The sequence below is a fragment of the Carcharhinus amblyrhynchos genome, chromosome 14 (genome assembly GCF_965287045.1).
Source record: "Carcharhinus amblyrhynchos chromosome 14, sCarAmb.v2.hapA, whole genome shotgun sequence".
NCBI classification, from domain to species: domain Eukaryota; kingdom Metazoa; phylum Chordata; class Chondrichthyes; order Carcharhiniformes; family Carcharhinidae; genus Carcharhinus; species Carcharhinus amblyrhynchos.
In genome coordinates this window covers 27951388-28058086 of record NC_137337.1, presented here as the reverse complement: position 1 = coordinate 28058086, position 106699 = coordinate 27951388, and the positions used below count along the sequence as shown (strand labels likewise).

The window sequence follows — 106699 nt, the reverse complement described above, 5'->3', positions numbered from 1 at the left end:
TATTTAGCGAGGCAGCCTCCGCCACTTCAACGGGCAGAGAATTCCAGAGATTCACCACCCTTTGAGTGATGAAGTTCCTCCTCAACTCCGTTCTAAACCGCCCCCCCTTTATCTTGAGGCTGTGCCCCCTAGTCCTACTGTCTTTTTTGAGTGGGAAGAGTCTCTCCACCTCTATCCTATCCATCCCATTCATCATCTTATATGTCTCAATGAGATCTCCCCTCATTCTTCTAAACTCCAATGAGTACAAGCCTAGTTTATTCAGCCTCTCCTCATAGCTCAACCCCCTCAACTCCGGTATCAGCCTAGTAAACCTCCTCTGCACTCCCTCCAAGGCCAAAATATCTTTGCGCAGGTGCGGCGCCCAAAACTGCACACAGTACTCCAGCTGCGGCCTCACCAATGCCCTATACAGCTGCAGTAAGACCTCCCTACTTTTATATTCAATCCCCCTTGCTATGAAGGCCAGCATCCTATTCGCCTTCCTGACCACCTGCTGCACCTCCAAGCTGGGTTTTTGCGACTCATGCACAAGGACCCCGAGGTCCCTCTGCACCGTCGCCTGCTGCAGTTTTTCGCCACGTAAGTAATAGTCCTTCCTACCATTATTCCTACCAAAGTGGACCACCTCACACTTGCCAACATTAAATTCCATTTGCCATTTCCTGGCCCATTCGCCCAGCCTATCTAGATCCTTCTGCAGACTCTCCACACCCTCCGCGCAATTTGCCGTTCCCCCAATCTTGGTGTCATCAGCAAATTTCGACACCCTACACTCGGTTCCCTCCTCCAGATCATCTATATAAATGGTAAAAAGCTGAGGCCCCAGCACCGACCCCTGGGGCACTCCACTAGTCACCATCCGCCAATCCGAATAGCACCCATTGACCCCCACTCTCTGCCTCCTATTTGACAACCAATCCTCTATCCACCGCCCTAGACACATCCTCATAGAACTCCAGTAAATTTGTCAGACACGACTTCCCTTTAATGAAAGGGCTGGAGGCTTGTATAGTTCAACATGAGTGATTTATTGGTAACCCCTCAAACTATCCTAGTTTCTTTCAGACTCAATCACACACAGTTAACATATATCATAGCACAAGGGTTACTGTTCTCCAATTCCATATTAACATTTAATCTGCCCAAATACCCTTATTTCATGCTACCCATGTATGACCACTTAGTTTTTAAAAGTATCAATCCATTTATATTGGTACATACATTTTGTTCAAAGAAAGATTTTCATTTATGTAGTGCCTTTCACAACCTTAGTACATTCCAAAGCTCTTCACAGTACTTTAATTAAGTATAATCACTATTGCAATATTGGAAATGAAGCAGTCAACTGCACAGAAATCTCCAAACACTATCTCCTTTCCTACCGTGATAAACAACCAGACAATATGTTTTAATGATGTTGGTTGAGTACAGCAAAAAGTACTGTTTTTTGCACCCTATACAAAGCATACCACTCATAGAGAAGGAAAGGAGATAGTGTGGAATGTAGTGTTACAGTCATAGCTAGGGTGTAGAAAAAGATTAAGTTAATGCAAGGTAGGTCCATTCAAAAGTCTGATACAACACGGAAGAAGCGGTTCTTGAGTGATCGAAGCATTTCCTCAGACTTTTGTATATTTTTCCTGATGGAAGATGATTGAAGAAAATACGTCTGGGGTGAGTGGAATCCTTAATTATGATGGCTGATTTTACTTAGAACATAGAATAGTACAGCACAGTACTGTTTTCTGAGGCAACAGGAAGTGTAGGCAGAGTCATTGGATGACAGGCTGGTTTGAGTGATGGACTGGGCTTCAACCATTCATGTAGTTTCTTGTGGTCTTCCACGGAGCAGCAGCCATACCAAGCTGTGATGCAACCAGAAAAAATGCTTTCAATGGTGCATTTGTAAAGCTTAGTCAGAGTTGTATTGGACATACCAACTTTCCTTGATCTTCTGAGAAAGTAGAGGCTTTCTTAACTATAGTTTCAGCATGGGGGAAGCAGGACAGGTTGTTGGCAATCTGGACACCAACTGATCTTCAAAATGGGATACCTTATGCTAACCTGGATGGGTAGGTGGGGCTTTCAATTTAATGGCTCATCCAAAAAGTGGCAATTCCAACAACACAGCACTCCCTCAGTACCACACTGGAAATTCAGCTGGGGAATGTTCTGAATCAAAGATTCAACACTATATAAAAAGATAGTCAAATGAAGCAACAGCAAAAAATCAGAACAATCTCTGTTGCACAAGGTCAATTTTAAGCTAGCAATTTGGAAGGGTGACATATGAAAGACCTTATCAGCAAAAAAAAATGCATAAATACTACTGGTTTTTAAAAATATCAATTGCTAAGAAATCCATGAATGCCATAGATAATAGTTAGGACAGGCTTCAATTTGTTACAACAAAGAGGTGATTTTTCTCTCTGCTCAATTTTGAAATCACCCAACGGATATATCTTGAAGTAGGGAAAGGGTTAATGGATTTTGTACCTAGAATATGTCACAAACATAACCCTTCGTCACGACTGATTTTCTCAAGCTTATACTGCTCCTGGCAGTAATATAAGTTATTTGTTCCTGTATTACATGCTTTAACTCTCATTTTTATAAAGACAGATAGTTTAATGTGGTTGTTATTTTGTAGACTTTGCAAATCTTACCTATTGTGTTAGTTGGACATCGTTACACAGATGGTAGTTTACGATACTGGCTTTTGACAGCTGCTGATGGCAGATCGTGATACTGGCTTTTAACAGGAAGAGTCCTGCTGGAACAGCAGCGATCGCACAAGTAACTTCAAAGACAGGGATGCCGGTACTGCTACAGGAAGGTTTTGAATCGTGACCGTGTCATGACTGCAACTGCCAGCTGGACTGTGAATTGTGATTAAATCTGGGGCTGCATCACAACCAAGGAAGGAAGACCTGGAGTTCTGTCCGGAATGGGAAACTTGGAATCGTGATTGACACTAAGACTCAATGTATAAATGCCCACTTGTGTTTGTGTTCTATGAGAAGTCTGCTAGTCCCTGCTTCTCCCAAAGCTCCTGAATGATCACCAGAGCTCTGAAATAAAAACCACTGTATTTTGACTAACAGTCTCAGAAGTATTAATTTACTTACAACAATCTCACCTCAATCTTCTATGAATGTGTGTGAGATAGGAGGTGATTACTGGTTTTGGTAAATTGAAGCAGGATCTGACATTCTATCATGAACAATTATCAGGTCCTTATTTTAAAACTGGCAACAACCTTAAATCCCAATAGAATGCTGTTCAAATATTACAAGACTCCTTCAGGAATAATGAAATAAATCATTACAGAATTCAATCACTCTCAACTAGTATACAAACAAGCATGTTTTGGAAGTATGAACTTTCTTCGGTGTTGCCCTTATCTGGAAAACTTTGAGTTGGTATCTCTCTCTATTTAGAAGGTGATTTTATGAAGACATACATGAAAATGCAGGATTTGAGAGCCTTGCCTTCCCTCCTTCTGACTCAGGAGGTGGCAAGCACACTCTGACAGTTATCCCCACTTGTCCGGATTTATATACCAGGAATTACCTCATAATATTCCTGCAATCTGAGTGGCTTGAGGCTGTCACCAACCCTCACATTTGAATTCCATTGGTTCTGTGTCTCTGTGCGCTTGCTTTAAAATCCAATTCAAAAGCCTGTTTTGGTTAGGTTAGAACACTCACTAATGGACATTGATTCAAATGTTGCAAAAGCCTGCTTCTGCAGCCTGTACTCTGCAACTTAAAATCCATACACAAAGACACCTGCTTTTTAAAGAAACAATGCTATAGGATTTCTTTTGGTTTTAGCATTTTTCACTATTTACATTTGTCAAACACATTTTTAACTTTACATATGCAATTTCACAACAAATGTACCAAGTCTCTCTCAGCAGACATTGTTCAGCTCACTAATTTCCCTTTTGTTGTCAATGATAGGCACTTTCAGCTATTTGGCCAATGGTGATTGCTCACTAGTTATCCTTATTGCTCATCAATTTCAATTGATCCCAAACTGAGTGGCTTCATTGCACAATTTCTCATTTCACCAAATTTGCAGTCTTTCTAATAGTCACTTGTTACCCCATCCAAAATTGCTTATTACCTGAATGTTAATCATTTTTATCCCATAATTTCTTGTTATTAAGTTTTTGTCAACATTGGCAAAACATTTTTTCTTGCTAGTGGGCCATTCTGGTCACAACCATCGTATGACTGATCACCATTAGATTCTGGTTTCCCAATTGCTATCACACTTTCAATCCTTCTGCCTACAGTTTATCACCAAAATGATAGTTTCTGCTCCATTGACAACAACAGGTTTTACACTTTACTCAAAAGTTAAACTTGCACTGAGTGGTTTTAGTGAGTCATTGCCAGTGGGAAATCACAGGTAAACAACAATCAGGACGGAATTAGTGAATACCTTGAGCTGAACACAACCAAGCACAGTGGCAGGCTGGCACAGTGGTTAGCACTGCCTCACAGCACCAGGGACCTAGGTTCAATTTGGAGTTTGCACTTTCTCCCCGTATCTGCATTGGTTTCCTCTGGATGCCCAGGTTTCCTCCCGCATTCTAAAGATATGCAGGTTAAGTGGTCTGGCAATGGTAAATTGCCCCTTAGTGCTCAAAGATGTGTATATTAAGTGGATTAGCCATAGTAAATGTGCAGGGTTAAAGGGATAGAGAGCAGGGGAGCACCTGCATGGAATTCTCTTTTAATGATTTCAAGTGAACTGATAGGGAGGTATTCTTCTAAGAGTGTGAAGTAAATTTATTTTTAATATTCAAACACTGAACAATGAAATAAATGAATTTGGTCTTAGATATTTTGTAGCACAATATCAACATGCTTCATTCCAGTTTAAAAATAAAAAACAGTAAACAGTTAATATAGATTACAATTTAATAGGAACATTGAACCTACACAAGGAAATGTAAACTATGCAAAAGAATGCAGAAAACCTGAAGTTTAGGGGAAAAACTGAAACAAGTCTCTTGGGATGGCTGATAGTGTAATTTTTACATTGTTATTCAAGTTTAATTTACATTATATTACTATCTGTATTCACAATCATTAATCAATTACATATTTAGGGCCAATATAGTAAAGAAAAATATTTCAGAGGTAGTCCCAAAGTTATTGTGAGTACCAGAAAATAGAATGTGAATTCACAGCAATTCAACATAAATCGATCTTACATCAGTGGAAATATTCTCAACCTTGTTGATCATCACCAGTGAACACAAAATGGGCGCTGAATATTTACCGAACTACTACTTCATCAGTTGTCTTGAAGTAAAATGTAAATGAGACATTTTGTATTACCAGTATATATTTTATAATGATGAACAAGACATCACTATGGGTTTATTACACAAAACATTTTATTTCAGAATCTAGCCCCAGGATGATATAAAATGTATTAACATAGTAGATATGTTAATTAGTCTACAAAAATGAATAAAATACAGTACAACAGAACAATCACATTTATATTAACCCAATTTGGGCTTGTACATTTCAAACATTACATTTGCCGATCATAATGATATATATTGTGAAATACATCATTAAGAGTGATATTCGCAAACCTTAAATCAAACTTCCAGCTAAAAATACATTATCATTTCTCTTGGAGTCCAGCTGAAACCCAGAAAGTGATTTTCTTCTGCACTTGAGACAACAATTGACGAGGTAACCATGGAAGCTGATTTTGTAAAATTGTGGAATTTTTGGCAATGCAATCTAAGCACAACCTACAGAGAAAAGAAAAATTCATCAGTCAACATAATCTATATCCTCACACCAAAAATATCACCTAGACTCCGGTCTCAGATTAAAGACAGTCATTAAATATGCTACATAACTTGATACAGAAAATTTGAAGTTTAAAGTTTATTTATTAGTCACAAATAAGGCTTACATTAGCACTTTGATTTGATAGATTTGATCTTCAATAGTTGGAAAGCTGTCCAAGTTTCCTCAAGCTAGAGGAATATAAATACTCAGACCCACTACAGTGCAGAAGGATGCCATTAAGCCTATCAAATCTGCACCGACAATACCCTATCCAGGCCCACCTCTGCCCTATTCCCATAACACCACAGATGTACTCTGCTAATCTCCCTAATCCACACATTTTGGGACACAGAGAGACAATTTCACATGGCCGATCCACTTAATCTGCACATCTTTAGACTGTAGGAGGAAACCAGAGCACCTGGAGGAAACCCACATAGACATGGCGAGTATGTGCAAGCACCACACAGTCAAAGCTGGAATTCAACCCAGATGCCTGGCACTGTGAGGCAACACCGTGAACTACTGAACCACCACTGCCACCCTAATGGTCCTGAATTGTTATCTGTGAAAATGATAGAATCTGGCTCACTTGTGATGACCCCAAGGTCAACCAAATAGCCCTCACAAGGTACAGCCACATGAAGTTTCCATGCATTCCAAAGCATAATCCAATCTGCAGAACAACTTTTGTGGGATGAATAATCCTCCATGTTAGTCTCCCAGAGATAAAAGATGCTCTGAAGTATCCTTCAATTGCTCTCATCAGTTGTGGATGTAATGGTCCAATCAGTTGCTTCCCATGTTACTGCACTGTCCTTAAAACTGTTTTCTAAATCAGGAGGTGGATATAACTGTGTTAATGCTTGCCAGGAAGTGAATGAGTGATAAATGTGCTGAGAGATGCATGGGTGCTCTTGAGTTACTAGCCTCTGATTACTTGGTTTCTTCTCCTACATCTGCAGAAATAAAGAGAAAAAAATGTTAGTAACGTTTTGTCATTACAACTTGACCGCATGCACTCTTTGCGTTTAATGACCGCATTGATTGATGCATGGCATCACTGAGTTCACAACCAAACAAGGTGAAAATTAAAGTAAAAATAAATATGCTACAGATTTTGATTTAGAGTCAAACCTTTTACATTTCCATCTCATGTCTGCTTTTCAAAGTTCTGCTCTTGTACTTCGATGGCCTGCTGTTTAAAAATGGAGATGATGATGCAAGTTGGTTCATCACTTATTCCTCTCCCTCATTATGTACTACCTTTTTCTACGAAAGCAGAAGTGTACATCAAATAGCAAAAGTTGCGACATATATCCTAAAACACTTGTTACAAGAAAGACTGCCACATGCTTCATTCATATACTGTGCACAGAAATAACTGTCAGTGGTTTCATATTAAGATTCATACTAAGAAGTTGACGGGGAGCAAAGAAAATGTTCAGACATCTACGGTGCACCTTAATGGCCAACCATAGGAAGCTGGATAAATAAAGAATGAATGGGTAGAAGGAAACACAAAGCATTAATTAATATTTGTTCTACTATAAAACTATACTGTTGTAGTGCAATCTCCAAGCTTGCCACCTCTGGCAACTACATTGGATGTTTTCTAGCAGATTAATTTAACTTGATTGCCACTTCTCACAAACCATTGATTCTATAGCCACAAAGAAACAGGATGACATTTGTGCTTGTAACAGTCTTTCACCTGGCTTTCCTTTGAAGCAAAGTTCCTACTGCTGGACATTTCTACAACTGCATTAATCGCTAGAATTCTCTTTCTCAAAACTGCCTGATGTAAGCTGACATTAGACAAATTAGCTGAATCCAGAATAATCAAGTTCAGGAGTTCAAACAGGGAACCAGCTAACTATGCACTTTTGGATTTAAGCTGAAGTGTTTGGACCAAATGAAAATGGTTCGTAAAATTTTAAAACAATACAATGCTCATACAGAAGGATGTCTTCATCAGTCAGTTGACCTTTGGGTGCAAAGTGCGTACTTCCAAACAAAAAACTGGATAAACATATCATGCCAGATCTCCACTCATTTTGTTTTCCAACTCTGATCTGAGTTTCATTAATCTAGGAAGTTCACAAATAAATTATTCCAATATGCCAACACACTGAAAAACGGAAAACAGTTATCTTGATCATTGACCATTGAGGGGAGAGTAACTTAGTGTTTTATCATGCGTGTCCAAAATAAAACACTTAAGTTCCTCTCCCCTCAATGGTCAATGATCAAGATACCTGTTTTCCATTTTTCAATTTGGTTAATGTTAACCACATTCTAATAATTCTACAAAATATAAAGTCAAAAGGAAATTTTAACACATTTACCTGAACAGTGAATACGGCTGTGTTTGAAAGATCAGCACATCATTACAGTGACCCTAGTTTTTAAAACAAAGTAGAGATAAGACTTGTAGCACACTTTAAATCATGCCCACTTTCACTAATAAGTCCTGAAAATTGGAACTGTCCAATGGTTTGATAAGAACATAAATAAATTTTATGTTTTATTTGAACTTCTATTATTCAAATTTGTTCTAATATTTCTTGAATTATCCAAGAGTTTAAGAACATAAGAATATAAGAAATAGGAGCAGGAGTAGGCCATCTAGCCCTTCGAGCCTGCCCCGCCATTCAATAAGATCATGGCTGATCTGTCATGGCTCAGTTCCACCTTCCCGCCCTCTCCCCATAACCCTTAATCCCCTCTCTTATCAAAAACCCATCAACCCGCGTCTTAAAAATATTTAGCGAGGCAGCCTCCGCCACTTCAACGGGCAGAGAATTCCAGAGATTCACCACCCTTTGAGTGAAGAAGTTCCTCCTCAACTCCGTTCTAAACCGCCCCCCCTTTATCTTGAGGCTGTGCCCCCTAGTCCTACTGTCTTTTTTGAGTGGGAAGAGTCTCTCCACCTCTATCCTATCCATCCCATTCATCATCTTATACGTCTCAATGAGATCTCCCCTCATTCTTCTAAACTCCAACGAGTACAAGCCTAGTTTATTCAGCCTCTCCTCATAGCTCAACCCCCTCAACTCCGGTATCAGCCTAGCAAACCTCCTCTGCACTCCCTCCAAGGCCAAAATATCTTTGCGCAGGTGCGGCGCCCAAAACTGCACACAGTACTCCAGCTGTGGCCTCACCAATGCCCTATACAGCTGCAGCAAGACCTCCCTACTTTTATATTCAATCCCCCTCGCTATGAAGGCCAGCATCCCATTCGCCTTCCTGACCACCTGCTGCACCTGCAAGCTGGGTTTTTGCGACTCATGCACAAGGACCCGAGGTCCCTCTGCACCATCGCCTGCTGCAGTTTTTCGCCACGTAAGTAATAGTCCTTCCTACCATTATTCCTACCAAAGTGGACCACCTCACACTTGCCAACATTAAATTCCATTTGCCATTTCCCGGCCCATTCGCCCAGCCTATCTAGATCCTTCTGCAGACTCTCCACACCCTCCGCACAATTTGCCGTTCCCCCAATCTTGGTGTCATCAGCAAATTTCGACACCCTACACTCGGTTCCCTCCTCCAGATCATCTATATAAATGGTAAAAAGCTGAGGCCCCAGCACCGACCCCTGGGGCACTCCACTAGTCACCATCCGCCAATCCGAATAGCACCCGTTGACCCCCACTCTCTGCTTCCTATTTGACAACCAATCCTCTATCCACGCTAACACCCTACCCCCAACTCCATGTCCCTCGGCCTTCTGCAATAACCTCTTGCATTTGATTAAAACTACTTTTCTGGTTCCAGGAAATAGAAATAAAGTAGTTTCTCATTTTATTCAGACATATAATTCTATACGAAAAAGCAGCAAATGTTTTATGGGTGTTTAAAAATTGTATTAAATTTTGCTATCTAGAAACTTTATTTCACAATTACTTTTTCCACAGATTTCCAATTTCTAATTTCCACCACCACAATTCTTGAAAGATAATCTGTGTTGTGAATCAATGGTAGAAATTTTTAACCAAGACAGAAGTCGTTTTCCATTTCTAACCATCAAAACATAAATTTACAGGCATTGCTGCTACATTAATCCATGGTTTTCTCCTTGCTGCATGATTCTTACATCCATTGCAACTATAGCGAATAAAACAATTTCTTTCACTCCATCATGATCAAATCAGAGACAAAGTTATGTTATCAGAGTACAATCAAGCTGCTAATGCTACTGAAGGGATAGCTTATCCAAGTTATGTGAGATGCAGAAAATATGTTTAAAAGATGTTATTGTTGCATCAATTTCCAGACTTCCATTAGCCAAGTTATATTAAATAAAAATTCCCACCTTCAGAATGGATAGCACCATCCAATGGGCAGAGGAAACAGGAAAATAAAATGTTTAAACAAAGAAAAGAAGAAAACCTTCACAAATTTCAGTTTGCTATGAATATTCTCTTTGGTAGTCACTCCCATGAGTAGACTTGAGTGTTTTGCGTTGAGTGTACCTACCTACACTCAGTGAAATACTAGGATTTTTAAGGGGCTTGATAGGGTAAATGCTGAGAGGATGTTTCCCCTCATGGGAAAGCCTAGGATTAGAGGAAAGAGTCACAGAATAAAGGGGTGCTATTTTAAGACTGGGGTGAGGCATTTATTCTTAGAGGATTGAGTGTCTTTGGAACAGCCTGCCACAGAGCACTGTGGGGGCAGAGTTCTGTGTACTTAAGGCTGAGATAGATTTTTGATCAGTAAGGGAATGAAGGGTTATGGGCAGTAAAATGGATGTGAAGAATGTTCGATCAGCCATGATTCTGTTGAATGGCAGAACAGGCTTGAGGGCCTTCTCCTGTTCCTATTTCTTATGGTCCTACCCTATATCTAAATATTTAATCATGTAACCCAATAATAAGATCCTGATGTGACGAAAATTGAAATACAGAGCACACTCCCAATCTTTCTGAAGAGAGTGCAAACACAGGTAAGGGGCAGCTAATTTATCTTACAAACATCAAGTCAATATACAGAATAATATGTTATCAAATATCACAGATTCAACTGACCACCGACTCCTTCAAAAAGACAACAAAATGTCAAACTTTCACTAACAGGTTAAGTTACTTTTCCTAACTTGCCTTCTGGTTCCTGATCAGTTCTGAGCTCAAAATGAATGAATTTTGTTTATGGACCAGCTTTCTCTGCTGCTCTAGATGGCTGTTCAATCTCACATCATTGTCTTTTTTTCCCACATATATTCATAGCCTTCCCCTCTGACATCCTTCATGTTCAGCGATATCACAGTGGATCTGTCATTAAAACCTTTCATCCTACCTTAGGGCATTGGTCTCAGGCAACCATCTCTTACTTCAAATGAATTGCAGGGAACCTGGTTTAATAGGCATGGGATGAGATATCTTACTCACTGTTTCCAATACAAGGTAGACAATGAGCTACAAAATTCCACAAACCAACTCATCTAGCTTGAATACCCATGTTCAAAGATTTCATACTTAAAGGAAATATGCAGTCTTCCTCAAATCCCTTCAATGGTTAAGTTAGAGATTTTCCTTCTTCAGTTTCGCAATTGGGCAATTCTATCTCAATCTACAATGGACTCAACTTTGCAAAGTAATTTTAAAATTTAAAAAGTGGAATACATAATAGCTAAATCAGTATTCTTCATCAGAATGGAAGCAAATAGACACAAAACAGTAGACATCCGAAACATCATAAAGGTGTCATCTCACCACATGTACTGACGGATATGCATGCACTTCCAAAACACTTGCTTTTATTTCAATTTCCAGCATTTGTAGTTTTTCCATTTATATTTTACTCAAGTAGCTTTTTGAGAGTCGTTCTAATAATTATCAAGACTGAAGAACACCCAGAATTCAAAACATCCAGATTAGGTTCAAGGCATCTCAAAGGCTGTAGCAGAGCTGAATGCCATTTTTTACTAACCTCTTGCATATCTTTTCTCCAATTCAGTTTTACTTGAATTATATTAAACAAAAATCAGATAATTCAGCATACTTACAGAATCATAGGAAAGTAAGTCATCCTTGCTCCCACCAAACACCATCACTTCATATTCCTTTCCCAGACAGGCTGTATGCCACAACCTGCAGAGTTTTTCAACATTAAATATATTAGTGTACAATAATTGTCTAAGTTCTTATTTCATCATTTGATTTTCCAAGTTAACAACAATGTCTAATTTGTTTTGTTTCCTGTGAATTATTTTGGACATTTTTATGAAGGGGATGGCGGAGGTGGTGAATATTATTCCCATTTAAACCATGAAACAATGACAACTTTCCCAAACGTTGACTAAAATATAATCAAATGCTGCTTCTATGTATTACATATTTTCTCAGAAAAGTATTTAACCTCCCCTTTTCACTTTACCCAAGGATTTTCTCCATTGTTCAAACATCCAATCTGCACCTTGCAGGTGGCCCATGAAACAGTTGAAAAATTTGTACACCAAGCCACCATATCTGTTTCTCACAGTTTTAACATTTAGTGTTAAAATCTAACAGAACATTACTATTCTTGATGTCATAAACACAAGGATATTTTGTAAATGGTCAGGGAAATTTAATCAGAATTAATACATGTAAATAGAGAGGTACTCACCTATAGGAGTTAGTCTCAAAAGAAAGCTAATTGCCATATGTCATAGCTATATGCTGCCTGTCTAAAAACAGTCACAGTTGTGTGCTCTTTGAAGAATTTTTAGCCTGATCTTAAATGAATAGTCCCTCTCATGGTCCATATATAAAGAAATCAACTTAACGGCTATTCATCATTCTTTCAATCAAACATGAAAGAATTTAGCATGTAGGCTAAGTGTGGAATACTGAAGAAATAAATCTCACTAAGGTTGCTATGCTGAAGAGGAAAATCACCAAATAGAGTATCTAATCAGAATTGTTATTTAATAATTATAGAGAGTGTATCCTGCAAAAGGTAACTTATATGCAATAAGCATTCAATCAAGGTTAAGAGTGAAATTACCCAGGAAGGATAAACAGAATTTCTATTGTTCTTTATGGTCAGGTCTGGTTTAATGTTTCCTCAAACAAGAATAGGAAAAAGGATATAGGAAATCACACCATTGAAGTATCTTCGCTTTTAAAGCTGTTTGTCAGTCACTTCAAAAAAAGTCCTAAAGTTAAAAACCTCCATCACAACAGAGCCATGTTGAAATACCCTCAGTCCTCAAAACTGAATATCTAAACAGATCCTCTTCCGCTTTAACGTCAAAAGGAAGGATGATAAAAGCCTCGAAGAAACTTGAGTCACCAAATTACATAGGATAAAGTACAAAAGTAGATCTTCAACTCCAAGTTGCAGTAGAATTTATGAGGGCTAGCAGGATAGTACAGTGAGCAAACGCCACCTTACATTTGGTGTACACATTCCATCATTCACTGAAGCAGCTGCCAAAACAAGGAGTACATTGCTGTGTAGTTCTAGCAGAAGAATCGCAGCAAGTTATCCAACCATTATTACAAAGCAGAAATCTTCCTCAACAGATCTGTCAACAAAAAAAATCTGTGGGATAGATAGTTTGAAAAAAAATACCCAACATTCTAAAAAACATTCTCAAAAGGTAAAGATAACTAGGCATCCAGACCAGCCCTCAAGGAAGTTCAAAGAAGCCTGCAAATAACAAACCACCGCCCCCCCCACCCCGACCCAGTACTGCGAAAGAAACAAGGTGGATGTATGTTCCTTGACCCTTTCAAGCTAAATCTCAAAGATTATTGCTAATTAACCTGACATCAACCGTTGTTCTAACATATGCACAAAGCAACTACCTGTTGTACAAGCAAACCACCTCACAAAAGTTATCAACATTTTAAGCCAGCATTGAAGTAAAATAACAAAGAAGAATTTTTACCGTCCACTCTGAATACCTACTTCAAGAGAAAAGGACCAATACTCAGAATCCAGAACAAGTCCTTAAGTACAGCAACAGAATGGAAAGAGGAATGGTGGGTTAAGATGCTCAGAACTCTGACCAAAATAGAAATCTTAATTAAAAATATTTGTTGTTTAAAAAGTCTAATTGTACATCAGATCACCTTCTACTGGGTTAGTCACAGGAAGTATTAGGACCTTTGTGGAAATATTTTTCACAAAAAACTGTATATCTGATGCAGTGGAAGAAGGTCCACAATGTTGCTCCTGGTTTTACTGCCCAGTTGCCAGGGCATGGATCAAATTATTTTCTTTAAAAAGTTACAAGACCAAGCCGAGGCCTGAATATACTAGTACGTATTTCTCCATCAGTTAGCCATCAACTGGGATTTTTTGGGTTGATTAACAAAGCTTCCCATTAGGTCCAGTTGTACTGGTATGATTTTTCATGGTTTCGCTGTTTTGAAACTGCTTGGCTTGTTTGTTTGCCATATTATATTCAAGTGCATCCAAGCACATTGTAGAATCAAGCAACAACCAAGCTGTAAAATACCAGAATTTTCCTTCCATTTTCGCCAGTGGGATCTTCTGGCCCCACTAATAGCAAGCCCCCACCATGGGTTTCCGGTGACATGGGGATACATAGAACAGGAACCCCACTGACAGTGGTGGGAGGGGGCGTGGAGCTCCCCACCTTAGGAGTGTATGTAGAGGCACTTTGGTTTGAAATGGAATTGCAAACTCAAACGTTTTCCATTTGAATTGACATTCATTTTTTGTTTGTTCATGACATTTTGGTGTAACCAGCTTGATATGAGAGATTCTGCCATCATCAGTAGAATGAGTTTAAGAGGTGTCTGCAAGTTCAAGCTTGAGTGCAACAACTGAGCTTCAACAAAAGTGGTGCCACTCTGCATTAAGCATAAGGAATATTTCCTATACTGCCTGTTCTAGATAGTAGATAGCTAGAAATGACAATCCATTGGAAGGAAAAGGACTCTGGTATGAGCAGTGCAAGAAACATTTAGGTGATTCTGAAATTGCCTCAAGCGTATGTATAAAAGATAATTACAATTCTGATAAGAACAGTGATGCAGAGAAAGCAATCAACACCAGCACCATGTCAACATAGAGACAGAAATGGGTGTCGAGAAAAGGCATCTGGTAATATAAGAAACTCCTGTGAACAATGTCAGAGTGAGAGAAAACTTTTCTGTAAGTGACTTGGGGTCCCAAATGTTCTGTTGCCTCCTAGATGTCGAAGGAAAGACACAAACGGGTGGGTAGATAATATTTTTGAAAGGAGGAAGAGCATCCTGAAATCATGGTTCATACTGAATCCAAATGACAAAGAACAAGTTGGCAGTTTTGCAAAGGGAGTTTGAGGAAGAACATATAGTTGGTAATATGCCAAATCAACAAAGGAAAGCAAATGAAAGTCAATACATGGATAGCAAGATGATTCTTAGCACTAGTACTTCAATCCAGTACGAATTGTTACAAATTCAATTTTTAGGTACGTTGTTGTCCAATGGACAAAGGAAAAAAACCTGGTCAGTTAAAATGTGTGGGTTAGGTGAACTCACCATGCTAAATTGCTCCCTTAGTTTCAGGGGGACTTACTACGGTAAATGCATGGGGTTATGGGGAAAGCGCTTAGGTGGGATTGTGGTAGGTGCAGACTAGGTTGAACAGCCTCCTCCTGCACTGTAGGGATTCTATGATTTTATGAAAAATGTTTAAATTTTTTCCTGCTCTTTTGACTGATTGCTTTTGCTGTTATTCATTTAGTAAATGGAAACACAAACAAGAGAAAAAAGTTTGAGAATTTTTTTTATGGATCCATATTCATGGACATGTCAAAAACTGCTGCAAGATATTTTTCCACATGTAAAAGATGTATTAAAATATTCCACTCTCTGGGTACTTCACAACTGAAATATTTTTAATTAGATAGCTCAATGGGCAAATATGGAAACTATACCCACCATTAGAAAGGGCACGACTTGGCTATGGCATTACAATATATTTATATTTGCACTACACTGGAAACCTCAGGATAAAAAAGATTAACCAGAATCCAAATAGTTTTCCCCGTGGCATTCCCTACTCACCACATGCAAAAGAAACTTTAGAGAGAAGCTTCCTGCAGAACACCAATAAAAACATTAACTGAAATGATTGGCACCCTACTGACCTGTCAAATTCCCACTGACCTGGATAAGGACATCAAAAGCCCCAGTAGGATGATACAGTAATGCTCACTTGAAATGTGCAGATTTGATTATGTGTGGGTAAATCAGTCCATAAGACTGAAATTAAGATAAGCCTATTTACAACACAGAATAAACACATTGCTTAATAAGTACCAAACTTCTCAAATTCTAACAGGTACACCACATGAGCTCCAATTGGGCTCAGCACTTGACTAGATAGAGGAAAGAATTAATTAGCCTAGGTTTCATTTTTGGTCAGCATTTGTTAATTAAGTGAGAGAGTGCGATTTGGCCGAGGGCAAGATCCAGCTCGCCTGAGACTGCCCTTAGTGTCTAGGCTCATATGGTTACAAGAATGAAATATCAGAAAACAGCTGATAATTTCAGACAAAGAAAATTAGTGAGAAGAAGAATAAAGCCTAATAGGGAACAGTAATTTCCTTCAAATTTCAATGGACAAATGAGCCTATAGCTAGATAGTTTCTAATATTCTGTAGATAGTCATGTTAAAAACAATGTTTGATCTCCTCATTAAACTGATATCATTATATTCTGTTCATTTCTTTGCCAAACAGATATACAGAAAAATAAAATCTATCTGAACATACTAGTTTTTTTTCATAGGTCACTCAATTATATTTTGTTATCAGTTTCCCCATGGTGATCTGTCCTGATGGGACTGGGAGTGGCCACTGAACACGAACACTAACCCCATTTCTCCACCTCCCCCCCACCCCCCAACCGCTCCCAAGGCACTTGGGGGAGAATAAACTTCCATCAAGATGTGAGATCATAAAAGCAATTTTAAAACAACAGTTCCCTTTATCACTGTATTTATGGAAGAAAACTGTGATTGTGGTCCCCAGTGGCCATGACCATGGCCTCCAAATAATACTGAATTAAAGACTGCTACATTAGACTCAACAGAGCAATAGATATTTACACCGAACAGCAGCTAGTGGACTTCGCAATATTGAGAGTCCACTTGCATTCATGGGAAGATTAAGCGATGATTTCTATCAATTCTTTGCCAGCATGTCTTTAAGGCACCTCAGTGATACAGTGAGCACTGCTGCCTCAGTGGACCTGGGCCAGGAACCCAAGTTCAATTCTGACCTCGGGTCACTGTGTGGAGTTTGCACATTCTTCCCATGCCTGCGTGGGTTTCCTCCAGGTGCTCCAGTTTCCTCCCAGAATCCAAAGATACACAGGTTAGGTTGATTGGCCATGCTAAATCAATCCTAGTGTCAGGGAGGTTAGTGGGGTAAATATGAGGGATTACAGGACTAGGGCCTGGGTGGGATTGTGGTTGGTGCAGACTCGATGGGCCGGATGGCCTCCTTCTGCACTGTAGGGATTCTATTTTGTGACTTGCTTCTCAGAAAAAGCAATTCCATGGCAACACTTCGGCTGTGATGCCATCACGACAGAATCTCAGAAAACAAAAAGGGGGGGGGGGGGGGGGTGATTGTGATCTTGTTCTTGTCTAACCTCTGCCATTTTCACATGGATTGAATGCCATTCATGAAAGCCTAGATGACTTTACTGAGCTTTTAAAGTCTTGGCTCCTTGACATTAAGGATTGTAATTAAAATTCTAAGCAATGTATAATAAAAATAAAAAGAAACAAATTGGGCCATAACAAACAGCTTTTTGTTACAGAATCCAAATTTCAAACCAGATTCAAAATAAGTGCCACCATATAGGAAGAGATGAGGACAAGGATAAATGGTTAAGCCAGCAATAAAAAACTGATGCATCACTACAACAATGTAGGAAAGTAACAGCAACAAAAATTGACAAGGTTGACTGGACAGCAGAATACTCAAACATGGGAAGGAAAGTTATGTCAATTTGGTTTAAAAGTCTTTAAAAGGGACTTGCATCTTTTTCCCACCTACTCGCACTTAATTCGTGGAGTGTAAACAAATGATGTGGTTCTACTGAATCAGCCTTTCATTCAGTTGTGAAATAAAAAGAGAACAAAATCCAAGCAATCTAAATCACCTAGGATAATTGTCCAACTTTTAAATATTCTAAAGCTGAAATTGACATACTGAAGATATTTTATATCATCACATATTCCTGCCGGAATAGAGAATTTTTTTAGGGCACATTTTTGATATTTATATTAACTTTTAAATGAAGGGATCTAAAAAAGGCAAAATATAGTTATGACATTCCTTTCTTATTATAAACTAAATCTAGTATATTAAACTTTCTATGTGTGACCAGTGCAACCCTGTACAATTCATTTTTCTGATAATCCATCAATGAAAAGTAATCTAAGCAATATAACCAAGTAATATAATCTGAAATCATGCATAGCACTCTTAAACTGATCTGCTACAACAATCACCCTACTTTAACTACACATTTTACGATTATAAATTTTCCCACCTTGTAATGAGCTACGAAGCAGTCTACATTTCCTTTCCCTGCACTCTGCATCTGCCTTTGCTTTCCTCACCTCATCAAAACCTTTGTCTCATGACTTGCTGTTGGTAAACTCCTGCCTGGTCTGCTTCACCGTAGAACATGGAGTAGACTTTCCTGACTCGAGCTTGTTGAAATCCTAGCTTGCAACCTGATGCTTTTTTTTTGTACAGACTGTAACAGTGCTCTATTACGCTTGGTAGCTGCTAATCTAAAACGGTGCAAAATGTCACTGCTGTACCTAGTATAAATTCTATTACAGAATGTTTCAATTATTTATTCATATAACATACGATGGGAATTTTTAAATAAAAGCCAAATCACAATACAAAAACACTCAATAGTACAGTATATACAGAAACTTTAATTGTAAAGTTAAACATGCTAGGGCTGCATTTACAAACCTCATATCAACAGTAATAAAGATATAGAAATCATTCAAGCTGCAGAAATATGTACAGTTCATCAAGTACTGCTCTAATTTAAGTGCCCAATCTGCAAACATTTAATTCATACATCTATTTCAGGGCAAGACCAGCTTGATTTTTAATGTTCAAAATTTTCTTTTTTTTGGCTTGATATTAATTCACTGTAACATTAAGCCGTGAATATATTCCTCTGAATGAAAAATGGGAGAATGCCTTTTGTTTCATTAAAAAGATACTCAATTACTGGTTAAAGAATTTGTATTCCTAGAAACTGCATATGCCAATAACTTCACAATTTTACTAGTGGATTATTATGCAGAAAATAGTCACTCTCCCATTAATAGACAATTTAGGCTGTAATTCAATAATAAAATACAAGACAAATTTTTTGCCAGAATTAGGAGGTTGTGAAGAAATTCAGCTCCAAACTCATGCCCTGCTCATTTAATTTATCCAAGTTTAATAAGTATTTACAATATATTAATGCATCATATACTGTAACTTTGGTCCCTTCAAATGTTCCTGGTAATATTCTGAAAAGCTTTTAATCCATTATTGCTGCTCCTAACTCAAAGATGAGGTAGATTTGTAACTGGTTACGACATTGATATCAGTTTTAGATCTCAGATGAATATGTTTTAATTTAACAGAGCATTAAAAACCCTCACCATCTGAAATTCAAATTAACATTGTCATGTACCAAACTTAACAAATGTTTTACTAGATACATGACCAAGTACAAAACTATATCATCTTCTTCAGTACTAAAAGCAGCTAATGCTGTATAATCTAAATCTTCATTTTTAGAATGTAGTTGGCAGATGGGAGGGAAATGTAAAAGCAGTACTGGGAGAAATGCTACATTTCTTTTGTTCCATAGAGTTGAAGGTCAAATAGCATAATCTCTCGCATTCATTACCAAAATCCAGAAGTAAATTTCAAAATTGATGCAAATAATTAGTATTTAAATAGGCAATGTCTGCAAATGCATAGTGCCATACAACAATGGTCCTGTGCACATTGATTTTCTAAACAAACCAGCAAATGCTGTTTTAATATTTAGGGATTATGACGTAATGCTAGGTTCCATGTATGAAGTAGTGACTTGGAACATTTCAAGTTGCCCTACTTTAGAAAATAAATTTCTAATGCGAGAAACATGCTTCAATTTATTTACTGACCGATTAAGTGTTTTAAAATTAGAAAAGATTAATTGATTAATAAATGAATAACTCAAAAATAGTGAATATTGCAGATATTCCTCTATTCATTTTTCAGGTTCTATCAAACTTGAATCATGCACAGCCTATGACTGTGGGGAAATCCAGGAACTTGTACGAAGGCTTAACCAATGTTTCCATGAGATATTTTCTAGGCACACAAGAGTAGCTTGATAGCAACTCTCTTTCAGGTCTCTTCTTCTGTGGAAGCTTCTACTCATTATTTCCTCACCCCTAAGCATTGTGGGCTTTTGTTAGACAGAAGGACAAAGGAAATATAGTTTATATCTGGGTATCCTAATCTGGTGGCACAGTAAGGAATTTGATAAACATTGCAAGTGAATTGGTCGAAATAATGATTAATCTATTAGTCCCAAATGAAAGTAAATCTATAAATTATAGAAGGTGAAATTAAACAAAAATTAATTAAAATGAAAAAAATTGAAGTTAAAATTTTTTAACTAGATTTAAAATGACTAGAATCTGCTCATCTTATTTTGCAGTAGTCTTTTTAAAAGAATAGCTGACATTAATCTAGCACTTAAAAGGGGCATTGATCATCTCTCCACATCTTTTGACCACCTAAAAATTTAGAAAACCACATTTCATATTAATCCAATATTTTCTGAATTTTTTGGGGGATCTATTTTTCTACTAAGTGCAACTATCACTTGACAAGGTTTCAAACAGTGAAATTTCTATGTTGCGCCTTTGCTCAACTAATTCAAGTCTCACAAGTGGGAATTTCAACTTGGTCAGGTACTTGCATTTGCTTCGCCCCATTTACTTTTCTATCCCCTAAACATATTGTTTTGTGAACTTGCAGTTTAAATTAAGGGTATTGATGAAATAGGACTTCAAACTAAAAGTTGAGCACAAGATTAGGAAGTAGCATGCAATGGTTTTCCTTTCGCCACCTATCATACCAGCTACAAAATGAATTTCCCATGTTTCTGACAACATAGCCTATTACTGATTTTTCTAACTGGGGGTGAACAAGCTGGAGGCAAAAATTTTTCAATTTTCCCTCCTTCCCTTTAGGGAAGAACCAAGCCCTTTTCACCAAATCTCATCACGACATAAGAGACTGGGAACTCGCCTTGCTTGTAATTGCAGATGCAAGCTGAGCTGTACAGCACCATGTATTGGTCCTTGAATTAAGATTTGTTGTTTCACATTATCAGAATATCTACGCTTTTATTTTTTTCCCCCAAATTAGGTTTTTTTAAATTAGGAATTATAAAAATTAAACTGCTAATGTTTGTATTTCAAACAAACTACTCAGATTTGGTCAGTGCACCTTCAGTGTTAGAAATTCTACATAGGTTTAATTATACAAAACAAAATTTCCTATTTGTTGTAACATACACAAATTGACATAAATGTTACCTTCATAGTCTTCATGTACCTGTCCACTGCCTAAGTACTGAAATATGGCTAAATCTGAGAAAATCCTATTAAATAATAAAAATAACTGAATATTGTTTATGTGCACTATAAACAGTGTTATATTTTTCAGCAGAAACTCTGACTGCCTTATTTTTACCTTGGTCTATTCTTAGGACAATGTTCCAATTGCCTCCATTCAGCAGCTCCAACACTGTATATCCATGCATCACCTGGGAGAGACCATGACAACATGGCTGACTTAAAATGTAATTGTCAATAAAATTGAGTTCATCACTGCTATTAAAAATTTACAACAGTAAGTGGAATAAAATAAATTGAATATTGATTAACTGGAAATTAGATTTCACACTATTTAATGAAACAAAAAATGTACCAAGAAAATCAGTTTGACAGAATCATGTCATCATAAGATATTCTTCTGGTCAAAACTACATGAAGGATGTAAAAACAATGTATAGCCTGGTATCAGAACTGCAAGGGTTATGCCTACCAGAAAGGAATAAACAGTTATGCTGATCAGAATTCACTAAGGAAGGATGGGAGAAGGCTCGGGTACTGCTCATAAATAATGCATGGAATGGTTAACACTTAATAGTAAAAAGAATAGAATTAGTGAAGAGCTTAAAACAAGGTGGTGTTTACAAAATATACACATCAGTAACATGATGTTCAATACACAAGAAACAACAGTGTCTTTACAGTGCAGGAGGCAGCCATTCAGTCCATCAATTTTCCACTGGTTCTCTGAAAGAGCATTCTACTAGTACTACTCCCCTACTTTAGCTCCATAGCTTTCCATGTACTCTCTTTTCAGGTAGCAATCCATTTGATTTCCTTTTTGAATAACTATCTTCCTCGCAGGAAATTCACTCCAAACTCCAACCGAGTTCTGGATGAAAACATTTTTCCTCATCACTTTCACTCTTATCTATGTCCTCTAATTCTTAACGCTCTCTAGAATGGGAATGTTTTTTACTATCTCCTCTATCCTTACCATTCAAAACTTGGAATACCATGAACAAGTCTCTTCATAGCTTTCCTTATTCCATGGAATTTATCCTCATGGCTATAATTTTTATCCCCTTTACTTGAACAAGCCTAAACATCAGAACTATTTAAAAATCCAAACTCTCAAACGTTCTATGGATCCCCCGGTTCCAGAACTGTGTTCCATACATTGTTGGTCCATATATTCATATAATCTTCATCCTCATTCTTAAATAGATGAATTGGCAGCAGCTCAAAAATTAAAAATACAGAAATAAAGGCTCACAGGTGGGGAAAATTTCTCACCTTTAATCTAATTTGAATTTCTAAATTTAATTTTTGTATCGTATGAATTTGAAGAACATGAAAAAGATATGTAGCCCAATCCTTACCAGACATTCTCTAGTTCTGCTGTCATGACATAATTAATGTAACATATTCACATTTACATTATCCATATACCTCAATTTTTTCAAAATCTGAGCAGCTATATCTGCCGATCCAAGAATCTTGTCGACACTTTTGTGAACATTTTCCAGGATGTCAACTTCTCTTAGAAGGTAACTCCCAATATCTTGTGCTAAACATCGCCTTCCAATAAGTGATTTGATGCTTTTATGCTAGTTACTTTTCTTGCAATTAGCATCACAGATCATTTGTGCAAATGAACTGATACACTCTACAACCAGAGTATGACCAGGATTCTCCAACCTCATTTGGCCTGCCACCACTGCAGGAATACAGGAGAATCTGGCACTCAGCCAAAAGTCCATTCACTTCAGCGGGACCAGAGAATCCATCTGGGAGCAAGGTTGGAGAATTCTGGCCTATGTCTTTATCTGTCTAGTATCTAAATATATGCACCAAGCTTCAGAATCGAAGATGAATCCTTGTTATTTTTCATCATATAGAATACATTACATGTCAGTACATGACTTTCTCAAATTGAGAAATAAACTGTATATAAACATTTTCCTGGAGTCTAACTGCTGATTTGTTGAATAGTTAAATAAACAGTATTAATCAAATCAGATATGGTGATGAGGTAATATATGTTGACAGGATAAGTAGGGAGATCACTTATTACTTGGAAGGTGCCAGTTTAGGTGAGGTAGAGGAACAAACAAATCTTGGAGTAAATAAATCAATACTAAAAGTCACATCATATAAAGGCTATATAAAAATCAAACCAAGCAGTAGGTTTTATTTCTAGAGGGATAGAATGTAAGTAGAGAAATTATGCTACACCTTATTAAGCCTTGGTTAGATCATACTTAGGAGTAATGTACAATTCTGGTTGTCATATTTTAAAAAAAGTACATGGGCACTGGGAAGGCTGCAGCGAAGATTTACAAGGATTATGTTAAACATTTGTAGGTATGATTAGCGGGAAATAATTGACAGGCTGATCTCTTTTCTTACGAAAAAGGAGCCTGAGGGGTGATCTTCAAAGGGTATTTAAAATTATGAAAGATTTGTTAAAGAAAGTACAGAAAGAATGCCTCCTCTCATGGGGAAAAAGGAAACCTAGAGTCCTCGCTAAATATTTTTAAGAAGCGGGTTGATGGGTTTTTGATAAGAGAGGGGATTAAGGGTTATGGGGAGAGGGCGGGAAAGTGGAACTGAGCCACGACAGATCAGCCATGATCTTATTGAATGGCGGGGCAGGCTCGAAGGGCCAGATGGCCTAGTCCTGCTCCTATTTCTTATGTTCATTTCTTATGTTCTTAAACCCAATAACAAATTTGGAAGAAACTTCATCGCTCAAAGTTTGGTAAGAATGTTCATTTGCTACCATCACAGAGCGCAGTTGAAACGATTAGTATAAGTGCATTTAAGAGGAAACCAGACAAGTATAAAGGAGAAGGAAACAGATATGATGGTAGATTTAGATGAGAAAAGATGGGAGGAGGCTTTAGTGGAACATAAATTCTGGCATAGGGTGGTTGGGCCAAATTACATTTTTCTGTGCCATATAATTATAGGCTTTATAATGTACTAGGAATACCAATAAAAAAATACACATTTGTATTTAATGTTAAGCTTAGCATTAACATTAAGTTAACCTAAAGTTCCCTAACACAATTTTTCTGATCTGCTTCAGTGTCATAAGCTTCAAAATATCCGGAGATCTCCAGGAATGGTGCTGTCTTGGAGGTTTTTGCACAGTATATTTTCCACAACAGCCCTGTCTCCCTTCCAACTCTGTGATGTGCCCCCCCATGCCTACAGAGAGGTAGGCATGGAACAATGACAGAGGAACTCCAGGGGTTTGAGTAGGAAATGGAGTTGGGAAATGGGAATTGTAGGATAACTGGAGGGAGGTGGGAATGTTGGGGTGATGGAGAGAAAGCAAAGACTACAGGGGATTTGGAGTTCGCTGGACTGTCACTGCAGTGAAATTGTAACCTAAGTCATTACCTTAGAAGAGAAAAGGAAATGGAGAAAAGGGTTTGGCTTCAATAGTATTTTTACCTTTGAATAACAAAAATGTATAGACACACTTACTAAGAGGTTGACTTTCTGCACTTAGTCCTCCAAAAAGGAAAAGCTGATCATCTGTCACAGGAGTCAGAGTGTGCCACGAACGACCCTGTGGTCGTACTCCTTTAACAGTAATTCTAAGGAGAAAGCATACAGGTTAGGAAAAATGCAATTTTACATCTATGTGGTCCCCTATTTAGAAACCAATAAATGTTTTGGAACAAGTTAAATGCATGCTTCATACTTTATTTAGAATCATAGATTCCCTACAGTGCAGGAGGAGACCATTCAGCCCATGGTGAGTCTGCACCAACCCATCTTTTTTTATCTTACGCAGGCCCTATCCCTGTATTTACACCACTAATCCCCCAACCTACACATCTGGGGACACTAAGGGCAATTTAGCACGGCCAATCCATCTAACCTTCACATTTTGGAGCATGGGAAGAAACTGCAGTACCAGGAGGAAACCCACGCAGCCATGAGGAGAACATGCAAACTCCACACAGTTACCCAAGGCCAGAAATTGAACCCAGGTCCCTGGTACTTTGAGGCAGCAATTCTAACCATTGTGCCACCGTACTGTATTTACTTCTTCTCAGTTTCACATAACCCATAATCAGATAAGATATTTTGACATTACTTGCATTTCTATCCAAGACATTCATATAAATGGAATTTTTAAACACCTTCTGAAAATCAGTACACGTGTCCATTCATCAAAGTATTCTAGTTAAGTCAGTCAAGCATAACTTGGCTTTATATATCCTTACTGACCATCATTATTAGTTCATGCTTAAATGTTTTGTAATCCTATCCTGTGCTGTTGACTACGACGTGGAGATGCCGACGTTGAACTGGGGTAAGCACAGTAAGAAGTCTCACAACACTAGGTTAAAGTCCAACAGGCTTATTTGGTAGCACAAGCTTTCAGAGTGTTGCTCCTTCATCAGGTGAAAAAGGAGCGACACTCTGAAAGCTTGAGCTACCAAACAAATCTGTTGGACTTTAACCTGGTGTTATTGACTACAGTCAGAATACTTTGCCTTTGGTGGCAATCAGCTGGAAATGAGTCTAGTTAAGAGAATCCAAGATAAAGGTGTTGGATCAAAAATTTGCCAATTTCAGAAATAAGTGGACATAGTCCAGATTAACTAAATGGAAAAAATGTCAAATCAAATAAGAGATGTTCAAACAGATTTGTAAGGTTAATTTTTAATAAGAGTAGAAGAGGTGCCTTAGACAATCTTCCAGCCCCACTGTCACTAAGACAACCTATTTGCACCTTTGTAACCCCATCTGGCTCCGTCCTTCCCTCAGCTAGGTCATCTACTCCTGGATCCCTCAATCATGCCTTTTCTACCTCTAGACTTGGCAATGTCAATGTATTGATGGGCAGCTACCATAATCTACTCTCCATAAATCTGAAGCCATCCAAAACACGGCTGCCTATGCCTTAACTTGTACAAGTCCCATTTACCCACTAATCCTATGCATGTATTAACTTGTGAATAAGGAAAGTCTCAATTTAAAAGTTCTCATTTTCAAATCTCTCCATTGCCCCACCTTTCTATCTTTGTAAATTCCTCCAGCTCCACAACTCTTGAGCATCCCTGATTTCAAATGCTCCACCATTCAATCCCCATGAGGTGCATTGGGAAGTTTTATTATGTTGAAGGTTCTAAGTAAATAGAAATTGCTGTTCCCTGCGAGCTACTGATGCTTCCAACTACTGGTGGGTTTCTAGAAAGTGTTATAAAGAGATTTTTCAGATCAAAATTAAGTATCACATGTCAAAAACAGAGATAATATTGGTCATGGAAAGGTTTACTGCTGCTTATACATAATTTATATATTATTTAGAAAACCAAACTACTTACTCTCCTGACCAAGTCCATGTATCTAAGTTCAAGCAGTGTAAATCATTAATTCTTGTTTCCTGAAAGTCAAGCAGCGTGTGTTAAACAATATATTTTATCAACAGTAGTCTTTCAAAAAAAAACACAACTCACCTACCAAAGCAATAATTAAGATACAAGGAAGACGATATAGGTGCAATTCAGTTCTTAATCATGAACTCTCCTTTACAGACATTGACCAAAATTATAGCTTCTAGAACTGAGGAAGATGCATCGATCAACTGTGAACATATTCTCTGAATTATTCTCCAAGTACTGTACAAGTATATTTAAATGCACCAATGAATATCCTGGGACACTGTTCAACGTAAGTCAGAGGTTTCATGTGAAAGAAACATGCAATGCAAAACAATGAACTTGTTTGCTGTTAAGACTACATGATATAATTGCTCTCTGAATAAAAATTGATGCATAACTAACAGAGATCTAAGACTCTGTCTGTGACACCATTTGGAGGAAGGTCAACTGAGAAAACATTCAAGCTCCAGAATTAAGTGTTGTACACAGATGTGCATTCGATAGTGTGCTATGTATAGTGTTGACAATTAAAAAAAGAACGTCTTGCAAAGTTACACATTGGGATTCAAAACCTGCAGTGTTTTAATACACCCTAAAAATGGATAAGAAAAACAGCTATAATAACATGGCAATCAAAACAACAATGGCATAAAATGAAGAAATTAAATAAGAAAATGTGTTTCTTGATGTGGAATAAGGAAGACAAGCCCACAGAAACCAACACAAACCACATGTGCCAGATTCCAAGGATAATAAATTAATTCTGTGGACAGAATATTGTATAGACAGGGTAGATGAAAGACTGGTAGACAGCATCCTAACATTCGACATGACAGTCTGGTATGTAATCCAAGTGTGAAATACAAAAGTGAACTGGCCAGAATTGTTAACACTACAGATAAAATCAGACAGACAGCAAACACGAAGCTCAATAACCTATTTAACAATGCAGCTAAGAGGAAAGCTCAGGCATCAGTGATCCCTCTCACTCTCTAGATCCTCAATTTGAAATGCTCCCTTCAGGTCAGCGCTGTAAGATGTCAATTGCCAGGAAAAAACTGTTTAAAAGGTCTTTTGCTCTCAGTGCTACAAAGCTTACTAAATAACAATGTAAACTCAGTCTGCTCATTTTTTTTTCAATTGCAGTAAGTGCTTCAATGGAAGAATGGAATGTGTTATGTTTGTATAGTATGGATATGTTATGTGCACAAATGTATGAATGTAGGTCTGCATGAAATATTCACTGTTTTTAAATTAAAGTTAAAGTTAAAGTTAGGTTGATTGGCCCTGATAAATTGCCCCTTAGTGTCCCAAGATATATAGATTAGGGGAAATTAGCAGGGTTAATACATGGGGTTTTGAGGATAGGGGCTGGGTGGGATTGTTGTCAGTGCAGGCTCGATGGGCCAAAGGGCCTCCTTCTGCACTATAGGGATTCTATGATTAATGACTGTATGTTATACTGGAGGTGAAGCCAAAGACAAATTTCCACTGTAGTGTGGACAATAAAGTTACATTCTAAGTAGGCACCACGGAATTAATAAATTACGAGAGGAGGAGTGGGCACCATAAAATCAATAAATTCAGAGCAATGATTTAAGACAGCACTTGTTATATCTACCAAGCAAATTCTGCAAAGTTAATACAGCAGCAAACGCCAGTGATTAAATTAATGCAGAGGCAATCTCAAGCAAATCAAATAAAGAGCTGAACAGCAGTGAATTAATAAATTCATAAACTAATAAGCACACCAACAAATCAAGAATTTTGTGCAGCTATGAAGTCGATTACAAACAATTCATTTAGAAGATGCTCCTGTTATGTCAACAGTGAGCAAAAAGATAGTGATCAATTAACAGGTTTCTCTTTCTCCTTTACACAGGCACTGAGTGTCATACTTTAAAGTCTCTGAGTACAACAGCTTCCTGATATTTTACCAGTGTTTTAGGAATTTAATTTTGCAATTATGCTGATTTTGCTGTGGACCGTGTGTGGCTTTGAGTAATATTCAATGCATCTTGATTTTAGCTCTTGGATGATGCCATGATATGGAGTTTTATGGTGGGGGAAGGTGGAGAAACGTGGGAGGGATGGGATCTAGGAAAAATGGGGGAGACGTTGGGCCCGATTTTACCATTTTCGTTCTAAGTGCTGAATCTGGGCGCAATTCAGCTCTGACTTGGAAATTTGCTTTCAGGCGCCCCCATTAGCACTTAGCCTGAAAAAAAAAGTCATGGGTCTGAATTGCATTGTGGGCGGTGCTTAGCACACCTGAAACGAGCGGAGCTCTGAACTGCGTGTGCGCAGTTAGAAAAAATGCATCCGTGTCAGGTCGCTCCTGGGCCGTAGGAAACAAAGAAAGCGGCCCAGGATATTCAGTCTTGTTACAAAAACTGCCTTGTTGCCATTTCAGTTCAAGCTTGTGGTGCTGGAAAGAAATGCTGACTAATACACATTTCACCCATCTTTATGGTTTATGTGAATAACACTACCAAACAAATGTGTTGCATACATAATACTAAGAACTGGGCTGCAAATAGCCAAACTACACAGAGGGCTCTTACAGATAGGAGAGTGATCCAATAATACATTAATTGGAAAGACTTAAACATAGCTCACAAAATTGAAAGAATGGTACACTAACCTAATTCACGACTGAATATTTCCTATTACACACATCCAGTGTCAAACACCAGAAAAGCCACTCTTAAGGATCTAACAATACTGCTCTGTAATTGGCCAAAAAGTATATAAATACTTTTCTTTCTATTTACTTTTGAAGGGTGTAGCCTAGTTAAGTAAGAATAGCAAGATATTGCATGGACAGAGTTAAAGCCCACATCCGACAACCATATGAGGAAACATATTAATACAGTAACATTCTTCCAATAAAGTCACTTCCTTGCGCTGGCAAGACTTTCAGACATTTAGCCCTATGTGCATACATATTAAACAATGATTCCAAAATGAATGATGGTCATTCTTTTATTATGATTTACTTTTGCCCATACAATCTTGTTTCATAAAATAACCTTTCATGAAATGGTGTACTCTGAGATTGTCTCAAAGATATCAATGTTTGTGTTTTTAAGTAAGGAATAGACAAGGAACTCACCAGTATCCTTCCTCCAAATAAAAAGCCTTTATTTCCCAGTGTGGCACATGCATGTGCTGCTCGAGGGCGAGGAGGCACTCCCTATTAAGCAGAATACATTCAGATATCTCAGTCACAAAAGAGATTTTAAAAAAAACAAAAATACATACTCTAGAATTACTGGCTAAAATTGTGTAGCGGATAACACCGTTTTGGAAACAGCAGCAAAATCTGAGAAAAACAGTTGTACCATAAAAATAATTTAAAGCTCTTGCAAGTGATTAACATAAAAAGCATTGTTTCTTACACAGGGATTCACAGAGAATCCAACGTTGGGGGTCAAAATTACTGAGAAACATGCAAATGAACTGCAGCTAGAGACAAGGTTAAATATGCCCACTACCAGGTTAGCACTGGCTGCCTTACCTCTGAGCACGCTTGGAGGAGTGCAAGGAAGGTGGTCTGGTAAGTAGGCAGTTACACAGTAAAAAGTCTGACAACACCAGGTTTTAGTCCAACCTATTTATTTGATAATATTCTCACTAGCTTTCGAGGGGACAGCCTCTTCGTCAGGTGAATGGAGAGTTCTGGCCTCAGACAGAGCATATAAAGCACAGACAGTTTAGAGATTACTGATTAAAATGCGAATCCTTACACCTAACCTAACCTAACCAGCAGGTTAGGTGTAAGGATTCGCATTTTAATCAGTAATCTCTAAACTGTCTGTGCTTTATATGCTCTGTCTGAGGCCAGAACTCTCCATTCACCTGACGAAGAGGCTGTCCCCTCGAAAGCTAGTGAGAATATTATCAAATAAATAGGTTGGACTAAAACCTGGTGTTGTCAGACTTTTTACTGTGTTTACGCCAGTCCAACGCCGGCATACCCACATCACAAGTAGGCAGTTATCAGGACCCGTGGTGGGGGCCAGATCAGTTCATCTTTGTTTGGGTGACGGGACTTTAAAAATACTTGTAAATACAGAACAGGTGCCAAATATACTCATTTGCCAAGGTATCAAGTATTATAATTTACATGGGTCAGGTTCATGATTACTGGTCTATTTAAAAACTGGGTCCTTCAATTAAAATGCTTCAAGAACCATTGAAATAAAGGATGCGTTCATGTACACATTTTTACCAAAATTTATACACAGGTAAAACTTGAGAACAGCATTACAACTGTAAACCAGGGGAATACATATTTAGTCATTTACAGTTATTTTAAAATCTGATTTTACTCATCAACTAAATTTTGAGTATAAATGCAGTCAATACAATTTTCAACATACTTTTGTTGCTGGCTGGTACCAGATATTCATACTGGGGTCAAAGACATGAATGTCATAATTCCATCCCCAGAACATCTCTTCTTCCTTGAAAGAAAAAAATTAAAGGTTTTGTTTAAAAAAAATTGTACTCTTAAACATAGCTTGTATTAAAGGTCAAAGACTGTTACAAATTTTAGGTCTGCACCAGATATTCTTTTGGGTTCAGTATTATGGACATCCCTGTAAATGAACAATGCATTTACAGCCTTAGTCATGACATGAATCAATTCCAGCTTTCCGGATTGCCTGGATCCATTACAGTTCGCCTACTGCCGCAACAGGTCCACAGCAGACACCATCTCCCTGGCCCTGCGCTCAACTCTGGAACACCTAGATAATAAAGACATGTATGTCAGACTCCTATTTATTGACTACAACTCAGCCTTCAACACCATTATTCTTGCAAAACTCACCTTCAAACTCTGTGGCCTGGGTCTCGACTCCTCCCTGTGGCTGGATCCTAAACTCCTAACCTACAGACCACACAATCAGTAAGGATCGGAAACACCACCCCCTCCATGATCGTCCTTAACACCAGTGCCACACGAGGCTGTGTCCTCAGCCCTTTACTATACTCCTTATACACCTATGACTAAGTGGCCAAATTTCCCTCCAACTTAATATACAAGTTTGCTGATGACACCACCATAGCGGGTCAGATCTCAAAACAACGAAAAGGCAAGATTACAGGAACGAGATAGAGAATCTGGTGAAATGGTGCAACGACAATAATCTCTCTCTCAATATCAACAAAACGAAGGAGATTATCAACGATTTCAGGAAGCATAGTGGAGAACATGCCCCTGTTTACATCAATGGGGTTGAAGTGGAAACAGTTGAGAGTTTCAAGTTTTTAAGTGTCCAGATCACCAACAACCTGTCCTGGTCCCTCCATGCTGACACTATAGTTAAGAAAACCCACCAATGCCTCTACTTTCTCAGAAGACTAAGGAAATTGGGCATATCTGCTACAATGCTCACCAACCTTTACGGATGCACCAAAGCAAGCATTCTTTCTGGTTGTATCACAGCTTAGTATGGCTCTTGTTCTGCCCAAGACCGCAAGAAACTACAAGAGGTCACGAATGTAGCCCAATCATGCAAACCAGTCTCCCATCCACTGACTCTGTTTACACTTCCTGTTGCCTCGGAAAAGCAGTCAGCATAATTAAGGACCCCATGGACCCTGGGCAGACTCTCTTTCATCTTCTACAAATCGGGAAAAAGTCTGAGGTCACATATCAACCGACACAAGAATAGCTTCTTCCTTGCTGCTGTTAAACTTTTGAATGGACCTATTTGACTAAGTTGATCTTTCTCCACACCCTAGCTATGACTGTAACATTACCTTCTGCACTCTCTTGTTTCCTTCTATATAGATGACATGCTTTGTCCATATAGCATGCAAGAAACAATACTATTTGCTTTATACTAAGACATGTGACAATAATAAATCAAATCATATGTCTTATAGAGTCAGAGTTTTACAGCACATTGTTTCTGCCACAAATCATCTATCCATCCTAATCCCATTTTCCAGCACTTGGGACAAGGCCTCGTATGCTGTAGCATTTTAATTGCTCGTTTAAATGCTTTTTAAATGTTGTAATGGTTCCCATTTCTACCACCTTTCCAGGCAGTGAGTTGCAGATTCCCACCACTCGATGAAAAAGGTGTTCCTCAAAACCCCTCTAAAATCTTCTGCCCCTTACCTTAAATCTATGCTCCCCAGTTATTGAACCCTCTGCTAAGGGGAAGAGTTCCTTCTTATCTATGTCCCTCACAATTTTGAGCACCTCAATCAAGGACCCACCCCCACCTCCTCAGTCTTCGCTGCTCTTAAGGAATAACAACCACAACCTATCCAGCCTCTCATCATAGCTGAAAGGCTCCAGCACAGGCAACATCTTGGTGAATTTCCTCTGCACTCTCTCTAGTGCAATCACATCTTTCCTATAGTGTGGCGACCAGAACTGCACACACTACGCTAGCTGTGGCCTAACAAGCATTTTATAGAGCTCCATCATCACTGCCCTGCACTTATATTCGATGCCTTCGTTAATAAAGGCAAGTAACCCGCATGCCTTCTTAACCAACTTATCTATCTGTCCTGCTGCCTTCGGGGATCAATGGACAAGCATTGATTTGAAGGATACCATTCCTGCCCATTAACTAATGGTGTGACCTGAAAATTGTAACAAGGATCCATGAGAATATAGGCAATGATATCATAATACTCTAATATGCACTTCTTCTAGCTTCCAAAACAGACCGATAAACTGGTTACTTTGCATAAAATTCAAGAATAAATAGAATGCAGTTGTAATGAAAAATTCTATTTCCTATTATTCTTTGTAACACAAAATGCAAATGTATTCCACTCTACCCTGCAAGCAGACCCAATTCACTTTATGGACTGAAAATAGCAGGCACTAACCTCAGAGAATTTTCTCCCTCACTGATTGAGGTTAGTTAAATTAAAAAACAAATCACCTTCTTTTCATGGTAGAGAGGAGGTGGGTCACAGTATTGACTGTTAAATCCTCTTTCAATTTTATGTTGAAGATTGAATACTCAGAGCTACCAAATTAATTAGCTGAATCAAAAATCTTACTTCCCTGCCACCAGTACATTGAAATGACCAATTCAGCTTCGTACCCCGTACTATACTCAGTTAAGCCATTCCCAATACCATCAGGGGAATATTTATGCAATTATACAACAATCCTCAAAGTGAACTTCAATGTGCCACAATGATACAAAATTCAACAATGATACAAGAATACAAACAAAATTTTTATAGGCATATTTAGCTATAAAGGAAAATTATTTCTGCCCAGTGGTGGGAGTATGGAATGCACTGCTTGGGAGGGTAGTAGAGGTGGGAAATCTCTTAACTTGAGCAAATACTTGGATGAGTGCTTGAAACATCATAGTGTTCAAATGCTGGGAAGTGGGATTAGTTAAGATTTAGTATAGCTTTGTCAGTGCAAATTTAACAGGCTGTAGGGATGGGCAATAAATGCTGGCCAGCTACCAATACCCATATCCCATGAATTAATAAAAAAAAGAAAGCAACGTGAGGGGAGGAGGTGGCACCACGAGGGGGAGAGGGAGGAGGCGGCGCCGCGAGGAGGAGAGGGGAGGAGGCACGAGGGGCAAGCCAGCCAAGAGGCTGTGGAAAGGAGAGGGACAAGAAGAGGCATGACAACGGGTCCACTCATCTGGCTCACAAACTCTGGGTACTTATTCACCCTCATCCACACACATCATCATGCGCTCTCCCAATCAGCGAGGGTGAATAAGTGGTTAAGAAACCAGAAGTAAAATAGGTGATTTACAAGCTCATCTTAATATTCATCTTCATTTATTACTCTTTGTTTTACTCATCAAGTTGTTTCCTTTCATACTACTGTTTACATTCATATGTAATGTACCAAATTTTACCTTCCTGAAATTTGCTCATCAGCTCGAGTGAGAAAAATTTTGAACTGTGCTCCCCTCCCAGCACCCCTCAGTGACTCCTCTAAGATGTGCTTTGCTGGATTAAGTTCTAACATAAGAACATAAGAAATAGGAGCAGGAGTAGGCCATCTGGCCCTTTGAGCCTGCCCCGCCATTCAATAAGATCATGGCTGATCTGTCGTGGCTCAGTTCCACATTCCCGCCCTCTCCCCATAACCCTTAATCCCCTCTCTTATCAGAAACCCATCAACCCGCGTCTTAAAAATATTTAGCGAGGCAGCCTCCACCACTTCAACGGGCAGAGAATTCCAGAGATTCACCACCCTTTGAGTGAAGAAGTTCTTCCTCAACTCCGTTCTAAACTGCCCCCCCTTTATCTTGAGGCTGTGCCCCCTAGTCCTACTGTCCTTTCTGAGCGGGAAGAGTCTTTCCACCTCTTGAAAGGCTGAAGATTTGCAAGAAATATTTAAGTAAATATCCATCTTCAGTTTATTTACCTGTATTGTGCACAAGTCACTATCTGCTAATCGCACGTGGTTAAAACAGTGTCACCAGAGGCACACAATTTCAACTGGATAATACATGATTCAGAAATGGAAATGAAAATGAAATAATAAACAGATTAAATTATAATTAAAAAGGACAGGATCTTACCCAAGAAGCTTCATTCACATCAAATGAATCATTTAATTCACTGATTTTCTTGCATCCATAGCCACCGAAAAAAATCAATCTGTTAGAAATTATTTTTTGAAAAGCAAGAACAATTTACTAATTTTAATTGACAATAGCTAATAGCTAATGATAATATATATTATGAAGTTCCATTCAAGTTGCAAATGACTAAAATATAATTTCTAATGATGATAAAGAATTCCTGGCATAGTTTTCAATAAATTAGTAACAGTTGTGAAAGCTTAAATTAATTCAATGAATGCCTTATATGTTCTAACTTTTATTGCTCTATGAACAAAAGATATAACATTAGTTCATCTAGTAAGTGGATTAATTCTGTTACAAATTTAGCTGCTTTACAGTATCACCTGTGGTTCAACAGTAGCACTTTTGCTAGAGCCAGATGACTGCAAGTTCAAGTCTCATTCCAGAGGCATAAATGAGCATTATAATCTTGACAGACATTTCAGTGAAGTAGAGGAAATGCAGCACAGTAGGAGACACTGGCTTACGGATGAGACATTAAACAGAGGCACAATCTACTCTTTCAGGAAGGTGTACAAATTACAGTGGCACTACCGAAAACTGAGCAGTAGCATTCTCAATGTCCTGACCAATATTTATTTTTCAAACGTATGCATGCACCGTATTTCTGCATATTTGGGACTTTAATATTCTTTACACTCAGCATAACATTTACAATTTCCTTAACTCTAAATAGAAAGATTGGAACATCAATTATGTCAATATATCTGCGACACAAAGTTTAGTGACTTACTTGTCTTTATATACCCAGCATGAAAGTTTGTCTCTTGGAGTAGGAGGGTTTCCTTGATAATTATTGAGTTTCTTCCATGTAAATATGTCATCCTTTACTTGCAAATTGACACAATACAGCTGTTTTAAATGTTTAAAAGAAATTAGTATTCTTGTATCTGTATTAATTGATGATTTCATTCCAAGTAGAAAAGGGTAATTTACTGCCCATATTCTCTGATAAAAAGGATACTTTGATAAATCATCCATAAAAACCAAAATTTCAAGTCATTTTCTTTCTAGGTCACATCTAAAAATGTTTACACAAATGAACAGCCTTATAATGGAGTAAACAATGTACAGATTTAGCTGCCAGAACATCTAACAACTTCAATATAATTCTAAACTTGGTAGCTAGCTAATTGAGGAACACTAAGAATGTAGACAGAAAATCCAGAACAGGTCAGCTATCTGGTCTGTTCTTTGTGAAGTTGTAGATGACTGTGGGAATGATTTACTTTATTAATTACAAAAAGATAAACAATAATCTTAGATTATTGAAAATTGTTTTGTAAACCAGGAGATTATACATAACTCTACTAACCCTTAAGGAACAGAATGGTGACACAATGGTTAACACTGCTGCCTCACAGCGCCACAGACCCGAGTTCGATTCCACAGTGCAGAAATGAGCAGGTTAGGTGGCTTGGCCATGCTAAATTGCACATTAGTGAATATAAAAGTAGGGAGGTCTTGCTGCAGCTGTATAGGGCATTGGTGAGGCCGCAGCTGGAGTACTGTGTGCAGTTTTGGGCGCCGCACCTGCGCAAGGATATTTTGGCCTTGGAGGGAGTGCAGAGGAGGTTTACTAGGCTGATACCGGAGTTGAGGGGGTTGAGCTATGAGGAGAGGCTGAATAAACTAGGCTTGTACTCGTTAGAGTTTAGAAGAATGAGGGGAGATCTCATTGAGACGTATAAGATGATGAATGGGATGGATAGGATAGAGGTGGAAAGACTCTTCCCGCTCAAAAAAGACAGTAGGACTAGGGGGCACAGCCTCAAGATAAAGGGGGGGCGGTTCAGAACGGAGTTGAGGAGGAACTTCTTCACTCAAAGGGTGGTGAATCTCTGGAATTCTCTGCCCGTTGAAGTGGCGGAGGCTGCCTCGCTAAATATTTTTAAGAAGCGGGTTGATGGGTTTTTGATAAGAGAGGGGATTAAGGGTTATGGGGAGAGGGCGGGAAAGTGGAACTGAGCCACGACAGATCAGCCATGATCTTATTGAATGGCGGGGCAGGCTCGAAGGGCCAGATGGCCTACTCCTGCTCCTATTTCTTATGTTCTTATGTTCTTAAGATGTATAGATTAGAGGGATTTGCAGGGTAAATATGTGGGGTCACAGGAATAGGTCCTGGATACAATGCTCTGTAACAGTGTCGGTGCAGATGTGATGGGCTAAATGGCCTCCATCTGTCCTGTAATAATTCTTCTATGATTAGAGATCCAATATTTACTATGATGTACATTATGATAGGTCTTTTCAAATAGTAAGTTAACTAATTACAACATAACACAAAAATCAGCATTGCTGGGATGAGGGGAAGGGGCCTTGAGGGTTGCATCTTCAAACTTGAAAGCGGTATAGTGGCACAGTAGTTAGCTGCCTTACAGCACCAGGGAGCCAGGTTCAATTCCAGCCTCGGGTCGCTGTCTGTGTGGAGTTTGCACATTCTCCCCGTGTTTGCATGGGTTTCCTTCGGATGTGGTTTGCTCCCACAGTCCAAAGGCATGTGGGTTAAGTTGATTGGCTATGCTAAATTGACCGTAGTGACAGGGTAAATATGTGGGGTTACGGGAATGGGCTGGGTGGGATCGTGGTCAATGCAGACTCGATGCTTTGAACGGCCTCCTTCTGCACTGTAGGGATTCCATGATTGGGGTTGGAATATTAAGCCTGAATTCCATTCAATCGTTGATATTTCATATTGGTGTTTGAATTTTCAATGTTAGTGCGCTTTGCTGTTTACCAAAAATTAAGACAGGGCATGTTTGGCAAAAGTGGCTCTTCATCTTTTGCTTTAGTGAAGTGGAAAACATGATAAACAGAACAGTAAAAATATTTGAAAACACATGACCTACTTCATTACTATATCCTAGGTCATCATATCCTCCAAAAATAAACATGACACCATTCAGACAAGCTGCACAGCTTCCTGACATAGGACGAGGGAGCTCTCCTTTCATCGGTTGCCTCTGCCTGTATTAGAGCAATATAGGCAGATATATTTTTAATATAGCAAATACAATATATTATCCTTGCATGACTACATAATGAATGCTGTTTCACTCAAATTTGCATCAGTTAAAATCATTTGCTTAATTAGTGGGGTGTACGTGACTTTGTTATGATGATGTGACTCAGGCAAAACAAAATTACATTACTAAAGAAACACATTTTTATAATGGGATCCCCCATCTGATTTCTTAATTTATCTTCCTGAAACCTACGTTGAAAGGGTGCATAGTTACAGTTCACTTCAAAGTGTCAGAACTGGCTTACCAGTAGCACTCAAAAATTGCTTCCTCAGGACACTTGTTCTCTCTGATGAAGACCTGCGGCTCCATGTTTAGCCTACTGAGTCACCAGAATCCTCTGCCACAAATCATGAAGCCTGGCTTTGAGGGACCAATGGCAAGTGATATTCCATCCTTCGAGTCAGATTTCATGGGATCAAGATCCACTTCAGCAACTCAAGGGCAAAATCTACGCTGACACTTCAGTACAGCTCTCAAGGAGAACTACACTGATGTGGAGATGCCAGCATTGGACAGGGGTAAAAACAGTACGAAGTCTGACAACACCAGGTTGAAGTCCAGCAAACTTATTTAATAATAAACCCACTAGCTTTCTGAGTTTGCCCCTTCGTCAGGTGAGTGGAGCACTCTGGTCACAAACAGAGCATACAAAGGCACACACAGTTTACAGAATACTGATTAGAATGTGAGTCTTCACAGTTAATCAATTCTTAAAGGTACAGATTAATGCTATCTCCACGCACATTGTCTGCACCTTTAAGAACTGATTAGCTGTAAAAACCCGCATTCTAATCAGTATTCTGTAAACTGTGCGTGCCTTCATAATACGCTGTTTGTGACCAGAACTCTCCACTGACCTGACGAAGGGGCAAACTCTGAAAGCTAGTGGGTTTACTATCAAATAAACTTGTTGGACTTTAACCCGGTGTTGTAAGACTTCTTACGGGGAGAACTACACTGTCAGGAGATACCATTTACAGATTAGTTGTTAAACCACAGTCCTGTTTATCCTATCAGGATAATGTAAAAATCCCATGGCAATTTTTGGAGAAAATCAGGCTGTTCTGCTACTATTTCTGCTTTAGTTCAAGTGATCATTTATTATTTCATTGCTGTTTGTAGCATTGTGCTGTGTGCAAAACTGGCTTCCATGTTTCACCACATTGTAACAGTGACAACACTTCAGTGGCTGTGAAGTACTTTGGGATATCCCACAGTCATGAAAGATGCTATGTTAACGCAAGTTCCTTCTTTCTTCAAGCCACTGCATTTGATTGTCAGTACATATCGGGTCCAGTCAAGCAACAATATTTTCCACTTCTTACTCTTCCTTCCCATGAAGTATCATGGCCATTTTGTTTTGTTCCATAACGGACATGCTTGTTACAATGCAGGCATAAAATTTAGTTTAAAAACAGTATCTGTCACAGATGTCAAATCAGTAGAAGGTTGAACAATTCCATTTAATAATTCTCACTACTACAAATGTACCTTCACAAAAGGAATGCCTAACAAAAGTGCTTTGGCACAGGTATCAGATATTACAGCTTTATATTAGTCAGCATGTAAACACTGTACCATTCTGGTATTGGTCATTAGAGGATGGACAAGAGGAACATATCCGTGGGGATGCGACAGCAGCAATAGCATCATCAAAAACTATACAAGTTAATGGAGAAAATATTTAAATTATGTAAACAGAAAAACAAAAGGGTTTGACGGGGGTGGAAGAAAGAGAATAGAAAGGAGCCTTTAGGTTAAAAAAAACTACATAACTCAGAAGAAATATGCTAAGGGAGGGAACAAGTTACCTGCATTTTAAAACATGTTACAGAAGTTACCCTTGCATTTCTATGTAACAACTTGCTGTTCAGAAGTTCAAGCAGGTTACTAAAATGGCTTGGCAACCATTACAGGTCATCTGGGACATGAACGGGGGAGCAACTACACATCCACAAATTCATGACTTCAAAAAGATATTGGGCTGTATTTTGCAGTCAGCAAGAATCAAACACTTGGACTTGTGCACAGACTTTTACACTAGAGCTTCCTGTGGGTCAATTTGCCTTGTTAGAACCAAGAAAATAAAGTAGCAGTCAGCCAGAGGACAGAAATTCTAGGGTGATGAATTCCAGTGGTGTGGATAACAAAAGCAGAATAATAGATTTAATACTCAGTACTCAAGTTTTACACTGGTTTTAGTTTCACATCAGTACAAGGTGTAGGGCTCCATTCTGGTGTGCAGTTGTCAGAATTTAGTAAGGTGGAATGAAAAGAGCTGAAAGAAATTGGCTTGAAAGTATTTTGAACAGTGAAGTGGATACTGATGGGCTTCCAGAGAATGAAGGCAAACAAGTAAAATGGGTGGATATGTGGCAGATGAAATTTAATGCGAAGAAGTGTAAAGTGATACGTTTTGATCAGAACAACAAATAGAAGCAATACAAGAGATGCAATTCTGAAAGGGGTGCAGAAAGATCTGGGGATATATGCATATAAATCATTGGAGGCAGTAGGGCAAATTCAGAAAATGTGAATAAGACATAGGCTTTATAAATAGTGGCACAGAGTACAAAGCAAGGAAATTATGATGAGCCTTTATAAAACATGACTCATCCTCAATTGAAGTAGTGTGTCCAATTCTGCACATCACACTTTAGGAAGGACATGAAGGCTTCAGAGTGTGCAGGAAAGATTGTTGAGAATTGTCCCAGGAATCAGAGTCTTAAGTTTCAAGGCTACACTGGAAAAACTAAGATTGTTCTCCTTGAAGACGTTAGGACGAGATTTAATAAACATGTTCGAAATCATGAGGTGCCTGAACCAAGTAGATGGAAAGAAACTGCCTATTGACAAAAGCATAAAGCATCAAAGGATACCGATTTCAGCTGATTGGTAAAATTGATGAGTTTAGGATCTGGATTTTATTGCCTAAGGTGACAGTGGAGGCAATTTCAATCAATGATTTTGGAACAAATTTGGAAAGGCACATGAAGAGAAAAACTGCATTCCTATGGGGAAAAGGACAGAGAAGTGGGATGGATCATCTAAATTGCTCTTACAGAGAACCAGCATGAGTTTGATGGGCAGAATGACCTCCTTCTGTGCTGTAACTGTTTATTTCTAAACCATTGCAACTGTACAGCACCCTCAATAGATTATCTGTGTGAACAGGACAAGCAACTATGCATCACCTTAACCAGATTGGAGATTGTCAATGTGCAGAGCCTGAATCAGGAAGTGCAATGATTTATTCAATGGCAAATCAAGAAAGAGAGAGGGAGAGAGAGAGAGAGACTAACAGATCTGGCAGAGTATTAAAAAAATTAATCATCTTTTAAATCTCTAACAGCAATTTAAATCTGAAGGAATGAGACTCCACAAACGCAAGAGCTTATTTTCAGTGCCAAAAGGATTTGTTTGGCAGTAATTAAGATTCATCATAACCCAAAATTTCGGTACTTAGATCAAATGAACAAAATAATTTTCTGTGCAAGTTCAGTCTGCAATGTTTTTTAATAAGGATTCAGATGAGAAGATGCAGTTTCTGCACAGCTTATGGAGAAGTAGCACATCTTGGACTATGGATTTTCATAATTAACTGTGCTTTGTGTTCACCTGAAGTTACAGTCCAATTTGTGCATCAAAAACCAATCTATTTTCCATTAAAAATTTTACCCATTGCTGTATTAAGCAATGGGTAAAATGCTGTTGCATTTAAACCAGTGGTAACATGAAAAAGGGCACTCTAATCATGCCGTGAAAATAAAAGGCTATAAATTTGTCACCAGAGAAAATTACTTACCATATGCCACTTTCTATTTCATAAACCCAGATTTCATCATTTGGTAAATAAACTTCATTATTTTCATATGTCTACAAGAGAAAAAAATTAATTCTTAAACCTTATCGCAATTTTAGTAATATTTTGAAATATGTACTAATCATCCAAAATTTGAAACAGATGAAACAAAATTTGCTTAAGAAACGTGTGAAAATTGCTTGGCAGGAACAAAAATTATTTCATGTAAATGATTCAGCACAAAGTGAAAAACTGCAAGCATTTGGCCCATAAAAGAGGTATTCTGAAGCAACCTCATGGAACTGGTCATATCAATCTTTCACAGAAAAGGACCAATCTGAATGATACATTCATACAAGTTACCGGTTCTGCAAAGTTTATTTCATTGATACCAACAAGCTACTGCTTAAAATATCCTGTAAGATTAGTAGCCAGATATGGTTGTTTTTGATGCAAATTAATATTTTTGTACCAGGAAAATTAATATTGGGAAAATGAGGATGTGAATTGATACTTTTATGGCATGCATGGCTATTGAAATCAACCCCACCCCAATCTACAAGTAGCTCCCTGGGGGCATATTAGAAATTATCAGGTTCCTACAAGGGCACAGGTACAGGTTTGCCGTGTTATGAGCATTGTGGAGAGGAGCTACATTTAATGTGCAGTTCTCATTGCTACTTTTGTACTGTATAAAAGATTGCAATTGCTGCTTTGGAATATTTCTAATAATCCTTTCAAAGTTCTGCACAATTAAATTTAAAAACCAGCCAAATTAATGTGATAGATATTATTTTTAGACCATCTAGAATATCCAGTGAAAGATTAATAAATCAGTGATGAGCGTAAATAATGCATTGTGCTTGGTGTATTGTTAACTGAATGCTAGATAGCTGTTAGTCATTCAATTAACAAATTGCAAGTACCATAGAAATCCTTTGTCCTCAGAATTATGGTAAAAGTAATCATCTCCAAGCACAAGCCGCTTGATTAGCAATTAAAAAACAAAGAAAGTTTGCAACAATGTTTCATTTTCCTCCTTTCCTCAGCCTCCAGCTGGCTTTTACTCTGCTGCAGGGGAAGCCCAAAAAGCATGGACAGAGCCTGAAGTTTACAGACACAAATCTGAAAGTGACATTACAGGAATCCCGATCCGCAAGTTGATTGGGTGATAAGCATTGGCTAATGGTCTCTAATCTTTTTCAGCACAAGATCACTTTTAGAATTAAATGCTGCGCAGGACCTTATCTTAAAAATTCAACTTTACTAAACACGCCAAAAACTTCACAGGAGGTATATGTGGAACCAAAGTAGGCCTTCACCTTGAGTGCACTTGATGTCAGAAGAGTACTTCTTTCTCTCTGCTTACAAGTCCCCAGAAGTCCTTGTCCCTTGACCTAACTTCCATTCAATGTTATTCTGCACGGTGATGACTTCCAGTCAAGTCCACTGTTTTGTTCAAATATCTGCTGAAATTTTGCATGCATTGTCTTGTGACGCTGTTCCAAATTACTTTGTTTACTCAAGACTACACTCCATTTACAAATGAGACAATGATCTTGTCTTTGATATGTGAAAGAAATTCTTTCCCATTTCTGATGGAAATAGTAGGTTTTTGCGCTTTTGAAGGTCCCTGGCTTCTCACTTGCCATTTTGTCTTCACCCAGTTTCTTCCAAATTTTGGTGCCTTGAGAATTTTGTTTCCCAAGTACTGCGGATTTTTGGCATGGTTCGGCAGACAATAGATGATTCACTCACCATTCGGAAAATCCCGAGTTTCACACGTTTTTGGCACAGTTCAGCAGGCAATGACAATCGACTTTGGAGTCTCTGGGATTGGCTTGTCAATCGCTATCAACTATTTGGACACCCCAAGTGTAGGCTTTCCAGACTCAACACGAAGACAATTGGTGGGTTACAAGTGAGGTAATACTATATCACACTGTCAGTGCAGCTTGGTCATATGGAATGTGCATCCTGTGGGGTGTGTAAAGTCATATAGGTGCAAAGTGCCCTTGATACAGGGCTGATGTACATTGCTTTGCATGGACCTCTATGTTAATGCTTCAATAACTGAAGTGAAATGTCAGATATATTAGTCTCTAATTCTTCAAATCTGTTACTAGCTAACGGAATTACCTAACACTTAGTATCAAAGGTCAGCTCCTGAACTTGCTTTGGCAGCATACAACCAAGCGTGATATCAAGCAGCCCCACTCACTGGAGGCATTCCTAGTACAAAGTGGTTGTTGGAAGCTAATCATCTCAGGCCCTAGACATCATGGAGTAATTTCTCAGGTTGTGGCTCAGCTCAAACATCTTCAGTTGCTTCATCAATGATCTTCCCTCCATCATAGTGTCAGGAGTGGGGATGCTTGCAAAGTGTTCAATGCCATTAGTAACTCCTCAGATCTGAAGCAGTCGTGCAAGCATCAAGACCTGGATAACATACAGGCTTGGACTGTTAAGTGTAAACATCATTTGTGCCATACATGCTGGACAGTAATGATCTCCAGAAAGGATAAGATCTAACCATCTTCTCTTCATAATCAATGGCATTACCATCAGAGTCCTCCACCACAACCATCCTGCGCTAATTACAGACCAGAAAACAACCACAGAAATAATGAGGTTATAAGAAGAGGCTGAGAATTATGGCCAGTAACTCACCTCCTGGCTTCCAAAGTTCAGTTCACCATCAACAAGTCACAAGTGCAGAGTGCGATGCGATAATCCCATGCACTTACATGGATGAGTGGAGCTCCAACACGATGTTTAACATGTTTCAAGATAAAATAGCCCTCTTATTCAGCACTCCACCTTAATCATTCACTCCCTTCACCACTAGCACAAAGTGGTATCAGTATGTACAAGATACAGCGCAACAACTCACCGAGATTACTTACTACAGCACCTTGCAAACCACCCCATTTACTCCACAGAAGAAAAAGGACAGCTGTGTAGCAACATCATCACCTGCAAATGCTAAACCATATCACACATGATCCTGACTTGGAACTATATTGCCGGGTTTAAATTTTGAAACTCACTCATTAACAGCATTTGGGTATATCTATATCACTGGGACTGCAGCAGTTTGAGAAGACAGCTCCTCACCACGACCACTGATGAGCAATTAGCATGACTGAGCAATTTCCACTTTTCTTTTCTGAAGTTATACAAACAACTATTTTCAGGGTTTTCATCAATTCTGTTCTTAGTGCTTTCACTTTCAGAAAAAAAAATCCCTGGACCACTGTTCTTGTATTAATGCAGGTAGCATTGGGCTTGCCAATCATTGCCCATTTTTTTCCCAACTGTGCACTTGCATTTCATGCAATCAAATTCCTCCAGTATTCTTTCAGGTAAAGGATACCACTGACCTTACACATTAAATTGTAGTTGAATACCTTTTGCTTATTCACATCTTCATTTGCCATACCTTGTGATGTTATCACGTTCCTCATCAGATCTGACATAATGGATGCCAGATTTGTGTCTTTTTTGTCAATTTCTCAAAGCACCACATGACTTTGAACCTTCTTTTCTTCCTCTTTCTTCCAATCTAGCACCTACTCGTTTTCAGCAATAGTTAAATATCCTGCTATCATGCAATTCTGACATTTAACCTTCTTACAAAAACTGTCTCGATCAAATGATTTACTTGATCCTGTCTGCAACATGGTTGAACAACTTTATTCACTCCACAGCAAGAGCAAAATGCTTCAGATGCTGGAAATCTGCAAGAAAAATAAAAAAGCTGGAAACACTCAGTAGGTCTGTTGAGAGAAAAGGTTGATGACCTCTCTTTCACTCTGGAGTAGTTAAATCTTGTGACATGGAATTCGTGAAGAAGCAATCTGCATTCCATGTGATATTTTGAAAACTCAAACAGGTGTTGTCTTCTACCAAGTGTTTCTGGTGTAATATTGTTTATTCCAAACCATGGACACAGCAGTCTTTCCTTGCATCAAGCAGTCCAGCAATGTATGTCTACCAGTCAGTTTTCACAGCTTACCATCCACCGAGAAATATCTTAACCATCCTTTTGCCTACTCTGATTCAATCTGAAATGTTTGAGTTGCTTCAGGTTTAGATGTCTTTCCTTAGGCTGGGCAAGAGCAGTCAGATTCTTAATGAACCTATGCTAACGATAATTAAAACAAATAACAAGAGATAAGGTAGACTATTAGCCAAGTAATGAACAGTCTAATATTCAATATTTTGAATAAAGTGCTGTGTTTATTCAGATATATACAAGAATGAACAATGAATATTTTTATTTTCAGATCAAGAGTGTAATTGCTATAAAACATTTGCTTTCATCAGGGGACCATCTAGCACTTCACTGGCTGTAAAGCACATCCTGTGACTGTGACACACTATATAAATGGAAGTTCCTTTAGTGTTCAGTCAATAACATCCAAGTACATATATATCAGCAGTTGCTAAATTTCCATTAAACAACCACTTTCATATGTACATTAATTATTTTACAATGTCACTGTAACAACTGCCCTTTCATGACATCACAAAGAGTTTCAACTGGTTTAATTATTTCAACAGCCTTGAGGGGTAACATTTTTTTTAAACACACCGAAATCTATTATTCTGGTTTAATGTCCAGAAACAAAGTTATTCCATTTACCCCTTGAGTAGTCTGTTGGTAACTCAAGTTACAAAGCCTTGGATGAGTTCAGTTTAAGATTCCTCATTGTACATTTACTCATTACAGCAGTTCAACTTTAAACTGAAATGAAAGTGACTTATAACCTTTCTTTCCCAGTCTTTCCTTCAATCACTCAACAGATTACTAACTGGGCTCTTGTTCTATCTAGCAGATGTCTACAGATAGGTCACAATCGGATTGATCTCCCTCCATTTAACAATTTCCCCCCAACAGGATAACAGAGAACAGAAATTTATTTTGAGTAGGACTGTGGTATCACTCAATCTTAGTGGAGTTCTACCAATGATGTGGAGTTGCCGGTGTTGGACTGGGGTAGGGACAGTAAGAAGTCTCACAACACCATATTAAAGTCCAACAGGTTTGATTGGTATGATGAGCTTTCAGAACACTGCCCCTTCATCACGCGATTCATTTGACAAAGGGGCAATGCTCCGAAAACCCGTGCTAGCAAATAAACCTGTTGGACTTCAACCTGGTGTTGTGAGACTTCTTACCGGTTCTACGAAGCAACTAGTTTCATTTTCCCCATGAGCAGGATCAACAAAATCTATGCATCGCTTAGACATGTGGCAATTTGACTTCATCTGGAACATGTTAATCCAACAATCCTGATTTGTGGGTTACAACAGTTCGACAATCTGCAAAAGAAAATGCTTCTGTAGCTGATAAATATTCCAATTAAATATCAGGCTGAAGGCGCAAATGACAGTTGTAAGCAGCTGGGTTGGAACAGAATACCTACAGTGCAGGAGGCCATTCGAACCATCGAGTATGCACCTACCATAGTCCCACCCGTAACCCCACATATTTGATCCCCTGATGCTAGGGTCAATTTATCACTGGTTAAAAGGCACACTTGAGCAGTCCCACGCTTTCCAGAGGCGTGAAGCGCCGCTTTATTGGGTCAGCCACCTACCACGTAGCCGCCCCACACATAGAGAAATCCGTCGTTCAAAACCGCGTGGTGGTGGTTCTCTTGTATTTTCCGTGACCAGTATTGGGATTCAGCCATTTTATTCCCGGACCGCCCTCCTCCCGTTGTCTTTTCTCTCTCTCTCTCTCTTTCGACGCTGGCTACCTCCCTCCGCCCAGTTACACCCACAGCTGCCGCTCAATGCAATCAGCCCTCCCACCCTCCCCCGGTCCCAGCGCCTTGGCCAATCAGGTGGCGTGCAGCACTGTCCCGCGTGGCGTCAGCGCGAGCGGCAAAGCTCTGCACGAGGCGCCCGCGGTCGTTGGCGTTCGAAACGGTTAGCAGGTTGCGCGATCAACACCTCGTTGCACATCCCTCTTCATAACCTTCAGGGTAGAAAAGCTTGATCAACCATGGGCTATTAAAGTGAAGCGCGGGGAGGGGGTGCAGAAGCAGATCTCTATCATCTTCTATTCAAGTCGCTCTGATGAAACGTGCAGCAACAGATCTTCGGGCTTGGATATAATCACCCAGCCACATTCGCGCGTTTTTTTCCGTATGTGATTCTAGATTGCAACTAAGGGTGAGGTATAAAAGAGACACAAGAACCCCCCACCCTTCGCCAAACATGAACTATCCTCTTTGGAGTAAAAAAGTTAGTTCTTTTGGCTAAAGAGCGGGGCTGGAAGGCTAGGCAGCCCATTGGTCTGGTGCTAGCTCTTTGAAAGGATAAACTAAAACAATTTAACATTTTCCCATGGAACAACACTGACTAGACTTCAAAAATGTACATCACTGATTTTAAAGTGCTTTGGAACTCCCGGCGGTCACGAAGGTGCTATAAATGAAGTCTCTTTTCTGAAGCACACAGGGAGCTGACAGGGAATGGACTCGCTGTGCCTGTCGGAGTGACTAATGTTTCTACCTATAGTAACGTTTGGAGATGTCACCTTAGCTACAATCCTCCGATAGGCTCACTCGGAACAACAGCCCTGCCATTCCAACATGCAAACTGACTGAATCTCGAGAACTGTCACAGCGATTTGTGTAAACGGTATCTGCCTGAAGAAAGGTTTCTTTATACAATGCCCATCTCTATCGCTCCTGTCTTATCTCCCGTTCATACATCTGGCATCAATACGTACAAGATTTCAAATACATAAAAATTGAGGAACTCTAAGGGCAGTTTGAATCTCTTAGTTTACTGGAAAAACCAAAAAAATCAACTTGTGCTCTCTCATATCTGCGATGTTTTGCAGAATGTGCAAATATCATTAAGAACGTAACATTACCCTTCCCAGTACTTGCCTCGATCGAAAAAAGAGCAGGACTGGGGCTGTTGGAGGCTAAAGAATGCAGGAAATTGGGCAGGGTGGGGGCTAAAGATAGGAAATTGGGTGGGCAGCTGAAGAATGCAGGAAATTGGGGGTGGGGCTAAAGAATGCAGGAATCTGGGAAGTGGGGGGGGGCTAAGGAGTAGGATATTGAATGGGGAGGCTAAATGCAGGAAATTAGGGCTGGTGTGGTCTAATGCAACAATTTAGGAAGTTGGGGGAGTTTACAAATGCAGGAAATTGGAGGGCGCGGGAATTAAGAAATCCAGGAAAGAAAGGGGGATAAGTAATCTGGGGACTATTGTTGATGGTGATTTTGGGAAACACTTCGAAAACAGAAAAGTGTTTGCAGATGATCATTTGAGCTTACGACTGAGCAAAACGGGAAATGTGAACCCATTGACAGCAGGACATGACTTTGAACTTTGCTGTAAGGACTATAATTCCATGTGATGATAATTCCATGTGTGATGTGTGACAAGTATAAAAGGGGATGTGTGACAAGTATAAAAGGGGAATGTTTCTATTGGGGCACTAAAACAGTACAGCATTCACCAGCAAGCAGTGGAGGAACTGGAATTGGAGTTTAAAGATGTGAATAAAAGATAAAAAGTTGAGAAAAATGCACAAGCAGAACTCACAAGAGAGGTCCTTTCATGAAACTTGAGAACAGCCAAGGAAATCACATGTAATGGATTCTATCAGTTTTGTGATCGATGAGGACTGCTCATCTCAGAGTGAAGTACTTCAAGGATTTGATCCATGACGCTCATGTGGGACATCCTGTATCATCCACTGCAAGAGTCACTGTGCTGTTGAAGCAGAAATTAGAGCTATCATTCACTGGAGCCATATTAGGAATCCTTTTGAGATCCAGTTGAATGATCAAACTATCACTCGTGGAAAACACAAATGAGCTGGAGAAATTGGCATTCTGCAGAAATTGTTTTGTGTTTGAGGGTGCTGAGGAGGACGTAGCAATGACAAACCCAAAGAGAGAACTGTTGAACAAGTTAGCAATTCAGGAGAATTGTCTAACTAAAAGACAAGGAGGAAGAAATGTTGAACGTAGAAATAGAGGTTGTTGCAATTTCAAAATCAGTTTTCTGAAAACATGCAAAGCGTGAGAAGGTAGAGATCATTATCAAAAGCTGTTAGAAGGGAATGTTGAATTTGCCTTGGAAGAAATTCAAAAAAAAATCAATAGATTGCAAAAGTGGACGCATGGAATAAAGTAGTAGTCAGGTCGAAGCAGAAGATTGATTGATACGGAAGACAAAAAGAAGAGATTGGAGAAAGAACAAGACAAAGCAGCAATTCAAGTAGCGAAAGAAAATGAGATTACAAGATTGCGGAAATGGTCACACAATAAAAATGCAAAAGAATCAATACAATAGCATAGTCGATGGAAAACATGAGAAATAGAAATGCTAAGAAGAGGAGAAACTTTGTCACATGACCTGTGACCTAAGTACCAGAAATCAAGTATCACGATCACTTCCTTCATAAGTGACAAACTGAAATTGTGCAAGAACTGACAAGATGCAAGACTGTGTTGTTTTGCAGTGACAGTACCTACATGCATTATAGAATAAGTTACTTGAAAGAGAGAAGAATCAGTGGTTTGGAGAGTGACTCCATCCACACAGTAAAGTATGTAATCCTTGATCAGCGCACAATTTAGGACAGAACTTGGAAAGCAGCAAGCCTGTAGGGAAGAATCCCATGCAAGACTATATTTGGAACTGCTCATAGTTGAAGCTTTCTAGAAGTGTTATGCTAAATGCAGACCTCAAAATGCCTCCATTGAACAATCACTACATCAATTTACAAATGTCTAACTTGTATGTATAATGTTTATTTAGGATTTGGGTTGAGTAAGTCGATTTTATAAGAAAGTTAAATGGGGAGAGATGTGTCTGTCTCCTTCAGATGATACAGAAGTGAATCACCTGATTTGAGGGACCAATGGAAACAGAGTGAGTGATCATACCAGAGGGTGACATCCTCTCTCAAGTAGAATCATCTAGAAGCCATGTTGTATGCATGTAAGGATTCGAGCACTTCTCTAAGGCAGCACAGAGCTGCAACCTCTTGTACTAAATTCCTCTTATCAACCAATATCTTTTTTCCTAACAAAGTCTGAAATCTCTTGACTTCATCACAACATAACATGTTAGTTACCTGTTGCTGTGAAAATCTTAAACGTGAAATCTTGTAATATCATCCCTTTCAGCTATGAACTGGAAGTCTGAATTTCTTTTTAGAAGTCATTAATCTCTACGAGGCTCATAACTGTGAGATTTAGGAAAGGGGAGACAGACGTTTAGATGAGCTCTGTTTACGAAGGTGGAAAGTGGGAGGCTAGTCAGAAGAGCATCGAAATAATCTAGTTTTGAAGTAACAAAGGCGTGAATATGGGTTTGAGCAGCAGATGAGTTGAGGTACGAATGGAGAAAGGTAAATTAGTAGAGGTAGAAGTTGATGATCTGGGTGATGGAGCAGATATAGTTGGTAGTTCACCATAAGGACAAATGTAACACCATGGTTGCAAACGGTCTGTGGTTAATTTCACATAGTTAAGGAGAGAGATGCAAATTGATGGTTAGGGAATGAATTGTGTCAAGGACCAAAGACAATGGCTGCAGTCTTCCCAATATTTAGTTAGAAGAATTTTCTATTTTGGATGTCAGACAAGTAGTCTGAGAAATCAGACAGTGGAGTAGTTGAGAGGTGAGGCAAAGATGGCGTCATCAAGATACATGTGGAACCTGACATATTTTCTGATGATGTCAAGGGACAAACATGTGAGGGGATGAAGAAAGATCATTGGGTAATTCCAGAGGTAATGGTGCAGGAATGAGGAGTAAAGCTTTTGGGTATGATTGGATAAATAAAAATGGAACCAAGTGAGTACAATTCCATCAAGCTGGATGACTGAGAAGGTGCATTGGACAAGGATGATATGGGCAACTGTGTCAAGAAGGATGGGGGGATAGTTTAGCATTATCAACTACTAAGCATCTTAAATGCAACTTATGGTATCAGACAGACCAGTCATTTCCCACGTTCAATCTTGGTATGTGCGCAGTTAGCTGACCTCAACCAAGATGACAATGGATACATTACAGTTGGCTTCAGGGCCTGAACTAGGAAGGAAAGAAATGGCAATTACTTGCACTCCTGATCTCACTCTCATTACCTCACTGGAAGTATTTAAATACTTGGCTGGGAATCCCACAGTCATATATCTCCCAACAACTCAAATGTAATGAATGGACATCAGTCAATATACTGCAATGCACAGGGTTGGGGATATGATAGCTTGGATAGAGGATTGGCTAACCAACAGAAAGCAGAGAATGGGGATAAATGGGTCTTTTTCCGGTTGGCAGGCTGTAACTAGTGGTGTGCTACAGGGTTCAGTCCTTGGGCCCTGACAGTTTAACAGTCTATATCAATGACTTGGATGCAGGAATAAAATGTACTATAGCTAAATTTGCACAACATTACATTGGTGGGAAAGCAAGATGCAATGAGGAAATAAGAAATTTACAAACAGATATGGATATGTTAGGCCAAAATTTGGCAGCTGGAATTTAATGTGGATAAGTGAGAAGTTATCCATGATTGGAAAAATAAAAAGTAAATTATCTAAATGGAGAGAAACTTCAAAATGCTTCAGCATAGAGGGATCTGGGTGTCCTTGTGTACAAATCGCAGAACATTAGCATGCAGGTACAGCAGGTAACAAGGCAGGCAAGTGGAATTTTGGCATTCATTGTTAATAGAATGGAATGTAAAAATAGGGACATGCTGTTAAAACTGTATAGGGCATTAGTGAGACCGTATATGGATTATTGCGCACAGTTTTCATCCCCTTACTTGAGGAAGGATATAAATGCATTAGAGCTGGTTCAGAGAAGATTCACTAGATTGATTCCAGGGATGAAGGAGTAGTCTTTTGAAGAGAGATTGAGCAAGATCTATATTCACTAGAATTTAAAAGAATAAAAGCATATCTAATTGCGGTATATAAAATGCTAAAGGAGATTGATAGGGTAACCACAGAGCAGATGTTTCCCCTTGCTGGATATTCTAGAGTGAGGCACCATACTTTTAGGGTAAGGGTGGTAAATTTAAAACATAAGTGAAGACAAATTACTTCACTCAGAGGTGTGAATCTGCAGAATTTTCTACTTCAAAGTGCAATGGATGCCAGAATTTGATGAGATTGATAGGTTTTTAATTAGTAGAAGGATGAAGGGTTACTGACAGCTGGTAGGAAGGTGGAGATAAGGTTGAGATTAAATCAACCATGATTGTATTGAATGGCAGAGCAGGCTCAAGAGGCTGAAAATTGTCTACTCCTGCTCCTAGTTATGTTTTTATGAACTATTGCTGTCAGGAGAGGAAAGTTAGCAAGAATACAGAGCGGAAAGGTGTCAAAAGCGAAAATATAGAATTTTAAGTTAGAATATTAGGGGATGAAGGAAGTATTAAACGTTTCCATAAAGGCATTCAAAACAAATTGAAACAAGAAATTGGAACCAGTGAAAAATGATATCCTCTGGCAAGAGAGTCAGCATGGAACAATGGGAGAGGAATCGTTAAACAAATTTACTGGAGTTACTTGGGAAAATGATCAAACTTTTTGACAATAGAGATTCTATGAAGGCAATGTACTTAGATTTCATTGAATATTACGATGACAGAACCCCTGAAAAAGACATTTTATTTGACAAAATTTCCAGAAATGGAGTCCAAGTCAATCCATTGCATCGCTAACTTCCTTTGTAAGCAAACTGTTATTAACTAGCCAACAAAATTAGACTTAAAAATATCAAAAATTATAGCTTATAAATTTAATCTTAAATCGATAAATTAAAAATCAGAATTTCATCTAAAAGTTTAAAAATAACAGTTAAAGTTGAATATTTTAGTAACTATGCAGGTATGATTATCCTTCCCATATTTCTTAGCATTCACACTTGATTGAACAACAAGAAGGGGGGAAAAAAAACAAAAGTTGCCTGAGTGTTTTTGGTTTAAAGGTGGGGAAGGGAAGGGGTGCAATCTTTCCTTCCTCATTTTCCCACCATGCCTATGCTTGAATTCTGGGGAGGAATTGTGAGGTGAAGATAGAGGCACCTCTGTCCAACATGAACTTTGGAGCAGCAGACAATCTGCAGCTTTCATCTTCCCTGATTAAGAAAGAAGCTACTTTCAACTCATCCACCCAGCCCAGCTGAATAGCAGACAGTCAGATGGCACTGTGGACACTTGCAATGCTGCTGGTCACATGCTCCAAACCTCTTCTGCTACACCTCAAAACCATGATTCCTGCAAAACAAAACATTTATGTGGTCCAGAAGAGATTCACAGCTTCTGTTTTCACATTCAATTTACTGAGTATTATCTTCCATTCTTAGCAGAACTGGATTAAGAATTCTTAGGACCGTGAGCAACACAAACATATAGTGGTCCCCTTGTTCCCTGGACAACTATCTCCAGTAAAATACAGATATGTAGTTAAATTTGATGAAGAGAGACATCAGTGGAATATATCGCACCACCAATAAAGCAAATCAATATCAAATACACTACAATTAAATTAACTTGCTTGATTTTACTCAGAGCCCCCATTTTTAGCAGTGTCCCCGCATGTGTTATTCCAACCCAGTGGCTGCAATACATGTTAAACTTGTGCAAATGTGATTCCAGAGCCATACCTACTGGAAAATTTGAAAATACACCAATTAATTTTCATATAACTTGTAACTCACTGTTGGAGAAAGTCCTCTAAAGAGGAACAGAGCAGGGCCAAAACTCCTATGAGAGAAAGTGACAAAAAAACTGGCAAAAGCCACAATTCAAAGAAGCTGAGTTGCACTGTTATACAGTCTGTAAATTCAGACCCATGTTCAAAAAGAAAAATGAAGGTGTGCAGTGGAGTTCCCCAGAAGTAAGTAATGGAGATCCTTGCTTTTCCTGATGACCTAGACCTTGGAGCACAATTTCAAAGTTTTCAGGTGCTATGAAATTTGAAGCATTGTGAACTGAGGATGATAGTGTAAAACTTCAAAAGGACATAGACAAGTTGGTGGACTAGGCGCACAAGTGGGAGATGAACCTTAAGGTGGAGAAATGTGAAGTGATTCATTCTGGCGAGAGGAATATGGAGAGACAATATAAAATAAAATAGTACAATTCTAAAGTGGGTGCAGAAGCAAAGGACCTGGGTGTATATATGCATGTCATTGAAGGTGACAGGAGAGGTTGAGACAGCAATTAATAAAGCGTGCAGTATCCTATGTTTTATTAATAGGGGCACAGATTACAAGAGCAAGGAGGTTTTGTCGATTATTTATAGGACAGTAATTTGGCCTCTAGAAAGTACTACATCCAATTCTGGGTGCCACACTTTAGGAAGAAAGTGAAGGCATTGGCGAGAGTGCAGAAAGCAATGTTGTATCAAAATCCTTTTGGCAGTCCATGTACACATATCAACCATCTCTGTTACCTCTTCAAAGTAAAACTCCTGTTACCTCTTCAAAGTAAAACTCTCAAGAAATCCATACTGGCTTTCCTCAATTAACTCACATTTTGTTTTGTCCCAAATTATTGTTTCTAGAAGTTCCCAAAGTTAAACTGATTGGACTTATCTTTTCACCCTATTTTGAACAGAGGATGAAGAACTTCAAGATAGATCAAAGAAATTAGGTCTATTTTCTTTAAAGAAAAGGCAGCTGAGAAGAGATTTGAGAGAGATAGCCAAAATCATGAAGGGTCTGGAACATGTAGGTAGGGGAAAACTGTTCCTACTATTGAAAGAAACAAGAATCAAAGGCCACAGATTTAAAACAATTGGCAAAAGAAGCATGAGTGATATGAGAAAGAACTTTTATCACGCAGGGAGGATTAAGACTGGAATGCACTACCTGAGAGTGTGGTGGAGGCCAGTGCATTGAGGCATTCAAACGGCAATTAGACTTTTGCCTAAAGGAAAGACCATTGATTCTAGTAAGATTTCTTCTTGAGTAGGAATACCAATGTCTTCTGAGATAAACTAACAACTTTTAAGTAGCAGCCCTGGTTTACCTAGAGGCAATAGTACAAAAGAATTCCAATTCTTCCTTTGATTGATCCTGTTGAGTGCAAAGCTCAAAGAAAATGGGACTGCATACACCCTACAATTGAACCATGGTGACACATAGATTCAACCATCCTGACACATGAAATTGCCCTATCTCCTTCATCTGCAGTAACTGATTCTAAGAGCTTGATTTTGATAATGGGTGGTTTGAATGCATGCCAAAGGAGTATAAGTAATGTTGAGAAATACTATTTCATTGGACTATTTTAATAATAACTATACAATGAAAACAAAGAAACATACGTTACCTTTCCATTTATCAAGTGAGCCCAGCATCTGCTGCTTTTCACCAAAGTAATAACTCCTGACCCGCAGAATGCAAAAACCAAGTGATGATATCATGTGCCATACAAAAATTAAGTTGCATTAATTCATGGCACAAGTTAAAAAGCTTTAAAATTTGACCAAAAAGCTGGAACCTAACTCTGTACTAATTTAGAAATCCTGAATGTGTCCAAATATCAATTTTCTTATTATTCCTCAATCTAGTTTTTCTTTCTACTGCTTCAGTTACTTTCTCTTTCCTTATCCATTTTTCCTGTCAGTCACTGACATTTTGCTCCAGTTACTTGCAGCAATAACATTACCACATAGACCAGCCACAGGGAAAACCAGGTGACTAAAGGAGAGTGGGAGCAAACATATACTATGAACATCAGAGTGAAAGGCAGCAAGAATTTGTCTCAGCATATCTAATGCAGAGTAGTCCAAGAAGCCTACTTTAAGGAATACTGCCATGCAATCAATATTTCTACATGTGTAGTTTTAAAATTATATCTATTGCTGCAGCGGGTTCTGCACCACTCCAGGCAGTAACAGGTAATTTCATAGATTATACGCATGGTAGTTGGACAGTACAATTTATCAAGCAGTATATATATTTCCCATGTTACTCATCCCTTACAATAAAGAACTCTACAGAAAATCTGAACTCCAGTCCAAACACTATCCTCAGAGTGAGATGGGAGATTTACAGATATAAGTACAGATGGATTTTTTTTATTTATTAGTGTCACAAGTTGGTTTACATTAACATTGCAATGAAGTTACTTTGAAAATCCCCTAGTCGCCACACTCCTGCATCTGTTTGGGTACACAGTGAGAATTTAGTATGGCCAATCCACCTAACCAGCACGTCTTTGGGTCTATGGGAGGAAACCCACACAGACATGGGGAGACTGTGCTAACTCCACATAGACAGTCACCCAAGTTGGGAATTGAACCCAGATTTGTGGCACTTTGAGGCAGCAGTGTTAATCACTGTGCCACCAAATGGTGTAGTACAAGCAGTTATTTCTAATCTTTTATTTGTGGTCAAGTTAAAAAAGATGAATAATAAACACAATGCATGTGGCCTTGGAAAGATACATACCGTATTTTACAAATGTATCAAGGTCAACTATTGTAATATCGCACTGTTACCTCATGTTTCTCAAAGGAAGGATAAACATAAAAATCAAAAGGATACCAAAATAAGCAAAAACGTTCGGAGGAAAAAAACTCACTGAAAACAAATCAAAATAAATTAACAGCTGACACTTGCTTACTCTGAGACAGTAAAAAGTCTGACAACACCAGGTTTTAGTCCAACCTATTTATTTGATAATATTATCAAATAAATAGGTTGGACTAAAACCTGGTGTTGTCAGACTTTTTACTGTGTTTACGCCAGTCCAACGCCGGCATACCCACATCATGACTACTCTGAGACACACACAGCTGTGTTTTCCTTTCCCAGAGTTTCTTATCCTGACGTAATGATTTCCAATCCCGGCCCCCACTCCAACATGTTTTTTCTTTTATCGACGGTATATCTCTTTTTTCCCTCTTCCATATTATAGATCAGATTGCGGTCAACATAACGGGCGGAACGGTGGTGTATTGTTGTTGACCATGATGGCCCTCAAAGTACAAGACAGCAGTAGAAACGACCATGTTGCTGGTGCCAGAAACGACATTGAAACCTCTGAAACCAGTAGCAGGCACCAGATGATTTAATTTCTCAACTTCGCACAGTGTAAACACGCCCAAGAACCAAAACAAATCTAGTATTAGAATGGAAATGATTTTGCATCTTCTGAGCATTACACTGGTTTCTAATCCACAAAAGGCTAAACAGAAGGAAGATAAAAGTAACCAATCTGGAAGCGCCCGGGCGATAGCAGGAACCAGCCGGATTCTGCCCTGGGACCAGAAACTTACCACATAACCACCCCACACGTACAGATAGTTGCCATCCAGAACCGCACAGTGGCCGCTCCTCTCCTCTGCCACCCAGTTAATTGTCGAATCGGCCATTTCCGCCCCTCAGTCCCTCCGCTGTCCCATCCGGGCTATCGACAAGGGGGAGGAGGGACGGTCCGGGAAGTGAAACAAGCTCAAAATGCAACAGCAGTTACTGCTGACAGTCACAGGAGAAGGATGCAGTGTCTGCTCTTGCAGTCTAAACCATTTCGAGTTGGTAAATGAAAACACGAATGCATTTCCTATTTTTATCATTTATGTCATTTGGATCGAAAAGTGGCATATGGAGTTTAATCCTGATAAGTGCAAGGTGACTCATTTTGTTAGGACAAATTTGAATGTGGATTACAGGGTCAACGGCAAGGTTCTGAAGAATGTGGAGAAACAGGGCGATCTTGGGGTTCATATCCATAGATCTCTGAAGGTTGCCACTCAAGTGGATAGAGCCATGAAGAAGGCCTACAGTGTGTTAGCATTTATTACAGGGGTTTTGAGTTTAAGAGCCGTGAGGTTATGCTGCAACTGTACAGGACCTTGGTGAGAGTCCTGTGTGCAGTTTTGGTCACCTCACCTCACCTGCAGAGATTTACCAGGATGCTGCCTGGTTTGGAGGGTAGGTCTTATAAGGAAAGGTTGAGGGAGCTAGGGCTTTTCTCTTTAGATTGGAGGAGGATGAGAGGCGACTTAATAGAGGTTTATAAGATGATGAAGGGGATAGATAGAGTGGACGTTCAGAGACTATTTCCTTGGGTGGATGTAGATGTTACTAGAGGGTATAACTATAAGGTTCATGGTGGGAGATATAGGAGGGATATCCGAGGTAGGTTTTTTTACTCAGAGAGTGGTTGGGGTGTGGAATGGACTGCCTGCTGTGATAGTGGAGTTGGACACTTTAGGAACTTTCAAGCAGTTATTGGATAGGCTCACGGAGCACACCAGAATGACAAAGAGTGGGATAGCTTGATCTTAGTTTTGGACAAAGCTTGGCACAACATCAAGGGCTGAAGGGCCTGTACTGTGCTGTACGTTCTATGTTGTGCAGTACTTTTATAGAATATATATAGGATGTATCACAGCTTGGTATGGCTCCTGCTCTGACCAAGACTGCAAGAAACTACAAAGGAGTTGTGAAGGAGGCCCAGTTCACACAAACCAACCTCCCATCCATTGACTCTGTCTACACTTCCTGCTGGCTTGGAAAAGCAGCCAGCATATTCAAGTATCCCACGCACCCTAGACATACTCTCTTCCACCTTCTTGCATCAGGAAAAAGATACAAAAGTCTGAGAATACGTACCAACCAGTTCAAAAATAGCTTCTTCTCTACTGCCATCTGACTTTTGAATGGACTTACCATATATTAAGCTGATCATCTCTACACCTTATCTGTGACTGCAACACTCTATTCTGCACCCTCTTCTTTCCTTCTCCCTTATGTACTCTATGAATGGTATGTCAGTATAGCATATAAGAAACAATTCTTTTCACTGTATCCCAATGCATGTGACAATAAACCAAATCAAATCATATATTCATAGACAGCCTCTCAAAGTGGAGCATGAATTGCTTCCATTCCAGCTTGATGCGTCCTGAAATGGTTGATGTATCCAACGACTGACCTGCAGATGCTGCCACATGTGGTGCTTGGTCGGGTAGCTTGCTTGGAGCATGTGCACTCTTTCTGACTTCACTTCTGCATGTTCCCTACAAAACACTCATAATTTTCTCCATCTTCTATATTACATATCAGATTGTGGTCAACATAATGGGCAGCATGGTGGTGTACTGCTGTTGGCCATGATGACCCTCAAAATACAAGACAGCAATAGAAATGACCTGTTGCTGGTATCAGATACAACGTTGACATGTCATCTCTGAAATCAGTAGAAGGCACCTGATAATTTAATTTAATTTCTCAACACAGTGTAAACATGTACATGTACACGAACCAAAAACTTAGTATTGGAGTGGAGTTGATCTTGTATCTTCTAAGCATTACACTGGTTTCTAATCCACAAAAGGCCAAACAGATGGAAGCTGTGACCCAATCTGTAACTGTCCGGGCAATGGGCGTGATAGCAGGGTCCATCCGGGCTCTGCACTGGGACCAGAAACTTACCACATGACCAACCCACATACAGACAGTGACCATGAGAACCACACAGTGGCTGTTTCTCTCCTCTGCCACCTAGTTAATTAATCTCTCACAATTTTCAGTGCCTTTGAACCTCCTCCATTTTGTATGGTCATAGGTCAGAGTCTCCCATGAATCAGCAGGGATATTTGATCTTTTCAGGGATGCTATGGGGACATCCCTAAAGCATTTCCGCTGTCCTCCTGGGAATCTCCTGCTGCAACCAAGCTCCTAGTAGCGCAGCTGCTTTGGGAGTCTGATGTCAAGTATACGAAAATATGTCCTGGCCAGCAGAGCAATTTATGAGCGATTATCATCTCAACACAGGGCATGTTGGCTTGAGAGAGGATGGTACTGTTGGACCGCCTTTCTTGCCACAGCATTTAGAGGACTTGCAAAGGCATATAATGGTATCAATCCAGTGCTCTAAGGTATCTGCATAGATTGTCTGAGTCTCAAAAGGAACATGCAACATGGGATCACTGTTGCCCCGTAAACCATGGTCTTAGTGACCATGTTTCACATCCTGGTTCAGAAATACTCTTTTCCTCATTTGACCATAGGCTGAGCTGTCACATTGGAGGCAATGATGAACTTAATCGCCTAAGTCTGCCTTCATTGAGGAGGCTTCCTGGATATGGAAAATGATCCACATTTTCCAGGATCTCACCTTTGATTGTAGTCGATAGGGAGGTGTTGTGTAGTGAAAGCTGTTGGAAGAGAACCTTAGCCTTCCAGATGTTTAGTGAAAGGTCCATTTATATGCTTTGGAGAAAATGCCTACAATGACCTGGAGCTCAGTTTCTGAGTGAGTGCACACAAACATCATCTGCATTCAAGAGCTCAATGACTGAGGTTGTAGTGGTTTTGGTAAAAAGATTGAAGTGGGTGCAGGGTGGAGAGTTTCCCATTTGTTCTGTGAATTATCTCCACACTATATAAAGCATGAACCTGGTTTCACTTTTTCCTTTAGTACCTTTAGCCCTGTCTCTCCTTTCAGAACAATTTTTTCTCCTCAGCTTTCTGCCTGCTGGTAATCTGTTACCCTGTTACTAAATGTATACTGCCCAAAAGTGTAAGTAAACTAACTTCTTCTTTGATATTTAATATAAGATTTTTAATCCTAAATCTTAAATTTTCCATTATTTAAATGAAATGTGGACCTCCTCAAAATTATTTTGACTCAAAATCAAATAGCCAGATGATAATAAAAACATAAAATGGTGGACAAACCCAGCAGGTCTGGCAGCATCTGTGGTGAGAGAAATGGAGTTAACATTTTCAATCTGTATGACTTTTTTAGAGTCTATATTCTCTGCTGCTTCTATTCACTTCATTCCTTTCAAACTTATCTTCCACATCCTTACATCTCGCTTTGCTCTACCATTTCTGCTACGTCAGCATTTCACTAAGGTCTGACTAATTTCTCCCAAATTTTCTTTTCATCCACTCCCTATACTCCATTTTTTAAAATTCATTATTATGACTGGGGGAGTCAACATCATGGGAACCGATAACCTGGGCAGAGTCTGTGTCCATTAGTTTCCATTATTAAATAAGACACTTCTTAAAATTTACCTCTTTGACCAAGCCAGATATTAATACTGCAGGGATATCTGCATAGCTATCATTTTATCTATTTGTTATTGTCATCAGATTGGGTAAGACAACACTTAAACTGCAGTTGACTTGGGTAATGATAACATTTAAATCCAGAGTACTCAATCTCCAAGCTTTAATAACGTGTGCACAAGTGAGAGCAGAAAGCAGAGCAAAGCAATGCAGGGTGTTCTTTTGATTCATACAGAAAATGTATTAGTTATAGTTAATTACAGCAAATGAGAAATTAGCAACTTTCTAACCAATATTTCTCTTCGGTATTCACGCAGGGAGACATAAATGTAGCTGTGGAGAACACTGGGTTACAGGGTTGTAAACTGGATAGTATTGTAGTTGATAAGGAGGATGTGCTAGATATTGAGGGTTTGAAAATAGATAAGTCCCCTGGGCCGGACAGGATTTACCCTAGGATTCTCTGGGAGGCAAGAGAGGCGATTGCAGAGCCTCTGGCTCTGATCTTCAGGTCGTCGTTGGTCACATGTATAGTGCCAGAGGATTGGAGGATAGCGAATGTTGTCCCATTCTTTAAGAAGGGGAACAGAGACTTCCCCGGGAATTATAGACCAGTGAGTCTTACTTCTGTTGTGGGCAAAGTTTTAGAAAAAATTATTAGGGATAGGATTTATAGTTATTTAGAGAGTAATGTATTGACTGGAGATAGTCAGCACGGTTTTGTGAAGGGTAGGTCGTGCCTTACTAACCTTATTGAGTTTTTTGAGAAAGTGACCAAAGAGGTGGATGGGGGTAAGGCAGTTGACGTGGTATATATGGACTTTAGTAAGGCGTTTGATAAGGTTCACCATGGAAGGCTTCTGCAGAAAATGCAGATGTATGGGATTGGGGGTGATTTAGTTAATTGGATCAGGAATTGGCTAGCAGATAGGAGACAGAGGGTGGTGGTTGATGGAAAGTATTCGTCATGGAGTTCGGTTACAAGTGGTGTGCCTCAGGGATCTGTTTTGGGGCCACTGCTGTTTGTAATTTTTATAAATGATCTGGATGAGGGTATAGTTGGGTGGATCAGTAAATTTGCTGATGACACCAAAGTCGGAGGAGTGGTAGATAGTGAAGAGGGGTGTCATAGTTTACAGAGAGACTTGGACAAGTTTCAGAGCTGGGCCGAGAGGTGGCAGATGGAGTTTAATGCGGAAAAGTGTGAGGTAATTCACTTTGGCAGGAATAACAGATGTGTAGAGTATAGGGCTAACGGTAGGACTCTGAATAGTGTTGATGAACAGAGGGATCCAGGTGTATGTGTAGATAGATCCCTGAAAGTTGGGAATCAAGTAGATAAGGTTGTTAGGAAGGCATACAGTGTCTTGGCGTTTATTGGTAGGGGGATTGAATTTAGGAGCCGCAACGTCATGTTGCAACTGTACAAAACTCTGGTGCATCCGCACTTGGAGTATTGTGTGCAGTTCTGTCCCCACATTATAGGAAGGATGTGGAGGCATTGGAGAGGGTGCAGAGGAGGTTTACCAGGATGTTGCCTGGTATGGAGGGAAGGTCCTATGAGGAGAGAGTGAGGGATTTGGGGTTGTTTTCGTTAGAAAGAAGGCGGCTAAGAGGGGACCTTATTGAAACATATAAGATGATTAGAGGTTTAGATAGGGTGGACAGTGATAGCCTTTTTCCTCGGAAGGAGAAAGCTAGCACGAGGGGGCATAGCTTTAAATTAAGGGGTGGTAGATATAGGACGGATGTCAGAGGTAGGTTCTTTACCCAGAGGGTGGTCAGGGATTGGAATGCCCTGCCTGCTGCAGTTGTAGATGTGCCTAGTTTGGGGGCATTTAAGAGATCCGTGGATAGGTTTATGGATGGAAAGGGATTGGTTTAGGTTAGAGGGTCATTGCTTTTTTAACTGGTCGGCGCAACATCGTGGGCCGAAGGGCCTGTTCTGCGCTGTAATGTTCTATGTTCTAATCCTTCATTTGCATACATATCCACCAATTATAGCATAACCTTTTGCCCTTTCTTATCCAATAGCAAACTGTCTCCTGCAAATCCTTCATTAGCATATGTCCCCAAATCGTGCTAGTTGGTAATTTTCAAGGTAACTTATTCTTTGTTTTCATCCTGTGTCCTGGCCTGGATGCAGTGTTTATGGAACAAGGTTTTAGATTTAGTCACCTATCTTGAATGCATAAGCACTGGCTTAACTGAAGGCCTTGTTTGGCTAATAATCATTTTCCATTACTTGATAAGAGTTTTTTTTGACAATTATGGAATTTTAATTTTCACAATTGTTTGTAACTTAACTTCCACATTATCACGTTACAGAAATAGGTTGATATTTTTCCAACAATTTGTACAGTGACTACACTCCAAAAGTACTTTCATTGGTTGTAAAATGCTTTGGGATATCTTGAGTTCTGAAAGGCATAAAATCTAAGTCTTTTTTCCACTTATGTCATTATTTGAGAATGTACTTTAGTACATGCATTTATTTACATATTTTAGGCTGCATGTAGTGACACTGCAACTGCTGGACTGAATGGAAATGTTTAAGTAATTCTCCCATCAATCACACCTGCAAGTGACTAGGATTGATTTTTCATGTTATTATGTAATAATACATAATGTACTTAGCTGGAGAAATAATCGAGAGGCTCTGAATCAGTCATGCATTTTGTTTGCTGTAATTTGTAGAGACTCGACTTAAATAGACATTGATGAGTAAATTGTTGTATTCTGTAAGTTCCACCCCACTTCAAACTCATTGGCTAACACAATAATACCAATAATCAATTTGTTTACGCTGTTCTTTTTCACTATGCCATCCATTGTCATTAAGAAAATTTAATCTTTGACCATGACCATCTTCCCAGCTGCCTCTATTTATCCATTTTATCCTAAGCAGCTCCTTGCTTTATTGATATCACTATCTCATAATTCCGACATCTTTTCCAGTCTGTATCCTCTGTGGTTCCTATTCCATTAATTTCAAACTTACCCCCACAGCCATACATCTTGCTTTGTTCTATCTTTCTACTACCTCAGCATTTTACCAAGGTCTGATTATTTTTCTCAAATTCCATCTCCTTTTCATCTGCTCCCAATATGCCATATTTCCATTATTAAGAAAGACAATTCTTAAAATCTACTTCTTTGACTAAGCTTTTGGTAATCTTTATGTGGCTTGGTATCATATATCTATTTATAAGGCTTCTGTGAAATACCTCGGAAATTTCATTACCTTAAATGTGCTATATAAATAAAAGTTATTGTTGTTAGATTTCCTTTACATCTTCTTCACTCTGCCTCTACTGCAGTCCTTCCATTCTCTCCTGTGCTCATACTTAATAATTTCCTCCAGTGCAGGAGCCATACCAAGCTGTGCTACATCCAGAAAGAATGCTTTCTATGGTGCATCTGTGAAGGTTGTGAGAGTCGTAGCTGACATGCCAAATTTCCTTAGTCTTCTGAGAGAGTAGAGGCCTTGGTGGGCTTTTTAAACTAGTGTCAGCATAGAAATACCAGGTCAGGTTGTTGGTGATCTGGATGCCTAAAACCTTGAAAATCCCTTAGACACCATACTCTGGTGCCTGTTCAGCTACACTGAGGGAGAATTTAGCATGGCCAATGCACCTAACCAGCATGCCTTTTGGATTGTGGGAGAAAACCGGAGCACCTGAAGGAAACCCATGCAGACATGGGGAGAAGGTGCAAAAACTCCATATTGTCAGTGACCCAATCTGGGAATCAAACCCTGATCCCTGGCGCTGTGAAGCAGCAGTGCTAACTAACCACTGTGCGGCCCATAAGTTTTGGCTGGGAGTTTCAACCTGAAGCTTCTGGCTGAGATGATAGGGTGCTAGCTAAGCACTGCTCTACAAAAGCTCAGTAAGAAGTCTCATAACACTAGGTTAAAGTCCAACGGATTTATTTGGTAACAAAATCCATTAACATAGAGTTGTGAGACTTCTTACTGTGTTTGCCCCAGTTCAAAGCCGGCATCTCCACATCATGACTACAAAAACTGCCAGACCCCCTTTTAAATGCTATCACATGCCACAACCACAGAGGGAGTTTCGTTATCTTGTATTGGATAAATAATCTTGATCTTGCTCCGTAAGGAGGGTGACAGTGGCTTTTTAGGACGTGTTAATGCTGCTGGTGGAGATAAACACAGAGACTGTCCCAACTCTTCAATGAATGAGCAGCTTGGCGCCCTTCCGAGAAGCCGGCTGCGTTCCACTTTGTGACGAACACGGCGATTTGGCGCCAAAGCTGCAGGATGGCGAGTAAAGTCAAGAGCAAAGTTTCAGCTGCTTTTAAAATGCACGGATTAATCCTGAGATCGTGAGTAGAGAATAATGTATTACAAAACCAACTGCTTCACAGATTTGAGAATCTGAGAAATGTCAGAAAGCACATCGTCAATGTTAGCAGGTTTATGTTAAAATGGTTCCGTTCTATTATAACGCGTCCCCGTGCAGTTCAGTATTAAAATTATACTTCATTTGTGCGTATATGAAATGCAATTAACATTTTCCTTTGTTAATAAAGTACAGTAATTAAGGGTTTAAAATTCATGTATTTTGAAATAAATATAAGCGAACCTACAAGTCACGGTACATTGCTTTATATCGGCCTATTTTTGCAGTAACTTCATTTCCACAGCTTTTCCGGTTATTACTGATCAGAGCTAAGTGTTGATATGAGCTATGTTTACTGTGGTGGAGTACTTTGACGAGGCAATTGCAGAGTTTGGGGGGGGAGGAGGAGGAGGCAGCTGGTAACGGCGGCGGGGGCTGCTGTGAGGAATATTCCACATACTGCTTTTCAGAGCTGTAGAGCTAAAAGGGTAATGAACATAGGGAGGGGAGAAGCCATAAAGGAATAATTTTTAAATGGGAGGCATTAGATTATGATGGTCTAAGCACAGGTATGATGGCAGAGTGGGATTTTATTAGTGTCACAAGTAGGCTTGCGTTAACACTACAATGAAGTTACTGTGAAAATCTCCTTGCTACCTGTTCGGGTACACTGAGGGAGAATTTAGTATGGCCAATGTACTCACCTAACCAGCACATCTTTTGGACTGTGGGAGAAAACTGGAGCACCACACAAATATGGGGAGAATGTGCAGACAGTGATCTAAGCCAGGAATTGAATCCAATAGCACTGTGAGACCGCAGTGCTAGCCACTGTGCCGCTCCATGCTGCAGTGTAGAATATGGGCAAGCAGAGTTTTGGATGAGCTGAAGTTTATAGGGGATAAAAAGGTCAGCATTTGAAATAGTTCCATTTGAATGTTTACAGCCTACCTCTGGAGATAGGGCCTAAATTTGGAAAGTAGTAGCCTCAGTGCATTCCTGCCTCTGAGCGCTTCTGCTAGAGGCTGGACTGCTGTAGCACTGGTTACTTGCCCAGCAGCTGATGGCCAGTTAGCTCAATGAAGGGTTCATGGGATCAGGGTGAGGAAGGCGCTGGGATCTTCCAGGTGTAAGGTCAGACCCCACTGTCTTTTGATGCTGGCAACAGTTTAAAGGCAGCTCTTGGGGGTGGGCCAGGAGTCATTTCAGTGCTGTAGACCAGGTGGTCACGTTGATGTTGGCATGATGCAGGTACAAGAGTTCACGTGTACGGAACGCAGGAGTTCTCCCAGAGTGCAGGCGGAGATACAGCATGCAAGAGCTGCTCAGTTACTGTTAATAAACATCTACAATTGGTCGCCAATTATTGGAACTAGATTACCCCAACATGGACTGCAAGCCATCGTTTGGAAGGGCTCACCCCTTCCACACTGGCCTCATAGCCGTGGCTTTGTGGGATTTTTAATTTGTGCCAATGTTGCAAAGAGTGTCACCATTTTGAAGTACCCTTATGGTTGCCTGCCTACCTCAGTATCCAACTCTCTTGCAGTGACTGCGGGTCATCTCACTACCCAGGTTAGTTTGGACCCCTAAACTGGACTGGGATCCTGGAGGCAACTTCTTGATTGGCCACCTCTGGGAAGATTGCAATTACAGTAAAAAGTCTGACAACACCAGGTTTTAGTCCAACCTATTTATTTGATAATATACTCACTAGCTTTTGGGGTTACCCCCTACGTCAGGTGAATGGAGAGTTCTGGCCTCAGACAGAGCATATAAAGCACAGACAGTTTAGAGATTACTGATTGATTTTAATCAGTAATCTCTAAACTGTCTGTGCTTTATATGCTCTGTCTGAGGCCAGAACTCTCCATTCACCTGACGAAGGGGGTAACCCCGAAAGCTAGTGAGTATATTATCAAATAAATAGGTTGGACTAAAACCTGGTGTTGTCAGACTTTTTACTGTGTTTACGCCAGTCCAACGCCGGCATACCCACATCAAGATTGCAATTGACAGGTTGCCTCTGGCTTCCCAACCTGGAATTGAGGGTGATTTTGGGGTCGCAACACAACCAGCAAAATTCAGCAGCAGACAGGTTGAGGCAGGGATGGTGATGGGTGCTGTTGCAGAGTTTTAATGGCCTGGAACAGGAAGGTTGCAAATGCACATCATGCAGGCATGGAAACACCAGGTGCAGTGCTGAAAGAACTTCAGCCTTTGCTCTTATACAACAAGCATGAGGTTCTTGCTGCCTATGTGGATGAGGACAAAGTCTGCAGGGTGGCTGAGCAAACTGACCTGTGGTGTGGTGGATCATTTAGGTGAGAGTAGTGGAAATAAATACTGTAAATTGCAGTGTATCGGCACCAAAAATCATGTTTTTGTCTATACTCAGCTTATAAATTGACCCCCTTCGTTCTACTAATACGTTCCTCAAACTGCCTAAATTATACCATGTTTCAGAAGCATCATTTCCCAATTCCCATCCATTTGAGGCACATCACAAAATGTAGATTAAAATAACAGACACAATGCTGATTTTACACCACCACACAATAATAATAAAAAAAGTTAATGGCCTTGCCTATAATTTTCCCATTTTCCAGCATTTGGTCTGTAGCCTTGTATTCAATGGCATTTCACATGCTCATCTAAATGCTTCTTAAATATTGTGAGGATTCCCACTCTACCACCCTTTCAGGCAGTCAGTTCCAGATTCCCAGCTCCTAGGTGAAAAAGATTTTCCTCAAATCCCCTTGGCGCAGGGCAGCATGGTGGCACAAATGGTTAGCACTGCTGTCTCACAGCGCCAGGTACTTGGGAGTTTGCACATTCTCCCTGTGTCTGCATGGGCTTCCTCTGGGTGCTCCGGTTTTCTCCCACAGACCAAAGATGTGCAGGTTAGGTTGATTGGCCATGCTAAATTGCCCCTTAGTGTCAAGGGGATTTGGTGGGTAAATGCATGGGGTTATAGGGATAGGACCTGGGACTGTTGTCTGTGTAGGGTCAATGGACCAAATGGCCTCCTTCTGCACTGTAGATTCTATGATTCTAAATCTTCTGCTCTTTACCTTAAATATATGTCCCCAGTTATTGACCTATCCCTGCTGGGTCCCATTCTCAGCTTGGGTCACTGTCTAAGATCAGTGTTTGGGCCTCAGCTTCTATTCCAGTGACTTTGATGAGGGAACTAATGCAACCTATCTAAATTTGCATAGTGGCAGAAAGTAGCTATGGAAATTAGAAGACCAGGGATAGATGCTTAGGGAATTCCAAAAGAACGACTTGGGAATGGAAAGAGAAGTCAGTGCCAGAGATGGCCTGGCTGCAATCGAAAATAAACAAATGGTTAGAGGGATACCTTTGAAAAGAATTTGTCTCTAACAAAGAGTTGGATGTAGAAATCTACCGTGGACATAGATACCAAGTGCATTGTGATGGAAGGATTGTTTATTCTGTTGGGAAACTTTCAAAGAAAAATGTTAGATATAAATATGATTCAGATATTAAACTGTGCATCCCTATAAGTGCTTGCACAGGAGAAGAGTTTATAGGATGGTAAGCTATTGTCATGAATATGTATTTTCATGATTTATATGTTTTGGGAATATAACTTTAAGTTTGTGGATTGAAATTTTTAAATGTAAGGTAAATGTCTACAAGATTATGACAGGCATGGACAGAATGGATAGTCAGAAGCTTTTTCCCAGGTTGGAAGAGTCAATTACTAGGGGGCACAGGTATAAGGTGTGAGAGGCAAGGTTTAAAGGAGAGGTACGAGGCAGATGTTTTCCACAAAGGGTGGTGGGTGCCTGGAACTCGTTGCTGGGGGAGGTAATGGAAGTGGATACGGTAGTGAGTTTTGAGGGGCGTCTTGACGAATACATGAATAGGTTGGGCATAGAGGGATATGGTCCTCAGAAGGGTAGGGGGTTTTAGGTAAGTTGGGCAGCATGATTGGTGCAGGCATGGAGGGCTGAAGGGCCTGTTCCTGTGCTGTAATTTTCTTTGTTCCTTGTTCTTTTGTAAGCGCAAAACATCTGGTGAGAAGCTGGCAAACAGACCCAAAGTAATTTTAATTCAAAGGGTGGCCTATGTTTATTGAATAAGATCAGTGTTCAAGTGGGAAAACCCTGAGCAATGGATGACCCACCTCTTGCGTCTTTTGATGGAGTCAGGATGTCTGTTCTCAGTAAGGAGTTTAAATTTTTCATGTTTGCCGGAACAAAAGAATAGTTTGGAAATTGGAAATTATTAATTTAAATCTTTACCTAGAACATCCCAGGTGTGTTCTGTTGCAATGGGGCTAGATTGCAGGAATTTTTTTACCGTTGGGTTTTATCTGTGATTTCTCACAGAAAACAGTCAGTTGAAATCTGGGTCTGGCGCAGCTTAGAGATGAGCAGAAAGAGAATCTGTCAGGAGCTGTGGAGTGGTAGCAGATGGTTCAGAATGTAAGGCTGTCTTCTGATTTGGAGTCACTATGCCAGGAAGTAGGTTTATGCTTGAGCTAGGTGTCCACAATCAAGAGGTGTTGAAGGAGAGTTGGATGGGCGCCCCTAGTTGGTTGCTGGAAGAAGGATCTCAAGAAATCTGATACCTTGAAGAATAGAGGGAGCACTAAGGAGAATCCAAATAAATATATTTTTAAAAATTCCTGGTCTCTACTAAGATCATAACACTATGTTTCAGAAAACTAAACAATGTTTTTAAAGTGCCATAGTGATGCAGTGTGATGAACCATAATGTATGTTTCAACAGAGTAAGATAATTTCCCCAGTTTTCCTGATCATGTGCCTGAGTGGAATCTCCTGGTTGATGCATTTGCCACCTCGGCATGCAGAAAGAAGGAGATTTTGAGGGAGAATTCTTATTTGGACCCCTATTGTGCATTGCCTTGGTATATTTTAGAAGGTATTTGTTGGAGGGTCTGGAGGTCACCTATGTTCAGTTGCGACAGTTTGTTAACTTACAATAACCTTTTAAAGAAAATTAATGGAATATGGTCTGGATCAATTCCTAATTTTTACTTTCTAAACAAACTACAATCTTATCTTTCCTATTACAATAAACCATGGTGTTTAGTTTTTAACAAAAGATTCATAATTCTCTATTGTTTTATTTCTCTGTGATCAGTAATGCTGCCAAATTTCTTGTGGATGTTCTTGAGACAGTCAATGAGTTGGAGCTTGAAGATGCAATTGAACGCATCATTGATGCAATTGAAAAACAACCATGTAAGTAATAATTGAAAATTGTGAACAAATAAGGACCTGAGATCTGTTTTTGATCAAATTTAAGTAGAATGTGCAATGTTGTTCAGTCCTTAGCATTATATTTTGTAATGGGAAAAATATTCTATTGCCTACAATGATAATGGTTGGTTTCTGGGGCATTGCCAGAATGAGTCTTAGTGATCTTGGCCCAGTCAGAGTTGCTTTTGGCTTTATGCATCTATACTGGAATTTTAGTTGTGAAAATGGGCTATGCAAATAGTTGAACTTCAACAGTATGCTTATGGATTGCGAAGCTGAAGCTATTGCCAACTTGAACATAAGCTTTCTGGTCTTGGGAAGTGGGATGTGTACAGAGAAGTAATGTCTGTTCCATATTGAGTATCAGAAATCCCACAACTGCGACTTGTATTTAAATTACATCTTCAATGTTATGAAATGTTGCAAGGCACTTCACAGGAATGTTATTAATAAAAATTGATTCAAAGCCACATCATGCGATATTAGGATAGATGACCAAATGCTTGTTCAAAAACGTAGGTTCTTAAAAGTGGGGAGAGAGAAGGAGGTCTTCACGGAACAATCACAGAATTGCCACTAGTGATGGGCAGTTTAAATCAGGGATGAGGATGCAGCCAGAATAGGACGGGTGCAAAGATCTCAAAGGATTGTAGGGCTAGAGGAGATTATAGAAGGATTTGTAGAATCTGGGGAACATTTTAAAACATGAGGCATGACTAGACCAGGAGACATGTAGGTCAGTGAGCACAGGAGTGATAGGTGAATGGGACTTGTGGCGAGTTAGGATATGGCAACAAAGTTTTGAAGTTGTAGATTTTGCAGCATCTTGAGTTGGTGTCCTTTACTCGTATGATAGAAATTCGTGTGTGTTGGATACCTGTGTGTTCTCATTTTTAAATACACAGATTCAGTCATTGCAAACTATAGCTAAATGAAGCAAAGACAACAGTCTGATTTGTGTGTTTCTACTTTTCAGTGAACTCCAACATGATAGAGCAATCAATGGTGGAGGCAGCAGTCCAGGAGTGCAGTCAGACATGTGATGAAACAATGTAGGTCAATTAACAGATTTATGTTTTACATTGACCAGAAATTAGGGATGGCAGTCTCAGCAATGTTTTGACTTTCATATACACTGATATATAATTTGGATTTCCAAATTTCTACTTCTGTAAAACAAAAGTTCAGTCTTTGTAGTTAGGGAACATCCATTCACTAAGATAATTGTATTTTAAGATTTCCAATACTTTCAATCTAGTTAAGTGTTAAGAGGGATAATTCCACCCTGACATGCATGTAGGCATATATGAAATGAGACTCCTCTATCATCCTACCTCGGTTCCAACATTCTTTGCCCTGGCTTGTCAGCTTCTGTGCTTTTCCTAGTTTGCTTCCTGGCGCAGCCTTTCATTCCCAGTTTCTTTCTCACTGAAGTGTATTGTATTGGTGCCTCCTGGACACATTGTAAGTGAAGACTGGCTCTAAATCAATATTGAACAGGTGCATCCAATGCACAGCAAATATACCCTGCCAACACAAAGACACCTTTTGTCATAAACAAATTGAAATTAGATTCTGCTAGTTGTTCATGGCTAAGCTGCGTTCTTCTAAGCCACTTATGTAGGAAAAGCGGGCATGAGAATTGGAATAGTCGAGCTATGCTCTGCTGTTCTGTACAACCGTGACTGATTCTTGGCTTCAATTCCACTTTCCCAATCACTCCCCATATACCTTGATTCTCTGAGAAAGCAAAAAATATCTCAGCCTTAAATATAGGCAGTGATGGAACATCCACAACCTTCTAGGGTAGAGAATTCCAAAGATTCACAAACCTTTGAGGTAAGTAATTTCTCCTCATCTCTGTCCTAAAGAGATCATACAAGCAAAAAACAATTCACCTTTAAGCAGTTCTCTGAAGTCTCTTAGCAATCAATAGGTGCTGCAAAACTGTGACGTAGAACATCATCAGGTTAGGAAATATTAAGGAGTTAAAGTGGGCTAAGGGGAGAAGGGAAGTTGAGACTAACTGAGTCGTTTTTGCAGAGAGGAAGCATAGACCCAATGGGCTGAATGGCCTCCTTTGCTATAATCATTCTATGATTCTGTTCTGATTAATGGTTTGGACTGATCTACAGTCATAGTGATCTACTGCACATTCTCCCAAAGCAGGGGCAAAAGACACCTTGGCTGTTCTTCAAAAAGAGCAGAGGTCCATTTTAGTTTAGGTTTGTTAAAACAGTTCTCCTTCAGGGTAAGGTACTCCTGGGCTCGACAAAATCCCTCTGTTTTGTTCTTATATGTGAGATACCAGATTATTCTGTGAAATGGTTTTGTGACAAAAGGCAGAAATGGTTAAAGATAGGAAGGGGTCCAACCTACACCTACCCATCACTTGATACATTATAGGGGGTGTCACTCCCGTGGCAAACAAATGTCTGCCAAATCCCCTTGACCTGGAGTAAGCAGTTGGTGAAGAGAGGACTTGGGGCAGGGTATTGTGCTTTAACATATGGCAAGGTGCCTTTCACTACACTGAAGATATAGCTAATCTGGATACTCCAAAATTTTGGACAATGATTACATGGAATTGCATTGATTTTATAGCAAAACATGCTTTTGGCCCATCTGGTCCATGCCAGTCTTTCTACTTCCTCACTCTCTTTACCAATTCGCCCTATCAACTTTTCTGCTAGGATCTTCATGATTATTTTGAAAGGATCTACTGTTGAATGGAGTATAGGGACAGAAAGCAGAGAATAGTACCATATTGTTTTACAGCTGGAGGGAAGTGTGCATTGGTGTTTCTCATGGACACCGTTATTTGGTGTATATTGACCTGGTCTTGAATATACGTTGCATAATTTCAAAATTTGTAAATAGCACAGAAATTTACATATGTTTTAATTAATGAGGAGGATACTAAACATCAGCAGGTCATAGATTGGTATAGCGGACATATACATGGCAGATGAAGCTTAATGCAAAGAAGTGTAAAATGATATACTTTGGTGGGAAAAATCAGAAGCGATGTGAACTTGATGGTACGATTTTAAAAGGAGTGCAGGAACAAAGAGACCTGGAAGTATATGTATACAATTCCTGAAGTTGTTAGGACAAGTTGAGAAGGTTAATTAATGTGACATACTTTATTAGTAGAAGTATAGAATAAAGTTTTTTTAAAGTTTATTAATTTTTGTCACAAGTAGGCTTACATTAAGACTACAATTAAGCTACTGTGAAAATTCCCTAGTTGCCACACTCTGGCACCTGTTGGGTTACACTGAGGAATAACGTAGCATGTTCAATGCACCTAACCAGCACATCTTTCGGACTTTGGGAGGAAACCGGAGCGCCCAGAGAAAACCCTCGCAGACATGGGGAGAACATGCAGATTCTGCGCAGACAGTGATCTAAGCCAGGAATCGAACCCGGGACCCTGGCGCTGTGAGGCAGCAGTGCTAACCATTGTGCCGCCCAGTATTAAAACAGAGAAGTTAGACTAAGGCCAGAATGTTATAGCCATTCACCCAGCAGAATTTTCCCACCCCACTGTAGTGAATGGAAATTTCACTCGGCATCAAATACTCTGATCTTGCTGCAGTGGGAGCATGGCGTGAACGGTCAGTAAGATGCGCCCCATATCATTATAAAACACTGATTCAGCTTCAGCTGGGATACTATGTTCAGTTCTTGACAGCACACATTAGGAAGGATGAAAAGTGCTTGGAGAGAATGAAAAGAATATTACTGAAATGGTACCGGGGATGAGAGACTGGAGAGGCTGGGGAAGTTATTGTCAGAGCACAGCAGGTTAAGGGAAGATCCGATAGAGGTGTTCACATCGGGAAGGGTCTCGATAAAGAAGGAGAAACTGTCCAGTGAAGTAAGGTCAATAATCAAAGGACAGATTTAAAAAGTGATTGGGAAAAGAATCAGAGATGATATGAGAATTTTTTTAAAAAACATAGTAAGTTGTAGTGAATTGAAATGCAGTGCCTGTAGGGCTGTTGGAAGCAAATTTTATAGTGGCTGACAAAAATAAATTAGGTAAGTGCTTGAGAGGGAAAATAAAGGTTTAGGATTTTGGAAAGAGCAGGCAAGTAGGATTAATTGGATTGGTTTACCAAAGAGCTGGCAGAGCCATTTGATGGACCAAATGGCTCCTTCATTCTATAAACTGAGCCAGGCATGGTTCAGCATTCCAAGGCACTTTTGACTTAGTCAATCTTATTCATTAATAAATTTGGAAGAGTAGACTTGTCACCAAGGGCTGGAATTGTTCTCTTTAAGCTCTGGGTGATCAAACAAGTCAATATCCAAATGGATAGAATGGTCCTGACTTGATGAACAACTGGAAGCCTGCTGATGCTCTGTGTTAGCAGGCTGCGTGTTTTTGCTTGGTTAAACATTAGCAGTTGTGCACACCCCAGAACAGCTACTAAACTTAGTTAAGTGGAGTGTGTGACTTCTGGGAAGTATCTGCACTCCATCTTGAGTTACAGAACCTCTAGCCAAATGAATTTCTCAAGTTGCCTGGCTCGGATATTATTAAACATTGTGATTTTTTATGCAGATCAAACGCCTGACTGATAAAAGAGTGAATTAAAGGTGCTGTCTGTTCTACCGGTGACTTCTACCTGCTTCCTGGCCTCCCATCCCACTCTATTCTAGTATGGACCTCAAACTGTTACTTCCTGTGATACACATTTTGTAGCTACTCCCATAGGAAACATGCAAATGCCAGAATAGGAGGATAAGAGTGTCAGATGAACAGGAATATGGTGAAATATTGTGAGAGAAGCATATGGAAAGGCAAAGTGGGAGAATCATTGAATTACAAATGAGTAGCAGAGAAACAGACTGCAGTATAGCAGTTGTACTTCAGCAATGCTATAGGAGATCACCACTAATATGTGTTATTTTCATCTGTTGTACCAGCAAAATGTGCAAGTATAGTTTTCATTGAATTCGTTTTAACAAATCTGGGCTTATATTTACAGAGAACACGTTTTCAATGTAATTGGTGCATTTGAAGTCCCTCGTTACATCTACAATTCAGAAAGGAAGAAATTTTTTCCGTGAGTTTTACTAATTGTCATTATTTAGAAGGCCAAACCATTCATAATTTTGCATGAATAATGCTGTTTGAATCCTGTTCTTGGAAATATTGTTCTTTGAAGATTCAGGTTTTTTATGACATGGATTCTTTTGGTCTTTGCTTTTACATGATTCCTGTGGAGCTGAACTGGTACATTTGATAAACTACTGGAACATCCATCTGTAGTTCATTTTTCACATGTTACATTTTTCTTTCACATATTGAGCCATTACTTCTTGATAATGTCCTTTGCTGCTTCTGTATACTGTTAAGCCCCCAGCTGGCCCCGTTTGAAGTTACATAGTAAAGGGTGTGGAATGCCCTTGAGCTACAGTATCATCCTAGTATGAAGCCCATCTAACTTTGTATACATTTTAAACTGGAATAAATTCAGTCTTTTGTTCACTGTGAAACTTAAGCAGTTTGATCACTCATGGAACTTTATGCCCGAACACATCACTTCCATAAGGTCTACATTCTGCCTTCTTGATTTGAGATCTAGATAACTAACTCAGTAAGTAAACAATGAAATCTTCTCAAATACATCTTTCATCATGGCATCAGGTTAACAGACATCCATAGAATATCAAAACTAAACAGGCTAGCCCTCCTAGACACTGGAAGAAAACAATTGTCACCCACTGGCTGGCATCTTACCACCGTTCACGCTGGTGGAATTTTCCCATCCTGCTGCAGTGAATGGAGATTTGGTTGGCCGCCAAATTCTCCGACTTTTCTGCAGCGGGAGTGTTCCGTGAGCGGCAGGTAGGATTGCACCTTTTAAAACAATTAAGCAAAACAAGCAGGTGAACAAGGATGTAATTTAGCATGCTAATATACTTAATTTTGTCACTGTTCCTATGTGTTGACCTGGTTGTGTTATTTTCTTTGTGAACTTGGAAAAGTAAATGCAAAATAAATTAATTTTTTTTAAGAAAAAGCAAGGATTTTGGCTAAAATCTTGTTTCTGTACTGCAGCCTGGCAATGACAGATCGTAGTGCATCTTGTCTGTTTGGAACTGCCAGAAACAAAGCTGAACTTTTTTGTGAGCGCTACACGATAATGCAACAGGTAAGGGAGAGAAGGAACTAGTGGTGTGCCTCAAGGATCAGTGTTGAGTCCACAATTGTTTACGATTTACATCGATGATTTGGAGTTGAAGACCAGGTGTAGTGTGTCAAAATTTGCAGATGATACTAAGATTGGTGGAAGAGCAAAGTGCGCAGAGGACGCTGAAAGTCTGCAAAGGGATATTAAGTGAGTGGGCGAGGGTCTGGTGGATGGAGTACAATGTTGGTAAATGCGAGGTCATCCACTTGATAGGAATAACAGCAAAATGGACTATTATTTAAAAGGTAAAAAATTGCAGCATGCTGCTATGCAGAGGGACCTGGGTGTCCTTGTGCAGGAATCTCAAGGAGTTGGTTTGCAGGTGCACCCAGTAATTAAGAAGGCAAATAGAATTTTATCCTTCATTGCTACACAGCTGGAGTTTAAAAACAGCGAGATTATGTTGCAGCTGGTGCTGGTGAGGCCACACTTGGAGTACTGTGGACAGTTTTGTTCTCCTTACTTGAGAAAGGATATACTAGCATTGGAAGGGGTGCAGAGAAGATTGACTAGGTTGATTCCGGAGTTGAAAGGGTTGGCTTATGAGGAGACACTGAGTAGACTGGGGCTATACTCATTGGAATTCAGAAGAATGAGGGGAGATCTTATAGAAACATATAAGATTATGAAGGGAATAGATAAGATAGAAGCAGGGAAGTTGTTTCCATTGGCGGGTGAAACTAGAACTAGGGGGCATAGCATCAAAATAAGGGAAAGCAGATTTAGGACTGAGTTGAGGAGGAACTTCTTCACACAAAGGATTGTGCATCTTTAAGGCAAGGATAAATAAAGTTTTGAACAGTAAAAGAATTAAGGTTTATGTTGAGCGGGCGGGTAAGTGGAGCTGAATCCACAAAAAGATTAATTTCAGACCACATGTAGCACAAACCACTTAAACAGGACATTGCTCACCCAAGGGAGCCCAGACCGCAAGAAGCCGGACAAGCTGGAAGTCTCCATATAAGACCACTTGCTCAGACTCCATAGCCAACAGGCTACTGCACACCCAGGGGAATCAAGTCTCAAAAAGGAAAGCAGTCCAGAAGCTCCAAAGGGGACGTCTCAGGGGAGGGCAACCTACTCCCTCATTCAACATACCTTCCACCTGACCCGGATAAACACAGCCATGACTGCCTTAACCTACTCAACAACACACCAGAGTAAGGGCCAACAAGCCAAAAATACATCATTCTTCCACATTGAACAAAGCAAACTACCCCTGTCTCTATGCAGCCCAGAGGTGCCATTTAAACCCCACCATCAAGGAGTTTCAACCACTTCCATGAAATGGTCGAAACCCTAACAACCAGATAATATGCCCACCGTACATTCCATTAGCCAAGTAATCACTGTCCCTACCTGCGCAGCCAAGTCAAGATAGAAGACCAACTTATCAAGGCTAGATATTCAAGGATTAGCCAGTCGTGCCTGGGCATGCACCAATAAGTACATAATTCCCAAACTCCAACAACACCGGAGTGGCCCTGCAGCTTGCCGTAATCGCTGGCCTCCCTCTAGCCCTGACTCATCCTACCTGCAGAGTGGCCCCTGCCCCCTAGATCCTGCCCACAATAGGCCCTGCCCCAATGCCAGGGGGCATAGGCTGGCACTGCCAGAGTGCCCATGTCCAGGGGGCATCACATCCCATCGCCCGATCCCCTAAACCACCACCACACCCCGGGCAACGGATGAATTGCTCCCCCTTCACTCCAGTGGGGTCTCCCGCTAGTTCCCTGAATGTGGGGGGCTACTCTATACGCCACCCGAGTGAAGTACTCCTAGTGGGGTGGGAGATGCTATCGGGCCCGGAGAATGTAGTCCCAGGCCCCGATAATGACATTTACAATAGATTAAAAATAAACTTAGATCGCTTACCTTGTCTTCCCACCAGTTTCCAGTGCCTGCTTCCCAGCTCTGGGAGACATGTATGTGTCGGGAATGCATGCGCAAATCCCACGAAATGGCCAACACGCGCATCTGCCAACCTGACACGCCAAAAAATGTGTACGTTGGGATGAGAGAATCAGGCTCCAGGGATGCCAATGACCAAAAAAAAGCCACCCAAGGTAGAATTTTCCAGTTCTGTCCACCAGGATAATGCAAAGGCCTGTTGACCTTGAGTGGGATTTTCTGGTCTTGGGTCAAGCGTGTCTGGAAAATCCCAGTCCCAGTCTTTTCCTGGATACATGATCTGACTGTGTCTGTATCTTCATAGGCAACAAGCAAGGATTCCTTAATTCCAAAATAATTAAACTGCAAAGGAAAAACCTGAACCCAATAGTTCCATCAGAGATTCTATAACCCAAAACAACTGAAATACAAAAAATACATTAGTCCATAAGTTCTAGGGGGGGCAGATTCCTCGCTGCTATGAGGACTCTTAGGGTCTTACCAGCTATCTCACAATAAAGCATTTGGCCAACATCCTGCAATGGCTGTACTCATCTTAACCATTATGTAATAAAGGACATTACTCCAAAGGTGTGCAGATTAGTTGATTAGCCATGGTAAATTGCCCCTTAGTGTCAGGGAAATGAGCAGGGAAAATACATAGGGTTACAGGGATAGGGCCTGGGTGGGATTGTTGTCAGTGCAGGCTCAATGGATCAAATGACCTCCTTCTGCACTGTAGAGTTTCTATGATTTGCGGTTGAAAAAGTCCACCATTACATATTCCAGGATTGTAAAACAAGAAGGTGGATAAAATAGCACTGCCCTAGTAAATAGGTGTCCCTGGGTTACCAGGATCGCGAGCAAATATTTGCCACCATGCTCACTCACAGGATTGCACTTATCAATGTGATAAATCATGTAACAGAATTAATTAAGAGATGAAATTACCGGGATTAACATGGATTATTCTAAACAGGATAATTGGCAAAATTTGCCTCAGAGCTCAGTTACAGGATTGCCCCCATCTACATGAAAAAAGCACAGTACAGGATTAACACAAGGACCTAATTAGTGGGGGGCTCAGTCCAGGATTAATGAATCCTGATTTTGGCAGTGTTACAGGATAACAAATGACAAAGCCTCTGTGTTTATGTGTCATAGCTTTGTCAGGATAAAAGACAATATCACAAAACCAGGAGTTTAATCACAGGGGAACAAAATTCAGAATTAATGATGAACGGCAGAATAGTATAACCATACACAGAGCTTGAAAAGTCTAAAGCCATGACAGGATAGTTGAGTAACATACAGGATCCATCCAGAGCTTCAGCGAAGTCTTTGCACCTTTGCCATGTTGTCATCCTGAAGCCCTGGTCAGGAGAAATTAAGGCCCCAGTGGGTGGAGACCCTCTGTCACGTTTGGCTGCCCACAGCCCTGACAAACACTGAGGACAGGACAACGTATGACCAGTGGTTGGAGTCTTTGACTGAGCCCTGGCCTCAAAGACCAGAGAAATGTGCTCAATCGAACTTGAAACATCCAGCCTTCAAATCGATATTGTGGAAAGCATGGCTGTCAGTTCCCAAATTTGGTTGGGAATTCATTCCTAGCTCTCCTTGGGAGACCAGGCACATGGATATTCCTTTCTGGCCCCATCTTCCTAAATCAACCAGGATATTCGACATACATGCAGCAGGATTTTCAAGGATTGAAGGTGAACCCTCACTGAGGATTCCGCCCTCTCGACCAACAGGATTTTCCTCTCCATGTCATCTATTCTCTTTAGGATATTCTGCAGTTCATCAGGACCAGCACCAATAGTTTGCCAGGAAGCCAAAACCATCATTCACAACTTCATTCACTGTGGCAGCCATCATCTTGATGACCATGGTACCACCAAGTTTTAGGCCTGCTCAACCAGCGAAACCACCACTACGAACTAGGCCCCACCCCAGCTATCTCCAACCGCCTCCATCAAACAAGAATTTTCTTGACTTGACTTGGCTGCCTGCCATCAAGCCAGGAATATCACACAAATTATACTAATCAGGGTCAAATAATCATGGGTTGTGCATCAGACATGCAGGCATAGTGGTTAGCACTGCTGCCTCACAGTGCTAGGGACCTGGGTTTAATTCCAGCCTCGGATCACTGTGTGGAGTTTGCACATTCTCCCCATGTCTGTGTGGGTATCTTCCAGATACTCCAGTTTCCTCCCACAGTCCAGAGGTGTGCAGGTTAGGTGTGTTGGCCATACTAAATTGCCCCATAGTGTCAGGAAGACTAGCTAGGGTAAATACATAGGGTTATGAGGATAGTGGTTAGGATTGTGGTTGGCGCAGACTTGATGGGCCAAAGGGCTTCCTTCTGCACTGTAGGATTCTGTGAAAAAAATTTAAAGAATAATTAAAAAGCTGTTGTCAACGGGGTTTCCCATTGAATGCACCCTTCAATGCCAGGAAAGTGGTGGCTGAGATGGGCCATCAGTGAGACTGGAAGATCCTGTTGGGGTGAACAACTGGAAAATTGCAGCCAATAGGCTTGGAAGTTCAAGAAGGAAAGGTTTGACTTTATATGTAGAATCATATAGCACAGTAGTCCATCATGCCTCTGCCAGTTCTTGGGGTGAGATTTGAAAAGGTTATTGATTTCCATTTAATGTAAATGATTTTAGGTGCTGCCCCTATAAAGAATTTTGGAAAAATTGTGTAACTATAGAATTGATAAACGACTTGTTGCATCTCACACCCTTAATACTTTATTTTATAGCGGACGCATAGACATGAATTATTTACACCTACTGCGACAGGAGCACACCCTGATGAGAACAGGGATAAATTTCAAGTAAGATGTCAAGTGTTTGTCAATAATTGAGTCTCTGTCTCTCTCTCTTTCTTCATGCTCATCACTCTAATTTTTCTCCATCTTTTTTCCTCTCTTTTATCTTTTACACATTTTGGGGAGAGTTTAAGAACCAACCACACCTATCATAAACAGGGTGAGGTGCAACCTGAAAATCATACTGGAGCATTTAATCCCTTGGTCACACTAATGCTCCAATTGCCCCCATATTGGGTAGGATCCTGAGATGGGAGCCAGAGCATTTACCTTTTTCAGGTGGGGGTCACTTACAGGCAATTCGGTGTCCTATGCCATACAGTAGCCACTCAATGAAGGGTGGTCATGGTAATTTTTAACTGGTATTTATTTCACATAATTACCACAAATCTTGCAAAAGGCAGATTGGCAAAATAACAGCTGATTTTATGTCAGTCCTTTCCATGATCTACAAAGGAAACCAATACAGCAATTTGAAGATGGTGACATTATTCTGCAATTTCTTTTGCACCTAAATAGCAAAATGTTTCCCTCTTGGGATAGTGGTTGATAATGGTTTCCATTAAAGGGAAATGAACTAGGAAAGCAGGTGCTACTCTGTGGTAAATCAAATGCAATACTTGAACTGTTTTAAATCCCTGCTGGGAGGTGGATGACAAGTCATTCCACGGCATAAAGCAGGAAGAAAATACTTTTTTTCTACAAGGAATGCCAATTTTTCAGACTTGCTGCTTCATTTTCAGCTAAACACCGTGGAAATGCTCCTTGGCAGCACCACAAAGATTGGAGAAGTTATTGTTCTGGGGATGATAACACAACTCAAAGAGGTAAGCTGTACTTTGTGATTAAGAGTTTATATTAACAGGAATTTGATCCAAGTTATAATGAAATACAGCATTCTTCTCTGCTGGGCTCCTGAGAGCAATAAAATGAACAGTAAGGCAAATGTCAAGTGATAAGATCATTACATATTCAAGAAGTACTTTTAGTAGAGAAATCTGATATATTGCCTTTATTTTGCCCACGTTTTAGATTTTGAACTGACGCACTGGAGCTCCGTTACTCTGAGTAAAACTATGGTGAAGGTGCTTAAAATACTTGCTGCATCTTATGGCTGTACGAAGTAGTGAGACCCCAGATTTGATATGTGGTCTGTTTTTAGTTAGCTGTCAGAACTTGGTGGCAAAAACAGTGCCATTAGCCCCAGAATCCCTAAAAGGTTAACTGGGTTGCAGCAGATTGTCGGCTGTCTGGTAACCTCTTCTGGAATTGTGCGTGCTTTGTGAGAAGTGAATTAGGCTCATTTGTCATGACTTGTAAACATTCACTGTGCGGGTAGTCACACGAAGAGTGATCACGTGGATAAGATGCACATGTTGCTGCCTGTAATATTTACCCCACCATGAGACAGGGGAGGCAAGCAGTGGAAGTAGGGAGAGTGCGCAAAATGCTTTTTTTGGCCCAATTTGAGCAATGTTAATAGTTATCACTGATAGCATTCTATCTTTGTTTTTAAAAAAAACTTAGGGCACGATCTTACGAGAAAAGTTTTAAGTGCCGAATGAGCGAGAAAATGGGAGTTTCAGACCTGTGTTCTAGTGAAGTTTGAAAATGCAATCTTGTAACATTCTCTCACTTATCTGGACAAAGTGCAATTCTCACCAGTTTGAGGGGGGGGGGGCGGAAAGAGGGGTTGGGGGAGAGGATGGGATGCAGGGTTGGGGATGGGAGTGGGGGTATAGGTGGTGAAGCCTAAGCTCAGTGGTGAAGTTGGCTGCAGACAGCTTGAGGGGCCGTTTTACAGGCACATGATCTCCTGGGAGACCTCTTGCGCTCCCCCCCTCCCCTACATCAGCAGGGGCAGTGCACCCCCCTCCCCCCATGGCAACACAGGTCGCTGGCCATTGTGATATCGGGTTATCATGCCATTAGTATTTAAATCTCTCCGGCAAAACATGGTTGGTACCATTGTGTGAGGTGAGAACCTGGGTGTGAACCCAATTATTCACCTCATGCAATCTTACTGGTTTGTGGCACCAATTAAACAGCAGTGAGCAGGTAAGATCGCACCCTTAATCTCAAAAGAAGTCCTGTGCAACTAAAAGCTGAAATAAACTTTTTTTTAAACAACGTTATCAATTCTGAATGAATATATTATTAATTACATTTACTGTTTTAGGGAAAATTTTTTCTTGAAGATCCAACTGGAACTGTTCAACTTGACCTGAGTAAAGCCATATCCTTTTATGTGCTCTTCACCCTGGGTTTTAAAATTCATGTGAATTCAGAATGAAAAGCAAAGTATAATCACAAATTTAACACATAAGGAGGTGAAATGAGATCAAGTCCAGTACAGTTATTTGGTGATAAAGTTGGATTGTAAGAGGAAGAAAAGATTAAGAGTGAAGAAGTTCCACTTTCATAAAATGTTGGAAAGGAATGAGTTGTGTTTTATGAGTTGGTCTTTTTTGGGGCAGTAACTGGGATGCTATAATTAACCTAAATTTTGAGCTGGGAACATTGAGGCAAAATTGTGCTGCTGATTGCAATCCACTGACACCCATTGGAAGCTATGTGTATTTGGATATCTGATGAGGGCAGGATTGAAGTGGAGTATAGTGCTGAATATTATTCAATAGCAAGGCAGTATCCACAGCCTTTACATGAAGAGTTCCACATTGGCACTCTTGGAATGGCCTTACATTAACTGAGCATCAGTATGGTTTTGTTGAAAATGTGCAAAGAAAAGATGTGATAATCCTCATTTTACTATTGCATTGCAGAACATTTGTATAAGCTTTAGATAAAAATATATGAAATCAGAACCGATAGGGAATTGTTTCTCAGTGACCACTGGGTCTGTATCCATTTTTGCATTGAACCTACCACAACACAATTGTAACCTGAAGTGACACCTTTTCATTGCATATTCCCTTAGTTGAAAAAATTATCAATCTACCCTTCATTCAATTCCATTAATGTCATGTATCTCAAAAATGCATTTTCTGTAACATATGATCCTGAAATTCCATATTTTCTTGTTAGTAATTTCTTTAACATTGAAGCACCAGTTTCACAGTGGCTTATATACAGAATCCTGCTTTGTTCTAACAGAAGGTAATGAATGTGAATAAGTTTATCTTGACAGTGCTTGCAGCAATTTTCGTGTTTTACTGCCACCAAATGTCACTGCTTTGTGAGCTCTCTGTTCTTCCATCTATTTTGATGGGAGGAAACACAATACTGTTTTTTGGTTGCATCAAAAAGTATCTTTGTTCTTGAATTTTAATAGTTCTGCACAATTAATGGTCAGTTTAGGTGCTTATAAAAAGATATTTATGAGTTGTGTCCTGATTGCAACATAGAATCACAGAATCCCTAACTGTGCACAAGCAGGCCATTTGGCCCATTGAGTATGTACCGACTCTGATAGAGCATCTTACCTGTAATGCCACATATTTACGCCACTAATCCCCCTAACCTACACATCTCTTGGGACACTAAGGAGCAATTTAGCATGGCCAATCAACCTAACCTGCACACCTTTGGAGGAAACTGGAGCACCCAGAGGAAATCCACACAGACATGGGGAATATGTGGAAACACCACACAGACAGGATAAAATGAACTGTAATGACTATTTGTTAACAAGTTATTTTAATAAATAAAGAGTTTGCATTTATCTGGTGCCTTTTGTAAATTCAGGACATTCCAAAATGCTTTCAACCACAGGAAGTATTTCTGAAAGGTAGTCCCTATTATAAGGAAAAATGACAGCCAATTTGTGAACAGCAAGGTCTCTCAGATAGTAATCAGATAATGCCCAGACAATCTATTTTTGGGATATTGGTTGGGGGATGAAAATTGCCAATGCCAGAAGAACTCCTGGCTTTTGTTTGAAAATCCATGTGGTATCTTTTAGATCCACCTGAGAGAGCAGATAAGGCCTTGGTCCAATGTGTCACCCAAAAGTTGGCACCTCCAACAGTGCAACACTCCCTCAGTACTGATCTGAAGATTCAGCATAAATTATATGATCTGGAATGGGACTTGAATGCCACAACCTTCTGGTGCATTGTTATACTCTGTGCTGTGTTGATCTGCAAGGAACAATATTGGCATTGGCCAGAGAAGTCTGATCTTCTAGGGTCAAAATCATAATGTATGACTCACCATGGTTCTGGGGTTGTACTGGTGACAGATTGTCCCTGGGTGTGCAGAACTATAAGTCCTAATTAGCACTGAGACAATATTACTTACGGCTTAAATGCATTTAATCTACCAATATGGAATATGTCTACAGTATTGTGCGTGGTTATCAAAATTATTGTATTTCTTAAAGTAGGCAGAAATGAGATCACTGACTTTAAAATACTTAGTTAGGAAAGCACTCTGCCATTATAATCACATATTAAAGGATATATTTTGGCAAGCATTGAAATGTGCAGTAAGACAAAATCTAATTACTCAGTTTTGTGTATTTGTTAGTAAAATTGTTATTTGGTAATTTCACAATCAACACTAACTCTGAAAATGGCTGTTATAATGAGTATTCTTTACAGGGTGGTATGAAGATGGAATTTTTCACGTCAATGGGTTTGGATTTCCACCTACTGAATCTTCCCACACTACAAGGTGATTTTTACTGAAGAGTTTTCCAATAACTATCTCCTTCAAGGTGGTTTTCTGGTATTTGATTTGATAAATTAATAGTATTTTGGTTTGTTGCAAAGCCCAAGGTCCAAGCGATATTGCAGGCTATCAAACTGTTACTACCATACTAAACAAATAAGATTCATTCTACTTCCTTAACCAATAATTACTGTTTCTATCAACTTGCTGCAATAATCTTTTAATGTTCAGAAAATGTATCCAGATTCTTAATAGAGGATTTTGGATTATGGGTGCTCAGTTCATGAAGGCTGAATTAGTTAGAGAGGGTTAGGGGGGAAATAGAATATTCACAGCAGAGATTTGGATGAGCTCATGGAATGCTAGAGATTGGGAAACTGGCAAGGAACTACACATTGGTTCTGTGGCAGTTGAAATAATGTGCAGAAGATTCATTGTAATGTGAGTTCTAGATTTCAGCTAGAGCCAGAAAAACTACAAAATAATATCCTGTCACACAAAACACCCATAGAAAATATTTTATAACAGTTACAAGATACAGTTAACCTGACTGCTTTATTCTGCCATGATGTGGAGGTGGCAGTTCAAACCTGTTGAACTTTAACCTGATGTTGTGGTGTTCTGCCACACCATTAATAATTCTTATTATGGAAATTTATGTTGCACTCTGTCTAATTGGTAGTATATGTAATTGGGAATATGATATAATCAATAATGATATAACACACATATCTTTGTTTATGCCTGTGACCTAACCCCAAGCCAACTTTACAGCTCATACTGAAAGCTTGTATCTGTAATGTTGTGCTCCGTAGCAGTACTGTTGGTGGTATAGTTGGCTTGGGGTTGACTCTTCATACTGTTTTCAAAAAGGAATGGAAGTGTCAAGAAGTGTTAGATGATGATTTAGCATCAGGTGAGGTATACTTTAAGCATTACCTGCAGCTTCTTTCCTTTCAGAAGAGCACCAGAAGAAATTTTGAAATTGGAATGGTGCAGGGGGGTCAGGGAGTATGATAATGAGAAGCTGGATGCTGCATGAACTCCAGAGCTCCATATGGCTGTGGAAAACCAGTCTGAGGACAGAATAAAATATACCTGGAAGATGAGCAAAATCCTATCTTTTATGCCTGACTTTTATTCCTATAACAACATTGAATCCTAATTAAAGTCCTTGACTAAAAGCTCCTGTGTCAGATGTGATAGTCATCAGGGCAATGTTTATTTGCTGTTCAGTGTTTCTCGATCATAGGAACTGAAGTAGACTCTTAAACCCCTCATTCCTCCTCCACCATTTTATTAGATGTTGGCGGATCTCTACTTCATGTTTCTTTACCTCCACCATGTTTCAAGTATCCCCTTTACCTTTGCCCAACAAAAATGATCAATTTTTGGCTGAAACTTTTCAGTTGACTGCATCCACTGCTTTTTGTGCAAAACAATTACATTGCAAAAGGCAGTAGAAATCTGGAAAAGTGCTTCCTGACATAAATTTACAGCTAGGATATTTAAGAATTCGGCTTACTTGCATTTGACAATTCAAAAAAAGATAAGATCCATTAGAAATTAAAATTGTTGACGTGGGAATATAGTCCTTATATTGTTAATTATTGCCCAATGTCAGCCACTGATGATCTTTCATGCTTTGTCTCTCAGAGCTTATTATGGCAACATAAACTTTTTTGGTGGTCCCTCTGCTACGTCAGTGAAATCTTCTACAAAATTACAGCAATTGGAGGAAGAAAATGAAGACGCCATGTTCGTTTTTGTCTCTGACTTGTGGCTGGACCAGGTGGAAGTACTTGACAAACTTCATATGATGTTTTCAGGTTATATGTTTACTATATTTATTTAAACAAGGATTTTTGGCTTATCAGGCTATGCAGAATTTCATTGGGCATCCAGGTGCTGAACTAGTGTGAGCTTGTACTTTGAGGGGAGACATCAAAGTTGCAAGCAATCTTCTCCTTGACCAACAACCATACATCTTCCCCTCTTTACCCAAATATCACTAACTTTCTGGATTGTATGGCTTTTAGAAACCTGAGTACGTGGGGAAAGGTAATAATCTCTGAAACAAAGTAGGCTTGTTGATTTGAATCTAAGATCCAAAACAATGTTATGTTGACCTACATTACTGTAACCGTAAATCTTTTTATTCATAACAAAAACATAAGACGTAGTAGACCATAAACCCGTCGAGCTTGCTCCGACAATCAAAATATCTCTTTCACGGTTGGTCTTGGGCTTCAACTTCAATTTCCTGAATGAAAAATGTGCAATTAGATTGATCAGTGTAGTAGGAAGGATATGAAGGCATTGGAGAGAATGCAGAGGAAATTCAGTAGAATGATTCCAGGGATAAAGAACTGTAGCTACGAGGATAGATTGGAGAGGTTGGCATGTTTTCCTTGGAGAAAAGGAGGCTGAGAGGAGACTTAGTAGAGGTATTGAAGATCCTGAGGGGTATGATTGGAGTAAACAGTGGGAAGCTGTTCCCCATTCAAGAGTATCAAAAACTAGAGGGTACCAATTTAAAATAATTAGCTAAAGAAGTAAAGGTAAAAGTAAGAAGGAAGAAAATTAAGTTACTATAAGACTTGGAGCGGAAGTCGGCCATTGAGCCCATTGAGTTCTCTGCCATTCAGTGAGATCATGGCTGGTCTGATATAATCCCTGATTCACTTGCTGATTAAAAACCTGTCTATCACCTTGACCATACTCAACAACCCAACCTCTATAGCTCGGTGTGCTAAAGAATTCCACAGATTCACTATCCTCTGACAGAAGAAATTCCTCCTCACCCTTGTCTTAAATGGGTGACCCTCTTACTCTGAGATGACCTGTTTTGTTCCTCTCTCTCCTTTATTGAATAAGGTGTTACATTGGCAGTTTTCCAATCCTCTGGGACTTTTCCAGGAATTAAGGATTCTTGGAAGATTATTACCAGGGCATCTACTGTCTCTTTAGCTATATCCTTTAATATCCTGGGATGCAACCCATCAGGTCTGGGGACTGATCAGCCTTTAACCCCATTAGTTTCTCTCGAACATTTTCTCCAGTGATAGTCACTGTGTTTGTATATTTCCTCCCCAACTTCTGCCCCTTGATTATTTAGTATCTTTAGAATGTTATTAGGGTCACTATGAAGACTGACGCAAAGTATTTTTTTAACTCCTCAGTCATTTCTTGGTTCCCCATTATTACTTTCCCAGTCTCATTCTTCAAGGGGCCTATGTTCAATTTGGCCTCTCTCTTCCTTTTTATATATTTAAAGAAGCTCCCGTTTTCATATGACTTGCTAGTTTACACGAATAGTTTATCTTCTACCTCTTTTTTTTTGGTTTTTAAAACTTTCCCAATCTTCTGACTTACCGCGAATCTTTGCCACCTTATTTGTTTTTTCTTTCAGTTTAATATTATCCTTAACTTCCTTGGTTAACATTTATCCCCTTCCTAAAATCCTTCTTCCTCATTGGGATATATCTTTGCTGTGAGTCATGAACTATTTTCATAAACATCTGCTATTGTTGATCTACCACCTTTCCTGCCAAGCTCCTTTCCCTGTCCACTCCAGCCAGCTATGCCCTCGTTCCTTTATAATTACCCTTACTTAACTGTAGTATTGTTTCTTACCCATATTTCTCACTTTCAAATTGAATGCTAAATTCTACCGTATTATGGTCACTGTTTACCAGAGGACCTTTTACTCTTGAGATTGTTTATTAAACCTGTCTCATTACATGTTACCAGATCCAGAATAGCCTGATCCTGATTAGATCCACAACACATTTTTCTAGGAAACTATACCAAGTACACGCTATGAACTCTTCCTCATGGCTCCTTCTGCCAATTTGATTTTCTCAATCCACATGAAGATTAAAGTCACCCATGATTAAAGTACTGCCTTTTTTTACACGTCCTTATTATCTCCTGTTTTATTCTGCATCCCACAGCATGTAGGGGTCCCATCTGTGTCTTTTTCCCTTTGTTATTTCTCGCCTCCACTTGTATGGATTCTACATTTTCTGATCCAAGATCATTTCTTGCTATCGTACTTATTCCATTTCACACTAACCCCACCACTCTCTCCTTCCTGCCTGTCCTTATGAAAAATCAAATACCCCTGAATATTTAGCTCCCACTTATGACCTCCTTGTAACCTTGATTCCATAATGGTTATAAGATCATAACCATTAACCCCAATTTGCGCTGTTAACTCATTTATTTGTGCTGAATACAATGTGCATTTAAGCAAATAGTCATTAATTTTGCCCTGTTACCATTTTTCCCTTTTTGACCGTATTTGCTGCTTTTTGTTATGTTTGTACATTCCGTCCCTGTCTGCCACATTCTGAGCATCATTACCTAAGTAGCTGCCTTGCAATGCTGCCACATCCTTTCGCTTTGTAAGCCTAAACATCTCTCCAAAACCATTCCCCCATTCTATTTAGTTTAAAGCCCTCTCGACTTCCTAATATGCAGTTTGCAAGAACACTGGTTCCTGCATGTTCAGATGTAGGCCGCCCCAACAATATAGCCCTCACTTTCCCCAGTACTGATGCCAATGCCCCATGAACTGAAACCCACTTCTCCCACACCAGCCTTTGAGTCATGTATTCATCTCTTTAATTTTATGCACCCTATGCCAATTTACACATGGCTCAGGTAATAATCCAGAGATTATAACCTTTGCTCTGGGTTTATAGTTTAGTGGCTACCTCTTCAAACCTTCAATGCAGAACCTCTTTCTTCGTTCTACCTATGTCATTGGTACCCAAATAGGTCACAACAACAGTATCCTCCCCTTCCCACTGCAAGTTCCTTTTCCACTCCAGTAGTTTTACTATGGAGCAGTCCACTATGGGACACTATTCTCTTCAATCTACTACTGGATTCAGTGATTTAAGACATTTTCTATGTGTAAACAATTGTGGTTAAGCACTCCTGAAGCTGTGATATAAACCATGTATGCCTACACTGTGTTCTGCAGGTTATTCTTCCATGCCACCCACTTGCTTCATCTTCTGTGGCAATTTTTCCTCTGCTCCCTATGGAAACAATCAGATCAAGTCTCTAACAGGTGAAGAATGGTTGATTTTTCTTTTTAATTAATTAATTCCTCACTTAGAACTCCAGCTTTATTTTTAATTTTAAAAAATCTTATCAAATTTTCAGAATCGCTGAAAACACTTGCAGATATGATCTGTGAATATCCTAACATCCATAAAAAGTAAGTTCAATAAAACATACAGTCAACCCCGTTAGTAGATTGCAATAATTCTTGGTTAAGTGATTATGAAGGATTGCAATGGATGAAGTAAATTCATTGAATTACTTAATCTTCAAAACATGCTACTGTTGACCGATCTGATGTTTTTGTCCTCCTATACTTTTCCCTTTGTACTTTTTTGTCTTTGTGCAAATTTAAGAAGTTCATTTGAGTTACTTTGCTCAATGTTTCCTAATCAGACTACAAACCTGCCAGTTTATGTTCTGGTGTTCAAACCTAATGATTGCTTACTATATTGTCAGCAGGATTATAGTTTAGTTTAGTTTATTTATTAGTGTCACAAGTAAGCTTACATTAACACTGCAGTGAAGTTACTATGAAAATCCTCTAGTTGCTGCACTCTGATGCCTGTTCGAATACACTGAGGGAGAATTTAGCATGGTCAATGTACCTAACCAACACGTCTTTTGGACTGTGGGAGGAAACTGGAGCACCCGGAGACAGACACTGGGAGAATGTGCAGACTCTGCACAGACAGTGACCCAAGGTCCCAGGTGCTGTGAGACAGCAGTGCTAACCACTGTGCCACCATGCCACCTATACTCCACCAATGGTGAGACAGTGGTATTGGGCATTTGTCCTTGAGAAAAAAACTAGCTCAGATGGACTGCCAGGTTATTTCTTTTTGAGGATAGTTCTGTGCCGCAGTCATTGGGTGAGACATCTAAAACTTCCGAGAGGAATACAAAAACTGTATTAGTAAAGGTTCAACATTTAGCTTGCAAAATGTAAAGATGAAGCTGAGTACAACCTAAAACAGTTACTGAACTATGACATTACGATGACAATATCTGAGAACAATCAACAACTTAAATTTGCTTTAAATCATGAAAAATCTTCCAAGGCCACTGGCAGAAGGCCTAGAAATGGCATTATAAATGAAGGTTTAAATGAAGGGATTGAAACACAGTTTGTAGCACTGAGGTACTGGGAGCCAACTACAAAATCAGTAGAATCGCTACACTGCTGATTGAGCCCATTTGGCCCATCGAGCCTGTATAGCACCCCCCTGCATGACACTAAGAGGCAATTTATTATAGCCAAATCCACCTGACCCTCACATCTTTGGACTGTGGAAAGAAACCAAAGCACCTAGAGGAAACACACACAGACAAGGGGAGAAAGTTCAAATTCCAAACAGACAGTCACCCAAAGCCAGAATTGAACCCGGGTCCCTGGTGCTGTGAGGCTGCAGTGCTAACCACTGTGCCGTAAGCACAGGGTTGATGCTGAATGAAACTTTGTGCAGGCTATATGAGCAGCATGATTTTGGGTGAGTTGAAGTGTACGGTGGTTGAAGGATGGAAGTTCAGTTTGAAGAGCATTGGAATAAGAAAGTCTGGAACTTAAAAAGGACATGGATGAAAGCTTCAACAGCTGTAGATTAGCTGAAGGAAGGGTGCTGATGACCGATGTTATAAAGGTGGAAATGGGTGGGCTTTATAATTGAGAGGATATAGAGTTGCAACCCATGCTCGGGAATAAATACAAGATTGTGAACCATCTTTTTCAATCTACGAGGTAGCTGGAGGGAATAGAATCTTTGGTGAGATGTTTGTGATGGTGGCTGAGGATGATGGCTTTGATTTTCTCAATGCTAAATTGGTTGAAATTGAGGCTTATCCAGGACTTAATGTCAGATTAACAGGCTGATAACACAGAGACATGGAGTGATTAAGGGAGGTAATGGAGATAAAGAGCTGAGTTTCATCTATGGAAATGTAGAAACTGAGGTTATGCCTTTGTATGATGTTGGATGGGAATGTTTGGTCGACTGTGTCAAAGGCTGGAGGGATAGTGCACCACCATTAGACATGGAGACGTATGTTCATGTAGCATAAGCAGACTGGCATAAATTCTGAGGATTTCAGTCTGATCGAATAGTTGGCCATTGCACTGGAATGTGGTCCAGTGTAACATGGTGAGACACAACAATGATTTGGACCTTAGCAGCATTTAGCTGAAGTGAGTTTTGGCTCATTTAGGACACTGTTGGATATTCCGATAATGTGCCAAAGCAGCTTCAACGAGCAGATCATTCCACAACTGTGGTTACAACTGATAAAATAATGCTTCAGATTTGAACGTATTGTCAGAACTAATTAAGATTCCACACCTGACAGTAAGCATCTGTGAACAGAACAGTAAATTGATGAGCTGAGTATTCCCAGCATTTTCTGTTTGTTTCAGATTTCGACGGCTGAATCTTTCTCTTTGAGGTAGGAGTCAGGAACTCTAACTCCAAAATCCCATCTCCATCCTGGTGCCCACCGCCATATTTTCATCCCGGGTGGAGTTAGGCCTGTCTGCTCCTGAAGCAGGCTCGAAGCAGCAGCCAAAGTGGGTGAATGCCAGTCAAAGAGGTTAGAAAGCCCACCTCAATCCACCAGATAATCAGCCCACTTCTATTCATGGTTGCTAGGCCCCCCTACCCCTCATCCCTCAACTTCCCCCATCCACATCCCTAGCCCCTTCCAAACCATCCATGGGTCCTATACCCACTCTGTCAGTATCCATTCCTTGAAGAACCAGTGAACTCTATAATAACACAGGCGTGTCTTTAAATTTGCCATGAAACTGTCAAAACAAGCAAACAGGTATTCAAAATGCCCTTATAACAACTGATAAAATGGTCAATTCATAATCCCATCGAAAAAGCTTTAATCCTCTCAATCTCACCCAAATGGATAAGCAGGCATTGAAAACCACTTCATAGAAAGATAAAGCAAGTTCATACAACCTAACATAATATTACAAGTTCATATAACCGTCAATCAAGCAAAGCAAATGTCTCCTTCACAACTGTGTAAACAGCTCCCGAGAGAGCTTGAATTCATTAGTGAGTTTGGAGCTTAGCCAAACATTGAAAATAGGATTTTTTTGCACAGCTATGTAAACAAAGGCTCAAAAACTGAATACATTGCAACCTTTGAAGCAGGCTGAGCAGGTAGCTGTCAGGCTCAGTTAACCTACTCCTTTTATTAACAGTTTTAGAAGATTCCCGGCTCCAGATTAGGCATTACTAATTAAGCATGTTACTAATGACACCTCTGAGTAACTGTGAGCCATAGAAGCTGTGCACTATGCATCCTGCAAAAGCCTGTCCAACTCCATCAAAATTCAGGGGTTTGAAATGCCCAGCCTGCAATACACTAGGCAAGGGTGGGATTGCTGTGTGCAGGACTGCTATCTGCACTCTTAGGATCATAAAAATTCCACTAGAGGGAATTGGGGATGTGAATCCCAGAATTGTGTCCTGAATGTCAATTTTATACCCCCATGCCTGCTCTCCACATCTTCATTTCAACACAGAAAGAAGCATGAAATCCAAGTCTTGGCATCTATAATTTCCTGGTTTCTGTTTCAGTGAAAGATTTAACAGAAAGAGAAAACTGTCATCAGTGTAACCTGACTCTGTGCTTAAGGAAAATGTGGATGAGAGCCAACGTCTCTGTCAACAGTAAATGGAAGGGGAAAGATGAAAGCTTGAGGGAATATAGGAAGGAATGTGCTTGTTGTCTTATGACAGATAGGAATAGAACATGAAAGGGCAGTGCCATAGAGGTGCACTGTGGAGTGAGATGCAGAAATTGACTATACTGAAGGGTAAAGATGGATAATGCTATGGTAGCAAACACTATGATCAATGTAGTCCCTGTTACGCATTGGACAAAATGCAGAACAGAGTAACTTTAACTCAGTGATGGATGTGAAGATGGTAGATAATGGTACATTTAGTGGCCTCGAGGAGGAAAGAACAGTGGGGTCAAGAATGAACTCTTGAGGAAGAAGATAACTCTGGGTAGGAAGAAATATTTCAATAAATGAGAAATTAGGCATTGAGCCAAAGAGGAGTAGCTGGGTCCGAAAGAAGTCACAGAAGTAAGGGATTGGCTTTGTAGTAAAGATAAATCTGATGTGTGGGTAGTAATAAGGGAATAGCTGCAGAATATTATAGAGGTCCAGGGAAGTGATGAGGCAGCAAATGGTGAAGGCAGTTAAGTAGATTTCTTTGGAGTCCAAGAAGTTGATGACCTCGCATTTGATATCAGAGGCATAGGTTGAAGATGGTATGTAGTGAGGTTAATTAATTAAGGAAGATTGTGGTGAATATTGGATTATCCTTGCCCTCAAGATGATGCTCTTAACTTATCATAGAATCCCTGCAGTATAGAAGGAGGCCATTTGGCGCATCGAGTCTGCACCGATGACAATCCCACCCAGGCCCCACTCTTGTAAATCCCCTCCCCACCATATTTACCCTGCTAATCCCCCTGACACTAGGGTTAATTTAGCATGGCCAAACAGCCTAACCCGTATATCTTTGGTGGCAGGCATCTCAGTCGCTTGCTCAGTCAGCACCATATGGCAACAGCAACTTTGGATTTACTACATGAGCTACACTCATAGTTGGGAGATTGAGCCAATCTACTTCCAAGCCAAGTAGATCTTAGTATAATTTTATAGCGTAGGCAAAATTACAATTCAGAGTTCTTCTTTTCACTTCAGTGTAGAACAGTTCACCTGATGAGATGTGGAATATTGTTACATCATCCTTTTTTAAAATAAATTCATGCTTTCAGAAGAGGTTGTAGAAATGTTTTATATTATGTTATAGTCCATAATAGAATCTAAATATTTTTCTGCTCATTTTGCAGCTGCCGCTTTGTTTTTGTTCCTGGCCCTGAAGATCCAGGTCCCGGTTCTATCTTACCCCGGTAATCACCAGTCTTTACTGTATTTCTTCTCTTCTGCCCTTTTCAATATTGATGGTGTCCAGCACCATTGGACTTTGTTTCCCAGAAACACAACTGCCTCTACTTTACATCTACTCTTCCTGCTGCTTTGGGAGGGCAACCAACATAACCAAGGACCCCATTCATCCCAGACATGCTCACTTCCACCTTCTTCCAGTTGGGGAAAAAAATACAAAATCTGAGATCACGTACCAACCAACTCAAGAACAACTTCCTTCCTGCTGCTATCAGACTTTTGAGTGCACCTCACATATATTAAGCTGATCTTTCTTTTCACCCTTTTGGTAACTGCGACACTATATTTTGCATTCCATCCTTTCCTTCTCCCCTGTTTACTCTATGAATGGTATGTTTGGCCTGTGTAGCTCGTAAGAAACAATACTTTTCGCTGTATCCCAAATACACATGACAATAATAAATCAATTGAATTCAATTAGCTCAGAGCGACAGTGGACTGAATGAATTCATTCTATTGCTATGAGTTTTCAATTAGCCCAACCACGTCACTCACCTGTAACCCTTTTTGTGACAAATCACACTTGATGTCATCTACCCCATACTTCCTAAGTCTTCTTTGGCTTCCTGTTCCATGTAGTTCTGTATGCAGGACCATGAAAGGTATTCTAGCTGTTTACATCCTTGAAATGTTCCCAGTAGCATTTTATTTTTAAGGTGTGGCATTCTATTTAAGCACTAGAAATCTTCCGAATGCAGCAGGAAGCGAGATTGCCTTTGGTAATTGTCTAAAATTGATTTTATAGATGAAGGTTATTTTATAACCCTACTTTCATTTGTTTAAAGACCTCCACTAGCTGACTACATCACAGAAGAGTTCAGTAAGAGAGTTCCATTTTCTGTGTTTACTACAAATCCCTGCAGGTAAACTTTCTGCGTAACTGATCATTTCACAGTTCGCTGGTCGTTTCATTGATGGATATTCTGTAATTTTTTTTAAAGCAGCCTAATAATACTTTTCTTTGCTTAATTCTGTTAGGATTCAATACTGTACTCAGGAGATCGTCATTTTTCGTGAGGATTTGGTTAATAAGATGTGCAGAAATTGTATCCGTTTTCCTGGCAGTAATTTGGATATTCCAAACCATGTGAGTGGCTGTTCATTTATTTGTGGAATTTTACACCAGATACTCTGGTTTGGTGTTACCAACCATTACTGTAAACTGTCTTTGTATGCCCAGAGATTGAGTGTCACTTTACTTATCTTATTTCTGGGGATAAAAGCACTACATGGGGATCAAGCACAATATTTGCCTCTATATGCTGTCTTACTGAAATGTTCCATCTGCTGCCAAGCTTGTCTTGAGTATCAGTCCCTATAATGAACAATTGGCAACTTCCCTCTCTCCAGAACAGTGGGATTAATGCCAGTTACAGCATTCTTTATCGTGTTACCTTTGCTGAGATCAGCTAAATCACACTGATCAGGGATGCAAATTGCGATCTTGTCGATTTGATGGCTCAGTGAGTTTGCGCCATCAAATGCACCACTGCCGCATTATTTCTGAATAAAATGCAAGTTTTCTAATTACAACGCATAAAGAACCTTGAGGGTTAAATTTTATATAATAACACAATTTAAACTAGATTCTCCCCCATCATAGTCACTTATGGCAATCTAGGCTTAAATCTATTTATGTTAAACTTTAGATAATTTACAGAATCTGAAATTTTAATCCTAAAGGAAGCAAGAAAGTACTTGCAGTATACAATGCTGGCTAAATTAGCTTGATATCAAAACATTAAGGATTGCTTACTACAGTTATTTTAATTTCTAAATGCAGCTCCACCAGTTGGCACTAGGAATCTTGGAAATTTATGGTGCAGGGGTTGGCTTTTTATTGGAGGTGGACCCCACTGTTATGATTTCTGCCCTTAGACCAGTGTCTCCCATGCTCTGAATGAATCAGTGGCCTCTGCCTCAACCTCTCCTTGTGTCAATGTATTCCTTGCTGTAACAATTCTGCATAAAGATGGATTACCTAACCTTTCTCCTCGTTCCCTTAGTAGTTATTTTAAATTGATGGCTCCTTTTGACTGACCTTCCAGCCGTAAGAAATTCTCCACAAAGTCTTCTCTGCTCTAATGAAAATCTTGCATAGTTGCCCAACCTTGTTATTGTCCTTTTGGTTCTGTGCCACACACCCTTTGTGGCTTTAATATTCTGTCTATAATCCTTATACGCCCTGCATTACATTCGCAACTTCACTTCAAAAGTGCTTTGTTGACTGTGAAGCACATTGAGATATCCAGAGGTAGTGAAAAACCCTCCATCAAAATATGAAGTTTTTTGATGTAATAAGGCCTTGCAAAGTGCACACCACATTATGGATTTGGCACTGCTGTATACTAATTCATTAGTACTGCTTTATTACTTTATATCGTGTCAGTTAAAATATGTATTATATTTTGAGGGCTGTTCAGTTAGACACAATGCTCAAATTTTTAGGTGTTAATTTAATATTTATGACAAATATAGATAGAATATACAGCATAGTGTACGAGCAAAATGACCATAACCAAGAGGATTCTTCACAACATTTGTGCTGAGAACCAATCATATGAAATGAGAGAAGTAAATATCTGTGCTCCTGAACCAATTTTAGCTTGTAGAGAATTGCTTCTTGTCTGGGTGTATATCCTTCCTTATCGCTGCTATGTGACAACTCTTCTGCAACTCTCTTGTTTCTCCAGCTTTCTCAAAGATTTTACTACAATTGTTTAAACAGCTGGCACCTCCTTTGTGATGCTTTATAATTAGTACTGCTAAACATCAGTTACCTCCATAAAGGATATTCTTCCCTTTGGTGAAGACTCTTTGACTCTAGGAACCATTCTGCCTATAAATTCTTCACTTTACAATGGCATTTCCATGCTATCATATTTCTTTCTACAATCTATCTATTCAGATGTTCTAAATATTGATTAACAAGTTTAACTATTTTTTAAAATCTTTGATACAATTACAATAATAAAAAATAAGCATAACAACATTGCAGTAACATGTCTCTTTGGAGAATTAACCAGGCCTGCTGCAGTACCTCTAAGTAATCTTTTGCATCCAATTCACTTGCTATTAGAATCCCTACAATGCAGGAGGCCAGTCAGCCCATTGAGCCTGCACCAACTCTCGGAAGGAGCATCTTAATCAGCAACCCCTCCCCCCCCCCAGTCCCTGTGCATCTACCATGACTAATCCACCTGACATCATTGACTCAAAACTATTATCTAGCAATTCCCCGTACATGACATTTAATTTGATTTTGGTCCTTTTTGTGCATTCTACCTACTTGCTCACCCTTTAATACTTCTTTCAAAGCTGCATTTCAGATTCTTTATCTCCTGGGGGAGGAATCTATTCCTCAGTTGCTGACTCAGGAAGTCTTTTGCGTATTTGGGTGGAAATAAACTTCTGAGAGGCCAGTTCCCCTTCACCTAAACTGATTTATTTACAATGGTTTTCAATACTCAGGCAGGTACTTCCCAGTACAGAGCATTCACCCCAGTGCCAGTGACCTGGACACTCCACGTTATATGTCTTTGTAGAGCTCCCTTATAAGAACATAAGAAATAGGAGCAGGAGTAGGCCATCTAGCCCTTCGAGCCTGCCCCGCCATTCAATAAGATCATGGCTGATCTGTCGTGGCTCAGTTCCACATTCTCGCCCTCTCCCCATAACCCTTAATCCCCTCGCTTATCAAAAACTCATCAACCCACGTCGTAAGTATATTTAGCGAGGCAGCCTCCACCACTTCAACGGGCAGAGAATTCCAGAGATTCACCACCCTTTGAGTGAAGAAGTTCCTCCTCAACTCTGTTCTAAACTGCCCCCCCTTTATCTTGAGGCTGTGCCCCCTAGTCCTACTGTCCTTTTTGAGCGGGAAGAGTCTCTCCACCTTTATCCTATCCATCCCATTCATCATCTTATATGTCTCAATGAGATCTCCCCTCATTCTTCTAAACTCTAACGAGTACAAGTCTAGTTTATTCAGCCTCTCCTCATAGCTCAACCCCCTCAACTCCGGTATCAGCCTAGTAAACCTCCTCTGCTGGGCAACCTTAACAAGCCTCAATTAGGGACATCTTTTGATGCCAACCAAACAAACAAAGTAACTTAAGGACAATTCAAAAGGGGCAGCTCCCAAAAAACAAAGCGGAAAGGTAATTTAAAACATCAAATTAAAATGTGATTATAGGGGTCAGTAATACACTTCAGTCCCTGCGGTGCCGAGTGGGTACAGAAGGCATTAACAATACCTTCAGACACTGCATGCTTCCTCTCTGGGGACACCCAGCCGCGAATATAATTGTGGTAGAGGGGTAGACAGTCAGCTTGGACGAGCCCCTTGGTTGCCTGCTGCCTGAATCTATAGGTGGAATGCAGGCCCAGGAGCAGGTTCACAAGGAGGCCCCCCGCCCCCACCGCAGCTGGGCATCTGTAGATCAGGAGCATGGGGCTGAAGTGCAAACAAGACATCAATAAAGGTTTTTGAGAAAACTGAAAAAGTTGTGCTGCCTATAACACATAACATTGAGATGGCTCACAGATGCACAAGGTTACAAAAAGGGCATGCTTGGTAGCCTGTGAACTGGTACAACCTATGATTGTATGGTACTGCTATGTGCAGCACCCTCCACTCCAGGTCCTCAAGCTAGCCGGGGGGAAGATGCTTCTGTAGAGGGACCTCCACTGGGGATGACCTCAATTAGGGAGCTCATATTTCAGCAGGTCCAACTCATGGACCTCACTGAGGTCATTACAGAGTTAAAGTGTAACAATTCTTTTTCCAATGATCCATTTAGATTTTTGTTCTTTTGAGCCATTTTGAGGGTTTTTTTGTGATGAAAATATTAACGTCACTAATATTTTTCTTTGTTGTTAGTTTGTGAAGACCATCATAGCACAAGGACACCTAACACCACTGCCACTGTTCGTCAGTCCTGTCTACTGGGCCTATGATTATGCTCTTTCTGTGTACCCGGTACCAGACCTGATTGTGTTCGCCGACAAGTATGATCCATTCAACATCACAAATACAGATTGTGTCTGTATCAATCCTGTAAGAAGCACTGCATAAAGTTCTTACCACAATGTAAACTAAATTAATTTTTTGGAAAAAAAAATCAGTCTACCGCTTTAAAAATATTTTATTTCCAATAATCTTAGTGAATTTTCTGAATTTGGTGTTAGTGTTTTTTTTAATTACTGTTGAGCATTGTACATCTTTAACAAAATGGTTGCAACTTCTTGCAATATTGTCACTTTCAATCAGTTGCCATTTGCAATGCATTTTTTTTCTCTTTTTCCTTCTTTATTTTTTTGGCTGCCGTTCTTGCCACAATGTGGATGTGCCGGCGTTGGACTGGGGTAAACACAGTAAGAAGTCTGACAACACCAGGTTTTAGTCCAACCGATTTATTTGATAGTAAACTCACAAGCTTTCGAGGGGACTCCCTCTTCGTCAGGTGAATGGAGAGGTCTGGCCTCGGACAGAGCATATAAAGCACAGACAGTTTAGAGATTACTGATTAGATTTGCATTTTAATCAGTAATCTCTAAACTGTCTGTGCTTTATATGCTCTGTCCGAGGCCAGACCTCTCCATTCACCTGACGAAGAGGGAGTCCCCTCGAAAGCTTGTGAATTTACTATCAAATAAATCGGTTGGACTAAAACCTGGTGTTGTCAGACTTCTTACTGTGTTCTTGCCACAAGCAGAGGCAGATAACAGGTGAACAACAATGACTTCAGCGCTGGAAGAAACTGAATGTGTATTGATGGATGGAGTGGGTGCTAAGTGGGCAATGCGCAACTGTCCTGGTATGGCGGCAGGAGTTATAGTAATAATGTACATCTTTTAATGCAAGCCTTATTTCTTTGTTTTAGGGCTCGTTTCCACGTAGTGGATTCTGCTTCAAGGTGTACTACCCTTCAAATAGAACTGTGGAGGACAGGTAATGAAGAAACCTTGTGTAGAGTTTCTGTTGTAATTTAAAATAGGACCATTAATTTTCATTTTCCTAACTTGGGCCAGTATAATCAGATGCAACAGTGTAGGAATGCTTAGGGCGGCACAGTGGTTAGCACTGCTGCCTCACAATGCCAGGGACCTGAGTTCGACTCCCGGCTTGAGTCACTGCCTGTGTGGAGTTTGCATGTTCTCCCCCTGTGTGCGTGGGTTTCCTCCAGATGCTCTGTTTTCCATCCACAGTCTGAAAGAGCTGCCGGTTAGGTGCATTAACCCGAATAGGCCCTGGAGTGTGGCGACTCTGGGACTTTCACAGTAACTTCATTAAAGTGTTAATATAAGCCTTACTTGTGACTAATAAACTTTAATAAACTCCAAAATCCAGGAATCTATGAAAAGGTAACTTCATTATTTTGAATTCTCATCACTGCAAATCCTGTTAAGTCAGCTTTGGATTAGGCTGGAGGGGAGGAACATGAAGGAAGCCAAGGACAGTCCCATTCTGTTCTCTCTTTATTCAACCCTGTACCATTTTTGCCTCTTAACACCACCCTTTGGTTATTTAATCATGCCTGCAGACCTTCACTTTTGTTCTTTCCTCCTCCCTGTGTTCTCAGAATTCTAGGAATTTATTACATAGAAGAGGGCCGTTTGACCTGTTTAAAACCAACTGCATCACAGTTATGATGAGCAATCAATGATCAAAATCATTAACTCTCTTTCTCACTCCATGAATGCTGCCTGACCTGGGTGACATTTCCAGCATTTTCTGTTTTTCTTCCATGTTTCCTGCATCTGCTGAATTTTATTTGTCACAGAATTAGGTTTGGTAGTCATGGTTACTGCATTAAAAAGCCTGCCAACATGCATCATCAAATGAAGAATGACAGGCTAAATGAAATAATTCGGTCCTGTCAGCACTGCTGCAACTGTATCCCAGCATAAGTTAGGAGACAGGGCAGAAAAAGCTATTTTCCATGTAAACTAAATATATTAATTGTGGACATTTATTCCAAATATATTTTTTAAGTGTATTAACAATTGTGATTACTGGTTTTTTTAACATTAAAAATATGTGAAATGTAAAATGTGTTTACAGAGATGCATTAGTTAGAAAATCATTTCAACTAGTTTTGCAAAGATGCTGATTAGATTTTCCTTCCTTTTCAGTAAACTTCAAACTCTTTGATTGTGAATTTTTTAAAGTTGGAGAAGCCCTGATGCCGAAGACTTACACTTGCACATTAATATCTTCTAAATTTCTGATAATTCCTTGTTTATTTGTATATATTTATACTGGTGTTATATTATGAATTAAACTTAAAATATCTGCCTGATTTAGTTGTATGTTTGTTATTGATAATTATCCCTTTTTTTCAAAGCTTGATGTCAAATTAAAATTTTCAGTTATATCTTTTTAAGAACTGTTTTTATCCCTGAAGGTTTCTACCATTCTCCGAATTTATGAAACTTGTACCTGTATCACCTCTAAAACATCTTTCAATTTACTGCAAGAATTATGTTGATGAAATATTGATTATGTTATGAAAATACTGTGACAGAAGATCACTCAATCTTATTAGTGGCAATAAAGACTTTTTCTTCAGATGATAAGAATGCCCAATTGTCCACGATATCAGCACATCGTGTCTAAATATGACTAATTTCCAAACAAGAGGCAAAATTATTTTCTGTATTTTTAACCTAATATTCTGAAGCAAAAAAGAACTTTTTTGACTACTGAACATTTTTGAAACCAAAAGTGTTGTTCAGAAAATTAAACTGTTTTTTGAATTAGTCCAGTCCCTCCCAATTTTGATACTGATATGCCTTTAGCATATAACACAGTAGATAAAATAAATTTTACAGAGGATCATCAAAATTCGTAACTAGGTCAGTTTTACGCTGTTGATTGGCCAGCCAGTTTAGTGGTCAATCTGTGGCTGAATTGAACCATTTCCATTTTCTGACATTACACAAGAATCTCAAGTTCATGATAGCAACTTATTTTGTATTCATTGATTGATCCATGTGGATGCATCACAACTGACCTTGATTGTGAACACATTAGGCACACACACATGGTTCAGAGCAGTGATCAGGAACTCAGTCTTGATTTTCCTTCTCTTCTTGATAACTGTGACACTGCTAATTTAGCATAGACTAGGATTGAATCTAGACCACCATGTCTCCACAGCTCAATTTCAAAGTTAACACTGCACTGAGTAATTAGGAAAAGAATAAATATGATAATCCACTTTTATATGGCCCTTGAGCTTCTACTTTCTTCAGAGTCCTCAGAATATCCTTGTGTTCCTCCTTCTGACGCTTGGTTCTGATTTTGATTTGATTTATTATTGTCACATGTATTAGTATACAGTGAAAAGTATTGTTTCTTATGAGCTATAGAAACAAAACATACGTACATAGAGAAAGAAAGAGAATGCAGAATGTATTGTATATATTGAATGCACAGTCATAGCTAGCGTGTGGAGAAAGATCAACTTAACGTGAGGTAGGTCCATTCAAAAATCTGACAGCAGCAGGGAAGAAGCTGTTTTTGAATTGGTTGGTACATGTCCTCAGACTTTTGTATATTTTTCCCAATGAAAGAAAGTGGAAGAGACTATGGCTTCTAATGATAAATAAATTATAGATTTGGTCCTCTGTGATGTGTAAATAATTCAATCATGTTGGACCTGTTTTATTTCGATGCAGAAAAGGCACTGTGAGATGAATGCCGATCCACTTGTCTCACTAACCACATTTAATCCTATTTATCTTCTGAAAAAAGTTTAATAAAAATGGGAAAAGCTGATGCCACATCAGATGTCAGAAATCAGACTATGCATGGTAGCATCAGTGCAATTATTTTCACACTTCACTGGAAACTTCCAAATACATTAACCATCCCTTTTGAGCTTTCATTTATTTCTAACTTGCTTTCTCTTGAGGAGTTCAGAGAAATGGTAGTATCACTGTGTCCCCTCAGATGTTGGTATAATAATGACTACAGTTTAATTTAAGAAACCATTAACGTGAGAGTGAAGAATGAAAGTCGCAGAGACCAGGCTGTGCTTGACTTTGTTTCCATGGCAACCGGCACGCGGCAAATCACCGCTCCGTCCGCT

At 39.7% G+C, this 106699-nt stretch overlaps 2 protein-coding genes across 6 annotated transcripts; one reads left to right on the top strand and one right to left on the bottom strand.

Annotated features, from left to right (window-relative positions):
* Positions 1-4860: 4860 nt before the first annotated feature.
* On the bottom strand, positions 4861-58712 carry LOC145352522 (kelch domain-containing protein 1). 5 transcript variants are annotated; one of them, XM_080202484.1, is made up of 15 exons: positions 58590-58712; positions 42298-42368; positions 38316-38433; positions 36197-36315; positions 35398-35476; positions 31240-31323; positions 29970-30050; positions 26798-26856; positions 24942-25054; positions 21583-21655; positions 11845-11929; positions 8183-8235; positions 6972-7032; positions 6765-6793; positions 5704-5791 (listed from the first exon to the last, which is right to left on the bottom strand). In XM_080202484.1, the coding sequence occupies exons 1-13, from the start codon at positions 58683-58685 to the stop codon at positions 6975-6977; spliced, it is 1089 nt and encodes a 362-aa protein (XP_080058610.1). In that variant the 5' UTR covers positions 58686-58712; the 3' UTR covers positions 5704-5791; positions 6765-6793; positions 6972-6974. The 5 variants fall into 5 exon arrangements, with proteins under 5 accessions (XP_080058613.1, XP_080058609.1, XP_080058610.1 ...); XM_080202485.1 differs by having other exon boundaries at positions 6972-7029; XM_080202487.1 differs by lacking the exons at positions 6765-6793; positions 6972-7032 and adding an exon at positions 49873-50043 and having other exon boundaries at positions 4861-5791; positions 58590-58696.
* A 7844-nt stretch (positions 58713-66556) lies between these two features.
* Positions 66557-104864, top strand: pole2 (polymerase (DNA directed), epsilon 2). Its single transcript, XM_080201968.1, has 19 exons — positions 66557-66687; positions 71844-71944; positions 72939-73014; positions 76963-77040; positions 78039-78132; positions 82835-82909; positions 83647-83730; positions 85083-85139; positions 85972-86020; positions 87466-87538; positions 89192-89364; positions 92529-92618; positions 92714-92768; positions 97487-97546; positions 98387-98464; positions 98580-98688; positions 102484-102660; positions 103487-103554; positions 104739-104864. The coding sequence occupies exons 1-19, from the start codon at positions 66623-66625 to the stop codon at positions 104755-104757; spliced, it is 1581 nt and encodes a 526-aa protein (XP_080058094.1). The 5' UTR covers positions 66557-66622; the 3' UTR covers positions 104758-104864.
* Positions 104865-106699: the final 1835 nt, after the last annotated feature.

Excerpts from the sequence above, each read along its gene's own strand:
- LOC145352522 (XM_080202483.1), bottom strand. The coding sequence starts at position 58,685 with ATGGCCGATTCGACAATTAACTGGGTGGCAGAGGAGAGGAGCGGCCAC. Across the intron at positions 25,055-26,797 it reads ACATGGACTTGGTCAGGAGA|AATTACTGTTAAAGGAGTAC; the intron begins GTAAGTAGTTTG and ends CTTTCTCCTTAG. Across the intron at positions 21,656-24,941 it reads TGCAGAAAGTCAACCTCTTA|GTGATGCATGGATATACAGT; the intron begins GTAAGTGTGTCT and ends GGTCTCTCCCAG.
- pole2 (XM_080201968.1), top strand. The coding sequence starts at position 66,623 with ATGGCGAGTAAAGTCAAGAGCAAAGTTTCAGCTGCTTTTAAAATGCAC. Across the intron at positions 77,041-78,038 it reads GAAAGGAAGAAATTTTTTCC|CCTGGCAATGACAGATCGTA; the intron begins GTGAGTTTTACT and ends TCTGTACTGCAG. Across the intron at positions 85,140-85,971 it reads AACTTGACCTGAGTAAAGCC|CAGTTTCACAGTGGCTTATA; the intron begins ATATCCTTTTAT and ends ACATTGAAGCAC.